The sequence below is a fragment of the Saimiri boliviensis genome, chromosome 2 (genome assembly GCF_048565385.1).
Source record: "Saimiri boliviensis isolate mSaiBol1 chromosome 2, mSaiBol1.pri, whole genome shotgun sequence".
In the NCBI taxonomy this organism is placed as follows: domain Eukaryota; kingdom Metazoa; phylum Chordata; class Mammalia; order Primates; family Cebidae; genus Saimiri; species Saimiri boliviensis.
The window spans coordinates 69,690,529-69,834,707 of NC_133450.1; the positions used below are offsets into that span (position 1 = coordinate 69,690,529).

The following is a 144,179-nucleotide window of genomic DNA, read 5'->3' on the forward strand; positions in this document are numbered from 1 at the left end:
GTGCCACCACACCCAGCTAATTTTTGTGTTTTTAGTAGAGATGGGGTTTTACCATGTTGACAAGGATAGTCTCGATCTCTTAACCTCATGATCCGTCCACCACGGCCTCCCAAAATGCTGGGATTACAGGCGTGAGTCACCGTGCCCAGCCCCAGCCGATAATTTCTTAAAGGCAAGGGAGGGGGTTGAATATAAAAGAAAACAAAAAGATATTTTATTGATGCTGCTGTTTATTTTAATTGCAGTCAAGGAATGCACGTGGGGGAGGAAAAGCAGGTTTACCAAAGGATATTCACTAGAATTAAGTCTCTTCATTAAATCTTAATTAAGTCACTTTCTGGTAAAATATGAAAGTGTCTGGTTAGGAGAAGCTGTCTCAGCTTGTGCTGAAGTGTTATATGTGACATCGTTCTCAAACCTGAAAAGTCTTAGACCTCCTTCTGTCCCAGCTCCTGCCACTGTGCTGTAATATTGTGATTCCACATCTACGTGAACCCAGGCGGGCCTCCCGTCGGTGTCCCCCAGGCTGAGAGGGCAGCCCCAGGAGTAAATGTCATGGCCAGTCTCTTGTTCCCATGCACACACACACATCTGCTTTCTCACACATTTGGAAGTAGACTCTACACACCATTCAGCATTTTGTTTATTTTTCAATTGACAATATATAAAGAAAATAAAGATGAAAATAGTTTCCCATTCCAACTCTTCTCAAGACCTGGCCAGACCTCCACCTAAGAAGAATCATCTGAGTTGCTCGAACACACTATAAAGAGGATGAGGAGGGGTACAGACTGTCTGCAGAGGCCCCTAGGATAGGCATGTGGCAGAGGAACCCTGGGTGTCCAGGAAGAATTCCAAGACCTGGCTGGCAGATGACGGCACTGTTACCCAAAAAAGTTGTAAAATGCACGGAGGAAGGGGGCTGATTCTGAATGGGAGCATCGGAAAGCCGGGGACGTGACATGCCGCCCTCTCAGGCTGGGGGACACTGACGGGAGGCCTGCCCGGGTTCCTGATTGCATATCATAAAATTGTGATATGGAATCACAATTTTACAACACAGTGGCAGGAGCTGGGACAGAAGGAGATCTAAGACTTTTCAGGTTTGAGAACGACATCTTTTATGTCGAAGAGGGGACATCTGATCAAAGGCTCTCACGTACGAAAGAGGCATTTACGTACCTCAAGCTGAGGCAGCCTCTCCTAATCAAACACATTTATATTTCACCAGCAAATGTTCAAATAGCTTTTGGTTCTCAAACCTTTTTGAATCTCAGAAATACATAGAAGGGGTTGTGGACTTCAATAAAGGACCCACTTCAGAAAGAAAGATATTAAATGGAGTAGGAAGGAATGGGATTCAAGAAGAAACAAAATTAGTACATTGTCTGTACGAAACCAAAAAAAGCATGCTTTGGGGGAGTGTTTTTCTAAACCCAAGAAGGAACTACAATACTTAGCAAATATCAGATGAAAGTGGGGAAGCAGAAGACCACAGTTAAAACCTTCTAACATCATCGTGTTGTCTTACAGGACGATAGGAACATTTTTTTATGTGGAAGTTCAGCACTCAAGTTGGATAAAGTAAGGCTGAACACTAAATTGTAAAAGAACAGAATCTGTAACTTCCAAACAATAAACCAGGGGAAAGAAACTAATCAATGCTTGATTTAACATAATAAAGCAGGAAAGCGAGACACAGTGGAAAATCTTAGTAAACAGGATATACAGAGCCAGCTGCCCAGCCATACGAACAAATGTAAATGGATCAAATTCATCCACTAAAAAACTGAGATTTTTTTCAAGCCTGGGCAACAAAGCGAGATCCCATCTCTACAAAAAAAAATTTTTTTTAATTAGCCAGGCATGGTGGCACATGACTTTGGTCCCAGCTACTAAGGGATCTGAGGAGGAAGGATCACTTGAGCCTGGGAGGTCAAGGCTGCAGGGAGCCACGATTGCACCACTGCACCCCACCCTGGTAGACAGAGCAAGACTCTGTCTCAAAAGGAAAAAAAAAAAAAAAGACTGATTGCATTTTTAAAAACTTAATTATGTGATGTTTAAGAGATATATCTAAATTATGATGCCATTAGAATACAGAAAATAAAGATAAAGAGAAAGATATCCAAGGCAAATAAATACTAACCTAGGGAGATCTGGGGTCACAATATTAATATCGGACAATCTTGAAGGTGTTATTTAACTGTGTCTCCATTAATAGAAAAAGCCCAATGAGCCATATGAAGAAATCTCAACTCATAAAATAGATGAACATCAATATAGTAGTCCCAGACTGCACATTGCAAGGGAAATTGTCTGCTAATGTATCTGTACTGGCCACTAGGCTCTAAGCTCCTGGGAGGAAACAAGCCATGTCTTATTAGTAGTCACTTAGCCCAGGTCTGACTTAGGGGATTCTTAATAAATGTTTATTGAATAAACCAGTGGTTCTCAAGCCTGGCTGCACATCAGAATCTTCTGGGAGTTTTAAAAAATATTGAGGCTTGGGCCCCACCCCAGACCAATTAAAGGAGAATCTCTAGGGGTGGGACTTCAGTATAGCATACATATCTTTTAAAAGCTCCCCAGGTGATTCTGATATTTGGCCAGGGCTGAGAGCCGATGGAATAAATAAATGACTGAATGACCAAATGAATGAATGTCTCTTTGATTTAGAAAAGAATTCATTGCAGGATTTCTTTTAAAAGCACATTCCCATGGTGCATTTCAATGTAATTTGATTTTAAGAAATTTGATTTACACCCAATATTGCTGGGACAATCTATTTTGTAAAGCAAGGAACATCTGTATTATCTATCCATTTCTTTTTTTTTTTTAAATGGATTTGGGAATATTCTGTTTCTCCATTTAGAACTGGGCTGGAGACTTGAGCAAAGATTGGATCATTTCCTGTTCTGTGAAACAAATGCCTTCTCCCACTCTGGCATTCAGAGACCATTTCCCGGCAATATTAAGCATGTGATTACTTAATGAGACACTTAAGGCAGTTTTGAGAAGTATGAAAACATCGTGGTCTGGGCTTCCTACTCCTGATGTTACATAAGCGACATCGAGAATTCAACTCAGTCCTGCCTCAACGTATTAGGTCTCTCCTGTGAGCCTGGCACTGTGTTAGGTGCTAGGGGCGGACAGGAAGATAAAAGTCCACTCAGGTCGGAGCAGTCAGAAGGCAGAATGTAGGATAAAAGGATGTCCAAGGCCAGGCGCAGTGGCTCTCGTCTGTCACCCTAACACTTTGGGAGGCCAAGGCAAGTGGATCACTTGAAACCAGGAGTTCGAGACCAGCCTGGGCGACATGGCAAAACCAAAATACAAACGTTAGCCAGACATGGTGGCATGCCCGTAGTTACCCTAAAAGAGGTAACTTTTTTTGTTGTTGTTGTTAGTTCTTGTCTTTTATTAACTCAGTTACTTGTCTTCTGGTTTGTTGAAGCAGTAAGTCAGACAACATTTGCCACAATAATGTCTGTCAAAGAGGCTTGCCATAAACACTCCAGCACCACATTCATCAGAAGGGCACTCTCGACGACGGCGACTAATTTTGCCATTCTCATCCACCTTATAATATTTCAGAACAGCCAGCTTAACCTTCTTTCTCTTGTGCTTATTCTTCTTGGGAGTGCTGTAAGACCTTCCTTTTCTTAGCACCACCACGAAGTCTCAACACAAGATGAAGAGTAGACTCCTTCTGAATGTTGTAGTCAAAGTACAGAGGAAAGAGCCCTGGAGCTCCGTCTTAGGAGATGTGAAAGATTTCTGCCACGGAGAATTTGCGGGGAGCTCGTGGCAGCAGAGGGAGCAGCACGAGGAGTCTGGGAAACTGCAGCAGAGGAAGGGTGACGTGTTGGAATATTTCCTGGTGCCTTTCTCCCACGGCTTGAGCCTCCCTTGCGGCTGCCTTGCTCCCAGGGCCCCGGCCGGCCAGCCGCACAGGACATAGTCTATTCCTTCCCTCCCATCTGCTTTCACCAGTGTTGTATCTGCTCCCTAGGACTGCCATGACAAAGCGCCACAAACTGGGTGTCTTGAAACAACAGGAATTCATTCTCTCACCGTTCTGGAGGCTGGAAATCCCACATCAAGGTGCTGGCAGGGCCCAGCTCCCTCTGGGTCTATAGGAGGGTTCTTCCCTGCCTCTCCGAGTTCCCACGGCTGCTGGCCATCTCTGGCCTCCCTGGCCTGAGGCTGCTTCATTCCCTCCTCTGTATTCACATGGCGCCTTCTCCCTGGGTGATTTGACATCCCCTTCCCTCTGTCTGTGTGTCTCTGTGTGCACATTTCCCCTTTTTATGAGCACACCAGTCATATTGGATTAGGGCTTACCCTAACAGCCTCATTTTAACTGGTATTTTTCTGCAAAGACCCTGTCTTCAAATAAAATCCCATTGTGAGGTACTGAGGGTTAGGACTTCAGCATGTCTTTGGGGTACACAGCTTAACCCGTAACAATCATGAAGTCTGAAAGATGACCCAGTTTTATTCTCATTTCTTTCCTTTCTCTTAATTCTTTTCTCTCTGCCTCCAGGCAATTAAGATTTCTCCTTTCCCCCCAAAATCAAAATTCTCAGTCTTCTGCATCATTCTCCCTCCCTGCTCCTCCCCACCCACCTATGCTGCCCACAGGATCCCTTCAGCCACCCTGGACAGTTTGGGCGATTCCTTATCTGCCGCCTGGGTTTCCACGAGGTACTGCCTGTCCTGCTGTCTGTCCCTCCTGGTTCCTACAGCTTGGCGGGCACAGCACACCTTCCCTCCTTTCCCCCCAGCGGGGATCGGAACCCGCGCTCCCCGCGCTCCCCGTGGCACTCAGCCTCTCCGCAGGACCAGCTGCTGCACAGGCCGTCCCTCCCTGCAGCACTTTCATGATTTCGCCCTCACCTCTGGGACAATTCCACAGGCTCCCAAATCCTCAACTTCCCGCTCTGTCAATAGCAGCATCTTAGAGGTAGCCCCAGAGCTTCCCCACAACCCCTCTGTCCTCTTCTTTCCTCTCGGAGATAATCCGAGCAAAGTCCAGTCTTAACCTGTCGGCCTCTGTCCTTCACCAGGATCTCAGCTCCCCTTCATCTGTCTCCTGCTACATTCTTGAGCGTCTGCAGCCAAGACCATATTTCTTCTCTGCTTCCCTCTTCCTTTTCCCATTATCTCGGCTTGCTCCTTGCCCCCTCCCTTCATATCTTTGTCTGTTATTTACATAAAGTTCCTTTCTGAGTTCTTCATCCTATGGAGAGATTCCCCGTCGTGGCTCCCAGGGCTAATGCTCCTTCTGGAACATGGCTTGTGCTGCTCCGTCTTTGCTCGGTCACCTCCAGCCATCTCATGGGCTGCGCCTCCCTGCTGTGGGATGGACCTGGGCTATTGCCCGCAGAGGCCTGGGTGGAAATTCCACTCAGCCAAGGTGGCAAGGGTCTTCTCTAGTGACAAAGTGCTTGGCGTTGGCATCAGACAGACCAGGGTTTGGATCCTCACTGTCAATTGTGTGACCTTGGGCAAATTCCTTAACTATCTAAGAGCTGACTTCCTAATCTGTGCAAACAGGGAAAGGCAGCACCTACCTCCTGAGGGTGTGAGAGATAGTTGGGTCCCAGCCGGAGACGCTTGGCAGTTTTGCGATAGGACAGTTCTAGGATCATTCAGTAAGAGTTTATATACAAAGGGTCTATTTACAAAGTGCTGGCTGCAGCAGTAACTACCCCAGGCCCTAAGAAACGAGGATGGGGCAGGCAGCAGGGAGGTTACTAGAATCCCAAACAACTGGCTGATGACTCTATAGAGTCAGCTTTGAGAGATGGGTAACCCAGGCCCCGGCAGGCGCCAGTGGGTGCTGAGCCTAGTGTCTCCCCTTCACCCACCTGCCTCCTGTGGCTGCCACCCACTAGCTGAACCCCTCAGGAGGCCAGAGGCAAGGGATTCCTAGCCATGGATCCATGGAGGTCGGCAGCAGGGCACTGGGGTGCAGGGAGGGTTTAAAAGATTTGGGGAGGCAAATGGATAAATCAGCAGTTTTGTAAATCAAATAAGGTAAGGCATGTAAAACCCAGCACCTGGTACCTATTAAGCTAATAAATGCATTTATCGACTTCTTCTCTCCTGCTCCTCCTATTCCTCGTTATTACTGCTTTGATCAAACCAAGCATGGTCTTTCCCAAATTTTCTGTCACCAATTCTAGCTTTTCAGGAAAAGGAACTACCAGAAACCTCTTCCCCTTGCATTGTTGACAAGTGCCTGCCACTCGAAGTCCTCTTCAGAGACCTATCCAGTGATTCTACTCTGGCCTCAGCCAGTTGGCAGAGAACCACCCAGCAGGTCCACCCGGCCTTTGCTGATTGGACCAGGGGTGTGTGTCTGTGAGGCTATTGGATGGTGATCGGTCAACCTCACCAGCTCTCTCTCAGAGGGCCTGCCTGTGGTCTGCTCAGAGGAGCACTGGAGCAGCACAGTAGACACGGGGGGGCCTGGGGTGCCCTCCAGCTCCAGAGCTACTGCTTTCTCCCAAAATCTGGTCCAGCTCTCCCTGAGGCCTGGTGTGACCACATGGAACCTTTCCTCATCCTCCTACAATAACCCATGTCAGTGAGCTTGTCTGGGCCGGCTGTGATTAAAAGGGCTGAACTAACACAGCATTCGAACAAGAATTCCTAAATTCTTGTCAAATACGTGTCCGCGTTGGCCTCATGGCAGGGAAGCAGGAGGCCGGGCCTCAGCCCAGGTGTCGCTCCTGAGGAAGGGGCTGATGGCTCCCACCCCTGTCCCTGGCTCGTCAAGGCACAAAGGGGTAAAATGAGGCCCCTTCAATGTGTAAGGATCTCTCTTGGCAATGCATTTACTTGGTTTATTATTCTTTTTTTTTTTTTTTGAGACGGAGTTTCACTCGTTACCCAGGCTGGAGTGCAATGGCGCCATCTCGGCTCACCGCAACCTCCGCCTCCTGGGTTCAGGCAATTCTCCTGCCTCAGCCTCCTGAGTAGCTGGGATTACAGGCACGTGCCACCATGCCCAGCTAATTTTTTGTATCTTTAGTAGAGACGGGGTTTCACCATGTTGACCAGGATGGTCTCGATCTCTTGACCTTGTGATCCACCCGCCTCGGCCTCCCAAAGTGCTGGGATTACAGGCTTGAGCCACCGCACCCGGCATGGTTTATTATTCTTATAATCAGGGGGACCCACTAATACGTTAAAGGAATTTATGCAAAATGAATATTGAACAAATATTTAAGCTACAGTAAACTAGGAGCATAGCAACCAACGGAAGCACATGTACTCACCCTCACCGGGCGATTTTCCATACCTTTTTATAATTAAGTGCTATTGTTTTCATCTCCAGATCCCAAATATTTCACTTTCTGACATATCTGTTGGACATTTGATGTACGTTTTCTCCTTTCTCTTTCTGAATGGAAAGCCGGTCATGTGCAGTCCAGCCTGCTCTTTGTTTCGGAGGAGAATACTCAGTCCCCACAGGACTGGCAGGTCCACTGCCCGATATCTGAGTCAGAGGGCCCAGACTCCTGATCCAGTGCTCCTGACAATATCCCAAGCTCTCCTTCTTCTCTGCAGGCGAGATGTCCCCAGCTATGGGACGTTGGACTCCTGAGCCTACCCAGGCTGTCAGAATGGGTGGCAAGGCCACCGCCTCCTGGAAGCTCCTCCTGATGACCTCTCTAGGTTCGGGGTTGCACAGCGCTCTGTCCTCCACGCTTCTGTCTTTCAGCATTCACCCCTTTTACCTTCTACTGGACTCCAAGTTCTCTGAGGTCAAGACCCGGGGTAAATCACCTTTATATTTCCCTATAGTGCCCAGGTCAGAGCGAATGCGTGTTTATTGAATGGATGACTGAATAAATGATGAAAAGAGTGGAAACAGCAATGATTCTGCTGGAAAGTAAGTAGCCAGTTTAGAATGGGAAGCCAGCCATGATATGAAAGGCAATGCAGGATGGAGGCGAGGAGCATACCTGGGAGGTGGAGGTTGTGGTGAGCCGAGATCACATCACTGCACTCCAGCCTGGTGACAGAGCGAGATTCCGTCTCAAAAAACAAAACAAAACAAAAAAGATAAGTTTGCTTTTATTAACCCAGGAAAGTAAAACCATGTTAAATTCTGTTGGAATAGCAATAAAATAAAATAAAATATTTAAACTCAAAATAATGTTGTGAGTTTGAATACACTTACCTTTCAATCTGTCAAAAAAATGTTCAACTGTTTTAATTTTCTCGGGGGCAAATAACAATTTAAATTGTTATTTCCCCCGAGAAAATTAAAAAAGACATATATTTTTCTTTCTGCCTTGGGCTATAGTATGGGTCAGCATGGCTATGTAATTGATCCTTTAAGTATACAATTTTTATATTTTGCTTATTGCGAAGTTTTGGCATTAATTTTGATTTTAAAATATTATATTAAATATCATTTATGTTTATTAATGGATTTTGGGGGTGCCATATTGATTTTTATACCTGAAGGGAGGGCCTCACTCATTACACCTTACCCCTGGCCCTGCCTCCTTGGGCACGAGCCTAGCTCTAACGAGGAGGAAATGTCTGCTTGGGAAGATAGGCTTCACACACCTGTGCCTCTCCAGAAGTATGTGAGAAGGGAGAGTGGAAGATCCCACTGCGTGCCTTTTCTCTCATCCAAGGACACATTTTGCAGGACCCAGTGCAAAATGAAAAATGCCAAGCCCTTGATCAAAGGTTATTAAGAACTTCAAGGTGGCAGTTGCAGAGCCAGAGACCAAGCACTAGGCCCTTCTGAGTTTGGGGGCCTTATGCAACTGTCTGGGTCATCACCCGGGAAGCTGGCTCCGATCTCAGCCCCACCATCTCCACAGCTCAATGCTGCAGGCACTTCCCACACCCAATGAGACCTCCCGTCCTTCCTACAAAACATGCAGCCTGAAGCTCGCCTGCATGAAGCTGACCCTGGTCTGGCAGCTCTTTGCTGTATTTTCCTGAGCAGAGAGCGTTTGTCTGTGCCTCCCTCTCCAGACAAAAATCATCCCAGAGGTGGGACCATTTGCTCATATCTTAGTCCGTTCTCGTGCTGCTAGAAAGAACTACCTGAGACTGGGTAATTTATGGAGCAAAGAGATTTAATGGACTCACAGTTCTGTGGAGTATATAGGAAGCATGGCTGGGAGGCCTCAGGAAACATACAATCATGGCAGAAGGCAAAGGGGAAGCAGGCACGTCTTACTATGGTAGGGCAAGAGACAGTGTGTGTGAAGGGGGAGGTGCTACACATTTCACACAACCAGATCTCACGAGAACTCACTCACTATCAGAAAAGCAAGGCGGAAATCTGGCCCCATGATCCAATCACCTTTCACCAGGGTCCTCCTCCAACACTGGGGATCACGATTCAACATGAGATGTGGGTGGAGACAGACAGCCAAAGCACATCAGCTCCCGTGGTCATGTGTTCCTTCCTTCCTTCATGCACTAAGTATGCATGGACTACCTACATGCCAAGCAAGGCATCTGGGACCCAGAAAAGAACAGCACCAAAGCCCTGTTGTTGAGGATTCAGGTTTGAATGAAGTTGATAACACTGCAGGTGCCTTCATGGGGCTGAGAGCATAGAGCAGGTGGTGACCATATCTGTTTGGAATGTGAGTTACTGTTGACTCCTCCATCCTCTTCATTCAGGCTGTGTGACCTCCATGGCCTATGACCTTGCAGGGAAGGCAGCCTTCAGTTCTCTTCTTTCTGACCCTCCTGGTCATCCTGTCTCAGAGCCAGGTGTGCAGACCCTCCATCTGCCAGCCCTGAGACTGAGACCTCACACAAGTCAGTCATCTTTCAGCGCCTGTTTCCTCCCTTGCAAAATGGAAAGCCATCTTCCCTCACAGTTGCCAAGTGTCTACGAAGCAAATCAGCTGAGTCCTTGTAAAGTTCATGTCCATGTAAGGGAGTGATATTGTGAGTGAATCCATCACTCTGTAGATGCAGCCACCAAGAGCTAGCTAACTGGCTAATAGTCATTTTGCAAATGTTTGCTGAGCACCTACTGTGCACCTAGCCCAGTGACCTCTGTGGCATCTTAAGGCTTATCAAGCATTTTCATACATCTCATTTTTTATTCTTCTAGAAGAAGATGACTGCTATTAAGCCCATTCCTACAAACCAAGAAACAGAGCCTCAGTCACATTGAACCCAAAGTCACTTGGCTATCTGGGGGCACTCTGAGATTTGCACCTAACTCAGACTCTGTGACCAGTTATCTTTCAGTTACATCTCAAGGCTCCTTCAGGGGCTTGCCATCTGCCTCTCCCTACCCCCTAGTCTGGCCTTGGAAAGGGGATTCCAGGCAGGAAGGAATTCCATGGGCCTCTTCCTGCCTGCTCCAGTGTCCCTACCACTGTCCCTGGGACTCAGCAGTCATGTTTTATGCCCTTCATGCTGGTAGCACAGCAGTGGCATCTCACAGAAAGAGCTTTGGGAAAGGTAGGCCTGGCCTCCCCCCACCACCTGCACTTGGCTGGCCTTGACCTTGCCCTCCCCCTGCTCCTCTGCACAGTGGGAAACAGGTTTTATGGCACAAGACTGTGGTGAGGGCTACACGGGGAGCGGAGAGGGTCTATATGCAAAAGGACCTGGAAAGGAGGTTTCTGTTCTATTCCCAACAGCAGAAGCCTCGTCTTTACCTTGGTGCCATTCATCGGTGGACTGCATGGCCACTTAGCCAAGTAAGTTCCTCTGAAGCAGGTCCTCACTTCTGCCTGCAAGCTGGGTTAGAGGAATCACCATGGCAATCTGCCCCAGGGTCACCCCAGCAGTTTCCTAATTTGTGGGTACCTGTGCCTCCTTGCTGTGTTCCCAGGGGTGTGCTGGGCACAGTACAGCATCCAAGGGAAAGCCTAGTTATTGCCCTTGGAAGCCTGCAGCCTGCAAGGGGAGGCAGGAGCAAGCAGACCTAACCAGCAAGGACCTGGCCAGCAAGCAGGTCACACAGCCTGAATGGAGATGCTTTTGGGAAGCAATCTCTGCCCTTTCTGTCCATGCTGGAAAGTGCTGACAAACTTCACCCCACCCTCCGGAGAGATGCATGCTCTTTGGGGGCTTCCTGGAGGAGGAAGAGGTTGAGAGAGACAGGTGTTTAGTGACTTCCTCCATCCTGATTCTTTGGGGCTACGTCCACTTCCCTTTTGAATCAAACTCTATTTCTTTCATCTCTTTACCAAACTAATCTTAATCCTCCAAGATTCAGCTCAAAGTCACCTCCTCCACGAAGCCTTCCTGAATGCTCACAGGCTGAGTTTGAGGTGCTCTCCTCTGTGCTACTATAGCAACTTCTGTTATGTCTATGATCATGATTTTTAAAGTAATCATAGTTATTCCATTTGGTACTTATTTTACGCTATATTCATCACCTAGTTGCATCCTCCTAATTTCCAAAATGATGGAGGAACTTCTGCTAATATCTCTATTTTGCAGATGAAGAAACAGAGAGCTAGTACCTGGCAGAGCTTTAAACACAGCGGCAAATCCCAAGGCCTCTCTCTGGACCAGCACCTGCGGGCTGTGATACCCTGTACCCAGCTCTCTTCACATTCACATTCCCAGCCCTCAGCACAGGGCCTGGTCTGCAGTGCAAGCTCAGAAAATGATCCCTGGATTAAAGTGTCCTCTGACGTTCTGCCCATCAGAACAGGTGGGAGCACAGGTGGGAGCTTGGTGCCTGGTGATACTAGAATCATCCAATCTTCCCTGAGGTTAGCATTCCCATTTCACAGAAGCATTAATGGAGAGTCCGAGAGGCCAACACCAAGCAGCCAGCACGTGGCATGCCCTTTATGCCTCTACAGTTTTGCCTGCTGACAAACTTCCTCCCTACTCTCCTTAGCACAGCACATTCTTTGGGCAGTGTGCACTCTGGGAAGGCTTCTTGGAAGAGGAAGAGCTTGAGAGGTGATGAAGTTTCATTTCTCCTCCTGGAGATGCCAAGGCATCAAGAAGGAACACCTCCATTCAGTATTCCACTCCATTCCATTCCATTCTACTTTTCTCCCCCTCTGGGGTTTAGCTGTTACACACAAGCCTTCATTTACTGTCTCATCGGCTAAACGCGAGCAACAATATTACTCACCCCACAGGCTTGTTCCAGTGCAATAATGAAATAATGGAAATGAAATTGCTTTGTAAACTGTCAAATGCCATACAAATGTCCATTGCTGTTATGTCGGCCACACTGGCCAGCTTCGCTTCCTGAAGCAGTGCTGGCTACTGGGCATCTCCGTCTCGACTTGCTTCACATGAGCCAGCTTGGAGTCGGGTCTCTGGTCATCCTGCTCTTGTCTTGTAATCACAGGGTCCTGAGTTCTGTCCCCTCCGTGTGCTGTCCCTCTTAGTCCTTCCAATGGGACATCTGTGAAGACTGTTGAGAAGCAGTTCATTTTCTCAGGGCTGCTTTCTTAGGTGTGGTAAATTCTACATAACATTGACCATTTTAACCATTGTGAAGTGTAGCGTTCCATGACATGAAGTGCATTCACTGTTGTGCAACTGTTACCACCAGCCTTCTCCAGAACTTCTTAACCTTCCCAAACCAAAATTATGTACCCATTAAAACAATCACTCCTTATTTTTCCTTATTCCCAGCCCCTGGCAACCCCCATTCCACTTTCTGTCTCTGTGATGTTGACTACTCTACATATTTTAAATAAGTGGAATCATGCAATGTTATTCTTTTGTGTCTGGAGTATTTCACTTAGCAAAATGTCTTCAAGGTCCATCTATGTTGTAGCACATGTCAAAATTTCTTTCCCTCTTTTTTTTTTTTTGAGATGGGTTTCCACCATGTTGGCCAGGCTGGTCTCAAACTCCTGACCTCAAGTGATCTGCCCACCTCTGTGTCTCAAAGTGCTGGGATTACAGGCATGAGCCACCATGCCTAATCAAAATTCTCTTCCTTTTTGAAGCTGAATAGTATTACTTTGTATAGATACACCTTTTGGCTATTCCGAATAATGCTGCTATGAATATTGGTGACATACACCAATTTGAATCTCTGATTCTGATGCATTTGGGTATATATCCACAAGTGGAATTGCTGGATCAAATGGTAGTTCCATGTTTAATTAAACCAGCTGCAGCATTTTACATTCTCTGACCTTACATTTTACCAAATCCTCTGCCTATGTACTAAGCACCTAGTCTGTGATCAGCATGACCTCTGTTGAATGCCTAGATAAAAGATAACATTTAGAAGTAGCAAAGACTGGCCAGTGAAGTGCCTATAATCCCAGCACTTTGGGAGGCCGAGGCAGGCAGATCATGAGGTCAAGAGATTGAGACCCTCCTGTCCAACGTGGTGAAACCCTGTCTCTACTAAAAATACAAAAATTAGTTACGCATGGTGGCATGCGCCTGTAGTCTCAGCTGCTCGGGAGGCTGAGGCAGGAGAATTGCTGGAACCCAGGAGGCAGACAGTGAGCTGAGCTTGTGCCACGGCACTCCAGCCTGGTAACAGACCAAAACCCTGTCTCAAAAAAAAAAGAAAAAAGAAAAAAATAGGAAGGACTAAAGGGAGGAGTCATTCCGTGACTTACAGAAAACACAGGAGGAGCAGACAGACGTTCAAGGCAGTAATGCAGAGCCTGTAACAGCACCAATGTGCAGAACTTGTTGCATGAGGGAGCTTTTGAGTGTACTTGTAATCATGGATAATTTTATTACTTTTTACCAGATGCCTGTTAAATTCGTTCATATAAAAAGCAATGATTTTTCTTTTGCCAAAGGACTCGAGAAATGCCTATTCTGAAACCATGAATACCAGGGATACCAAGCAGACGGCAAAATTCCCAATGCAAATGTGTCTAGCTTTTCCAATAAAGACCACTATAGGAACAGAGGATTTTTTTACATGCTCATAAAATGATTATACTTAGTCTGAGAATTTCCTGGTTTGCGTATGACTATTACAGACTTATTTCATAAGTTGATTTATTTTTTTAACAGTATCTGCAGGGACCTGTGTTTCAATTCCAGTTGGCTTTTTAGGTTTTTTGTTTGTTTGTTTTCCTTTTCATCTGAAAAGTCTCTTTCCAGCATGCTGCATTTAGAAGTAGCTAGAATTGTAAGAGGTCCTTGGTACTTCGAAATCCTCTTCATGTTCTCAGCTGCTAACATTCTGGTTTGAGACTTTCCTTGCCTTGAATATTCATTGGCCATTCCTGTTGTTGCATTTACCAAAATAAAATCGACTTCAGCTTGTTTCTCTCCTGGAAAGGGCTGGTGAGCAGCTTTCTGACAGTTGTATATTAAATGCAGGTGGCTTCATGAATGCACTTTCTGTCTGGCTCAGAACATTAACCATAACCCACAGTTTCTTCCAAAGGAACTGGAATGAATTAAATTGTTTAATAAAACCTTACTTACCTGGATAAACTCATTTCTATTTTGCATTTAGATTCCCTAATGTATCTTTCCAGATTGTTATTTGTAAAATAAAAAGCTAGACGTGTTTACTTAGAAAGCCAAACATGGGACTCTAATCCTGGTTCCTATCCAAGTTCTTTGCAACGTATTTTTTTTCACATTTCCTACCACGTTATGAACCGCTGCATATTGCATTTAGCATGAACTGATAACTCCCACCCCAGTTCCAAATTCAGATCCACTTAGGCATCGCATGTTCTTTTTCTGCATCTGTTTCTCTCCATGGCACCTCTGGAATCTGTACTGTTTCAGACAGAAAGGAGCCCAAAGTTGCATATTCACAAATTCATTTTAAAGGAATGTCCTTGCAGGAAGGCCTTGTCTGACTTCTGGGTGGAGTTCTCCAGAATTATCAAGGGTCCACTGAAGTAGCTGCTTGTAGGGATGTCGTTATACTCCTCATAAAATCATTCTAGAGCCAACATGGTAGATAGCCTAAGCTGATCGCGTAGTTCATACAGAAAGCTGAACCTGAAGCATCAATCATCCTTCCTCTTACCCTTGGCAAAGCAGTTTCCAGCACATAGTCGGCCCTGAGTGAGTGCTGGCTAAATCGACTGCTGAATAAATAATGAGTCTGATTTCTTCTTATTTCCCCTTCTTCCCTTTTCCAGAAACTCACTGCCAAGTCTTATGATTAAATACAATTAACTATATCAGTGCAGATGTTTGATCTAATTGTACCCTTTCCTTCTTCTGAAAACTTTAAAATTCCTAAACGATTTTATTATTTACCCCTCTTAATATGAAGTACTAAGGATAAGGTCCTTCTAAGAGCCAGTATTCACTGAGCACATACTTTTTCTGATGTCACCTTACTTAATCTGCTCACTAACCCTGTGTGCCAGGAATCAGTTCTCTAGGTAATAGATGAGGAAACCTGAGCATTTTTGTCCTTGATGTTTTTGAGGAAGCTGGTAGCTAACATGTTTATAGTGCTTGCTGTGTGCAGGCACTGTGCTGATTATCTGACTTAAAGCACACAAAAATTCACAAGGATGGTAGTCTTGGCATCCCCATTTTGTGGATGAAGAAATTGCAACTTGGGAAATTAAATACTTAACTGAAGCACACATGGCTGAGCAGAGGCAGAGACGAGCTTTGAACCCAGGACTCCCACCTCCCAGGCCGGTACACCCAGCACGATTCCTAGGCGTAGTGAAAGATCACCAATGCAGCCTCATTTTCATTCAGATGCAAACTGTTCCTTCTCATAACTGCAGCAGCTGCCTATGGACACTGACTGGGCTTAGGAGAAAAGCAAGTGGATATTATTGCAGAACTAAGTGGCTGACAGACCAGGCATCACCGCAGCAAGGAATACGATCGTAGGCTGCGCGAGCCCAGCTTTGCCGTGTGTGGCAGTGGCTGTTCAATGGAAGAGAAAGGGTTCTGGCCGGGCTGGAGGGTCACCAAGCAGTTCCGACCTCAGACAAGTGCCTTCCGCTCTTTGAGAATCGTCTCCCGATGACAGGCATTGGGCTTGGACAACCTTCTCTTTCCCCTCTGGGCCTGGCCATTTGCAGGGGAGTCATTCTGAAGCCCCTCTGCCCCCTCCAATCTGCAGGCCTGCTGCACACCAGTCCTTCGTGTCAAATTGTTTGAAAAACTCGACAGGAACATCGGAGATGAAGTGCTTGAGGTTTATCAAGTTTTCAAGATTACACCTCCATAAACGCTTTACAAGGCCGCTCAGCACCAGCCCTCGGAGCCTCCCCGGGCATCGCTGCCACCTCTGGCAGGCACCTCCAGAGGCTCAGGAAGCCAGACAGCCCCCCACCCACCCACCGATCAGACCCACAACGGCATTGCTGGGAGGAGGGGAGAAAGCACAGCGCTGGTTACCTTATAATCAAATTTTCGCTGCGCTCTCTGACAGGTTTTTAAGTCACTTAAGGGATCTATTTATATGTGAAAGCATCAGCATCGTGCAGTAAATCCAACCACAAGCCAGTCCCATATTTTATTAAGTTTAAGTTCAGTGAAAGTGCAGAGCAAACGAGGGCCCTGTGTCTCTCCGTTACATCTGATTTGCGGTTCCCATAAAAAGGCCCACATGCCGCTGTTTCAGATGTGTTTTGGATTGAAAATAGGATTAATGTGCTAAAGTGTGATTAGAATGGTTAAACACGATTAATTGGAACAGACTTCTGCTGCCAAGGGAGCTCCTCCGTGGCTGGCCCGGCTCCAGGTTACCAAGTGAACAAAGCCGACCAACTGTCCAACTCCTTCCCCGTCTCGCCTCACGTGCCTTGCCCCTTGCATTTTCTCATCGCCAGCCTGTCTCAGGGCAGATTAAATGCAGCTGAGAATGTTGGGCTCACTCGGCGGCGGCGTCCTCCGGGAATAGGCAGGAACCTCGGCCCGGCCTGGCCTTGGCGGTGCTGGCCGAGGGCTGCCGCGTACCGGGGGCAGTCGGCCAGGTGGCTGGGCTGGGGTGGGAGTCATTTGGGGTTTTTTAAAAATGATCTATTAAACCTCTGAACTTTAATCAAGTGGCTACCACACCGACGGTGCTGATTGACTCAAGGAGCCAAGGGGCCGGGCCAGGCGCAGGCCACAGGGGTTGGCGAGAGGGCCAGGGCTGCCTGTTCAGGTCACCCATGGTCCCCAGGGGCTTGGTCCTCGGCCAGGGGGCTGGACAGAGGTGAACCTGCCTCCCAAATACAGACGGAGGCTTTCCAGTGGAGTCCAGCCAAGCCTCCCAGTGGCGACCTGCTTGTGGGATTCCCTGGGGACGCCCTCTCTGCTGGAGCTGGTTCCTCCACGCTGAAGTCACCAGGCAAATAAGGGGTCTCCCAGGCAGCAGCTGCTCCCGAGTCACCCGTCCTCTGAGGCCAGGCAGACGGAAGTGACTTTCTCAGAAGTTCCTCAGGATAAACATGTTTAAAAGTGGCCTTCCTCACACCAGGGAGCTTGAAAGAGATTCTTCTTAAACAGTGAAGAAGAAAACTTCGCGCAGGCCCTGAACTCTGGAGCATGCTGCCCCTTTAAAAGGGTGGCCTGGATATTAAAGGGAAACAGGTCCTGGGAGGGACCCATTTCCCCAGGCCCCGGGCTCTGTGTGCCACACAACTGCTGAAAGTGTGAGGGTTTTACGGTGGTAAATTCTATTTTTATCTCTCCCTTGGGTCCGCTAAATACAGAGGGGTGTGTGTGAGAGAGAGAATGGCTATGTCTGTATGGTGTGCATGTCTGTATGTGTGAGTCTGTGTGGTGTATATGGTATGTGTGTGTATCTGTGTGGTGTGTGAGTCCGTGTGTCCCTGCACACCTACGGATTGTGTGTGTAAGTCTGTGTGTGTGTGTGTCTAAGTATGTGGTGTATGGTGTGTGTATATCTATGTGGGGTGTGTGTGCTCATGAATGTCTATAGTATGTGTGTCTGTTGCATGCATGTGTCTGAGTGTGTCTGTGTGTGGTGTGTGTGTGTCTGTGTGATGTGTATAGTGTATGCGTCTGTGTGGTTTGTATGTGTGTGTCTGTCCATGTGCGAGTTTGTGTCTATGAATATCTATGGAGTGTGTGTGTCTATGTGATGTGTATGGTGTATGTGTGTGTCTGTGTGGTGTGTGGTCTGTGTGAGTCTGTGTATGAGTCCATGCATGTGTATTGTGTGCATGTGTGTTTGTTGTGTGCATGTGTCTGTGTGTGGTGTGTGTGTCCATGTGGTATGTATAGTATGTGGCATGTATGTGTGTGTGTGTCTTTGTGTGAGTCTGTGTCCATGCATATCTATTGAGTGTATGTGTGTTTGCATGATGTGTATGGTGTATGTGTGTGTGGTACATATAGTGTGCACATCACACAGACACGCACACCCCCCATGATACTCATGGACACAGACAGACTCACACACAGACAGACACACACATACATGCCACAAAGATATACACACATACACCATACACATCGCACAGACACACACGCTCTATAATACCACATGACCAGAGGCATAAACAGGAGCTGAGTGGGTGTGAAGCCCCTGCAGGAAGGTAGAGGCCCCTGAGCATCTACCTGAGTAGGTGTGAGGCCCCTAGCACCCCTAGGGTGCTAGGCCACGGTGGGGGAGACTGAGCCCAGAGAGGAAGGGTCAGCGGGAGATAACACAGGCACGGGGGTGGGTGGACCGGGCAGGGTGCTAACTGCCGCTCTTCTCAGGGTCTTATCTCCAGGGGTTCCAGGCAGCCCGAGCCTATCCCATCCCTGCTTGGTTCTATTCTCACTCCTTCCAGAACTCTCCCCTTTTGGGTGTGCCTCACACCCCACATGGCCTCTTCAAGGGCCCATCTGGCGGTTGCTTCAGGAACGTTTATCCAACCAGCCCCCTGCATCTCCAGGGCACCCACCCCAGGAGGCGGGGGTGACACAGGGCAGGCCCCGCCAGCGACTGCTGCAGCTGGGCGGTACTTACGAACCCACTGAGGATACGCCGTGGGCTCCCGACCTGGACTGCATTATGACTTTTGTGGGCCACTTCCTCCTGAAAAATAATAAAATTTCTACTTGAAGATGAATATAATCTGAGCTGGATTTATTAGTAGGCTTGCATCATTATATTCATATTTTTCTTTTTTTGGAGACGGAGTCCTCCTCTGTCACTGAGGCTGGAGTGCAATGGTGCAATCTTGGCTCACTTCAACCTCCGCCTCCCGCTTCAAGCGATTCTCCTGCCTCAGCCTCCTGAGTAGCTTGGATTACAGGCATGTGCCACCTTGCTCTGCTAATTTTTAGTAGAGGAGGGGGTTTTCTTTTCTTCCTTCCTTTTTTTTTTCTTTCTTTTTTTTTTTTTTAGACGGCCTTGCCCAGGCTGGAGTGCAATGGCTTGATCTCAACTCACTGCAACTTTCGCTTTCCAGGTTTAAGCAATTCTTCCTGCCTCAGCCTCCTGAGTAACTGGGATTACAGGCACCTGCCACCACACCTGGCTAATTTTTTGTATTTTTAGTAGAGACAGGGTTCTGCCATGTTGGCCAGGCTGGTCTCAAACTCCTGACCTCAAGTGATCCGCCTGCCTCCACCTACCAAAGTGCTGGGATTACAGGTGTCTGCCACCACTCCTGGCCATATATTTTTCTTTTTATTAAAAAATATTACAGCTGGGCCTGATGCAGTAGCTCATGCCTGTAACCCTAACACTTTGGAGGCCAAGGGGGGAAGAATGCTTGAGTCCCAGAATTCAAGACCAGCCTGGGCAACATGGCAGGACCCTGTCCTTACAAAAATCTTAAAAAATTAGCCAGACATGGTGATGCATGCCTGGAGTTCCAGCTACTCAGGGGGCTGAGATGAGAGGATTTATCAAGTCCAGGAGATGGAGGCTGCAGTGAGCTGTGATCACACCACTACATTGAAGCCTGAGTGACAGAGCAAGACATTGATAAAAAAAAAAAAAAAAAAAAAAAAAAAAAAAAAAAAAAATGCATTTCAAACCTTTCTGTGGGCCACAGGCACAGCACCTACTGAGATCGATGGAGAAAGCAGCCCTGTTCCCGTCGTGCGTAGAATAATCCCAACTCTGCCACGCGGTCTGCAAGCTTTCTGGTCTCAACACTGGCATCCTCTGTCTGTGAGCTCTCCAGCGGAGCCTTTCGCCCCTTGGGACTTCAGCACAGAGCTGTCTCGGGTCTCAGCCCACACGTCACCTCCTGTCAGAGGCCATCCTGTTATTCTCTCTCACAGCATCCTGGCCCCTCACAGCCCTGGTCGCCCCTGCAATGACATGTGAGTTAATCTGCTTGGTTGAATGCACATCCCCCCATCCTGACTGTAAGCAACAAGCAGGCAAGGGAAGGGTCTGTGTCATTCACCACTATGTCCCCAAGGCTCAGCAGGTGCATGCAGAGATGTGCTTCCCAGAGCCCCTTCAGGAAGCAAGGACTTGTTCCCAGAGGCTGGGAGAGCCTGCAGCACACAGTCCTCAGCTGTCTGCCCTTCTTGGGGAGAGCTTTTGCATCCAACTGCATTTGAAGAAAAAGCTCTGCCATTTTTAAAAAGGTGTAAAAATCCACTGACTTCAGTAATACAATAATGCTATGGAGGATAGTAATAGCAAATATCTACCCAGTGTTTTCTCTAGGCCGGGCACACTCGCCGTGAATCTACTGATCCCGTTCTCACGTCAATCTCGTGGGGTCACCACCCTCATCTTATGCAGGAGACTGAGACACAAAGAGGTGAAGTGACCTGTCCAAGGTCACCCAGCTGGGAGCTGATAGAACTGGGGTCTCGACTGCTGTTTTATAGCGTTTGATCCCAGGACCTGATGAAGATACAAGATTTAGGATCCCAGTCTCCAGAACACGCCAGTCACATCTCTCTTGAATCTGTTTACAGGAAAGCACCCAGCTTGTTTTTGAAAATCAGAAGCTGGGCAAGCTCCTTCTCTGCCCTTCACTGTTTCTTCTTTCCCCGGGAGAGAATAAGCACCCACTCACTGCATTTGAATTGGGGGTGGGAGAAGGGAAGAGGCGGGCAGCAGGGAAGACAATAGTTGAGTTTTTAAAAAAAATTATCCTAACAACTCTTCGAGAGTCCATACCCTTGTTTCACGCATGGGGGTACTGTACAGGTGACTTACCCAAAGGCATCCAGAACACAGGGGCTTGCAGCCTCCATGCCAGACCAGGGCTCTGTCCACTGGCAGATGGCTTCTCTCACTTTCAGAAGCCTCCAGGATGAAGACAAGACCTTGGTCCATGGCCTCTGGCTGTGCAGATGCAATCAAGTTAAAGGGGGACACTTTTCCTGACTACACAGCCTAGGCCCTGAGCTCTCAGGAAGCCCAGCAGGACCGTACTGCCAAACTCCATCAAATCAAGTTTCCCACTGTGGTTTATTGTGTTGAACTAAGGTCTTAAGACCACATCCAGGAAAAAGGGCAAAGTTTCTCAAGTTCCCCAAAGAGAGATGCTTCAGCAGAGTTTGGCCTGTATTGTCCACAAGGATCCAGGCACAGCAACGATAATACTTGGGATTCTGCCAGGCGGGCCTCACCCAGCTCCTCTGGACTCTACCCAGGCTCACATGCGTTGACAGTACTGGTTCGGCTCGGAGCTCCACAGCTGAGGGGCTGTGTTAGGGGGCAGGCCTTGGGGGTCCCCAGGGAGGAGCTCCCACCTTCAGCCTCCTTTCCTATATACAAACGTGGAGCAGAAAAGAGGTTGCCTTATCTAGAATGCTTAGCTAGTCACTGGGTTAGAAAAATGAGAAGAGACTCCACTCCTGCAAGGCTGCCACTTCCATTTCATATGAATGTCTCTTTTCTTGCATTCTCTGCCCACCCTGGCAGGGTTATGGCTTCTGTGGCATTCTTATACGAAGAAACAGAGATGTTTTATTCACGGAATCCCTCTCTGGGAAGAACTGTACGTGCTGGGGACCATCCAGTGGGGAAGGCTGGATGAATGGGACATGAACCAGCCTTCTGGTCAACCTCATTGTTTCCCACCGGAGCGCATCTAATTTCAGACAAAGATAAATAAGCCTGAGGTTTTGAGTGAGCTGTGTCACCTCTTCTTGGACAGATGTGTAATTTCCATAAGGCCTTGGCCATATTTGAATGAGGGGGGCCCTACCTCCACCTTCTACACACACGCCTGTCTTGATGGCCCTCCTGGGGACAAAGTAGCCCAGGTAGGAACCACTGGTCCCTATAATCCCAAAGGAACCATCAGCTGGGGACATCCTGCAACGCCAGGAGGCTGCATTCCATGCAGTATTTCCCCCGGACTAGAGAGCCCTCAAGGGCAGTGGCCTGCGGCACACCCTGCGCTGGGCTGAGCGGCCTCACTCAAGACCGATGTGCTCATCTGGCTGCCTCAGGCTGCAGCCTGAGCTATTCCCATAGGAATAAGGTACCTCTCTCCCTAAAACCCAGATTCTTCACCTGAGAAACGGTGATGATTGGCCCAGTTTGTTTGCCCTCATTTATTCAAGAATTTGGCTGGGCACAGTGGCTCACACCTGTAATCTCAGCATTTTGGGAGGCCAGGTGAACAGATTAGTTGAGGTCAGGAGTTCAAGACCAGCCTGGCCAACATGGCGAAACCCTGTCTCCACTAAAAATACAAAAATTAGCCGGACGTGGTGGCACATGCCTGTAATCCCAGCTACTCGGGAGGCTGAGGCAGGAGAATCAATTGAACCCAGGGGGCAAAGGTTGCAGTGAGCCCAAATCACACCACTGTACTCCAGTCTGGTTGACAGAGTAAAACTTCATCTCAAAAAAAAAGAATGTATGGCCCTTCCACAGTGTGCAGGCACCATGGGCTTGTGACCTGGGGTGGAGAGCACAGTGAGGACAGAGACAGGCACCAAAGCTCCTCAAAATGGGAAGGCATCACGTCACCATTTCATCCTTAACCTTTATCATATCAGAACAGGGTCGGGTCCAAGGGCCCTGGACCCTCGGAATCACTTCCAAAGTTTCATACAACCCCCAAGCTTTCATTCATTCCACAAACATTTCCTGAGTTCCTTCTACGTGCCAAGCACCATTCCAGGCAACAGAGATACAGTCATGAGTAAATCAGATAAAACCAAACAAAATAAACAAGTAGATGAAATAAATACACATTATGGGTGAAATTGTATGTTATAAAGTGATCATAGTATATTACATTGTGAGTGATAGTGGGTGTTATAGTATGTAATGAAGGGATAAAAACTACCTGGAAAAATAAAAACAAGGGAGGGAGCCACGGGGCGCTGGGAGAGGCGGGGCGCAGGGATTGACACGGTGATCAGGGGAGGCCCCCCTGCAAAGGCGGTGTTTGAGCAGACTCCAAGCAGATGAAAGAGTGAGCTACTCCGATATCTGGAGGACGTGCATTCTAGGCAGAAGGAACAGCATGTACAGATGCCCTGTGATGCCCCATGGCAGAAAAGCACCTGGCAGGTTTGAGAAACAGCAAAGAGCTCAGCGAAGCTTAACTAGAAGCAGGAAATGAGGCCAAGTCGAGAGACAATGGGACCAGCTCCCACCCAGCTTTGCAGCCCTCGTGGTGATGTTGGCGTTGCTCTGTCTTTCAGCATCCAGTCCTCCCACAAGCCACAGAGAGCCAGCCCTGGGCCAGCTGCTCTTACCCCGTCACCTTCCCATGGAAGGTCAGAGCCTGGAGAAACCACGGAAGCTCCTGAGAAACCTTCCAGCCTGACCTCTCTTCTCCACCGCCCTAAATCAGGTCTCCAGGGAGACCAGCTCTTGAGACAGAGACATGGATGCAGGAGGGTGGCTGAGGGTGCTCCTGGGAGTCATGAAGAACTACCGTGGGGGCGTGAGGGGGGAGGCCTGGTGGGGGAATGTTGAGTAGCGATGCAGCCGTAACAATCCTGCACGGAGTTCTGCGGCTGGGGTGGCCCTTGAGGAAGACTTTAGATGTGGGCTGTCCCCCAGAAGGGGGCCCAACTTGAAGCAAAGCCACTCCCTTACTGAGGGCAAGTCCTGGAGAAGGACTCACAAAGAATCATTGGCTCCAACCCTCCCAGCAGCTGGTAAATGGGTGCCTTATAACCGTAAGGCGCTCTAGTCTGCATTCCTAATGTCCACTTTACCTACCATGTGTGCCTCCTCCTACACCAGGTGGGCCCCTGCCTCTCCTTGCACACCTCCAGCATACACAGGAGGCTCCGTAACGGTGCCAAGGGACCCTGTCCAATGCAGACAGCTGGGACCATAGGAAAGTCATCATGGTTGAAGGAGAGCCTGCTCAGCCCTAGTTTCGTGACTTGGGTGAAGTACTTTAACCTGGAGGAACCCCCAGGCTCCAGTACTGTGGAGTGGAGATAGTCATTGTTCTTGGCTGAATAATGACCCTTGCTATAGGTTTGGATAGTTATCCTCTCCAAAACTCGTGTTGGAATTTAATCCCCAAAACGGTAATATTAAAGGTGGGACCTTTAAGAAGTGATTAGGTGATGAGGGTTGTGCCCTCATTAATGGATTTATCCATTCATGGATGAATAGGTTAATGGATTCATGGGATATTATGGGAGTGGAACTGGTGGCTTTACAGGAAAAGAGACCTGAGCTGGCACATGAGCACACTCAGCCCCCTCTCCATGTGATGCCCTCAGCTGCCTCGGTACTCCATTAAGAGCCCTCACCAGCAAGAAGGCCCTCACCAGATGCAGCCTCTTGACCTTGGATTCCCAGCCTCCATAACTGTAAGAAATAAATTTATTTTCTTTATAAATTACCCAGTTTTCAGCACTCTATTATAAGCAACAGAAAACAGACTAAGACAGCCCCCGAAAGATGTTCATGTCCTAATCCCCAGGACCTGTGAACATGTTGCGTTACATGGTGGCCAAAGAGACTTTACAGAGGTCTCTGGAAGGATATTGAGAAAGGAGCGTATCCTGGATTACCCAGCTGAGCTCAATGTAATCAAAAAGATCCCTATGGAGGGAGGCAGGAAAGGCAGAATTCCGAGACTGAAAGATGCTACGTTACCGGCTTTGAAGCAGGAGGATAGGGCCATGTGACAAAGAATGCAGGGGGCCTCTAGAAATTAGAGAAGGCAAGGCAACAGATTCTCCCCTGAAGCCGCCAGAAGGAGCACCTTGATTTTAGGATTTCTTAATACTGTAAGATCATGAATTTGTCTTGCTTTAAAGTCACTAAGTTTGTGATAATTGGTTACAGTAACAATAGGACACTAATAGTTGAAAGGAATGCAGGATTTTCACAAGGATTAGCGTTCGTCATAAATTTATATTATACTAGCAGCATAATATAACCTGCGACACACACAAAATAGTTCATTAATGTCTGCATCTTTTCCTCTTCCTCACGCAAAATTAACCCCACCTGCCTACGGCTTCCACTGTCTGTCCTGACAAGGCCCTTTGGTCTGGGGTCACCAAAACAGCTGTAAATACCAGTCCACAAAATCAGGAGTATAAGAATATCATGCTTCCATATTCCACAAATCAGCTTAGTTCTCATTCAATACTCCTTCCATTAAATTTCTGTCTCATTCATTTCTTTTTTGTTTTTTAATATTTTTTTCTGAAGTACATACACGCACAAATACAGAAGTTTGTGCAGTAAATGGCAAACCTCTCTTCCACTCCGACACCTCAGCCCTCTCCCTGAAGCAGCCTGCATCCACCTGGAGAGCCCAGAGGCCTTCTCAAAGTCCTGGCATTAGATAATAGTGGTGGTTTGCATGGACCCAGGTCTCTCAATCCCTAGCAAGCCCACATATTCTTGCAATGCAAACCATATCCTGACTTGATTCAGGGTGGCTGATATTATTTAGTCATGACATTTGTTCATGCAATATTAAGACTCTGATGAATATCAGGTCAAGGATGAAAGGATAGGCACCCAAAGAGGTGATAACCAGACCCCTGGAAGGCCCCAGTCAAGTGGGGGAACAGACACAAGGAAAACAATGGCCAAAACATGCTCCTAGTGCTCTTGCTAGAAGTTGTGTGGGAGAAGGAAAGTGGGGAGCAGGCCAGGGAGAATTCGTAGAGAAGCTGCTTTAGCCAAGTCTAGAGAGGTGCGTCGCTGCTCGCCAGGCAGAGCTGGTAGAGAAAGAACTCAGGCTGAAGTAGCAGCCATGCCTAGCCCTAGAAGCTGCTGCAGCCTGGTCCTACCTTGAGATGTTGAGTAAGCAGAGGCTGAGCTTCCCTGAGGCTGCAGCTCGGAGGGAGGTGGACCTGGGTGAGATCTCTGAGCAGCACAGGGAAAGAGAGGCTCGTCGTAGGATCTCGCTTCCTCCTGCCCTCCTTGCTGGGTGAGCCTGTCCCCACAGCCAGCCACACTGGCTCGGTGTTCCGCCAAAGCATCCCTCAGCCAAGAGGGTGAAGTTCAACAGGAGAACATCCTCAAGTTACTAAGAAGCTGGAGCCAACTAAAGGAAAAAAGGAAAGGAGGGAAAAGGTGGATACAATAGAAAAGGGTGAAAATAACTTATCTGGATCGTCAGAGTTTAAAACGCAAATCTCTTTCTCTCATCTGTCAAATCTGGTTATGAAGACCTATGTGGCAAAACTGCTGTGCGAAGTCCTGAAACAGAGCATCCGGCACATGCCTGTTCTGCAGCAGACGCCTCGTCAAAGGGTGGCCGTCCTTAACCAAGGCAGGCTGCAGACGCTGACAGCCTCATCGAAGAGCTGAAAGGATACTGAAAAGGTAAAACTGCGAAATATACTTCAGTGATTCAAAAGAAACCAAATCACCAGAGTAATCGCTTAGGCCTAGGAAAAAAAGGAATAAAATCCAAATTAGAGTTGGGTTTTTCTTGGGGTGTGTGTGTGTGTGTGTGTGTGTGTGTGTGTGTGTTCTGTGCTGTCCCACAGAACCTTCAGAAATAGCTGGCTCACTTCTGGGAGGCTCAGGCTGAATGGATTCAGAACTTGAGACAAGAAATTTCTGTTGTCTAAGCCATCCAATTGGCCGTACTTGGTGACAGTAGCTCTAGCAAACAAATACAACCATATAATTTCTTGTAGGCACATTTAAAAAAGGTAAAAGAGGTTGGGCATGGTGGCTTACGTCTGTAATCCTAGCACTTTGGGAGGCTGAGGTGGGTGGATACCTGAGGTCAGGAGTTTGAGACCAGCCTCGCCAACATGGTGAAACCCCATCCCTACTACTAAAAAAACAAAAATTAGCCAGGCATGGTTGCCAGCACCTATAATCCCAGCTACTTGAAAGGCTGAGGCAGGGGAATCGTTTGAACCCAGGGGGGCAGAGGTTGCAATGAGCCAGGATCACGACACTGCACTCTAGCCTGGGTGAAAGCGTGAAACTCCATTAAAAAAAAAAAAATGAAAAAACCCACATGAAACAAGTGCCCCCCCAGCTTAAGCCTGTAGAGTAGGTGGATTCAAGTTTCAGCCCCTCCACTGTAAGCGGGCTTGGGTCATGTGTTTAACCTCTCTGAGTCTTTGTCTTCTTATCCTTAAGATCAGGAGAAAAGGGGCACCTGCCCCTGGGAGCCCAGGGAATGAGTAAGACAGAACCCACACAGAGCACCCTGCATGTGGGCGGGGCTCCGTCAAGGTCCTCCGGCATCTTTTTGACTCCTGAAGGGTCTGTCTGGGCATGCAGTGTGAGCTGCAGCTGACTGGGCACACCAACCTCCACATCTCCTGACAACCCCGAAGCGGGGCTCCCGGCTCACCTGGGTCCCCCTGAGCCCTGGGAGTTTACATGAGGCTCAGGAGACCAGAGAAGGGCCAGAGCATTTTTTTCTTGAACCTTCTATAAGCAAGGATGAGGAGGGGTGATGGCAGGTCTAAGCACAACGTTAGGACCAGCTGCAAATGCTGCCGGCAGCTTCCTAAGGCAGGAATGGGCAATCAAGGGTTTCCCCAGGCCCGTCAGGGAGGGTTAGGAGAGCCCTGCTGGCCTTGTGGGGAGCCAGTCACTATTCATCACGGGTATTTCCTCAGTTTGCCCTTTTAGCACTAACCCCACCTGCACAGTTATCTCATAAACATCCACTTGTGGCAGGTGGCTCAGGCCTATAATCCTAGCACTTTAAGAGGCCGATGCAGGTGGATCACTTGAGGTCAGGAGTTCGAGACTAGCCTGGCCAACATGGTGAAACCCTGAGGCAGGAGAATCACTTGAACCCAGGAGGCGGAGGATGCAGTGAGCCGAGGTCATGTCACTGCACTCCAGCCTGGGTGACAGAGTGAGACTCCATCTCAAAAATAAAAACAAACAAAAAATATCCACTTGCTGGCTAGCTCCAGCCTGATGGAGGCCTGCGACGGGCAGGGTGGGGCGGGTCGAGGACACTCCACTCTGGTTCCAAGACACTTTGTTTTGTGTCCCATGTCATTACTTCCTGGCAAAAAAATAATGTTCCCAGTCCCATCAGCCAAGAGCAATCTGGAGACCAAGGCTCCTTGGCTCAGCAAAGAGCTGATACCGGGACCCTCAGGAGGCTGTTAGGTCACACAACTGTGACCTTAGGCACCAGCCACTGGCGCTGATCCCTGCCTAGACAGCGACCAGCCGGGGAGAGGCAGTGACGGCATTTTCAGTTCACTCTTCATTGCCAGGCTGCAGAGAGTTTGAGCAGTTACATGATGCGGACAGTTGTGCAAGAAGGCCCCGGGAGAGAGAACGTGGGTGTTGATCAAAAGCCAATGCGACTTTAGATGGGAGGCCTTCCTTGGAGCTGGGAGTGCCCAGCCCTGACTGAATGATTGGCTTCTCTCACTTCAGTTTCACAGAGCCGCCTAAGGAAGGGGCGATAATTACGTCCCTCTAGTGCAGGCGTCCCCAGACTTTTTACACAGGGGGCCAGTTCACTGTCCCTCAGACCGTTGGAGGGCCGCCACATACTGTGCTCCTCTCACTGACCACCAACGAAAGAGGTGTCCCTTCCTGAAGTGTGGCGGGGGGGGGCTGGGTAAATGGCCTCAGGGGGCCGCGGGCCGTAGTTTGGGGACGCCTGCTCTAGTGAGAGCCTTCTCACTCTGGCCTTTATCTCCTAATGGAGACATTAGGCCAGGCGCAGTGGCTCATGCCTGTAATCCCGGCACTTTAGGAGGCCGAGGTGGGCGGATCACCTGGTGTCAGGAGTTCGAGACCAGCCTGGCTAACATGGTGAAACCCTGCTTCTACTAAAAGTACAAAAAATTAGCCAGGCGTGGTGGTGTGTGCCGGTAGTTACAGCTACTCAGGAGGCTAAGCCAAGAGAATTACTTGAACCCGGGAGGCGGAGGTTGCAGTGAGTCAAGATCGTACCATTGCACTCCAGCCTGGGCAGCAAGAGTGAAACTCCGTCTCAAAAAAATTAAATTAAATAAAATTAAAAAGGGACATTAAACCAGGTAGTTTCTACAGACCTCTGCAGCTAAAAAGTAAGTCTGGTGCATCTGAGTCCTCGAAAAGAAGTGGGGCAAATCTAGACAAAACAAGAAAAATTTCCAGAACAAACCCAAACTGAATCTCAATCTTGTACATGTGCCCTTTCATCAGCCACACCTGGATGTTTAACTGCTTCCAGCTCTCCTCTGAAAACCAGGGTGAAAGCGAAGCGGAGACACAAGGCTAAGAAACCGCAGGCTCTACTCAGCTTAGTAATAAAGAAAAGCATTTTGAGCATCGAGGTCGAGATTTCGATCTGGTGATCTGAAAGTGGCTCTCTCCCCAACTTTAGTTTTTATTTCCTGGTCATGGAGTGGGCCCAAACACACACAGCACCTCCCAAGCCCCACCCCATCTTTTTCTTCTTTTTCTTTCTTTCTTTTTTTTTTTTTTTTTTTTTTTTTTTTGAAACAGAGTCTTGCTCTGCTGCCCAGGCTGGAGAGAGTGGCACGATATTGACTCACTGCAACCTCTGCCTCTGGGTTTGAGAGATTCTCCTGCCTCAGTCTCCTGAGTACCTGCTAATTTTCGCATTTTTAGTAGAGACAGGTTTCGCCAGGTTGCCCAGGCTGTTCTTGAACTCCTGACCTCAGGTGATCAGCCTGCCTTGGCCTCCTAAAGTGCTGGGATTACAGGTGTGAGCCACTGTGCCTGGCTCTGAGCCTCTTTGTTGCTGCAGTTGACAGCATCCCATCCCATTCCAGCACATTCCAGCACATTCCGGCACGTCCCATTACATTCTAGTACATCCCATCACATTCCATCTGGGGTGTGCTCAGAGATGCTCTTCCCATTCTGTGGGTCCTGGTGAAGAGGATGAAAACAGCCTGTCTTACAGGGACACACAGTTCAGAATTGAAACTGCCAGTTTTCCACTTTGCCTTTTCAGTAATAAAATCATTCAAAGTGTGTTAAGCATCGATTATATGAAGGGAGAAAGGGGACTCGGGAGGTGTGCGGGTGTAAAAGGTGGCAAGCCTGACTCCTAGGAGCCCCGGTGTGTGCTGAGGCCTGGCCGTGGTGACCCTCCAGGGCAGGACGAGGTGGCATGGAGGCCAAGCCCAGGTGCCACCTCCCTTCTTGGGCAGAGGAGCTGGGCTCAGATCCCGGATCTGCCACCTGCCCCTGTGTGCCTTAGTCATGCCTTTCAGGCTCCTAGTGTCTCTGCTTCCTCATCACTAAAATGGGGATGATAAAATCTCCTTGTATGGTTGTCGTAATGTGTCGGTGCTCAAACATGAAAGCCCTTGGCTGGATAAATGCTCTCCAAATGTAGATTCCTTTCCCCTCCGTCTGCCCCCTCTCTAAACCCCTGCATAACCCATTCCCAGCACGCATTTGGCAGAAGGAAGTGCAGGAGGCTCAGATCCCATAGAGTCCATGTCACAGAGGCTGAGCTGAGCCCCTTCCTCAGCCAGGTGCCTGAGCTGGGTGCCGGGGACACACAGAAGCCTGGGATGGGGTCTGGTGCTCAGAGAACAACAGTCTGATTGACAACAGAGCAAGACTCTGTCTCAAAAAAAAAAAAGATGAGGTGGGGCTGGGGAGGTGCTGTGTGTGTTTGGGCCCACTCCATGACCAGGAAATAAAAACTAAACTTGGGGAGAGAGCCATTTTACAGAATGCCTCTCTGGGTAGTCAAGAGAGGAGGTGATTGGCCCAGCGTCACTTGGTGATTTAGAGGAGAACTGGGGAACTGGGATTAGAACTTCTGACTCCAGATCCCTGGCCAGGACTCTGTTCTCTAGAGATTCTAACTGCATGCTCTTTTTTTTTTTTTTAACACTGCATTGTTCTTAGTTGGTTTCTTTTGTGAAATGAGCTCTAGCTGAAGACATGGCTTAAGATAGAACAGTGGTTCTCATTCTTTGGAGATCATCTTTCCCCCATTCTGCAACAATCAATATGTTTCAGATGGGGTTGTCCCAGGGGAGCACACCAGAACAATCAGAGTGACTGACTATAAAGGGTTCAGGCCTGGCTCGGTAAGAGTCTTCCCTGGGACTTTGGTGGGACTGAAAGGGGAGACTATCATTTCTTCCAGCTCCGGAGCAATCCAGATAACAGAGGCCTGGGGCTGCCGTGGAGAAAGCCTACTGAAGAATGAAGACAGAGTTGAAAGGTGGGGGAAAGTTCAAAGCTGACATCATTTGAACCTCTGGGTCCATTCGTGCCAGAAGAGACCACCTCCTTGGACTTCCCAGAAAGAAACACAGGTCAATACATTTCTTTTTGTGAATCAAGCCAATTTGAGTTAGGTTTTGAAAATTTGCAAATAGAAGAGCCTCAACTCATACGCACACAGCACGTAGGTAAAAGGCTGTGTGTGTATGAGTTCCAAGAGCTGACATGTGGAAAGGGCAATTCTGGGGCTCTTTGGGGAATGTCAGAGACCTCCCATTATAACCTCACTACCAGGTGAGAGTGAAAACAAGTTTCGGGTCAACTTTTTTTGCTCATGTGTCCATACTTAACAGCAGGCATTCACAAAAGCTGTCCTAGAACTGTTCAGCGGCTCCAGGGAAGTCCAGGCTTTATTCCTTTATTCTTTAGGGACTCCTACAGCAGGCCTGCCCATATTCTAGCTGCAAGATTCAGCAAAGCTTGACAAACTCCGGTAACCAATTTCCCATGTGCACCCAAATAGAGACGAATTTGGAATCACACATCTTGGGCAGCACTACAAAGGCTGAAGACCCTAACACTAAGGTTTCCAGATTCTTCAAGATGAGTTATGCCCAGGCAGGACAGCCTGGGCAACAGCCCCAGTGGTGAGCACCCCTCACTTCAGCCACAGAAAACCATTTCTAACATAACGTCACGCTCTGGTTTTCACTGGAAATAAAGATGGCCAAAGCACTTCTAGAAGCTTCTTAAAAAGGTGAAAATTGTGATAAACTTCTAGTTTTGGAATAATTTTATAAAAGTGGCAAAGATAGCACAGAAAGTTCCCATAAATACACCCTCCCTCAGTTTCCCCAATGGGAACAGCTTGCATTACTATGGCGCATTTGCCACAACTCATGAACTCACATTGGTATGCTACCACTAATCAAACTCCAGACCTGAATCGTATTTCCCCTAGGGTTTTCCACTCATGTCCCTTTTCTCTTCCAGGGTCCCATCCAGGAAACCACATTATATTTAGTCATCACGTCTCCTTTAGGGTGCTCTGGTCTGTGACGGTTTCTTAGTCTTCCCTTATTGTCAGTGATCTTGACTGTTTAGACAAGCACTGTCAGGAGCTTTGTAGAATATCCCACAATTTGGGTTTATCTGATGTTTTTGTTATAGCCAACTGGGTGATTCACTTTGAGCAAGATTCCCACAGAGGCTAAGTGTCCTCACCATATCAGAGACCTGTGCCTTCAACGTGACCCATCGCTGATATTGACACTGGTCTCTGGTTAGGGTCTTGTTTGCCAGTATTCACTGTAGTTCATTTTCTTTCCCTGTTCGTATTCTGTATTTGAAAACAAGGCAGTAAGCCCAGCCTACATTCAAGGGTTGGGGGCAGCTACACTTTATCTCCAGGAGAGGGGCTCTTTATCCCCGCCGCTCCCTTGAGTGTGGACTGGACACGTTGCCTTCTTCTCATCAGTGAATTCTTCTGATTTCTAAAGGAAGATTTATCTCCTGTCCCCAATTTGTTTATTTTATCTCCTGGGGACAGGAGATAAATCTTCCTTTAGAAATCAGAAGAATTCACTGATGAGAAGAAGGCAACGTGTCCAGTCCACACTCAAGGGAGCGGCGGGGATAAAGAGCCCCTCTCCTGGAGATAAAGTGTAGCTGCCCCCAACCCTTGAATGTAGGCTGGACTTACTGAGAACACATGGACACAGGGAGGGGAGCACTACATACTGGGGTCCGTTGGGGGAAAATGGGGGAGGGACGGGGGGTGGGGAGGTGGGAAGAGATAGCATGGGGAGAAATGACAGATACAGGCGAGGGGACGGAAGGCAGAAAACCACACTGCCATGTGTGTACCTATGCAACAATCTTGCATGTTCTTCACATGTACCCCAAAACCTAAAATGCAATAAAAAAAATCCCTATGGACTCATGGGTATTTAGTCTATGTTTTGGGCTATAATTGAATTGCACGTTCTAAATTTCGTGCCTCAAATTGTTCCAGCTTGGGCCGTTGAGAGTCCTTCCAGGCTGGCTCCAGAAGACGCGAATCTGATGAGCTGCTTCAAATGTTAAGTACCCTCCTCTGCAGCAGGTATTTTCCTGAATAAGGCATGTTTCTGGCATTAATGCAAGTTAAAATGTTTCAGTGAACAAGTTTCAGTGGTTCAACTCTATAATAATTCTAAATCAACTTGTTAAATTTTTCTGGACAATGCCAGCATTTGGATTTTTTTAAAACAAGTAAATTTCTTATTGACGGCAACTCAGTGGTGTTGGGAGCGTTTTGATGATGCGGTAGATTCCAGCCATTCACTGCACTTCTCTAACTGAGGTGACCTATAAACAAGTACATGTTTTTAATGTTGTCTGTCTTCTGTACTGTTCCTATAGGTTTGCTATTAAAAATACATTAAACTATAAAAAAAGTAGCCCCTAGAATGTAGATTAAGACTGATTCACCTAATGGCAAGCAAACTACATATGCTTCGCATCTTTTGTATTCATTTAACTTTTCTGTTAATGTCCATATAATGTTCCATTGATTAGATCGACCACAAGGTCATAACTCCTGGGGTTTGCTGTTTTCGAGAACACTGATGTGATGATTTTTGTGCATTTTTACATTTATATTTTTCTCATGAAAATGTTTACATTTTAATTCATGTCACTTTCTAAAGGGGTTTTGGACTGTCACCAACAATGTAGGGTATAGGGTTATTTAAACTATTGTTATGAAACAGATGAAACAAAATTGCAAATAAAAGGAACTATAGAATGCACACTCACAGACACATACAAATATGCAAACATTTATCCAAATCCCACATCTGTGTCAAGCTAGCTTAACATTTTTCAAATTCGGTTACACATGATATAGCAGGGAGGCTGACCAGAGGATCTATTATATCTGCTAGGGCTCTCCTATTTCTGATCTATTATGATCCTATCCATGGAGTATAAATATCAGCATTTAATATACTGAAAATTTAACATATAAACATTTTGGGGCTTCTTGAGAGAAAAATCTGGCCATTTCTCTGGGAAGGTAACGTAATCATGACGTCATCTGCACCTCATCATGTGAGATCCCCACCTGCCAGTCATCACCCTTAGCGCTTTATATCAGGACTCTTGGTAAATCCTCCTGATATTCCCATTTTGCAGAGGGGAGCCTGAAGCTTGCCCAGTGACATGACCTCTGTCACAACCTCCTGGCAGCACAGCTGTAGCTGACTGATCTGTCTGCCTTTCTCATTGCTGCAAACTTCTTAGGAGTTGGGTCTGTGTCTCCTCTCCCTGCTGCTCCCCAGTGCCCAGCACAGGCCCTGGCACTCAGAAGGTGCTCAACACACCCAGGCTGAATAGTTGAGGCAATAAAGCAGAAAGAAGAGATCAGGAGATAAGCCCCGAAAAATCTAGTAACAGAAAATCCAAAATTAAAAAAACAAAACTTGTATAAAGAATGCAATAAAGAGAAATGGAATAAATTACAACACAGAATAAAAAGTTTTGCCCCGGGGTCTGAATTCTTGCTCATATCCTGACTGTCTGGCCTCTCTGACCCTCAGTCTCTTTCTTGGTAAGGTTACTATGATTGCTCCTATCTTAGGGGAGCTGTGAGAATTAGAAGGAATGGACAGAAGTGTCCAGCACATTATAGATGCCCAATAAATTGCAGGCATAATAATTGTATTTGTTAGCCAAGTGGCCTGGAACAGTCCTCTTCACCCCTGGATTTCTATAAAATGGAAATGATAAAGAGGGGCTAATTATAGTAGGGTTAAATGAGGAACTGTGGACCAATTCCTCAGCATGGTTCTGGACCTTGGCAAAGGTTCCATCAATGTTTGTGGAATTCGCCCGAAAAGACAAGTAATATGCTGTGACTGTTAATCTCGTCATTAAAAAGAAAACCTCACAAGATATGCCAAAACTACCAACAACAAGTCAAATCAAACCGGGTCTTTGGTGCCAAAAACAACAGCTGAAAGCTTCAATTCAGCAGCGTGCGGCCAGACTCCGGTGGGTGGACACAGCCGCAGCCCTAAGCTGTGACAGTGCCCAGCCCTGGGAATGGGACCTGGTGCCTCCTTCTCTTGAGTCCCTGGACAACTACCGATCCCCCTTCCCACCTTTCCTTCCAGAAACTACTCTCCACTGGTCTGTTAGATAAGTGGGACCTTCTCACTGGTGTGTACAGTGCAGAGCTGAGAACACAGCTGCAGAGGTCTCAGACAAACTTGGGTGTTATTCCAAGCTCTGCTACTCCCTGTGTGGTCTTGGGCAAGTTACTTAACTTCTCTGTGCCTCTGTTTTCTCATTTGTAAAATGATAAAAAATACTCCCTCCCAGAGGTTTGACGTGATGATTAAATGGGCTAACATGTCATGTCAGTCAGTGCCTTGCACAGACAAGCAAACAAGGCATGGGAAAAATTTGTACTATTAAGTTGGTGCAAAAGTAACTGTGGTTCCTACTTTTAAAGTAATGGCAGAGGCCAGGCGCAGTGGCACATGCCTGTAATCCCACCACTTTGGGAGGCCAAGGCTGGCGGATCAGGAGGTGAAGAGATCAAGGCCATCCTGGCCAACACGGTAAAACCCCATCTCCACTAAAAATACAAAAATTAGCTGGGCTTGGTGATGCACACCTGTAGTCCCAGCTATTCTGGAGACTGGGGCCAGAGAATCGCTTGAACCCAAAAGTGGAGTTGCCGTGAGCCGAGATGGCACCATTGCACTCCAGCTTGGCCACAGAGCAAGACTCCCTCTCAAAAAAATAAAACAAAAAAGTAATGGCAGAAATCACGATTACTTTTGCACCAACCTAATGTTTACATGGGGAAGCTTGCAGACAGGGCTGGTGATGAGCAAAGCCATGCATTAGTTAGGTGCTCACTAAATGCTTTTTGAATGAGCACAGGCAATGAATGAATAAATGTGCATATGAATGAATGATTCATGCTAAGTACCCTGGCTCACACCCTCCCATTCCTCCTTAGGGCCTCTCCATCCCTTCTCCTGCCCTCAGTTTCCCTTTGGGCTGCCTGTCCACCACTCAGCAGTCTTGATCACTGCCCTCCTCAACTCTTTCTGAGCTGCTCCTTCCATCAGCTGTGGCCTGGGTGGCTGCTGGTGGTTGGTGGAATTATTGTGTGGCTGGAAACCCTGCAGCGAGTCCACCCTCCCTTCGTCACCCCAACCCTGGCTGGCTGTGCAAGCCACAAGCCGAGGGCTATAGTAGGATCCCTCCCCCATCCCATCCCCATACCCCTAACTGGGTGCATATTTCAGGGTTGAAATGAAAGGCAAGAGGTGGGCTTGGCCAGCACCGGATAACCCTAGAGGAACCGCGAGGAATTATAAACAGTGTCACGTCAACTCCAGATTGAGCCTCAGATCCCGACTTGAGCGCAAGGAAATGGGGCTGTGACAAGGAGACGCTTCCTGCCAGACGGATGTCCAGAGGTGTCCCGCGAAGGGCATGATGACAGGCAGAGGCTGAGCTGGGGTGGGGAGGCACTGCTTATGCTCTGCAGGTTTTGCTACGTGCCATTGAGGGGCAGCCTTTGAGGAGGGAGGGGAGATGAAGGTAGGATCCTCATTACCTTTGCCAGCAGCCACAGAGCAGGGACATCCTCCAGGAATTCCCAGCGTCCACAGGGACCTAGCATCCTCCCGGGGAGACTCCTGGCAGGTTTAAAGATTGCTGAAGCCGGAGAACAGCCCCGTTGCCTCCCCCATCCCCATGTCTTATCAGGCTCCTGGAAATGCTGAGCTCTGGTGGCGTCAGAAAGTTTGGGGAAAGATTCCAGGGCACATATTTGAACCTTTCACTGCCTCCCTGCAGTGATGGCTTTAAGATGCATGAGACTTACCTCTCTAGGGAGACGTGCCTGCAGGAAGAGGAAAATGGGAGAGGTCTTGCTGATTTCTCTGCTGGCGAGAGCACTCACGCCCAGCTCTGCTGACTGTAGACAGCTCTGCAGGCCCCCAGTGGGTCTGCCCAGACCAATCAGCTCGCGTTGGCCTCGTCCCAGCAGACACTGCCGACCAGCTGCAGGGTGTGACCCGAGGCAGACAGTCCGATTGTCGTCACTCATCAGCAGGCAACAAGTCTCTTAACCTCTGAACCTCAGCTTCCTCGTCTATAAAATGAGAATCATTTTATGGAATAAATTTTCCTTCACACGAGACCCATTCCCCCCACCACCAAAAATATATACCCCAGAACATTCCATTACCAGTACTACAGGGCTGAGCTAAGTCTCCAAGCCATCAAATGGTGAATTGACAACAGCAGGTCACACCATTTCTCCATCTCTTCCATATTCCGTTTTCTGCATGAACAAAATTGTATGTTTTCCAATCATTTTCAATGCAAATGTTTTTTCGAACACATTTCAAATTTGTTCAGAAAAGGTAAATTAGAATGTATTTGATCCATCACTTTGTATCTACAAGGAGGATGACAGGCTGTAAGGATTTGAGGAGATGCCACTGGGGCCAGCATGTTATAAATGTATTTGTCTTCCAGGTCAGTTGTGCACACCCTCGGTGCCAGGCCCGAGAGCCCAGGGACACTGCTGACATCATCCCGGATCTCAGTGTCGTGGTCCTAGAGGAAGATGGGGGCGCTGAGAGATGGCAGATACATCCTGTGCTAAAAACGTTTTGGTAGCAATCGAGATCCAAGGCTGGGCGAGTTCACATGTACATCTGCCGGGGGACCCTGACTCAGGAAAGAATTCCAGGGTAAATGACATTCCAGCTGAGCCTTGAGGATAAGTGGACTTAAGCGTAGGGGGACATTTTAAGCAGAACAAACAGCAAGTACAAAAACAGAGAGGCATTAGGGTCAGACATTTCACACCCTAAGATAGTCCCCGTGACAGCTACTGCTTCTGACAATAATCACACAAATGCTAATACTGCCAGCAAGCATTGATTGTTACCTACGGCACATCTGGTATTGTATCAAGCATCAGGCAGACATGCCCCATGCGATCCTCACCATAACCCAGTGAGATAGAGCCTCCGGGTGTCCCCATTTTCCAGATGAGGAGATGGAGGGAGGATTCGCAGCTGGACCAAGGTGTGGAGCTGGTAAGCCCCAAGGAACCTGACTCAGAGTCTGTGATGCTGTTTGCTGCTGTTGTACTGCAACGCAACACAGGGAAGAGAGAGGGATTCTGGGAATTTGTTCTCACTGAACCAACCTAATAACCCTTGGAGGTAGAACTATCTGCCTCTCATTTTGCAGGTAACGGGTCAACATCTCAGAGAGGAAGAGTGTGGCCCAAGGCGGAACAGGAGGCAGAACCAGGGCTGCCTCTGCGTGTGGGTTCGTGTAAACCATCTGCAACCAACACGATCAACAGCCTCCTCGGCTGGCTTATTCTTTGTGTCAGAAAAGAAATTAAAGCAAGTAGAAGTCTCGGCTGCCCCTTCTCGACTCTGTAGAAGAGTGAGGCTGGGTTCCTGTCGCTCCCATCTTGGGCTTGCTTCTCAACCTGTGACTTCACAGGACCCCAATATCCACTCCTAATCCTAGGCACCTTGTATGTTCCCTCTTGTTTCTGCACCCACAATTCCTTTGACCCATCTTCAAGGCCCTGCTCGTAAGCCACCTCCTCCAGGAAGCCCCTTGTCCCTGACCCCACCCCAGCCAGGTAAACACAAACTTGTCTTCCATCTTCGACCCCTTATGCCTCCTGCTTGGTCCTTGGCTGAGGCGAGGGGATTCTTCAGCGAGGCAGCCTGGAGTCAGATTCTGCCTCCGCTCACCAGCCGTTTCTGTGGCTACTCAACTGACCCCTTAAGCTCCAGTTTCCCCATCTAATAAAGGTGGAGAGATACTAATAAAACCAACCTCATAGGACCCTGTAAAGGCAAACGAGGTAAGCATCTAGCACAGCGCTTGGCCCAAGCTGGTGCTCAACAGACATTGGCTTCCTGCTGCTCATAGCACCGGGGAGTGGGTGAGCACCATGTGCTAGGGCTGAATCTTAGGTTTCCGTGGGAATCTCAAGCTCCCAAAGCCAGAAACGCTTCTTGGCTTCCCTGAATCCCTTGAGTCACAAGCGATCATGAAGGAAACACAGAGTCAGGAGTCAGACGGGGTTCAAATCGCAGCTCTTCTACACCCATGCTGTGTAAATTTGGGCATGTTACTTAACTTCACCGAACCTCAGCTTTTTCAGCTGGAAAACTAGGATGTCATGAAGAAGCATAAAAGAGTCGTTCATGCCTCATTCATCAGTTGAGACACTGAGCTCCTGGTTGGTACCACACACTGCACTCAGGGCTGGGAATACAATGGTGAACGATGTGCAGGCCTGGTCTCCAGAGGCTCGTGGCCAGCGCGTCACACCAGACGACTCCTGAGCCAACAGAAGCACTCACGATGCCTCCAAGGGCGCTTTCCACACAATACGCGGAACAGCCAGGAGCTGCAGCCAGACGCACAGCCTTCCTCCTGCAGCCAGCAGGGAGCGGCAGCTGTGGATGCTCCCTTCCTCTCAACAGAGCTGGTATGTCTCCAGAGGCGAGATACTGCCCTTTGTGCTCGGGGTCTCGTAAAAGGAAGGGCAAAAGGATATGTTTTCCAATCATGAAGGTTTGGACAGAACCCAAAACACACTTTGCCAAGCAAACCATTCCCTCTCCATCTTGGCACCCGAGGGTGCTCCAGAGAGATTTTGTCTGGATGTTTCAATCTCGTCAACACCTAATTTATCAAAATACTGCATGGAGGCAGCAGGGGCCTGGGCAGCTTCTGCCCTCCGTGAGCCATCGGAATCCCCAAGTGTCCCTGGGGCTTGTGCATAGCATGTGAGGTGCCTCTTTCCCCCACTTGGTGCTGTGTTGTGTCACCAGGTTCCACGGAGCACTGCTTGTACCCGCTGTCCCCAAAGACTCTCAAACTTGGTTCCTGCATCTTCTGGCCCTGACTCCATTTCCCTTGTGGCTCAAAACGAGCTTCAGAATAAGAAAGAGGAAATCCTCACCCTGTTCCGCCCAAGACCATGTCTCCACACGCACATGCGCGCACACACACACACACACACACACACACCATGCATGGTGTTGACTTTCTCTTCCCAATAGAATGTGACTCCATTAAGGCAGAGAATTCTATCTGTCTTATTCACTGTGGTATCCCCAGTGCCTGGAACAGAAGCTGTCACACAGTAGGTCCTTCATAAATATTGTTGCAGGAACAAATGAATGAATGAAAAAATAAATGGTAAGCTTTCTGGAGCATCTCTGAGGGTAGGGAAGAAAGTTACCCACCTCTGTTGAGCATCTACTTACTATGTGTCAGGCACAATGCTTGATACTTTACTCAAGGTCTTCCTTCTTTCTTACAACCATGTTGCAATGTGGGGTCACTGTACTCATTTTATGGAGGAAGCTCAGGGTAAATAATGCCCAATGAATGATGTACAGCTGGTAATGGTGAGAGCGAGGGTTTGCACATAGGTATGTTGACTTGAACCCCGTGCTGCTTCTCCTGGGCTGTGTGCCTCTATTTTTGAGATCAGTGAATAACACAGAAGCGCCAAATCCATGACAAGCCACACCACTGGCTCCCCATCACCCTGGACCCCCTGAGAGAGGCCCCACTGGAATAAGCAAGAGACAGTCCACACACCGTGGTTAAGATGTCAAGGCTGCGTCTCAGTGGCTTGATGGGCTAAAGATGCATTTCTCACTCATGTTTCTCAGCCTGGTGTGGGTTGGGTGGTCTTCCCGGTTGGCTTTTCTCAGAGAGGGGACTGAAGCACCTCGCTGCTCCCACACTGTTGCTACATCTTACAGAGCACACAGTTTCCAAGGTTGCAGTGGAAAGGGCTGAGAGGACTAGAGAGCGGTGCCAGATGTTTCTAAGGACAGCCGAGAAGCAGCAAGCAACCTTCACTCTCACTCCAGTGGCCAAGCCGGCCACTGACCCAAACTAATTGCAAGGGGAACAGAGTGTTCCTGAGAGCTCAGGGGAAGCCCAGTCAGCCAACCCCAGGGCCCCGCAGCTCCACACACCTGTCCTATGGGGTCTTGTCTCTCCGTGTGCCTTCAAGTCTCCCTCACCTGGCCTTGCTCAGTCCTCAGAGCCCTAGGGACAAGCCAAGCCCAGGGACCCTGGGTACACATACAGACTTCTGCCCAGGATCCCAAAGCTGAAGCCAGGGCACCATAAACACTTCCTAGAAGCTGAATGAGCCTTTTCTGGGGTCTCTCAAGAGCCTTCTTCCAGCCCACAGGAGCTGCAGGGAGCCCCTCGTCCCATGCAGCCCTGAGCCCTGGCTTCGTTCCTGCTGCTGCTGACTTTGTGGCTCCAACCAGGGACCCTATCATAGTGTCCCAGACCTCTGAGATTAGCTCGTCCCACATAAAAGCCTTCCAGTGGCCCTCTGGGCCTCTGGCTAAGGGTAGCTGCTAGAGGCCCCCATGAATCAACACAATCTCTGTTATGGCTCTAGAAGCAGGGTATTTAGTCTAAGCTTCCAGAGATTTATCTATCCATTCATCCATCCATCCATTCATTCATTCATCCATCCATCCATCCATCCATTTATCCATCCATCCATCTATGCATTTATCCATTCATCTATTCACCACTCACCAAAACCCTTGATCTCAGCCTGGCTCTTGGACCATCAAGACCAGATTTATTATGAGAGATTGGCTCATGCAATTATGGAACCCGAGAAGTCCCGTGAACTTCCATCTGCAAGCTGGAGACCCAGGAAAGCTGGTGGTTGGGTTCCAGTCCAAGCCCAAAGGCCTGAAAACCAGGAGAGCCAATGGTGTAAGCCCCAGTCTGAGTCCAAACACCTGAGAACCAGGAGCTCAGTGAGAAAGGAAATTCCTCCTTCCTCTACCTTTTTGTTCTACTCAGCCCCTCATTGGATTGGATGAGGACTATGAAATTAACCATCGCAGTGGGTTCTTCAGAACACTAGCACCTTGGGATGCTCTGCCTCAGAGTGGCCCCCCAACCAAGTAACTTTGGGAACAATGACTGTAGGCAGCCACCTCCCTATGACCCACTTTACCTTGCATTACAAGGCACCTTAGCCTGAAAAGGCTCTGAAGCAAAAAGCCTGTTTGCTTTAATTTTACTTAGCTTGACACCTTCCAAACTTGGACCACACACTTACTACTTATTACCTAGTAACATGTCTATGGAAAACAGCTTGGGAAATCTCTCCTAGACAATTCTAGACCCGGTTTTAGAGATGAATCACACCTCACCCCTGTTCTGGATTGCTCACCTCTCTGGTGGGGGTGGATGACAGACAAATATAAGCATGATCAGTGCTTGGCCAACCAATGTCTTTCAGTAAAAAATTACCCCCCTATCTGCTTAATTTTTAGATAAAGCTTATCTTTATCTTATATGTTATACATGCATTTGTCTATGTGTTTTTCCTCTGGTCCCCTCTGTCTTAATCTGTCTTGTGCTGCTGTAACAGAACAACTGAGACTGAGTGATGGATGAACAGAAATTTATTCTGTCACAGCTCTGGAGGCTGGGAAGTCCAAGATCAAGACACAGGCAGGTTTGGTCTCTGGTCTCAAGATGGGTGCCTGGTTGCTGAGTCCTCTAGAGAGAAGGAATATTGTGTCTTCACATGGCAGAAGAGCAGAGGAGAGTGAGCGCACTCCTGCAAGCCCTTTTTTTTACTGTCATCAATCCATCCATGAGGGCAGAGCCCCCTGGACCTAAATACTTCCCATTAGGCCCTGTCTCCCACATCGCTGCACTGGGGGTTCTGTTTCAGCATGAGTTTTGGAGAAGACAAAAACATTCAAACCACAGCACCCCTTCCCTCTCACTAGAACAAAACCTCCACAGGGAAGAAGTGGAATCTATATTGTTTACTGCTTTATGTCCACACCCCTACCTATGTCTAGCAGAGCGGAATAGTGTTTGGTGCATACCTGGTGCTTACTAATTGTTGGTAGGATGACTTTGTTCAGAGTACAGAATTAGCCCACTGTCACACAGCTAGTACGTGGTGAGGTCGAGATATTTATTTATTTATTTAGAGGCAGAGTCTCACTCTATCGACCAGGCGGGTGTGCAGTGGCACAGTCTTGGCTCACTGCATCTTCCGCCTCCTGGGTTCAGGCAATTCTCCTGCTTCAGCCTCCCAAGTAGCTAGGACTACAGGCGCACGCCACCATGCCCAGTTAATTTTTGCATTTTTAGTAGAGACAGGGTTTCATCATGTTACCCAGTCTGGTCTCGAACTCCTGACTTGAGGTGATCCACCCACCTCAGCCTCCCAGAGTGCTGAGATTGCAGACATGAGCCATCACACCCAGCCAGGGGTCATCTGTTTACATCAGACAGATGTAAAGCTGCACTGTCTGACTTTGGAGTTAATACATTGACCACTCTGCTAACAGCCTCTCACCAGCACCAGGCTCCACTGAGTAAGTGCATAAAATGACCCAAAGCCTTTTTTAAAAAACAAAACAAAACAAAAAAATGGTCCCAGCTGCCCAAACCTGCTCCACCCCAGTCTCTACTTGAGACCTATGTCAGGTTCTTTCTGTACCTGACTCAGACTCTGCCCTTAGGCCAGCACCTGGCTGAGAATCAGGTCACTCAAGATCTACCTGGTGCTGCCATTGAACCCCAGCAACAGAACCCGGGGGTGACTCTTGGAGCAGACTGTGCTAGATAGATTCTCCATGAGGAAGAGAATTCTCCCAAAACCTCCAGAAATCCAGCTTGACAGCTTCCTGCTCTGTCCTTGAAATCTGATGCCAAATGAAGTTGTCAAATAGAATGACTTAAAATTAGCAACTCCCCTCCTCCCTCCAGTCTAATAAAATAAGAGGGTGGAGTGGCAAGGGGCTTAGTTCAGAGTTGGAAGCGCTGGCTCTGCCCAACTTTTGTGCTGTCTCTGGGCCACGGCTTCCTCGACTTGCCTTGCAAGCATCTTCAACTGGAACCCTCCACAGAAATAACCGTTAGTAGGTGGGTATAATACTCACTAGCACAGAGGCATGGGAAAGATATCAGGGACCCCAGAGCCAGGGGTCCCCGGACAGAATGGGTCAGGGAGGGCTTCTCAGAGGCTCAAGTACCTTTTATTGGAGAGTCTAAGGATGAGTCAGAAGTTTATAGTTGCAGATGAGGCTGGAAAGGACTTTCTCGTGCAGGCAACAGGAACCCCATGAAGGTTTTAAAGGAGGTCCTCTTAGGCTAGTTTTTATCCAGTATTAGGATTAAATTCATCTGTGACTTCCAGAAAACTCAAAAGAACAGTGGCTTAAACACACAGAATTTGTTTTTTTCCAGAAGTTTGTTCTGTCCAGAGACAGGCAGTTGGGACTGGTATAGCAGGTCTGGAGGCCTAAGAAACTCAGCCATCTTCCTTCTACTCCCCCTACTTCTATATATGGCTTCATCGTCTCATGGCCCAAGATGGCAGTTGGAGCCCCAGCTTTCAAATTTGCCTCCCTGGTGGCAGGACAAAGGAATGGGAAATAGACTGTATTAGTCCATTTTCATACAGCTGCACAGAACTCTCTGAGACTGGGTCATTTATAAAGGAAAGAGGTTTAATTGACTCACAGTTCATGTGGCTGGGGAGGCCTCAGGAAACTTATAATCATGGCGGAAGGCAAAGGAGAAGCAGCCATCTTCTTCCCAGGGTAGTGGGATGGAGTGAGTGCCAAGCAAAGGGGAAAGAGCCCCGTATAAAACCATCAGATCTCATGAGAACTTACTCACTGTCACGAGAATAGCATGGGGTAAACTGTCCCCATAATTCAATCATCTCTACCTGGTCTCTCCCTTGACTTTCGGCGATTATGGAGATTAGAATTCAAGATGAGATTTGGGTGGGGAGACAGCCTAACCATATAGTAAACAAAAAGGGCACACCTCCTGCCAAGCTGGTTCATTTGAAAGCATTTTCTCAGAAGCCCCACACACAACTTCCGCTTACAACTTATTGGCCAGAACTTAGTCTCATTGCTACTCTACCTGGAAAAAAACATAGGTACTGTAATCTTTGTTCTGAGTAGTAATTTGCCTTGTAATATAGCAGAGCACTGTAACTGAAGAGGATACTAAGAATGGATATCTGGCAAGCATTGGACTACAGATGTTTTGGACTTCAAGAAACAGAATACCAGACACCCAACCATTAATTCTTCCTTGACAAGAAGTCCCAGGGTTGGGTTGCTGATTCAGCAGTAACATCAGACTTTTGTCTAATATTTGTTCTGCCATTCTCAGAGTTTGGATATTAATTATTATTAAATGATTATGTTCAAAATGAACTTATGCCACATAAAAATTAAATAAAATCTATTAAGTATATCAATTCACGTCACAATATGACTGCCATAGCTCCAGACATCACATCCCATGAAGTAGGATGGTAGAGTAGCCATTATCTTCTCCTTTTCAACAAAATGGCCACCTTCCCCAGGCCTCAGCAGCTCTGCTGGCTGTGAAGCTTCAGAACTGACCCTCCAGCGTGTGGGCAGCCCCAGCGCTGACTGGTAATTGCATCAAACGCTTTCCTTTTCTGCCATCAAGAGTGCTCATTTCACCAGTTCCCGAGGGCACGAGAGGTTCCAAGCAGAGAGTGAGTCAGGAATTCGATGTTTTCACCTCAGCCTTAGCTTCTCAATTTATCTTGTAGTTTCATTAAATCCTGCGCCACATACCACAGACTTATTTCTAATCTAATGGCCTGTTGCAGGGATCCAGGACATTACAAACACAGAATGTTCTTTGCCTGGTTTTCTTTCTTAAAATCAAATAACTCTATTCACCACTCCATCCCTGTGTCTCGCACGGTTCGCTTAGATTAATAACATTTGAGATTCTGCCTATTAGGTATCGAAAGCAGCGAGCGAGAGCCTTCTAGTCAATTCCAATTCCAGATACTGCACGATGGAAACTATTTCTCCCCAACCCTGTTGCCAGCAACGAGCTTTTCTCTAACGGCTTAATTAGGATTCAAGATTGTGTCCAGGAACCCAGAGCCTCAGAAGGAGCCAAGCCGGCCTGTTTACAGACTTCTGTGTTCAGTTCATTTCTGGTTTTGTATTTTGCAAGAGGAGGGAAAGGGAAATGGCTGTGTAAGAGAGACACAGACAGAGAGAGACACATAAAGGGAAAGGGAGAGGGAGAGAGGTGGGTTTTTAATGACAGGAGGAAACCCCAAATATGGTGAATACGGATAAGTTGGTGGCCAGTCAGGAAGGTGGAGACAATGAGAACGCAGAGGGAGGAAGGTACCAAAACCCAGAAGCGGTCCAGACAGACCGCAGAGATCATAGAGCTTCCCTTTCATCCTCGGCATGGCAGTAATAAGATGTCATGAGCTTATCCTTCCCTCATTTCTAATGGGGCCTGAACTTGGGGTAGAAGCCTTGTACTTAAAAGTAGCAAGACTCAGGTGAAATTTTTTCTTTGTTCCTTCCCAGCTGTGCGATCTCGGATGAGTCACTTCACCTCTCGGAATGCTAGCCTATTCATCTGGGAAATAATCGTGTTGTTTTATGAAATCATTGTGAGATTTATCAAACAAGTATGAGAAAAGCATTTGACATTGCCATGTGGGGGACACTTAAGACATATGAGTAGGGATGAGTCGAACCTTCATTCTCTGGACTTTTGTGTCACCCTAGATACAAGGGCCCAACCTCAGAGCTAGAAAGTGGACAAGCCTTGAAGGAGCTGTGGGTACAATATACACTCTCACAACTGTTCCTTTATTTATAAAATGGCTTAATAATAGTGTGGTTGAAAAGACAGAATGTACGAAATGCTCTTAGCTCAGTGCCTGGCATGTGGTAGGTGCTCAAGACTGGGGACGGGGAGAAGATTGTCTGCTCAAAGCCCATTATTGTACTTATGGGGAGTCTGAGTCCCAGTGGGGAAGATGATACCACTGATCCACCACAAATTAATGGAAGAACTGAATTCTGACTCCTGCTCTTCGGTTAATTTGAATTTAAGGTGCATCAAAGGGAATCAATAGAAGCTAGAATAAACATGAACCCTCGACAACATACTGGTAAGGAAGATTTTGGAAATAATAACAAAATAAACAACTTCAACATAGTAAAAGCAGACACCAGAAGAGACATCCTCCTGGGAATCTCAATTTATATCAGTTTGTTTCTTTATCAAAATTGAAATGATCATTTAGGTCAGTTTTCTTCTAATTGCTCTTTGAAAGTGTCATTTTACATTCAAACCAGTCCTTGGAATCTAGTGCCAAGTATCCCATGTCTAGGGATACTTCTAGCCACAGCTGCAAACACTTACACATGAGGATGTTCATTACAGAATTCGTAATCACAAGACATGGGAAGCATCCTATATGTTGGAGAGTTGTTGAAGCAAAGTATGGTAATCTAGAGGGCAAAATGCAAGGCAGTTACTAAAACTGACATTTGTAAAGTACTTCTTTAATGAATCAGGGGAAACACTTATGATGTGAAGAACAAAATGGCTAGGCATGGTGGCTCATGCCTGTAATCCAGCACTCTGGGAGGCCAAGATGGGAGGATTACTTGAGCCCAGGAGTTTGAGACCAGCCTGGGCAATATAGCGAGACCTTGTATCTACAAAATCAAAAACCAAAAAATTAGCCAGGTATCGTGCTGCATACCTGTGATCCCAGTTACTTGGGAGGCTGAAGTGGGAGAATTGCTTGAGCCTGGGAGGTTGAGACTGCAGTGAGCCAAGATAGGAAGATCACTTGAGCAAACATGGCAGCCCCGAAGGACCAGCAGAAGGATGCCGAGGCGGAAGGGCTGTGACCAGACTGTGCAACACAGGGAGACCCCCATCTCTACAACCGTTTTTAGTTAGCCAGCCATGGTGGTGCACAAGTGTAGTCCCAGCTACTTGGGAGGTTGAGGCAGAAGGATCACTTGAACTCAGGAAGTCGAGGCTGCATTGAGCTATGATGGCACCACTGTACTCCAGCTTGGGTGACAGAGAAAGAACCTGCCTCAAAAAAAAAAAAAAAAGAAAAAGAAAAAAGACACAAAAGGACAAAAAACTGCATTATAATGATTTCAACTGTGTAAAGTAAGTGTGTCTGTGTGTGTCTATGTGTGTACTTAGAAAAAAGACTGGAGGGAAGATAGACCAAACTGGTAATGCTACCTATAACATCAGGATGATAAAATTAGAGATGGTCTCTAATTTTTTCTATTTACTTATTTATACTTTTCTTCATTTTACAAATTTTTACAGTGAATATGCATTACTTTTACATACAGAAAATACCATTTAAATATTAAATAATACATAAAGGGTAAATAAAGTGAATTCCCAGCTGGGCACAGTGGCTCAAGCCTGTAATCCCAGCACTTTGGGAGGCTGAGGTGGGTGGATCATGAGGTCAATAGATCGAGACCATCCTGGTCAACATGGTGAAACCCCGTCTCTACTAAAAATACAAAAATTAGCTGGGCATGGTGGTGCATGCCTGTAGTCCCAGCTACTCAGGAGGCCAAGGCAGGAGAATTGCTTGAACTCAGGAGGCGGAGGTTGCAGTGAGCCGATATCACGCCATTGCACTCCAGCCTGGGTAACAAGAGTGGAACTCTGTCTCAAAAAAATTGAAAAAAAATTAAAAAATAAAAAAAAAGTGAATTCCCCTAGCCCTTAACAGTATCTTTCCTCACTCCACCAAGCCATTTGCATAAAGAGGGGTATAATCTCCAGTTTACCATCCCATGCAAGATAAGTAAGTGCCTTATACTTACTCAGTATTAATCTGAGGAAGATTAAGTAAGTATTAATTATTAACTTGAGCAAGACTTAGAGATAGTAACAATTCAAAAAGGAAAGAGAAAGTACACTTTCACAGAGTGTAAGGGATTCAAGCTTCAGAAGATCACCTCACCAAGCACAAAACAACTAGAATTTCAAAGGAAAAGAACTCCACAGACTTATCAGCATTTCTGTTACCTATTGTTATATAACCACCTCACAACATAAAGGCTCAAAACAACATTGATTTATTATTTCTCATAATTCTGCATGTCCAGAATTCAGGCAGGGCTCAGCCAGACAGTTCTTCTGCTCCATATGGTATCAGCTGGGCTCACTCAGTCAGCTAGCATCAGCAGGCAGTGGGTTGGGCTGGCAGGTCCAGATGTCACTGATGTGTCTGTCACTGAGTAGTACTCCACGTGGTCACCCTCTCTCTCTTGCACCTGCTCACATGCCTTCTCTTTGGCTGGCTCCTCCTTCCCCACCCTCTGGCCGGTTCTTCCACAGCACAAAAGCAGAAGCTGCCAGGCTTAAGGGCTATGCCCAGAACTGGCACACTATCACTTTTACTACATTCTACCCATCAAAGAAGTCCAGAGCCAGGCCCCATTCCAGGAGAAAGGAAAGAGATTCCACCTCTTGATGTGGGAACAGCATCACACAGAGGGATGGGAGGATTTGCAGATGGCCGCATTTGGAGACAATCACAGTGACCAATGTCACCTTGATGTGTTCATGATGGGAAAACAAAAACTTTCTCACGTGTTCATCAATCATGCTGGTGCTACCTGTAGCCCAGAAGAGAGGAGGGCTGAGCTACCCTCTGGGTCCACACTCCAACAGACATCAATGCAAAACCCAGCTCCACCACTTACCACAGGCAACCTCAGGTGACCCAATAAACTTATTTGAGCCTCAGTATTCTCCCCTATAAAATGGACATAATAATGTCTGCCATCTATGTTATTTGTGAGGATTCAATTAAAGCAAAATGCCCAGCACAGTGTTAGGCCAATGTAGCTACCCAATAAATGTTAGCATTGCTCCTCTTTCTCTCTTAAGGTTTCTTTTCTTAATAGTAAGCTTTGCCGGTAGATACAAAGGGGCCTGCATTTTTAAGCCTTCTAGGATTATGAGGGTTCTGGGCAGATATTCTCAAAACAAAAGAAAAGCCAATGCCTGTCAGAGCCCAGCAAGCTTTCCCATCCTTCTTCCTGTGATAATAAGCACCCTGATCACTGCAGAGTGGGCCTGTAACCTGCTAGTTCTGAGACCCACAGCAATAACTTTCTTAGCCAGGGTGGCCATAAATTCCCTTTCTGCTTGAGCCAGTGTGAGTCAGGCTTCCAAAACCTGCCAGCCAAGAGTCCTGGTGATACAGAGCTCAAGAGGAAGACAGATCCAGAGGGACAAGTACTAGGCAGAAAAGTAGAGGAGAGAGGGAAGAAACAGCAGCCAGAAGCAGATCATTCCTGAGCCACTCATCCGCCCTGGACAGGGTCAGAGCAAAAACCCAGCCTCAACTCTTCTCAGTCAGCACTTCCACCAGAAGGACACATGCTCATTTCCTGGAGGAGACAAGAGCAAGACTGTTGCTGTACTGCCCAGGGAAACAGAAAATAAGCAACAAGGCAAACACAACCAGAGTCATTAGGGCTAATTCTGTGGTCTCGCAACCAGCATTCTGAAAGTGCACGGACATTCATGGTTTTGTCTTTTATTAGACTTCTGACTGGTAATTACACCTGTGTAATTGTGACAAAGTTACCTAGCCTAAAGATGGACTCAGACTGGTGCCTGCAATACTAAAATCTTACTTTGATCTGATTTTTGCTGTGTTCTTATCCAGTTTAAGATATAGTTGCAGGGCCGGGCACGGTGGCTCAAGCCTGTAATCCCAGCACTTTGGGAGGCCGAGGCGGGAGGATCACGAGGTCAAGAGATCGAGACCATCATGGTCAACATGGTGAAACCCCGTCTCTACTAAAAATACAAAAAAATTAGCTGGGCATGGTGGCATGTGCCTGTAATCCCAGCTACTCAGGAGGCTGAGGCTGAACCCAGGAAGCGGAGGTTGCGGTGAGCCAAGATCGCGCCATTGCACTCCAGCCTGGGTAACAAGAGCGAAACTCCGTCTCAAAAAAAAAAAAAAAAAAAAAGATATAGTTGCATTTCTTTTTTCTCTTAGGGAGTAAGGTGTATGGGGCATTGTAGGCATTTAGGCACCTCACCTTTTAGATAAAGTTGTATCTGAAAGGGAGTAGACTTGAGAGGCTGAGGCAAGAGAATCACTTGAGACCAAGAGTTTAAGACCATCCTGGACAACAAAGCAAGACCCTCTCCCTACAAAAAATAAAAACATTAGCTGAGTGTGGTGGTACATGCCTGCACTCCCAGATTCTTGGGAGGCTGAGGCAGGAGGATCGCTTGAGCCCAGGAGCTCCAGGCTGGCAGTGAGCTATGACTGCACCACTGTACTCCAGACTGGGAGACAGAGCAGCACCCTGCCTCTATAAAATAATAATGAAAAAATGAAATTTTAAAAATAAAAATAAGCCGGGCGCGGTGGCTCAAGCCTGTAATCCCAGCACTTTGGGAGGCTGAGGCGGGTGGATCACGAGGTCGAGAGATCGAGACCATCCTGGTCAACATAGTGAAACCCCGTCTCTACTAAAAATACAAAAAAAAAAAAAAAACTAGCTGGGCGTGGTGGCGCGTGCCTGTAATCCCAGCTACTTAGGAGGCTGAGGCAGGAGAATTGCCTGAGCCCAGGAGGCGGAGGTTGCGGTGAGCCGAGATCGCGCCATTGCACTCCAGCCTGGGTAACAAGAGCGAAACTCCGTCTCAAAAAAAAAAAAAAAATAAAATAAAAATAAAAATAAAAATAAAAATAAATTGGAAGGAGTCGGTCAGGCAGAGTAATTTTACTATGATCCTGTCAGTAATAACTAGAAAACCAAGTGATTAGAGAACATTCAAAAGATATTTGAAATTGTCCAAATGTTTCCCCATTAATGTATTTATATACATGCAATGATGGATGAATACCTTAATAGAGCAACACACTAAAAGAGCAAATGTATGTGCAGTTATCTTTTGTTCTTAAAAATATATGTTTCCAGCCTGGTGCGGTGGCTCAAGCCTGTAATCCCAGCACTTTGGGAGGCCGAGGCAGGTGGATCATGAGATCAAGAGATCGAGACCATCCTGGTCAACATGGTGAAACCCCGTCTTTACTAAAAATACAAAACATTAGCTGGGCATGGTGGCGTGTGCCTGTAATCCCAGCTACTCAGGAGGTTGAGGCAGGAGAATTGCCTGAACCCAGGAGGCGGAGGCTGTGGTGAGCCGAGATCTCACCATTGCACTCCAGCCTGGGTAACAAGAGTGAAACTCCGTCTCCAAAAAAAAAAAAAAAAAAAAAAAAATACATATATATATGTTTCACAGGAAGACTGTTAAATTGTAGGTGGTCACTTTTTATCTGAAGTTCCAGTGATAATGAATATCATTATGAAAGTACTGGACTCTTTTACATTAAGATTATAAGGCATCAGCTGGACGTGGTGGCTCACGCCTGCAATCCCAGCACTTTGGGAGGCCAAGGGGGGCTGATCACCTGAGGTCAGGAGTTCAAAACCAGCCTGACCTATATGGTGAAATCTCATCTCTACTAAAAATGCAAAAAAAAATTTGCCAGGTGTGCTGGTGCATGCCTGTAATCCCAGCTACTCAGCAGGCTGAGACAGGAGAATCTCTTGAACCTGACAGAAAGAGGTTGCGGTGAGCCTATATCACGACATTGCACTCCAGCCTGGGCAACAAGAGTGAAACTTTGTCTCAAAAACAAACAAACAAACAAAAAGTGACTAACTTCCCAATGTCAGAGAAAGAAGAATCTATCCTCCCTGACTTTTGGTGGCAACAGTAGGGATCACGGGCAGTCTCGTGTTGGCATTCTGGGCATGGCTCTAGTCAACAGGTGGCTGTCATGGCATGTCTGAGAAGTAATTATATAACTTGATTTTACCCTCAGTAGGAAAATGCAGGCATTGTATTACATTGTATTACATTCCTGACTTGAGCTACTGAATCTTTGATGCAACAGCCAATACAGTTCACGAAGTAGCATTAAAAACTTAAACCATTAAATTAAAGCCAGTAAAGAAACAACATAAATGACCACCAACAGAGGAATGACCAAATATACTGAGATACACTCATACAGTTGACTGCAAAGCAATGATTTAAAACATTGAGAATAACTAAAATATTGCAAATCATCGAAAATCATGATTATTATGGGAAGATCTCCAAGGCTTATTATTGAATGAAAAGCTGAATACAGAATGGTAATAAGAAACAAAGAAACACAAAAAGCAAAAACCATACAAGCACACACACATAGATGATGTTATACTATGTACATATTATATATGTATGTGTATGTGTATGTGTGTGTGTGTGTGTGTGTGTATGTATCTATAGTGGTATATAAATGCATGGATACAAACCAAGCTGATAAGATTTCTTTTTTTTTTTTTTTTTTTGAGACGGAGTTTCACTCTTGTTACCCAGGCTGGAGTGCAATGGCGCGATCTCGGCTCACCGCAACCTCCACCTCCTGGGTTCAGGCAATTCTCCTGCCTCAGCCTCCTGAGTAGCTGGGATTACAGGCACATGCCACCATGCCCAGCTCATTTTTTGTATTTTTTTTTTTTTTTTTTTTTAGTAGAGACGGGGTTTCACCATGTTGACCAGGATGGTCTCCATCTCTCGACCTCGTGATCCACCCGCCTTGGCTTCCCAAAGTGCTGGGATTACAGGCTTGAGCCACCGCGCCCCGCCCTAAGCTGGTAAGATTTCTTTGGGGAAGTCAAACAAGAAGCAGAAATGGGTTGAAGTCAAAATAAACTTTAGTGTTGTGTATAATGCATTCACATTTATGGATATATGATGTCATACATAAAGTATTAATGTGTTATTTGTATAATAACATTTTAAAAATAACCACTATAAGCATAAATGGTGACTCATAGTAATTTAATTTTGCAGTCATTTACTTCAACATCCATAATTTAGAGTGGAAGAAGCCAAGACTCGGAGAAGAGAAGTGACTCGCCCAAGCCAGCCCTGGGTGGGGAGTTTGAATTAAATTCCCCCGAGTTCCAGCCCAGCCTGTTCCTGCCATATAACTCTGTGTCACTCAATAGGGCTGCCAGTCTATGTTCTCAGAGGATGTACACAGAGATGGAGAGCCTGGGCCTGCAGTGACCTTGTCCTATCACCCCGGTCATCGTCAACCTGCCTGGCCAGCCTCAGGATGCAAGAACACTGAACCAGGAGGCGGAAACTCACTTGGGGTGGTTCTCTGCCTTCACCTCCTATGTGGCCTTGGGCGAAGGGGTGACTGGCTTAGTGGACTCCCTGCTTCCCTCCAACTCTTGGTGCTGCCCTCTGTGAACTTTGCCTGTGGCCCAGTCCGTACACAGCATACCCTTCGTGTGACCCCAGATCTTTTCCTCCTGTTCGTAATTAAGAGAAACCACCAAATGAGCATACACGTAAATATATGCAGTAATGAAGTCTTTTTTTTCTTGATGTGAACTATTTTGGCCTAATTCTTTTTTTTTTTTTTTCCTCCCAAAAGAACGGCTAATATTTCATGGGGAGAGATAAGATCTTGCTTTAATACAGTTAGCTTCAATTGACCTTGAACTGAATCTACAAATTTCTTAGAGGTGACCTCTTCATCGACGCTTGATACACATTCACAAATAAATGAACTTAGAAGATTCCTATTTAGATAACTAGTCCAACGGAGGATCTGAAACAAAGGCAGATGTCCAGGGCTCAAGAGGAGAGCTGTGGAATCATGGAATCTTAGAATAACAGCGTTTCAGAATGACAGAATCATAGAATCTTAGAGTGGCAGAGTCCAGAGCTGGAGGGGACCCCTAAAATGAGAAGAATTAAAGATAACTATACTGTGAACTCCTTAGGGAAGGGGTCATGTGTTGGATATCCCTTGATCCTGGCTGGCACATAGTAGGAGGCATGGTAAATAGTTCATAAGTGAACAATTAAGTTTAAGGAAGTAAGAATGCAAAAGAAAGCCAGGCAGGGAATCACTCATTCATCATTCATTCACTCATTTAGCCAAGCTCTACTGCACACCTCTGTGTATCAGGCTCTGAGTAATGCGTGGACACAGATGCATAAACCCAGATCTTGCCATTGAGGGGTCTATCTAGTGACAGTTACTGGGGGTGTAGGAGGGTTATGGGAGGATTTTCTCCTATCTAGCCCCCTTTTTCCTACCTAAGCTGAGCTTTTACCACCAGGGGAAATCTTGCTTGTCCCTTAGTGGGACAACTGGCTAAGCTTTTATCAGCAAAAAAAAGAGAAAGCAAATGGCATTTAGAGAGGCATAGAGCCCCCAATTCAATCATTTTGTGCTTTCTTTCCTACATCGTTATAGGTCTTAATTACAATAAGCATACCTGTTTGCCACTCAGTATGTCCTGCATTGTTTTTGGTGGCAATCTGAACATAGGTCAAAGTTTAAAGGAATATAAATCTATGGATTCTAACAATCATCTCCCACTAAACTTCAACTGCGAATAATTACCATTGGCCCTAACTCTGGCTTTCCCCTGTGTGCACAGCCCAGCAGTGTTTCTGGGAGAATTTAACAAATGTCCTATAGGAGAGGAAGACTTTTGCTGCTGAATAGGTTTGGAAAAGGCTAAAGTAAAGCTCAGCAAGTTTCTTTACTACGGGACTTCTCAGAGCATTTATTATGTCAAAGCTTACAGTGGAATTTCCATAGGGGGCCTAAGTACAGCTCGTCTCAAACTAATTTGACTGCAGAATTCTTTTGGGTAAACCCTGAACTGGTGACACAGAGTAAGCACAGTGCAGATAGGACCACCAATCCACTTAGAGCCCCAGGGAAGCTGATGCTCCTGTGATCTTTTCATCCCCGCATCCTCTGCATCCCCACCGGGGTCTTCCTCCAGCGGAGCTGCCCTGGGCTGCTTAGGCTTCTGTGGACAGTCGCCTCTGTATTCATTCACCTCTTCTCACATCCCTCCCTTTCCCTGGGGGGCTGAGCTTTTGCTGGACTCATTCTCCGCTCCCAAGCCTAAGCCAGAGTAGAGCTGACAGAAGAGAATACAACAACATATTTTGGGGGGAATGTCGGTTTTGCAGCATGGCTGATGCTTGGCATAGCTTTGGGAATTCTCAGGAAATGAAGATAGGTGACCATTAAACACATCTGTCTTGTATTTGTAGAATAAAAGTGTTTTTAAATGAAAAATACCAGGCTCATTTGTAGAGCAAAGAGTAGGAAACTGATTTTGGGGTTGCAGCAGTATACTACTCCTTTCAAATTCGGTTGGAATAGACTAGTGTGTTATCAGATTAAATACAGTGTTCCTCATTTACAGAATAAATTAAAATTAATTTTTTCTTAATGCTTACAAAAAAAAAGAAACAAAAATGTAGCAATAAGAAGCAGATTGGGAAAGACATGGAATGTCACTTTAAAGAATTTGGGCTTTATCTGAAAAGCAAAGCCAACCATTGCTACCTACCACGGTGAGGTCAGTCTCTATTAATTGTCTTTTCTCTTCAGAATAGGTAATATTTTCCTATTTGCGTGTCAAGTAATTTTGGATCGTGTTGTAGACATTGTGACTGTCATGTTATTCTTGTCTGTTATAACTGAATTTTGTTATTCTTCCAGAGACTGGTGGCTTTTTGTTTTTATTAGCAGGCAATGTTAACATAGGTGGTGGATGCAAACTGAAAACTCTGACACAGATTGTAGCTCAAATTTCAGTTCAGCTATTTCATCCTTAGCTAGATTACTCACAGTCTGTCCTGCAAACACATGGTCCAGTGGTTCACCCAAGATTTGAGTTTATACACAGATTGTGGTTCCTTCTTTCTCTAGGTCTCTTCAGAAAGACTGTAGGTTTTCTACTGGTATTTTATCTGCCTCTCGTGGGTCATTTGTGGTCTGCCTTGAGGCTAAACACCAGACAGGCAGAAAATTCACCCTATACCATTTTCTTCTTCCAAGTGTCTATTTGCCTGAAGAATCTGCCTGCTTTACTCACTCTTCAGTACCTGCTTTTACATAGTTGAGTTTTATGTTGTACTCTGTTTTACCAAAAAAGTGCCCTCATAACTTACCATGCAGGGAACTGATGTTTCCCTTTCCATCTGAAAGTCATAAATAGATATTTCTAGATTCACTCAGCCATTGAAGAGCCTATCCAAAATTATTTTTTTCTGGCCAATTCAGAGACTTCTACATTCGTTTTCCATTTGCCCATTTATTCATTCTGTGCTAGAAGAGCAGATATGTGGTTTGTAGAATCCCAGCCCCAGCATCATATAGAAATGCATTTGGAACTGAGAGACTATCTTTGGGTAAATTGCTTCTTCTCTCTGTTTCCTCTTTTGTAAAAAGTTGGATGTTCATTTGAGCATTACATACAATAGCAGAAGAAAAAAATGAAAATGACTTTAAGCAACTTAACAACTGGTAAAAATAACTATAGTCAAACTATATGATAGAATACAGCAAATTTGTTAAGAATAATTTGCGGCTGGGTTTGGTGGCTCATGCCTGTAATCCCAGCACTTTGGGAGGCCAAGGCAGGTGGATGACAGAGGTCAAGAGATGAGACCATCCTGGCAAACATAGTGAAACCCCGTCTCTACTAAAATATAAAAATTAGCTGGGTGTGGTGGCATGCATCTGTAGTCCCAGCTACTTAGGAGGCCGAGGCAAGAGAATTGCTTGAACCCGGGAGGTGGAGGTTGCAGTGAGCCAAGATCACGTCACTGCACTACAGCTTGGTGACAGAACGAGACTCTGTCTCAAAAAAAAAGAAAAAAATAATAATTTGGTTGAAGATGATGTGAAAAACGTTTTAAATTATGTTATGTTGTTAATATAATTATAATAATAAAACAAGTTATAAACAGGTAAATATAACATAGGATCCCAATTTTGTTTAAAAATATACATATCCTTTGAAAAAAAGACAAAAAGATATATGACCAATGTTAACAACTGATATGTTTTCTAGCTAGGATTATAGATGATTTCTAGTTTTCTCTTTATTTTCCAATTTTTAAAAATTAATATGTTTTAGGTTTGTTTCAAGTAAAAATGCTTTAAAATTTTTTTTTAATTAAAGGGATAAGCTTATTACCAAAGTCTCTTGCAGCCAGAACATTCTGTGGCTCATTGATTTATTTGGGTGTATGTACTGAGAACCTACTGTATACCAGCCACTCTGCTAGGCACTGGGGAGAAGTTAAAGATGCTTAAGATATTATACCATGCAGCTGACAGTCTAGAGGGGAATCAAACACATCTCATTCATTTTTAAAATCCCAGTACTTGGCTCGGTGCCCCAAACACAGCAGTTGCCCATTTGATGTTTGTCAAACAAAATTGATTGTAATCGCCTACCTGAAAATCAAAGCCGAATAGCTACCTGAGACAAAGAGATATAATGGATATGTATGGGGGTGCAGAGGAGGTAACCAGAGGGAGTAAGGGCAGCAAGCGGAGGGGCATGTAGACCAGAACGTGACACGTAAGTGGAAGGTCCAACTTGCCTGTGTGTGTTGGATGTAGACAGGATTGGAGAGACCCAATCCCTTGCTAGAATGTTCTTCCCATGGTTCCCAACAGCACCTAAGGTGGTCAGAGGGTCCCTGCATTCCTAGGGAAGGTCAAGGAATCAGGTCCCTCCTTCGGCAGGTAATCCCTCAAGCCAGCATCCCTCACTTGCCGGAAGGACATGTGTCTCCTGACATATTTCCATCTGAGGGAGAGGTGAATGGACAGAAGCAGGTTGGCCGCTGTGCAGAGGATTCCCACATCTAAACCATGGACCCTCCTTTGCCCCAGCTCCTCTGTGTGGTGCCTGGTGAGGCTTCAGGTGGCTGCCACTGAAGGGAGGAGAAGACGAACACCCCTTAATTAACAACCTGAGCCAAATTGGAAACAGCTGTGAATAATTAGACAATTTAAGTGCTGTGAAGGAGGAATAATTTCTGTAGCCTTCGTAATAAATCTTATGCTGTCTCCGTCCCTAGGTTGGACTTGAACTTTTTTTTTTTCCAGGGGTGAGTTAGCACATTACTCCTAAAAGAAACAGTATCCCTTTTGTTTTAGCTGGGTCTGTTTAGTAACAAAAGAGCCTATTGCAATTATGGGGGCAGCATGGTGACAAAGTGAGTGCCCTCATCTGAAGGGGCTTGCACACTTTGCGGAGAGGAGGGCGGCAGCTCCCTGACCTCCTGTCCTGTCCAGTGTGCCTTGATTTCCACTCTAGATGATGTTTGCCTTCAATTGGCTTCAGATTTTGGAGACTGTGGTGGAAAAGATACAGTGCCCAAATGCGTTCATGTCAAAAAAGGACCTTGAGTCCCTGCAGGGTTGAGCTTCTACAGAATGCTAACTCATACGAGAGAGAGAGAGAGAGAGAGAGAGAGAGAGAGAGAGAGAGAGAGAGAGAGAGAGAGGAGAGGGAGAGAGAGAGAGGAGAGAGGCGAGAGGCAGGCGGGGGAGAGAGAAAACACCACTTAGAATTAAAGAGTAGGAAGGGAATAGAGAGGCCCCTAGATCAACCCCCCTCATTTTAGAGAGGAGAATCAAGACCACAGGGAGGAAGTGATGTGGCTGAAGCCATCACTGAATTTGTAGCAGAATTATACCTAAAATTTGACTGCCCACCTTGGATACTGCATAGAAGTTTTTCCAGATTAAATAATCAAAATCGCTTGGAGTTCCCTTAAAAGGTAAAAGAGCAGCTATCTGAGCATACCGTTAAGACTTAAGAGTGTGAGCTCTGGGTCCATCTTGGTTTCTAATCCTGGCTCTGCCCCTTCCTGCGATCCTGGGTAAGTCATTTCACCTCTCTACCTTTCAGTTTACTCATCTGTGAAACAGGTACAAAATGGCTTCTAAGGTTTGTGATGAGGATTGATGAAGCAATGCATATTAAAATATCATTAAATATAGCTGCACCCGCAGCTGAGCATGGCTACGGAAAATCACAGAATGATGCTGACTGGGCTTTTCTTTTCTTTCTTTCTTTTTTTTTTTTTTTTTTTGCTTTTTTTGTGATGGAGTCTCACTTTGTCATCTAAACTGGACTTCAGTGGTGCAATCTCTGCTCACCGTAGCCTCTGCCTCCCGGGTTCAAGCATTCTTCTGCCCCAGCCTCCCAAGCAGCTGGGACTACAGGGGCTCACCACCACACCCAGCTGATTTTTCTATTTTTAGTAGAGATGGGGTTTCACCATGTTGGCCAGGCTGGCCTTGAACTTCTGATTTCGTGATCTGCCCTCCTCGGCCTCCCAAAGTGCTGGGATTACAGACGTGAGCCACCATGTCCGGCCACTGGCTGGGCTTTTCTTGTGTATTAGTCCATTTTCACACTGCTGATAAAGACATACCCGAGACTGAGCAATTTAAAAAAAGAAAGAGGTTTATTGGACTCACAGTTCCACATGGCTGGGGAGGCCTCACATCACAGTAGAAGGCAAGAAGGATCACGTCACACCCTGTGTGGATGGCAGCAGGCAAAGAGCTTGTGCAGAGAAACCATTAGCTCTGGTGAGACTTGTTCACTATCACAAGAACAGCCCAGGAAAGACCCGCCCCCACAATTCAATCACCTCCCACCGGGTTCCTACCACATGTGAAAATTGTGGGAGTTACTACTCGAGATGCAATTTGTGTGGGGACACAGCTAAACCAAATCACCTTGAATTTATGACCCTAACCCTCAGCTGAGCTCTTGGAGTTCTCAGCAACTTTTTTCCATTTTCCTAATCAATCCTCTGGCAGAAGATCATCTCATGTCTTCCTTTTTCTCAAATTGCCAACACCCTCTCCTTCTTGCTTGCTCCCTCGGCTTTACATCTATTTTATTTCACTAAAATGAATTTCAAGCCATCAGAAGATAATTTTCAAATGGCCTCCATGAAGTTCACCATACCTATACTCCGCCTCTCCTCCTGTTGAAACATATGAATCCCAACACTCTTAGCTAAGCCATTTCTTCATCTTATACTGGATCAAAGTTCAAAGAAGTTAAATTATTTCCCCCCCAAGATTAAAAGCAGGTAAATAGTAGAACTAAAATTTGAATCTCAATCCTATTAGAAAATGAGCAATGAGAGATCTTTTTCTTAGTACTCAGCAAAGAGCTTAGAATATGGCAGATGCTCAGTAAATGTTGGTGCTGAATGAATGAAGGAATGAATGAAAAATATATGGATCTCAATGGGTTTCCCATGACACCACTGACTTAGTGACTGTCGCTTCCCATCTCTCTGTCCTCCTCTCAAGAGCAGAGGTCTCAGATCTGTGTAAAGAGGTAGTAGAATGGAGGCTCTTGCTAAAGCCACTAGCAGAAAAGCCACCTCCCAGGTGAGGGAGCTTGCCACATGTCCACAGCCTTGGGTAGAAGAAAAAAAAACATCTAGAAATTGCTAAACTGAGCCAAATTTTCTGTTCCTCATAAGACATTTGAACCCTAAACTGACACATTAACATTAGGTCTAGCCTGGGACAAGTGAAACTTGCAAAGACCATTCTGTAGAGATAATTTTATAATACAAAGTATATGAGATTCCCACAGGAAACAATTCCTATGAGAGATGAATTTGCAACGTCAAATTACAAACCACTAATGAATGAACAAATGAATTACCTTGAGGGTAAACAAGAGAATTGGTATCCCAAGAACCAGAGAGAATACTCTGAAAGAAACTATGTTAAAATATCATACTGTATCGTAAGTACGGTAAGTATATACTATGTCATTCATCCTATTTAAGAAAATGAATTCACATTGAACCATTTCTCTCATTGGTATCATACCTGTAAACCCAGCACTTTGGGAGGTGGCTAGGGCCGACAGAACACTTGAGGCCAGGAGTTCGAGACTAGCCTGGCCAACATGGTAAAATCCTGTCTCTACTAAAAATACAAAAAAATTAGCCAGGCATGGTGGCATACGCATGTAATTCTAACTACTCAGGAGACTGAGGCATGAGAATCATTTGAGCCCAGGAGGCACAGGTTGCAGTGAACCCAGATCGTGCCATTGCACTCCATCCTGTGCAAAAGGGCAAGACTCTGTCTAAATAAATAAATAGAAAAAGAAATGGTTCAATCTGGATTCATTTTCTTAAAGAGGATCCAACGGGATTCAAAGCCCAACAAGCCACAGCTCATCAGACCCAGAAAAACACTTACTCAACCATTTACTCAGCTTCAGTCATTAGCATGCCACCTTTACAATTTTTGCAACAGCCATTAATCATTTATATTATTTACCTATTTTTTGTTACCTTCTTTTAAAATTTTTTACTAATTTTATTTAAAGGGAAATCATAATGAGGCAGTAATCTCCACAAAAATCATGGGTTTGGTGTACTATTTATGTGGTTTCATTAAAAATAAATATATAATCGTGATAATTTTAAAAATAGTTGTCCATGGACTAAAAAATATCTCATATACCACCAGTGGCAAATCAACCAAACTTAAGGAAATGCTAGCCTACGGCAACCCCCTTGTGTCAAAAATAGGAAAGTGAAACTTTGCCACAGGTCATAGAGCAAGTTCAGGACTGGGCCAAGACTCGAACCCAAACACCCACCTCTCAGTCAGGGGATTGAGTCCTGTGTTCTGCCTCATGCTGTCATTCATGTTTTCTCTTGCATAAGTTTAAAGTCTGTTTGCAAAAGTTAGAAATTCTTTATACCTTTTCCAAAATAAATATATAAATGGTCTTAAAAAGAGGGGCAGTTATTTCCACCAGACATTTATTACTTCTCTGTAAATTAAACCCATATTCATGCATGCTAATGAGCTGGGAAGTGGGCAATAATCCTTCCCAATGAAAGGAGAAGCCAGTCTTCGGGAAGGCATTAGAGTCATAATATTGCTAAAATCACAGTTAATTGAGGCGCTCAAAGGGTTTCATTCATGTGAACTCATTCATAACACTTTGAAAGAAATCAAATTAAAGAGACCAAAATTTCCTTTACCACTAAAATATTCCTAACGTATGAGTGAGCTGGAGCCTGACTGCTTTGAACAACTGCATAGCAAAGGAGATGTTCAGGGAACTTTCCTATTAAGCTCTGATTGTAACCAACTCTCACTTGTCTCTGGGAGCAAAATTTCCAGCCCCATCCACGCACTTCACTTCCATTTCCCCATTGTTACCACTGCTTGCTGCATGAACTTTCCAAATAAAACATCTCAAGTGAACTATTCAACCCCATAGTTATTCAAGGCCCCTCTCAATTAGGTCTCAATGGCCTTTCTGAGCCAATATCCCACCACCTCCTCCACCACACACACTGGACTTCCACTTACGTTTGTATGGTTACGCTTGTATGGGTTGCAAGGGTTCCAGCCACCATAAATACATCTCCAAATTGCAAGGACATAGCACAGGAGAATTTTACTTCTCACTTCCTTAATAGTTCAGTGCGAGTGTTTCAGTTTGCTAAGAAGCTTTCCTCCATGTGATGATTCAGGGATCCAGGTCCTTTCCTGCTTTGAGGTTCTGTCATCCCTGGCAACTTAGAATTCTCTGTATCCAGCCAGCAGACAGGGAAAGAATTCTAGAACATGGTAGACTCCTTTCTTTTTTTTTTTTTTTTTTTTTTTTTTGAGACGGAGTTTCGCTCTTGTTAACCCAGGCTGGAGTGCAATGGCATGATCTCGGCTCACCGCAACCTCCGCCTCCTGGGTTCAGGCAATTCTCCTGCCTCAGCCTCCTGAGTAGCTGGGATTACAGGCACACGCCACCATGCCCAGCTAATTTTTTGTATTTTTAGTAGAGACGGGGTTTCACCATGTTGACCAGGCTGGTCTCGATCTCTTGACCTCGTGATCCACCCGCCTCGGCCTCCCAAAGTGCTGGGATTACAGGCTTGAGCCACCGCGCCCAGCCAACTCCTTTCTTAATCATGTCAGCCCAAGGGTGACAGGCTTCTCTTGTGCTCACATTTCACTGTCATTTTGACCCTCCAGATGGAAGGAAGATAGTCCTCCTTGCTCTTTCTCCTGCTGTACCTTCTTCCCCACTTGAACCATTCATCCTTCAAGGCCCTATTCATCGTCCAAATATCATCTGCCCTGCAAAGTTGTCACTGTGCCATTGGCAGAATTAGCCAGCCTCTCTTTCTTGTTTCCACAGCAGTCTGAACATCTCTCTGCAGGACACACATTAAGTATTCAAATATTTGCGTGTCCTGACACTTGAGCCCCAGGAGGCTAGGCCTGTGTCTTCATCTTGTATCACTAATAGCACCTGGCCTCATTTCTGGTAGAGGACAGTAGGTGTGGTTATTGACTCAAACAAATATATGCTCATGAAATGCACTAATAAGCGTTTAGTGAGGTGTTAGTGTGCTCCCAGAACATATGTCAGTCTCCACAGTTCAAGTCTCAGATGCAGAGATTTCCACACAGGTCTCCTCGCTCTGGCCCCTAGTGTTGAAGCCTCACTTGCCCTGTCTCCAAACCCACCATGGACAGTGGTCAGCTAGGTGGGAGTCCTGTGGACACATTCTCCAAAAATGGTGCCTGCTTCACAAAGGCTCTGCAGTTAGGGGCATCAGCAGCCTGCCCCCCATTGAAGGGAGGTCTGAGTGCCACCTCAGGGCTGCCCCCCTTATCATGGAAACGGGGATTGGAAAATGGGTTTTTGCCAGCAAAACCAGGGAAGGCAGGAAAGAGCATGAGTCAAAGCTTGTGAGGGTGAATGTGCAAGGTGAGTTCACTCAGGGGGATCTGCTCAGGATGGATTCAGAGGATACGAGGCGGGGGGTTCTTGAGGCTGCACCACAGTGCTTGGACTTTAAGGATGATGAGGAGCTGTCCAAGGAGCTGAGCATCATGGTGACAATCAGATGGAGCCTTTGGGAAGATGATGTCACTCATGATGCGGAAGCAGTGAATATTGATACATTTTATTTTGTAAACAGAAAATTTGGGTAAAAACAAAAAAATTTGCATTCCAAACATAACATTCAAAGACAAACTACAACGTGGAGAAAAACTATTTGCAACTCACATCACAGAGAAAGGGTTGCATTCCTTCATTTCCAAAGGGCTCCTGCAAATCCATAGATAAAAGACCAAATTCTGAATAGAAAATTGAACAAAGGAGGTGAACAAATAGTTCACAGAAAAAGAAATACAAGATGGGCTTTAAACACATATCAAAAGATGTGCAAACTCACTCTTGATAAAAGAATGCAAATAAAAATACAATGAGATACTATTTTATCTACTAAATTTACAAAGATTAAAAAACGTATTTTTACAGATGCTGTTTGTGTGGGCACTGATCTCCTGCTTTGTGAAGAGCAGTTCATCAATATGCATTCAAAGTCAAATGCACGATCTCTTGACCCACCCACTTGCTTCTAGGAATTTGTCCTGCAGCTACACAGGAACCCGGGTTTTCATTTGTAGCAGGAACAGACTGGAAGGAATGGGGACCCAGTTAACAATTGCTTGGAGGTAAAGAACACTGTTACGGGTTGAGACGCATCCCCAAAAAAGAAGTGTTGGAGTCTGAATCCCCAGAACCTCAGAATGGGACCTCCTGTGGAAATAGAATCATTGCAGATGTAATTGGTTAAGATGAGGTGGAAGCGGGTGGCCCTGAATCCAATATGACTGATGTTCTGGAGAGAATGCCTTGTGATGATGACAGAGAAACACAGGAGGAAGGTGGTCCTGTGATGATGGGAGTGGGGCAGCCACAAGCCAGAGAATACCAGGTATCCCTAAACACCACCGGAAGCTAGGAGAGCTGTTGGAGCAGGTTCTATCCAGAGTCAGAGGAAGCACGCTCCTGATCTTGAACTTCTCCCTGCAGGACGGAGAATTCTTACTGTAAATTTCTGTTGTGTAGGCCATTCGCTTTGTGAGTGTATTAGTCCATTCTTGCATTACTATAAAGAACTACCTGAGACTGGATAATTTATAAAGAAGAGGTTTAACAGACTCACTGTTGTGCAGGCTGTACAGGAAGAATGACTGGGGAGGCCTCAGGAAACTTACAATCATGGCAGAAGGCGAAGGGGAAGCAGGCAGGACTTACATGGCCGGAGAAGAAGGAAGAGCGAAGGGGAAGGTGCCACACACTTTTAAACAACCAGGTCTCGTGAGAACTCACTCACTATCACAAGAACAGCAACTGGGAAATCCGCCCGCATGAGCCAATCACCTCCCACCTGACCCATCCTCCAACACTGGGGATCACAATTCGACAGGAGATCTGGGAAGGAACACAGACCCAGACCATATCGGGGGCTTTGCTACATCAGCCGTAGGAAACTCAAACACACCCTCTTGAGCTGCACCACTACCTGGGCTAACACCCCCTCCCCCGACTCTGCCACCGACCAGCTGTGGAGCCTTAGTTGCTTAATTTCTCTAAGCCTTCATTTTCTCATCTTTAAAATGGAAATAACAATACAACCCATCTCCTAGGGTTGCATTTTGGTTAAATGAATTAATACCTAAAAAGCTCTTAAAGAGAACCTTGCACAGAGAATGCAACTATATCAATGTCATCAAATACAAACAGGTACATTTTAGAATAAGGTACAGCGCATGTGTACAGTAAAATGCTATACAGGCCTTAAAGGAATGCTTCAGATCTAAGGGCACTGATACGGGATGATGTCTAAGCTATGCGAAGGAAGAGAAAGCAACAGGCCGGGCAGCCTGCGTAAGTTGCTCCCATTTATGCAGGGAAAGACAAATATAGTGACCCTGTATGATATGCAGACTCTGGGGTTAGCTGGTAACAGTGGGTGTCTCCAAGAGCAGCAAGGGCCTTGGGGACAGAGGTGGGAGGGTGTCTAACTTTTCAGACATTTATACTTTTGGAAGTTTTAATCTTGTGCATGTATCACCTCTTTATAACTTAAGTGATCAAAAATTTGAAAGACCATGCTGGCACTCACAGAAAAGAAGGACAGAGTGGAGGGGCTGGCTAGGATTCGGTGCCTTTAGTCAATGGGGAGATGATTCATTCCTGACTCTGGGTGGTGGGTGCAGCCGGAGAGGCAGGAATGTGGAGAGAGACTCAAGAGGTGCTGAGCGGATGGGCTCCCAGGAGAAGTGAGGGACAGGAAGTCAGGTACCAGTCCGCAGATGGATGAGCTGACCTGCCACAGCCCGCGTCTGGCTGTTTGGACTTCTGTCACACACACCATGTACTAGGTGGCTAACAAACCACAGAGATGTATTCTCACAGTTCCTGAGGCAGGAAAGTCCTAGATCAAAGTAGTGGCAGGTTCGGTGTGTGATGAGGGTTCACTTCCTCTTAGGCCGCCATCTCCTCACTGCACCCTCACCCAGGGGAGGGGTGAGAACAAGCTTCTGGGGTCCCTTTTTTAGGGGCACTAATCCCATCCGTAAGGGCTCTGCTCTTCTGAACTAGTCATGCCCCAAAGGCCCCCCCCTCCTAACACCATTACCTTGGGGGTGAAGCTTTCAACATAGAAGTTTTAGAGTGACACAAACATTCAAGTCATAGCAGAGTTCAGGATGTGACAGGTGAGCTGTGGGGCAAGGAGAAGGTATCACTTCTCCTTCAAAACATGCCTTTTGGTTCCTTCTACATCCCTATTTGGTCTATAAGGCTGGTTTTCCACTGTCTCAGACACATGGACTGCTGTGGTGTTCCAGAAAGGAAATTCCGCTCTGGCAGAACCAGACTTGTGTCGTCCCACCCCTTTCTGGCTGCGTCAGCTCCTAGCAGTCACTCGGCCTCTCTAAACTTCTTTATGAATGAAGTCATGTCTAGAGAGACAGTGCATGAGCCCCAGCAGGCAATCACAATAGTATTGTTTCCAGTAATCACTGTCGCCATAAATATGACAAGTTGCTCTTTGCCTAGGGACTTCATATGGATATGTAAGCAGACTTATTTTTAAATCTGCATTTTTTACAGTGAAAATAAAAGTTGGCTTTGGTTTCTGTAAAAGGAATCTTTTCAATTCCAAAGAAAGAGGCTCTGGAATTCAGAGGTTTGTTTAAAACGGTCAGATCCCAGGAGTCTGCATCTGCTCCTGGCCTCACAGGCAGGAAGGTCGCTGTGAAAAAGATGCCAGGCAGGCAGGCACAGTTCTGCAGACAGAAATGGATGGGTGCTAATTCGCCACTAGCAACAGACAACAGCAGCTGCCACCGTTTCTGGGGGCTGACCACATACACTCACTGGGTAGCCTCTCCCTCTGTGAGAGAGCTTTACCCACATCATTACCATGAATTCCAACTGCAATTAGCAAATTAGGTCCTAGAATTTCCAGTTCACAGATGGAAACAGTGAGCCTCAGGGAAGTTACATAGCAAGTCCAAATTCACACGGCTGGGCTAAAGGGCAGAGGCCAGGGTTTAAATTCAGTTCTGTTCGAGTCTGTACTCCTGATCGCTATGCGACATCAGGCTGCTTCCTGTGCAACGGATGGCTGGGAGTGGGCCACCTTTCAGAGGTAGGGGTCAAGGTCTCGAGCCTTGTTGCAATGTTACTGCAGCGGAGAGGGACAGGAGAGGCTGGGAAACAGCACTTTCTCGTCCTGGCTTTTCCCCACGTGTTGGACCCAATCACCACTTCGTCTGAAGTACAGAGGCTCTAATAAGACTCTTCTGCAACCTTCTTTCTTCCTAGAAATTACATTAGATGATTTCCCCAATGTGTGCGCCATGGAACACCAGTCCCTCCTGCTGTTTTCTAGGAACAACGAGAGAATGGGTTCTATGAATGAGCTTCCACCAAGAATTCCTAAAACAGACTTCCACGGAGTCCCTCAAGCAACAGCCCCAACCTTTTCTAAGGCACAGAGGAAGTGTCACTGGGAGAGACTGTGAGAGCTGGCACTGGGTGGGGATGGGGTGGCCAAGAAACCACCTGCTTCGGGGACCATGGGCTGCGCGTGGCTAAGGGGTTACTGTTTTGATCTGCATGTGATCAAATACTAAGGGTCAGGAGGCAAGGACAGAAAGCGAGGTGCAACTCCTCCCTAATGAAGCCTGGCTGACTGTCAGTGGCTTGGCAGCGAGCCCTGGCTGACACGACCCCAAGCCATGAGTAGCATCATCTGGGCCTGTGGCAATAACACGGGTCACCCCTGACTCTCCCGTTCTGACCCAGAGGCTGGGCCCGAGACCTGGCTTGGTCTCCTAACATACCAGTTTTGCGTCTTCTTGTAACTTGACTTCATGGACTATATATGTCTCTGCTCATTGAATTCTCCTTTGAACTTGTAACGTCTTACTGATGGCTTCAATAACTATCACGTTAAATAAAATCTCTGACATCTGGTTATTTCATATTTTTATTTTTATTGTATTTACATTCGTCTTATTTACATGTCATATTTTTAAAAATCTCCATTATCATCTCCTCTTATATATTTAAAATTTAAACAGAATTTAAAACACAAAAATTTAAACAGAATTCCAGACCCTTTGTCTATTAGTTTCTTCCCGTTGGTTTCCTAAGGGGAGTGTTCTTTCTTACTTATTAAAATGTTAGTTCTTTGATTTTTATTATTTCTCATTTAACAATTGAAATTATTTTCTGTTACAGATGTATATCTTTGGTAGGAAAAAAAATGAGCCCCACAAGGATATATTTATTTTCTAGCCTGCAGAACCTGCAAATATTACCTTCTATGGCAAAAGAGTGAATATTACTTTATGTGCCAAAAAATGACACAGTGATCCTAGGTTATCTGGACAGGCCTTACATGCCATCACTTACAGCCTTATAAGAGAGATGCAGACAGAAATTTAACATAGAGAAAAGGTGAGAAGCCGAGGCCAGCCGTGGTGGCTCATGCCAGTAATCCTAGCACCTTGGGAGGCCAGGGCGGGAGAATCGCTTGAGCCTAGGAATTTGACACCAGCCTGGGCAATATAGTGAGATCTTGTGTCTAAAAAAAAAAAAAAAAAAAAAAATTAGCCCGGTGTAGTGGTGCATCCTGCTACTTGTCCCAGCTACTTGGGAGGCTAAGGCAGAAGGATCACTTGAGCCCAGGAAGTTGAGGCTGCAATGAGGCGAGGTGGGAGGATCACTTGAGCCCAGGAGTTAGAGATCAGCCTGGGCAACATAGGGAGACCCCATCTCTACAAAATAATAATAATAATAAAATTAGCCAGGCGTGATGGTGCATGACTGTGGTCCCAGCTACTTGAGAGGCTGAGGCCAAAGGATCTCTTGAGCCCAGGAAGTCAAGGCTGAAGCGATCTGTGATGGCACCATTGCACTCCAGCCTGGGTGACAGAGCAAGACCCTGCCTCAAAAAAAAAAAAAAAAGAAAAGAAAAAGAGAACGTGAAGATGGAGGTAGATACTGAAGTGAGGCAGCCTCGAGCCCCGGAGGTTTGGGAGAGCTCCCAGAGCCGCGGGAGGAAGTGTGGCACTGCTGACACCTTGGCTTCAAACTTGTCGGTTTCAGAACGGTGAGAAAACGCATTGCTGTTGTTTATGCAGCCTGGTGTAGCAGCCACAGGAAACTAATACATCAACTAATGCAGACTTGGTCAAGTCACAAGTGTTTCTCTGCATTGGGTGGTCATTTTCAGTATTTTTGAGGGGGTCTCCAATTGCAGCTTTTAGTTACTCTTTTATATTTAGAAGAAAAGTTCTGCCCTTTTTTTTTTTTTGAGGCGGAATCTTGCTCTGTTGCCAGGCTGGAGTGCAGTGGCACGATCTCTGCTCACTGCAACCTCCGCCTCCTGGGTTCAAGAGATTCTCCAGCCTCAGCCTCCCGAGTAGCTGGAACCACAGGTGCATGCCACCACACCCAGCTAATTTTTGTATTTTTAGTAGACAGGGTTTCCCCATGGCCAGGATGGTCTCGATCTCTTGACCTCATGATCCAACCGCCTTGGCCTCGCAAAGTGCTGGAATTGCAGCCATGAGCTACCGAGCCCGGCTCTGCCCATTCTTTTTAAGTGGGTCTTGTTAGTGGCTTTGGCCACTAACATTTGTTAATGTTTAGCTTGTTAGTATATGACATTCTAAATCAGGATTGTGCTTTTGGGGGTTTTATCCATATTTTTATTCTGGCAAATTTTCTATGTTTTCCCATGTTTCTAATGTTCCATGGGATTAGAAAAGTTGTAAAGCAACTTATAAGAGGAAGTAAATCTATCCATCCATAATTTCCACCATCCAAGCTCCTTGCTTTACCTACTTGGTCTTAAATGATTAAGAGACGTGTGTGAAACTGTTCTACTCTTATTATGTTTGTGAAAATTTGGGGTTTTTTCTAGATTTTAATACTATTTAGTACATCCCATAAAACTTTGAGATGTTGTTTTCTTTATATCGTGTTATTTACTTCTTTATTATCCTGTGGAATTTTTTTGTGATTTCTTGGTCTTTTTTTCTCTGTTTAATTCTTTGGGGAAAAAAAAGAAAACAAAATACATTTCCTTCCATCTTTTTGAGCCATTTTGTTTTACATGAGTTTCATTGAGAAAGTATATAGCTTAATTTTGACTTTTAGTTTTTGTATGCGATTGTACCCAGTTTAGTTTTTGTATCTCATTTGGGAGCAAGCATGAGGTTTAACCCCTTTACACTTATTGTTATAATGGATATTTTTGTTCTTGTTTCTATTACTTGTTTTACTACAGGTTTTAAAATAATCTTTCTGCTTTCTTTTGCTTCATTTTCCTTTTCTTCCCTCTGCACCTGCTCATGTAAACGAAGATTTTTTTCTATGACTATGAAGGTGCACATGCCTTTTTAAAATCTTCTGGACCCACTGATACCTACCTGCTGCTTCCAGAAGCATGTCTTCACTGACGCTCCCAGCTCTACACTTGGGGTAGCCACCCCTTTGTTTATTCCTATAACAAATATGTAATGAATCCACGCAATGTGCCAAGCATGATGCCAGTCCCCAGGAATCAAGTGAACCATGCCCTGAAGCTCCTGCCCTGTGGGACAGATGGTCTGGTAGTGGGAGAGAGAGCCTAAGCTAGTAATTCCACTGATAATGATGCTAATACAATTGCAACAAGCATACAACTGCCTTCAAATTCTACTAATGTGTAACAGTTGAAGGAAGACACTCAGGACTTGCTTCCAAATACATGTCTTTAAATAAAGGGTCTCAGAAAAATGCAGATTTCAGCTGCTTACATCTTACAAGCTGTGCTGCTTTCTGGAAAAGGTTCACTGCATATAGGCCCTCAGAATCACTTTGGAATCTGCCCTCTGTTTGCTGGAATCCGTTTCTAACCCATGCCTGACACTCTCTCCTTAGAGTTATATTACAGCTCCCTTAGAGAGGGTGTCCAAGTGGCTAGTGCAGGCGGCAGAGAAGGGGTCTCAAGACTCAGCTCAATTGAAACAGTTGTGGCCTTTCAATAGCTGTTTCCTGGCCCATCCTGCAACCCCAGAAGGCTTAACAAGGACATGAATGTGGGGCTGGCCCTCCTTCTGCCCTGTCTCTGTCACATCCCTTCCATCACCCAGCTAGGTGGCCCACCACCCATCTGTCTTGCAGGCAAACATATGAACAGAACATCAGCTTTGGGGTAAGAATAGGGAGGCAGGGAAGAGAAAAATTCATGCATATATTCTTCAGCTTTACCTTCCCCCAAATGTAGCTCTTAACAGGAGGCACCATTAATAACTAGAGCTAACTGCTGGCTAAGATTTTTCTCTTTTTCTTTTTCTTTCCCCCTTTTTTTTTTTTTTTTTTTAATCTGGTGTTTATAATTCCAATTGGTGTAAAATTTCCTGATGGTTAACACATCACACTACTGACACTTTTGAATAAATGACTCATTCCCAAATAATTGACTAGCTTTGTAATTTGGGAAGTAAAATCACATTTACGAGTCCCCGGAGTGGAGGGTCTATATTGTTGTGCATAAAAAGTAGATAAATCATAAAAGCGAAATCTGCAAACACTCCCATTAGCCTTTGTCCTCGCATTAAGGCAGCGCCTCTTAAAAGGGCACAGCTGCCTAGAATCACCCAGGGGCTTTATACTCGGGCCCTGTTTTATCTTGATGGTAAAATTACATGTTGGTCACTGTAATCCTCTGTCCAGCGGGCCAACAGCGTCTCGTGTCCCTTTTCCAGTCCGGCTTTACCAGTTCAAACCATCCAGACCACACTGACTTTGGGTGCTTTGTGGCCAAACATGGAACCCCATCAAGAAGAAACACTCCTCAATCCCGACAGATTCAATCACGGACAGCATCCACAAATAACAAATAGGTGTGTTGTCGATATTGCGTTCAACAAGCCCACAACACGATCCTAATAAGACCTGACAAGGGTTTTTTTTTTTTTTCTTTTTCTTTTTTTTTTTTTTAGTAGTTCGGTGTCAACTATCATGACTTTGATTTAACTATAGATGCACATGTATTTTTAAGTATATCCATTTTTAAGGGTAAAAAGTACACATACATCCAAAAAGGCAGACTCAAGCCTGAGCTGTTTCGTGCTAAACTCTAATTGTATTTTTACGTGCTGTGGATTTGAAATCTAGAAGTCCTGGGATTTCAAGCCTCAGGTCCTTTTCCCACTTTTCCAGAGTACTATAAATTAGTTTAGTATGCTTGAAAGAACCCCTAATTGTGACTGCTCTTGTTGACATATCAACTGGAGGCCGCACAGAGCTGGCTGGGGACCGCTGCCCTTGCTTTTGCAGTTACAGCGCATTTCAAGGGCCTGACAGGTCCGGTGCTAAGATGTTCTGAATTAGATTTGAATTACAACCGCTAAATGCCCTTGTCAAAGATTGTTAGTTCTGACACTAGCCATGTACCTTGAGCTGACTGTTCCGATGCAAGGCCGCCGGCTTAAACAAAGGCATGCCCCCAAGTTTCATTCCGAATTGTCAAAACGTAATTGAGTTAAAAAGAGCAACTACAGCATAAGAATTGCAATCTTCGCTGCTTCTTTCTGCTTTGAAATAAATCCAGGGGACAATTTAGCGGCATCACAGGCACAAAACGAGAGGAGCGTTTTCCACCAAGACGTGGTGTTCTTAAAAAATAAAAATCTAAACCCGTCTCTCTGTTCTGGGATTCAACTAGCCGAAGACTGTGTTGAATGTCTTTCCATTTTGGGCTTAGTCCATCCCACGTGAAACAAGTAAAAAGAGCCAGCTAGAGATCGACCCAGCACAGCACCAGGTCCATAGCTATCACTCGGCTATGGGCATGGAAAGGAATGAATGAATTTTAAGAAAGATCAACAGATCATGGCTAGAAAAACGGAATGCTGAAGTCAGGCAACCAAACTTAAATTTTCTTCTTGTTGCCAGATGTGTGATCTAACCAATTGCCTGCCTTTTCTGAGCCTCTGCATCCTCATCTGTAAACATGAAGGCACCCATGTTACCCATGCCTGATTCCCAAAGTTTTGAGTGAGATCATGGCTGTAAAGCTGCAGTCAGCTGATTGATTGGTTTTCTTTCCTTCTTCGAGAGATTGTCCACAGCAGGGATTCACGGAGCTGCAGTGGGAATTTTCAAGCAAAATCCACAGAGCAGCAAGGCTTGGAAAGGCTGCTACCCGAGTGCCCAGCTCAGAAGCCGTGAAAGACAGGCAGGACAGACAGGTGGGCAGCTGCTGGTGTCACCGGAGGAGTGGTGGGGACCATTGTGGCTGAAGAGTGCCTGCTCCATCTCCAGAATCCCCAAATTCCGGATTCGAACACATCATTCAAAACAAATTTAGCGGCCGGGCGCGGCGGCTCAAGCCTGTAATCCCAGCACTTTGGGAGGCCGAGGCGGGTGGATCATGAGGTCGAGAGATCGAGACCATCCTGGTCAACAAGGTGAAACCCCGTCTCTACTAAAAATACAAAAAGTTAGCTGGGCATGGTGGTGCGTGCCTGTAATCCCAGCTACTCAGGAGGCTGAGGCAGGAGAATTGCCTGAACCCAGGAGGCGGAGGTTGCGGTGAGCCGAGATCGCGCCATTGCACTCCAGCCTGGGTAACAAGAGCGAAACTCCGTCTCAAAAAAAAAATAAAAAAATAAAAATTTAGCTGCTGGAGGACTCAGCCAGGGGCCTGCAGTCTGCTAGAGGGTTTATACCTCAGTATATTTAAGAGAAGGCAGCTGGCGAATTGGAAATCAAGTTGCCAGATAAAATGTAAGCTACGCTTCCCCCAGTTATATTGAATTTTGAATAAAAAAAATAATTTTTTAGAACACATATGTCCCAAATACTGCAAGGGCATATTTAAAAATTATTTATTGTTTATCTAAATTTAACTTTAGCTAGGTGTCCATTTTTTTCCCCTGCTAAATGTGGCAATCCTCACTAGAAAAAAAAACTAGAACTGGCTGGGTGCAATGGCTCACACCTGTAATCCCAACACTTTGGGAGGCCAAGGCAGGCAGATAACCTGAGGTCAGGAGTTCGAGACCAGCCTGGCCAACATGGTGAAACCCCATCTCTACTGAAAATACAAAAATTAGGTAGGCATGGTGGCACACACCTGTAATCCCAGCTACTCAGGAGGCTGACTCAGGAGGATCACTTGAACCCAGAAGGTGGAGGTTGCAGTCACCCAAGATCATGCCACTGCACTCCAGCCTGGGTGACAGAGAGAGACAAAAAAAAGAGGGGGGGGGCAAAGAGAGAAGGAAGGAAGGAAGGAGGGAGGGAGGGGAGGAAGGAAGGAAGGAGAGAAGGAGAGAGAGAAAGGGAAAGAAATAGAGGGAAGGAAATAGAGAAAGAAAAGATGGAAGGAAGGAAAAAGAAAAGAAAGACGAAAGAAAGGAAAGAAAGAGAAAGGGAAAGAAATAAAAAAGGAGGAAGGGAGGGAGGAAGGAAGAGGAGGGAAAGGAGGGAGGGAGGGAGGGAGGGAGGGAGGGAGGGAGAGAGAGAAAAACAGCCTAGAACTGGATGTCAAAAGAGGCAGGAGGTAAAGCCCAGCTCCAGCTTAGTCATGCATTGAACTTCCCGGAGCCCCAGATTCCTCAGCAGTGAAATGATAGCATCAGCCTTGAGTCCCAGGGGAGGGAAGGAGGATGAATCCCCATGGCCTTGAGTGCTGTAAAGTGCTCTGCTCATGTTCACTGCTGCTATTTCAGAACTGGCAAGTGCCATCAAGATGCCAAGCGCAAGAGGCTGTTTCGTTCCCAGAGAGAAAAGTCCCCCCTCCCTCCCTTGCTAAGAAAAGTATGCGGTGTCTCAGCTACACATGTATTTCTTAGCAGGGATGGAAATAACAAGTTCTCAAATTGCACCATCGGATTCTTAGACTTGGAACAGGGAGCACAAATCTGGGCAGCTTAACATGAAAAAAAAAAATACCCCGGAGAAGACGTTCCAGTGGCTTGTTTGGGGATCCCCCATCCAGGGGCAAAGGAGTGTGATGAGAGATGAGATTCTCTGTCCACATCTGGAAAGGCCATCTCCTGCTTTCCTCAGGAAAAGCCCCACGCGCCCAAGAAATATTTGCCCTGGCGAAAGCTGAACAGGGGAGAGAAAGGGTGGGTAGCAGACAGGGACACAGAAGCCACTAAAACCGGGGATTCTCACTCAGCCTCAGACTTAGACCTGGAGGATCGAGAACAACCCTTTCCTCTTCCAGGCTGCACAGAAATCACTTCCATGCTCTCGAGTAAATAAATGAGAGGAAAAATAATCATTTTTGTGGGTCATGCATAAAGCCCAAAGCAAATGTCCTCAAAAAAAAAAAAAAAAAAAAAGATGAAATATGTGTCTGCAATTTTACCTACTGGCACACCCCATCCGATAAACAGGGTTTTATGAAAGTAAATTGTTTCTTGGTAAGAAGACTCAGGACTGATGAAAAAGAGACACTTGTCTTCAGGCCCGATAGCTCAGCTTTGAAGCCACAGGTTGGGGGGAATTAGCTCAACCCAACATCCCTTTGCTCGGTTCCGGGCGTCAATTTCCGATTCCATTCAGCAGCCCACGGGCTTGCAGCCTCCCCTCCTCCCCTCCCTGGGCCTTGATTCGGATTCGAGTCACAGCGCTGGAGTTCAAGCTGCTGCCTCTTAAGAAGGCCTATTTTGACACAGTAATTACAGGGCTTGAACGATGCTTTACATTAGAGTATAAAACACTCATTAAATTAAAATTCTTCCATGAAATCATGAAAATAAACAGTCTGTCCAAACTGGCATCAACAAATTCACAGGGCGCCTCTGCGTTTTCTCAGCCTGGGCCAGCTAAGGGCTGCATTTAACCACGAAGTGTGAACGGTTCACATTCCTTTGAAGGCCGCATTCTGCTTCTTTTTAAGATTATTGCTTTAATTGTTTTTACAACTTGTAAGATTTTAAAGCTATTAAGCTTCCAAGTTGGGGGTAGGAACGCTTGCCCAGGGTGGGAGCGGGGGTGGGGGACAGGTTACCATTCCCAGCCCCCAGACCCTTCTGGGACAATCACAACCCAAGGGACAAGATGAGATGGGCAATTTCTCCATGGCCCCTCGAGGGATGGAAAATAAACCTAACATTTCAAAGAATCTAGACAGGAGAAGAGGCAGTATGGTTTCATAAAAAGGGCAAGGCACTTAAGGCCAAACCGGGCATGAACTTGGCAACTGGCCTCTCTGAGCTCACTGTAAAATAAAGTGAGGATACCCAGGATACCCATGCCCACTTCTGGGTAGGCACTTACTGGGACTACAGGCATAAGCCACCATGCCTGGCCACAACTGTTACTATGAAAACACAGTGTTTCTTACCTCCAATCCTTCCCCCTACTTCTCAATCGATGGCCGTATGTAAAATAAAGATAAATGAGTACAGTGGAGCTCATGATTTGTAGGAGTTACGTTCTATAAAGCAGCCACAACACCAAATTAGCAAATACAGAACCACTTGCTCCTACGAGAAACACAGGCTTAGTTTCCTGCAAGCCTCAGGTCATTTTTGTCAACCAATCAATACATAACCATGTCTTATGTGTTTTGCTTCAAGACGTCTTATTTAATATATGTTGTTGATGTATTAACATTAAACTCAGGGCGAACAGCATAGCCAACTCGTGCCTGTACGAACCTTGTCTATCAGGTACACGTTCTCTGTAAGACACATCACAGCCCAGGAACTTGGGCTCAGGAACATTAGACAGCCCTTCAATGTTGCACATGGGAGCCATTTTTAAACAGCAAAATCACCAACAAAAACTGCTAAAAGGCAAACAAAATATATAACACTAGATAGATCACACCTGAGGACACTTGTGTGCCTTATGAGCATTGAAATATGAAGGCAGAGGGAGCATCACTGTGTTCACCCTCAGCTGGGAAGAGGCAGAGACTCAAATTATTCCCTACTCACCCCATGTTGGTAAATGACTCCAAAAACACCATTGAGGTTACGGATAAATCGGATCAAGGAGGCACATTTACCAAAATGGGATCTGTGAGTCATGAGGATTGATTGTACCCCATGGGCATAAACAGAGGGGTGCCACTTTGCTTTCCAAGCAGAAAGGTCAGAGAAGAAGGTTGAGATGACATGTGAATGCGTGTCAGAGAAGAGTCCATCTAGGTGCTGCTCCCTGATACTTACAGAGACAGGGGGGACAGAAGTAGTGACAAGAATTTGATCAAGTTGAAGACTAGACAAATGTTAAGACGCAGGTGTGTAACATTTTATCTAGTACCACACGTCGATGGGTCAAAGGCTTTGTTCAAAGGCAGGGAGAAGATGTTCTAGAAAGAGAATGAAATTGAATCAAAGATAATTTGAGGTTTCTGGGGTACTCAGAGCTACTAGGGAGGAGAGGAGGGCCGCAAGTCTCCTCAAAAGTTTTATATTCTTCTTTGGGCTGTGTGCCTCACTGAGCTCCAGGGCTGCAACCACCCTGTGCCCAAGCTTCCACACTGCGTTTTTGGGGTAACCAGATCAAGGGATGGACCATGGAGAACAGGCCAGAATAGGGGCAATGAGATGTAGGGAGCTTGGATAATTCAACGGAAACAGAAGCTTAAAGTTCTCAAAGACAAACAAATGTGTATAACCTCCACCAAGATTCTCCAGGGAAATGGGGTGGAGAGTGATGACGGGGTCCCACCAGATGGGAGGGAGGGGTTTGAGCCACTCTCACTTGCCTACACAAAGGAAAAGTGACCCCAATGTCAGTATTAGGGGACACTCAGGAGGCTAGTTCTTGGGACAAATTGAGTTGCTATGATGATTCAGGATAACTTATACAAAGCACTCAGAATATAATGGTGCTCAATAAATCAGAATGTTATAGGTGCAACTGTTATTACATTCTTTGAGACAGGGTCTTGCTCTGTTGCCCAGGAGTGCAGTGGTACAAGCTCTGTTTACTGCAACCTCTGCCTCTCAGGCTCAAGTAAACCTCTCACCTCAGCCTCCAGAATAGCTGGTACTACAGGCACGTGCCACCATGCTCAGCTAATTTTTGTATTTTTTTTTGGAGAGGCAGGGTCTCGCCATGTTGCCCAAGCTGGTCTCGTAATTGTTAGCTCAAGCAGTTCATTGGCTTTGGCCTCCCAAAGTGCTGGGACTGCAGGCGTGAGCCACTGTGCCTGGCCACAACTGTTACTACTAAAGCACATTATTTCTTACCTGCATTTCTTCCCCTGCTTCTCAGTCTATGGTAACTTCTCAGAACAGAGGCTGTGTCTTAGTCTTCTCTGGATCCCTAGCACTTAGAACAAAGCCGAGCCCATGGTAAGTGCTCAGGAAACATTTGCCAAAAGAATAAAAGAAAATGAGCATGGCTCTCATGAATATCATCACTGCCTTCTTAAGGGAAGCATTGCTTTGATGGCAAGAAATTTGCCAGGCCAATAGTCTGGAACATCTGCCCAGTGTCTTCAAACCTAGCACCAGAAAACAACCAAGATTCCCCTCTGGACCTAGGCTTTCCTACCCGGGCTGTGAAGAGCCCCAGGACGTGACAGAAAGGGCTTCAGGTGGGCTCTGGAAACCAGAAGGAGAGATTAAGAGGAGGAAAGCCAGGCAGGCATGGTTCAGGAAGACCCACTTAGCATCCTCCACTAGCCATGAGGCAAAGCATTAAGTTTATTAGATTATTCATTGGAATTGCAACATTGGTATTATTTAACAAAAAGATTCTTGCTTCAAAAAGACACACGTGGACACCACTGACATTCAATCACTTGATATTGGGGAGAAGAAAACTGAGATTCAGAAAATGAAAGTGACTAGACCAAAGTCACAGAGCAAGCAAGGGACAGCCTGGGGCCAGAAGCCAGGTTTCACCACACCACTGGATGGTCTTCATGGAGTGCACCTCTTTAAGTACTAATTTCTTGTTTTAGTCAGGATAGGATAGGCTAAATTGTTGTAACAAACAATCCCCAGAATCTCAGTAGCTTAGCACAAAACTTGCTCACTCACGCAGGCTCCAAAGCAGGTCTGGGTGATTCTCGAGGGCAGCCGTGCTCCATGCAGTGACTCAGGATCCAGGATGCTTCCTTGGTGTAACTGCACCATCTCAGCATCAGTCCTCCCCCATAATCACCCCCATCTGTGAAGGGACAGGAGAATCAATCACACAAAAGCTTGTTTTCACTGCCTCAGCCTGGAAGTGACAGACATCACTTCCACCCACATTTATTGGCAGCAGTAGTCATGTGACCCTGCCTAACTGCATGCCAGCTGGGAAGCATGGTCTTTGTATGCCCAGGGAAGAGAAAATAACTGGTTATTGGCGTAGGCACTGGTCATTCTGACCAGGCCTGAGTTTTTGTTCAGTCCCTAAGAAAACAGGAAACCTTGGGCTTGGAGTAAAAAAACCGGAGTTCAAGTTTGACCAATTTGTGACCATGTGATCACAGGCAAGTCATTACAGCACCCTGGCTTCATGTTTCTCTCAAAAATGGATGTAACGGTAGTACAGCTAGTGCTCGACTTACGACCACGATTGGTTCCGACAGAGCGGTCGTAACACGATTTGATCGTAAGTTGAGTAGGCCATATGTACAGTACTGTGAAATGATGTTATAAAAATCTTTAAGTCAGATATTTAAGCCTTCTTGGCAGGCTGAAGCGTAGACAAAGACAATTTCCTCTTGGTAGACATCTTGGGAGGGGTTTGATGAAAAATATCTAAGACACAAAACACAGATTGCTGTACCGAGTCTGGGATAACAGTTGAAATGGTGCACGCAGAGATGGTAGTGCCGCCGGAAGCTGGTCCGCACTGTCATACGCCCAGTTGGGCAACGTTTGCACTGCCAGACACGGAGCAGTCATGGCTAGCGATTGTGGTCGTAAAGTCGAATGGTCATAAGTTGCATAGGTCGTAAGTCGATCAGTACCTGTACCAACCTTCCCTCAGGAGTATTTTGAATTTCAAAGCTAAGGCACATGGAGTTGATCTGAAAATTACAATGAACTCTACAAATATTATTTACTCTAATTGCTATGCCAAGGTTAGGCCTTTGTCAGAGTCAAGCCAGAGGACTGTTGAGCTCAAAAAACCATATTGTCAACTCTCAGACAAGTTCTCCCTTGACACAAAGAACCAGTGCAGGGCAGAAAAGAAACTCACATTCCTACGAATGCTTGAGAAAGATCCAGAACTGCAGCCCACCAGAATGGAAAGAACTGTGATGACTCTCTCTCCTGCTTCTTATTGTATAGAAGGGGAGACTGAGGCCATTATTAAAATGCTTCCCTAGAAATAGAAATATTAGCATATGTTAAGGAGCACTAAATTATCTCCACTTTTAAAATAATCATTTTGGGTTTTTCCCATCTTGTTCATCCTCAATCTCCTTATAATCCCTAGTTGTCAGAGAAATGCAATTGTGATTTTAAAAGCATTAATAGTATTCAGGGCTGTTGAGCATAAAATAATACAGACAGTGTATATCTTGCTGGTCTGGACATGAACCAGAACAATATTTCTCATTAGATTTACATTAATATCAATATATGAGGAAATTTGACCTAGTAATGCCATATTGGGGAACCTATTTAAAATATGTACACAGAAAAAGTCACGCACATAGTTGCTAACCATAATAGCTTATGTAACAGTGAAAAATTAAAACCCTTTAAATAGCCAACAGTAGGGAACCAATAAAAATGAAGTGTTAAGATACTACGCAGCCATTAAAAATAACAGAGTTTTTAGGGACATGAGAATATGTTTCTGATATAACGTTATGAAGAAACAGTATCTAATTACTTTCTTCCGTTTTAATGTGAAGATACTATGAGCCAGGCTACAAACCCAGCTCAAAAGTGTTCATTCATTGCCTTACGCATTCATTCAACAAAGATGTATTGGTGACCAATATGTGTCAGTTACTCTGTTAAGATCTGGGACACAAAATCATCCACTTACTTATCCATTGATTGACTGTGTGCTTGTTGGATGTGTATGAGCGGTAGTATGACAGGCACCAGCAGCAGAATTGTACATAAGTGTGTAAATAATACCAATGTGAAAAAAGACCATACTAACACCTTCTTAGGTATTAACTCTGGGTATGGGATTCTGAATGATTTTGAATTTTTTTCTTTGTATTTTCCAAATTTTATGCAGTAAACATTTATTGCTCTTGAAATCAGAAACAAAATGGTGAGTAGAAGAAAAATGTTAACATCAGAAGTGGGGCATAGTTGTAAACCTGAGTTTCAGGAGAACTTACTGGAGGGAACAGAATGATTATCCTGGAATTAGAAATAGTCCAGGAGCCCAGAGGTGGAGTTTGGGGCTGATGTATCATCCCATGATATCATCAATGACCAGAGTCTTTCTCTGTCTCCTTTTCCAGCTTAGGGAGTGGCTTCCATTCTTGTGATCTCAAAAATCACTTCTTTTTAAACTAGAAAGCAATAGTTTTCCTAGAAGCCTGAAGATACAGGCTGCTATTTGCTTCTTATTGAATCAAAGAGCAATGTCAACTACCAGGACATCTGGGAAGCTAAATTTACACTGGGACCATTGCTACTCTGAGCAGAATCTGAGGGTCTGTTTGTAAGGAAGAAGAGGAGAATGATATGGAATAGGCAAACATGTTTGTTTGCTAGGAGTTGATACTCATTACTCATTACCAGAAATGTGGCTCTGGGAATCTGTTCTAAAAAAAAAATAAATAAGTAAACTCAAAGATTTTATGCATAAGATATTTGTTGATGAATTATCCATAATAGTAAAAAATTGAGAACAACTAGGTGCCCAAAAGTTGGAGAGGTAATCAAGTTACAGGGTATATTCACTCAGTGAAATACTATGTAGCCATTAAGATCATGCTTAAGAAGGCAAGAGGCAAAATGTCTTCTTAAGCACAATCTTAATGGAAAAATGCTTATGCCATGATGTTAAGTGAAAAAGCAGAATGTACAATCATCTCTGCTTATTCCTAAAACTATGTGAAATACGTATGCCTATGGAAAAATACTGAAAGGGACTTAAAAAAACAATAGCTCTCTGATGAGGTGATGGTATTATAACCAATGTTTTCCTGTATTTCAAAATCTTCTGCAATGCTGATAGATTATTTTTCAATTAAAAAGCTATACATAAAATTAGATTATATATATGTAAAAAAAAAACCTAGCAAAGAAAAAGAGAATCAAATATTTGTCAGGTGTGGAAGGGGTAATTATTTTCTCAGCTTTGAAGCCAAAGAGAAAATTTCAGATGAAAAATACAAGCAAGTCTGATGAAAAAAAATATAAACATGTAACCAAATGCAGCCCGTAAGCAATCTAATGTATTTAGCAAAAGAAATTGTTTTAACAGTAGACAAACTGCTGGTAAAACTGCTAGCAATGTTATGTTGTAACCCAGATCCAGAGCAGAAGGAATGGGTATGACCTTTTTGGAAAGCAATTTGGCAACATCTCTCAAGAGCTGTAAATATAATCCTAGGCTTTGGGCTAGTATCATCACCCTTGAAATAGCATGCTAAAGACATAACTCAATAGAAGATAAAGCTGTGTGCCAGAGATGTCCCTTGAAGTGTTGTCTGTGACACAGTACTTGCAGAGCTACTCATTACATGCCAAAGGCTTGGGACGGTGTGCACAGAACTCCATGAAATGCTCTTCAGCCTTTGGGTAGGATCACTATGAAGACAAACTGAAAATGTGTTTTGATATAATAATGCATGTTGAAAAATAGAATCTACAGGTCTCAGAACCCAGTTATTCAACAAATCTTTATTGCTCACTTTCTGTGTACTAAATGCTGGGGTTACACTCATATTGAAGGGTGCAGGGCTCTCAGCAGGCAAACAGGACTGACCTGAACCTAGTCAGAAGGGCAACAGTGTGACTGTGCATGTGTGTGCACACGTGTGTGATGTATGTAGTGTGGAGGGTGTGTGCAAGGGTTACACGGGAATGTCCAAGGTAGGATTATGAATTATTTTTTCCATGTTCAAAGTTTTCTTAATATTTAAAAATAAAAATTTAACTTCCAGAATAAAATAATTCTGTACCTATCCTCTAAGCGCAGGAAACCGAGAAAGGGTATGTATCTGAATCATTAAAAAAATGTAATCTTCTTTCCAAAAGTTGGGCATATAAGGCAATTGTAAGCAGTCTCAGCCACCACTGTGGGACATACTGAGGAACTAAGTACTGCTGAGGAAGTGAGTACTAAATACTGAGGAACTAAGTACTACTGAGGAACTAAAAGTTTAATCACATTTAAAAACTGAAGCAGTGTAAAATATTATCTGTCAAACACTTTATTACATCTATTAATGTTAACATTAATATTAAAATTATACCTGTTTCTTTTTTTGTCTTTAATTGCAGCTACTAAAAATTCTAAAACTACCTATATACTTTCCATGTTATTTCTATTGAATAGTGATGTTCTAGATGCCAATCTTATGCCAATTATGATGTTTTAAACTATGTTATAGTTTGGAGCTTGTCTTTTCACTTTTCATGAAATCTTTTGATAATCAGAACTTCTCTGTTTTTATGGCCTTTGGGTAGAGACAGATTTCTTAAAGATGACACCAAGAAACAAGCGGCAAGCCTTAAAAGGAAAGACTGACAAAACTCTGACTTCATCAAAATTGTCTCTTAACTTTTGTGTTAACACATTAGAATGCTTGCCTTGCATATTCAAGTGCTTGATCCCTCTGTGGAGTTGTTACTCATTTTCTTTTTTCAATTTAAATTACCAATTGTTCTAGCTCCATTTATTGACCAGTAAAACTTTCTTTCCTTTGTCTTGCCTGCCAATGTGTCACATACCAGATCGGCACAAGGCATTAGTTTGTTTCTGGATATTTTTTTCTGTTCCTTTTGTCTATTTGTCTGTCCTTGTACATATGCCACACTGTCTGAGTTACAATCATTTTACATTCTTGATACCTGCCAGGGCAAGTCATCCTGATTGCTGTTTCTTCTTCAGGAGGCTCTTTACTATTCTTGGTCTTTGGATTTGTTAGATAAATTTTAAAATCAAATGCCAAATTTCTTCCAAGAAAAAAAAAATAGTAAAAAAGAAAACCTTTTAGAGTTTGATAAAAATAGCTTTGGATCAATAAATCGATTTGGAAAAAACTGATGTTTATGAAATAGTACATTATCCCATCCGTATCGATGTCATCTCCCTCAATTCAGTTATTTTTAATGCCTTTCACTACATTTTTATAGTTTCCTACTTAATCTTGAACTATTTTGTTTGTTCTATTCCAAAGTACTTTAATTTTTGTTATTGCTGTAAATACTATATTTGTATTGCTTTTCTAACTGTTCACTGTTGATATATAAAAATGTGACCAATATTTGCATAAATTGCTTTTATATCTAAGCATATAGTTTGCTAGGGTTGCTATAACAGAATGCCACAGACTGGGTGGCTCAGAGAACAGAAATGTATCACAGTTGTAGAGACTGGAAGTTCAAGATCAAGGTGTCTCCAGGCTTGGTTTTGGTGAAATCTCTCTCTTTTGTTGCAGACAGCTTCCTCTCTGCTGTGTCCTCACAAGGCCTTTCCTCTGTGTGCACACGGAAGGAGAGAGATCTCTGGTGTCTTTTTTCTCTTCTCATAAGGGCACTGGTGCTATTGAATTAGGGCCCCACCCTTATGAACTCATTTAACCTTAATACTCTCATTGAAGGTCCTATCTTCAAATACAGTCACATTAGGGGTCAGGGTTTCAACATACAAATTTGTGGGGTATACATTTAGTTCACAATATCTTGCAAACTTGCTAACCTCTGTCATTAATTCTGATAAACTTGTGCAGAGATTCTCAGGTTTCCCAGAGGGACGAGAACACTATCTGTGAATAATGACACTCCCGTTTCTTCCCTTACAATATTTACAGCCTTTCTTTTCTTTCCTTACTTTCTACATTGACTAGAACCTCCATCAAATGTTAAATAGAAGCAATGATAGCAGAAAGGTCTGTCTTATTTTAATTTGAAGGTAAAGATTTTAACATTTTACCATTGAGTAGGATATTTGGTACAGATTTTTGGCAGATACTGTTAATCAACTTAAGAAAATTCCCTTCGTAGTTGCTAAGGGTTTCTGCCATTAATTGAATTTAATCAAATGTTTTTTCTGCAAATATTGAGATCATCATATGATTTGTCTTCTTTAAGCTGTTAATATGGTGAATTTTCCTAATACATTTTCTAATGTTGATTCTGCTTTGCATATCTGGAATACTAGATTTAGATTAAATTATATATTTTTTTCTTTTTTCTACCTTTCTGGATTTGGTTCACTAATATTTTGTTTAGGATTTTTGCATTTCTGTTCTTGAATAATATTGACCTGTTATTTCCCAAAATTTAGCAGCTTAAAACAATAAACATGTGTTATTTCATATTCTCCCTAGGTCAGAAATCTGAGCATGGCTGTGGCTGCTGTTTCATCTGAAGACTCAACTGGAGGGAGATCTGCTTGCAAGCTCACTCACATAGGTCTCTGTGTCTCACTGGCTGTTGGCTCTCTCAGTTCTCCTCATCTGGGCCTCCCCATAGAGTGGCCCACAATACAGCAGCAAGCTTCCTCTACAGCAAGCAGCCCAAAACAGTAAGACAGCCCACATCCAAGATGAAAGACACAGTCTTTTTTATAATTTAATCTTGGAAGTGGCATGCCACTATTTCTGCCATATCCTATTTTTTAGAAGTAAGTCACTAGATCCAGCCCACACTCAAGGGGAAGGGACTACCCAAGGGCATGAGTACCAATAGGTGGGATCACTGAGGCTGCTGTGGAAGCTGCCTGCCACAGGGAAGGAAGAAGAATCAACGGCCACTCCTTCCCTTCACCGAGGTCCCCAGCAGTTGATCTCCACCCTGCTCCTTCCCCTGATCCCAACCGTGAAGCAGCAATCCTGGGGTTTTAGTCCCCTGACAACACTCACTAGCCATGTGACTTTGTGAAAATCCTTTAAACTCAGTCTCTCTCCTGCGTGGAAATTGCTTTGGTATTTGAAAGAAGCACTTGAATGTGACAGATCAGCCTCAGGTAGGGACTAAAAAGGAAAGGCAGAACAAATGGACTGTGGAGTGATTTTGCACGAAGAAATGGATAAGGGAGCAGTTTCTAATGGGTTAGCACCCTCCCACTAGCGCTGTTCTCGCGACAGAGTTCTCAGATCTGGCTGGATCTTCTCAATGCCTCTGAGAAGAAGGAGAAGAGGAAGGCCCTCAACATTTGCAGAAAAAACATTTGATTTAAATTCAATTCATGGCAGAAACCCTCAGACACTGTGAAGGGAATTTTCTTAAATTGACAAAGAGTATCTGTCAAAAACCTGTACAAACATCCTACTCAGTGATGAAATACTAGTCTTTCTTTTTAAAATCAAAATAAGACAAAATTTCTGATTTCATTGTTTCTATTTAACATTTACTGGAGGTCCCAGCCAAGGCAGAAAGTAAGGAAAAAAAGAAAGGGTGTAAATATTGGAAAGGAGGAAACAGGAGTGTCGTTATTCACAGATAATATTCTTGTTCATCTGGAAAGCCTAAGAGAATCTATGCACACATTTATCAGAATTAACAAGTTCAGCAAGTTTGCTAGGTGTGATGGACTAAATTGTATCTGCCCAAGATTTATATGTTGAAAAAACTAATATTTAATTTTAAGCTCATTAATATTTAAGCAAATGTTACTGAATAAAATCTGACACACACTCAAAGGAAGTGGGACTGTGAGTAAATGTGTGTGTGTGTTAGTTCATTCTCACATTGCTGTAAAGAAATACCTGAGACCAGGTTTTGTTTTGTTTTGTTTTGTTTTGTTTTGTTTTGTTTTGAGGCATAGTTTTGCTCTTGTTGCCCAGGCTGGAGTGCAATGCCGCAATCTCAGCTCACTGCAACCTCTGCCTTTCATCTTCAAGTGATTCTCCTCCCTCAACCTCTCGAGTAGGTGGGATTACAGGCATGCACCCCACACCCACTAATTTTGTATTTTTAGTAGAGACAGGGTTTCTTCATGTTGGTCAGGCTGGTCTCAAACTCCCAACCTCAGGTGATCCACCCGCCTTGGCATCCCAAAATGCTGACTTTATAGGTGTGAGCCACCATGCCCAGCCGAGACTAGGTGATTTCTGAAAAAATGAGGTTTAATTGTCTCATGGTTCTGCAGGCTGTCTAGGAAACACAGTAACTTCTGCTTCTGGGGAGTCCTCAGGAAACTTACAATCATGGTGGAAGGCAAATGGGAAGCAGACACATCTTACGACGGAGAAGGAGGAAGTCAGGGGAAGGTGCTCCACACTTTTAAACAACCAGATCTCCTGAGAACTCTAACACCAGAACAGCACTAGGGGGATGGTGCTAAACCATTAGCAACCACTCTCATGATCTAATCACCCCCTCCCAGGCCCCACCTCCAGCATTGTGAATTACATTTGAACATGTGATTTGGGTGAGGACACAGATCCAAACCCTATCAGAGTGGTTGTGAGTAAACCAAGGGAGTGAACTGAGGTCCCCAAGGGCCCCAGGTGCAAAGAACAGAAAGAAAAATCATAAAACTGGGTCAGATGAGTTGAGGCAGCACATGGGAGTTTAGCCTGATGGCAATGTGGGAATCTAGCCCTACAGTACCACCAGAAACTGTAAGGTGGGCACTGCATTCACACAGAATATGGAAGGGGAGTTTGGATCTGTCTTTGAGGATCTTTATGCCCATGGAATCCCAACTGATACTGTGATTTCTTTTTTGGACATCAGAATGCTTCCATGTTCAAAGAAAGTTGTCTTCAATGGCCTTTACAATTTATTCCATCTTCAACTTTTCTGAGGTGAGAAAGGAAAAAGAGGGGTCTCTCAGCATGTCTTAAGAAGTCTCCTCTTTCCTGAGAAGGAGAGCTCAGGACCACAGAAGTTTTGGGAAATCATTTCTTTCCAAGGAGGGGCAAAGAAGACTTCCAGTTGTCAGGGGAAACCGAGTTCCTGTTCTTGGTGTTCTCTCTCCTCCTTCTGGTTTTGGTGGTATGGACAGTCTTAGGAGCCTCCCTCTCCCTTCCTCTGAGACAAGCTGGATGGGACTGGCAGCCACTGAGTGGGGCAGGGACGTGTAGGGCCCACAGGCAAGGCTCTGGAAATCCCTGCCTGCTCTCCACAAGGAAAGCTGCTGTCCTGTGGTAGGAAGCCTCAGCCAGGGACCCAGAGAGCATGTGATGCAATCCCAGTGGTTGCAAACATTCTTGGAACATCTCTGTTCCATTGGAGTCCACAATTATGGCTGCTGGGGCTTTGTCTGAAGCGGTTCCAGGAGGTGGCCTGCCTTGGTAATTGCCCGGTTTTATCTCAAGCTGCAGATGTGGAGCCTGAGCCCCCAGCCTTACGAAGTTCAACCAATGTGATACTATTTCCATGTACATGAAACAAATCTGAAACATATACATATTTTTTGTCTTGAGCTTGTGAACATGTACAAACACCAGTGACTCCAAGAATCATCTAAATGTATATTTGATTCACCCAGGTTGTGCAGACGATTGTGGGTTGAGAGGGAGCTGTTTCTGTATGCTTGTCAAGTCATGTCTTGCCACCATGGAGGGGTTTCCTTACTCCCACCAACCACATTGGTTGATGGCAGACACCACTGCGAGATAGCCACCTCTCCCGAGCAATGCTGCAACCATTCATTCTCACATGGGGTCCAGAGAGCCAACCTGTCACAGCCACAGCATCCCCCTCCAGCCCAGGGCCTTACTATTTTTTCTTCCTGCTATACAACCTTGATGGATCCACAGACGTAGAACACAGGACCTGCGCCCCATTCATTAGGAGCAAGGAGCACCCTTTCCTCTATGCCTCCTTCTCAGACTTCTCCTTGCTTCTCATTGGGAGAATCAGGTCATGCACTCATCCACAAATCAGTCACTGGCAAGGAACATAAGATAAACATCACCACCTCAGTCCCATCAGGATTTACTCCTGACTTACCTCCATACAGCACAGATACCAGGATGGGGAGACTGGATTTGGCATTGGCAGCCAACAGACTTTGCAGTGCCAATCAGTGCAGCCTGATCCAAGGGTAATGCTCTCATTCATTCATTCATTCATTCATTCACTGGATAGACACATCCTAGGTCCAAGCTCTGTCCTATATGAGAAGCCACAACAGAAAATAAGGCATGATTCTTCCCTTTCAGGGGCAAGAGACACAGACACGTAAACCTTCTGTTTCAAGAGAGCAGGTGGGTGCTGTCACTGGGATGAGCCTGGATGGTAGGGGAGCCCACCAGCAGGGCTTCCTGGAGAAGTCCCCTTCTAAGTGGAGCCCTAGGAGTAAAGAGGACTAAGAAAGCATAAGGGACCATTAGGGAGGACAACGTAGGGAGGAAGAGCTGAGTATGAGCAGGCAGTGTAAGGGACCAGGGCGGCCAGGCAGGCAGGGGCACCTCATGGAGGTCCTTGAAACCTGGGGCAGAGAAAGGGGAAAAGGGCTTTATCCTGAGAACAAAGGGACCCCAGAAGGGTTTTAAGCCAAGGAAGGATGTATCGGAGAAGAAGGACTTCATGTCTCCAGGAAGGAGGAGGTGTCAGAGGCATTGATTGGCATTTTCTTGGGCGCTGAAAGATACGCAGGAATTCTAAAGGCATCCCCAACTAAAGGGGTGGTGCTGGGAGCCACAGCAGGTGGTACAGGGAAACGGGTTGAAGAGGGACCACTTGAGTAAGAATGACAATGGTTTTCAAGGTCATGAATGTTTTAGTGGAACCAAGGACTTCTCGCCACCCTTTTGTGAATGCGGCTGAGCGTAAAGAAACAAAGTTCCAGCCAGACATAGTGGCTCACGCCTGTAATCCCAGCACTTTGGGAGGCCGAGGTGGGTAGATCATGAGGTCAAGAGATGGAGACCATCCTGGCCAACATGGTGAAACTCTGTCTGTACTAAAAATGCAAAAATTATCTGGGTGTGGTGGCACATGGCTGTAGTCCCAGCTACTCAGGAGGCTGAGGCAGGAGAATCGCTTGAACCCAGGAGGCGGAGGTTACAGTGAGCCGAGATTGTACCACTACACTCCAGCCTGGAAACAGAGAAGATTCTGTCAAAAGAGAAAGACGGAAGGAAATAAGGAAAGAAAGAAGGGAGGGAAGGAGGAAGGAAGGAAGAAAGGAAGGAAGGAAGGAAGGAAGGTTGGTTCCCTCTGTAATAGTTAATTTGCCTTTGCATAGCACAGGCAAAATAGAGATTGCAGAGCACTTTTACAGGATTGCTTGGATCATCTTGCCAGGGGCCTGGGCAGAAAGGATTATTCCCAGCCAGTTGACAGCAGGCTGAAATTCAAGCAGTCCTGTGGTTACAGCCACCCAGCTGGTAAGTCCTAGAGTGACGTTTTGCACATAGGTCTCCTGGAGGCTCATGGCCTTTCACTAAACCATCTGGCCTTCCTGTGTCCACAGACAGAGGGGTTCCAAGAAAGGGGTCAATTGTGAAGCTATAGGGTCTTCCAGGCTACCCCATCTGGAGAAGAGGGCCCTGGGGAAGAGACACAAATCAGCCAGGCAAGCTGAGGAAGCAACCTGGGAACACAGCAGACTCCCAGAGTGGTTCCCCTGGGCAGATGGCACTCGCAGCCCCAACGCCACTGGGTGGAAGAGTGAGCATAGAACCCTTGTCCAGCCCTGGTTGATGGACAGTGTCACAATCAGTGAGAAGGCCTTGTCCATTCAACATTGTCTTCCGCCTTCCCGTGGCTACCAAACCTCAGCCAGGAAAAAGGTTTTACTGGAGAAACTGAGGTAGGCTGCTGGGTTTCACATGTCATAGCACCTTCACCATTGGAAGGTGTTGTCAGGCTCCCACATGCCAGTTGCAGGCTCCAGCCATCACTATGGAGAAGGGGGAGGAGCATGAGAGCTTTCTCCATGTGTGCCCCAATCTGAACTTTCTAGCTGAAATTATCTGCACCTCCCAGCCACAAGACAAATTCAATTTGATGACACTTAGCAAATATCTATCCAGCACCAGAAGGTGCCATGCTTGGTGCCAAGCACTACTGGCAATGCCGAGCTTGGAGAGCTAGCATCCTGCCCTCTAGAAGCTCCCAGCAAAAGAGACTGAGACAAACACACAACATTGCACTGAGATGATTCAGCCATATGTCTACCTCTGCCATGGGTCAAGTCTGCAAGCTCCTAGGGGCAGGGACTGTGCTTTTGCCCTCTATATCTCCAGGCTTTGGCACATGACAAGAGCTCCTTTTCAACTCAGATGCTCTTTATTGCTTTCTCTTGACTAATGGCTCTGACTAGGACTTCAGTTGTATGTTGGATAAAAGTGGTAAAAGTGGGCTTTCTTGTCTTGTTCCAGATCTTAGAGGAAAATCTTTCAACTTTTACCCATTTAGTATGATGTTAGCTGTGGGCTTCATATGAAACCATAAAAGATCCCAAATATCCAAGCAATCTTGAGCAAAAAGAACAGTTCAGGAGGCATCACACTATCTGACTTCAAAATATACTATAAAGCTATGGCAACAAAACAACAGGGTATTGGGATAAAGGCAGACACACAGACCAACTAAACAGAATAGATAGTACAGAAATAAATCCACACACTTAGAGCCAACCAATTTTCAATACACAGAGGGGGAAGAGTAGTCTCTTCAATGAATGGTGCCTGGTACACTGGATATCCACACACAGAAGAATGCAATTTAGACTCTATCTCTCACCATACACAAAAACCAACCCAAAATGGATTAAAGACTTAAATGTAAACTAGAAGAAAACATGAGGAAAGTGCTTCATAACATTGGTCTGGGCAAAGATTTTTTGGATAAGATCTCAAAAAAAAAAGGCAACAAAAGCAAGAATGGACAAATAGGATTACATCAAATTAACACACTTCTGCACAACAAATAAAACAAAAGAGTGACGAGACAGCCCACAGAATGGGAGAAAATGTTTGCAAACTATGCATCGCAAAAGGGAGTAATATCCAGAATATATAAGGAATGCAAACAACTCAATGGCAAAAACAAACAAATAATTCTATTAAAAATAGGCAAAAGAACTGAATAGGCATTTCTCAAAAGAAGACATACAAATAGTCAACAAGTATATTTTTTAAATGTTCAAAATTACAAATCACTGGAGACATGCAAGTCAAAACCGCGATGAAATATCACTTCACACTGCCTGTCAGAATGGCTATTATCAAAAAGACAAGGAATAAATGCTAGTGAGGATGAGAAGAAGTGGAAATAAACTAGTACAGCCACTACGGAAAAGATTGTGGCAGTTCCTAAACACACACACACACACACACACACACACACACACACAGAACTACATATGACCCAATTAGAGTTTGTTGGTTTATAATGCTGTTCAAGCCTTTTATTTTCTTATTGATTTTCTGCCTCGTGAAACTTCCACCTTATCAGGAACTGGGGTAAGGGTGATTGGGGCCTTAATAATCTTGGCCTGCAGCCCCTGGGTAGTGCTTCCACCCTACAATTTAGGGCTGGGTGTAGGACTTCCACCCTAGAACCTGAGGAAGACAGCCCCAAACCTCTCAGCTGCTCTTGCCCGGAACAGAGTCCACAGCACGGAGCTGGAGGGGATGAGAAATGGTGGTGGCAGGCCCCTCCTGAGTGGGTGGAAGGTAGGGATCTTGTGTTCTTGGCTGCACCTGCCAGAGTGGAGCTTCTGAGCTGCTCAGCTGGAAAAGGAGAGGAAGGAGTGGATTGTGAATCAGTCACCACAGATTTCGCAGATTATCTTAAACGTTTTCTTTCATTTGCTGTATGCCCTTAGGGCAATTTTTAGAGATTTTAATAGTTGCTTTAATTTTTTTTTTTTAACCAGTTTTGGTTGTTTCATTGGAGAGAAGTCCTCCCAGCCCCTCAGGTTGCAATGTGAGCCACGATGCGTGGCCGGATCAGTCTTATTTGAGAGCACAGAGGTTTCTGGAAGGCGGGAACCATGCCATACTGCTCTTTTTCTCTCTCTGTGCTTCTCTCAGCACCTATGTGACACGAGGCACACAGGAGCTCCTCCATGAGGCCAGATGACCTCAACCACAAATCAGTGAATATCGCTGGGTCTCCCTGCAATTTAGACCCTTCACAGCTGGGCATAAAAGGGAAAAAGAAAACCTATCTGTGCCCCAAGTTTCCAATCTGTTTCCTTTAAACCCACTGAAGTTTATATTATATGGGAGCCTCTTAAAGACAGCAGGCTTCATCCCATTGAAATTGAGTCTGTAAATCCAAAACATTTTTTTAAGTAATGAATTGGTATTTGAGATTCCTATATTTCAATATTCCTTTGATATTCCAAAACGAAATTTAAACTGCTGGGGTTTTATGCATTCTTCTTCTTTCCTTTGATTTGGCTCAATTCATTGCTTTGAATATGTTTGCTTTAATCACTGGACCATAGAGCAGGAGGGATGAGCATCTTGATGGGGGAGGGCTGGGGGTGCAGCCATCTGGGCCCAGAAAATGACTGCCTTCTGCAAATCGCTGGATCTTCCTGCTGGAACCAGGCTGCAGGGGATTGCCAGGCCCACAGGGAGGGGCGGAATCCCCCGGCTATCCTCCAAGGGGGACACTTGAGCCCCTACCTTACAGTTCAAAGGCAGAAAAGGCAGCTGCACCAGGGCCTCTAGCAGGTGCCAAGACCAGGGACGAGTTCCCGGGACATCTGATAGGCATCTGATCTGCAACTCAGATGGACCAAATGCCTGACCCAGGTTCTGAGGTGAGAAGATGAAGATGATATGGGTGGAATCTATCCTCATTAAGTTAGGCAGCTTCAGTCCTAAAGAGAAGGCATGCCCTTGATGATCGTGGTGATGGTGGTGGTGACAATGTTGATAGTGTAGTTAGGGTAAGCATCATAGCCATGGTGGCCCACAGTCATGAGGCACTTCCCATATGCCAGGCACAGTGATAAGCTCTGTAGGTGAACTGTTTTGTGAACTCTTTTGTTTTGCTCTCAAAACTGTCTCTATTTCCATTTTTCTAAAGCAGACCCAAAGACCAGAACTAGTGCAGTCAAGATTGTCCCAGAAAGAATGAGTAACAGATTGGGGAGCAGAGAAGAGCTGGGCCAGCAAATGGGGTGCTAATGAGCTGGTCACCTCTGTAGGCAATTGCATCTCTGCTTTGAGGGGGACCCTCTGGGAAACGATGTAGGGCAACTCAGAATTGTTCCATCCAAGGAAGGAGGGAGGAGGCTGGTGCTTTTCTCCTCTGCTTCCCTTCCTCATTGGGTCCCATCTCCATTGACTGGGGGGTTACCACTGGGGACGGTAATTCCCCTGAAGTCCTGAATTGCACTTGCAGGCTGGGAACAAACCCCCATGACTTGTGAGCCAGGGAACACCCTTCATCAGAGCAGCAGATGGCCCAGGACCCTGAGAAAGAAAACTGCCCTCAGCTGGAATGGCCCTCTGTGGCTGCAGGTAAACTCAAGACCGGCTAAGGAGATATGGGGCCAGACATCAATAGAACCTCCCATAGCAATTTTTGTGTAAGTATTTTTATGAACTCCATTTGCAGTAGAAGAAAGTGAGGCTTAGAAAAATGGCCAGATGTTGTCCAAGTATGACCAGCTAGGAAATGCACAAGAACCTCAGCAAATATTTCCTCGCCATCTGCGGTGTGTCTGACACAGAAGGACAGATGTGAATAAGACACAGTCCTTGTCCCCAGGGACATTACGCATGCAGGATGTCAACCGCAAATCCCCAGTCCTGAGTGACAAATGTCACCTATAAGCAAACACAGAAGTTAATGTGGGGGAAAGGGCCTTCTAGCCCAGCCCAGAGGACCAGGAAAAGCTTCCTGGAAGAGGTGACATCTGTTTGGGGAAGGTGGGAACAATCTGTATAAGTAAAATGAAGCTGGCACCACATGAGACACCACGTCACTTGCCCATGAACCCTGAGGACCTTCCCGCACTCTCCCTGTCCTGAGCCATGGTAAACCTATTAGCCGTCGGACCACAGAGAAGCCCGGCCCTTCACACTCCCCACTGGCCCCTCCCCGAAGTGGAGTCCAGCTGCCATCTTCTAAGCATAGGTTACTCTCAGAGGGACACCTACAGCCTGATGGGCGTCATTAAGGGACGCTGGCACAAGCTCTGCCTTGGGTCAGGGAGGGGTGAGGAGGGTTAGGCTCCCAGCCTCACTTGTGGAAAGGGGAGGCCCCTTGGCTCCCCTTACAATGCCACTGATGGTGGTGAAGAAGGCTCACGCCAGAGCCCGCAGGAAGGAAGGTTGAGATTTGGAAAGGAGAGCCTTGAATTCTAATCCTGGCTTCACCATTTCTCTAGTGACTAAACTTTCTTCTCATCGAGCCTGACCACTCCTGAGCTCCCACTTCACCCCAGATTGCTTCAAGGCCTGGCACCCCTGCCCCAGCTCCCTATGGGTGCAAGGGATAGAAGCCCAACACCAGCTAATCTGGGCAGAAGGAGGGCTATTGGGGCCCACAGGGAAGTCCAAGAATGGCCACCCTCTAGGCACAGCTGACCCAGGAGCACCAGTGTCATAGAAGCATATCCCACCTCACACAGGGTCCAGCAGCTCTGGACTCACCATCCCTCAGTACAGTCAAGGGAACAGTCTCCTTCTGGAAAGTTCCAGCCACAGACAAAACAGCATTTCCATTGGCCAAGCTGGCTCACCTGTCCATCTCTGCCCTGTGGCCATGGCCAGAGGAAGCTGGTCTTTGGCCAGGTCCAAATCACTTCCCAGAGCCCGGGGTGGGGTCAGCCCTGGATGAACCCTGTGGACTGAGACCAGGGAAAGGGCAGGTCCCCAGAAGAAACTCAGGCTGTTGATACCAGGAGGAGGATGAGTGTGAGCTGGGTTGGAAGAAGGAAGCTGCTGCTCCATGTGTAAAATGGGGGCGTTTTCCGGAAAGGATACTGTATTAGTCAGAGTCCTCTAGAGAAACAGAACCGATAGGATATAGATACATAGACAGATACATAAGAGGACGTTTGTTATGGGAATTGGCTTATGCAATTACGGAGGCAGAGAAGTCTCACCATCTAATCTGCAAGATGGAGACCCAGGAAAGCGATGATGTCACGGAGTCCAAGGCCAAAGGCCTGAGAACTGAGGGTGGGAGCACTCATGTAAGTCCCAGGTATTGCCTGAGGGCAGGAGAAGACAGCTATCCCAGCTCAAGGAGAGCGAGAGAGGAAAAAAATAGGCTCTTCCTCCATCTTCTTGGTCTATTCGGGCCCTCAATGGATCAGGGATGCCCATCACATTAGCGAGGGCAGATCTTCCCTATTCTGTCTAAGGATTCGAAAGCTAACCTCTTCCAGAAACACATAGGCACACCCAAAACAATGTTTCACCAGTCCTCTGGGCACCCCTTAGCCCAGTCGCATGCAGTGAATACTCGTTGCTGTGTTTTAGTGAATGCTGCGGGGTCTAGGTGTTGGCAGAGATTGGCTGGCGGCTGACAAAGCACAACTCCACATGGAGTTCACCGAGTTCAACACTAGCACAGAGCCAGGAGGGGTCTGCCCAGATTAAACACCACAGACGCCCATCCCCACTCTTCCCTGGGGAAGAAAAGAATGTTGAGGGTGAGTGGAGGGGGGTGTGTATGCATGTGTGGGCCGGAGTGTTTGTGGAAATGCATATGGGCACTTGGTAATACATGGCACTGAGTGTGAGCTTGTGTGCCTGTGGGTGTGTGGGTGTGTTTGAACAGCTGGGTGTGGAGTTAGTGTGGGTACGTGAGTATCTGGAAAGAAGGGCACAATTGGAAGGGGAGCCTGGCGTGATTGTGGGTGCACACACCGTGAATGGGGTCTGGCTAGCCAGGAGGACACACACAAGCCAGGTCCCAGTGAGTGGAGCCACCATGGGGATCAACAGGCTCCATAAATGCCTCTTGTCAAACAGGCAAGCCCAGCCATGTCACCCGAGGTTACACTAGGCTGAGGGATTCAAAGACAGAGCTGTGACCTGATTCAGGGAGGCACCTGCCTACCGCTGCTTTGTTCCCTGGGACTCATTAGCATCCCAGGATGGAAAATGCGTCCTCACTCATTCCAAAGAAGCAGCTGTGGGCAGAGCATCTCTCAGATCATGGCCCCAGGATCCATGTGTCAATTTCCACTGCCACTTTCCTAAGCCCAACCCCTCCCTTTTCCACTGGGGGTTTCAGCCTTTGCCTGAAAGAACAGCTCCAGCTCAAGTCCCGTAAGTCCCACCTTCCCAGTGCCCCAAGCTGCAGACTCATCTTTTGCTTCTCTTTAAGCAGCACGTACCCTAATCCTGGGCTCTTCAAGTGTTTCGAGGATGGAAAAAAAGTCAAGCAACCATTCTAGGAAAGGATGTGGCCCAGCTGAGGCAGGGGTCTAGGAGCCTGCGGCCTCCAGATGGTTTAGGAACAAGGAGTGCTCATGGAGTAGGGCAAGGGGGCATTGCCCATGAGGGATGTGGGGCCCGGCCAGGATATGTGGCAGGGCATCGAGAGGGTAGAGGGATGCTGGAGGGGGGCTGTCCAGAGACCACCCCACCCAACGCCCACGTTGAACTACTTCTCACAGCCCCAGGCCTGCACCCGCCAGGTGGGAGTGACGGGGCCGGGGAATGGGCAGACACTGTGTTGTCAGCGGGGCAGAGCACCCTGCCTGGCTCAAAAACTAAAAGGACTTGGGGCAGCATGAAAAGACACATGAAATGCAATATGAAAATGACAGGAGGAAACCAGCCCAAGGAACACAGGTCAGGAGGAACAAAAGCACGTCAACAATCACGAGGCAAGGCCCCCCCAAACCCTGGTCCTGGGGGATCGGGCTCAGAATATCCAAGCAGCCAGAGTGTCTCAGAAGTCATTCCCCCAGGAATCACAGCATGGGAAACAGATGGGAATGGGTTGCTCCAGTGCAGGCTCCCCACCCCCATGACTGCTTGGCAAGAGTCTCAGTGTGTGGTGCTCACAGGACATACTGCCAGGCACCCACCAGCGTCCTTATACCATCCCAAGAACCACGTCCAGGGTCACTTCCCTGTCCTGTGAGGCCTCCAGCACTGGACACCGGCCATGTGTTGCCTCATTTAATTCTCTTCATCCCATGAGATGGGCCCCGTGGGCATTCCTGCATCCCAGAGGACACAAACAGACAGCCTGGACTCAGATCCACACCTGGCACTGCCATCCTACCATATCATCTCTCACCTCTCCGAAGGGCTGCCCGTGGGCAAAGGGAGGGGCTGTCCAGTGGGTTCCCAGCCCTAGATCAGAGACCACGAGGGCCAGCATTGCAGGCAGCTGTGCCCACACATTGGACCCACCCACAGATGCGTGGGCATCCTTGGCAGGTGGTGAGTAGCTTGTCACCCAGGGTGTCCAACACTCCTGACCTGGAGCAGCACAGAGGAGGGGAGGACAGGAGGCCAGGTGGCTCCCATCCACCCTGAAATCCGTGCTTTCCCAGCCCAGAGAACTCCTCCTTCCCACCTGCCCACTCCTGTGCTCTGTGCTCGTGTTGAATTGAGTGTGGAGTCGTGTTTTGTCAGCCACCAGCCAATCTCTGACAACACCTAGACCTGGCACCATTCATTACAACACAGCAATGACTATTCACTACAAGGGGAAAGGATGGGAGGAAATAATTTTCCTTTGCCTTCTTGCCTTACAGTGGACATCTTGCTTTCATATCCTTTCTATACTATACAAGTTATTGACGTGAATTGTTTCTCATTTAGTGGTTTGCTTTGTCAGAGGGTAAAATCTGATGTGTAGCAAATGTCTCCGAGTTCACCAGTAATAACCCCCCAAGAGACCATGCTGAGGAAGTTATATGCTACCAAATAATAAAATATCCCCATCTGCATTCAGAAGCTCTGGACAGCAAAGAGAGACCGCCAGAACTCAGAAAACCTTCAGACAGGATCTGTCTGGCTTGTCCAGCCTTGCTCACAGTGACTCAATACATCACGAAAGGGGTTGGCAGGGCAGGGAAGCCAGGCACAGCCAGATTTCCTCGATGTAAAAGTCCATCAGCTGAAAGATTTAACAACAGCTTTTGGAAGGGGGAGGGCGAGCAAAAAACTCCGCAGTGCCAAACATACATGAAGATGGAAGATGTATCTGGACCAACAAAATGTTAAAAAGCGGAGGGAAGAGAAAGAACATCCATTTGTGCAAAGAAATTATGGCAGATTCCTGCTCCTTGAGACCTGCAAAGTCATCATTTCCAGCCCTCTCCCTGGGGGCATGCTTTTTAAATAAATCTCCAAAGATCAACATATAGTATGAATCACACACTTAAAAAAAAAAAAAAAAAAAAAGAATGCTCCAGTTCCAACAAATCTAAGGGCCCTGGACAGCTAGCACAGCATCCACCACAGTGCTCCGTGCTACACGCAATCCAATCTGTCCTCTGAGCCACCTGCACTGCCACGCACCTCACAGAGCATCCCCACAGCCATCCAGCACTGACCACATGGCCCTGGATGAGAGGACTCTCATAGAAAGGGAGGAAATTAACAAGCCTCCATGGAGCACAGGCCCTGTGTCAGCGTTTTGCCAGATGCTGTCATTGCAAGTCAGAATGAGATCCAATCCTTGCCCTCAGTGAGAGGAGATGAAAAGATGATTATCACTTGCTGAGTGCCTCTGCACCAGCCACTGAGCTGGGTGCCATACATGTGATGACCCCTTTGATCCTGGCATTGGCTGCACTGAATAATGATTATCCCCATTCTACAGATGGGGAAATAAAGGCTGGGTGAAGCTAAGTCACTGTTCCAAACACAAGCAGTCAGTGAATGGCGTAGCTGGAATACAAACTCTGCCCTATTCCCAGGGCCTGCCACACTACTTCTGCCACCCCATGTGTCTCTCCCCAGAACCCACAACCCAAAGAGACATCAGCAGACGCTGAACAAGTACTCTACTCCGACACACCTCAACCCTCAGCACCCCTTCCATGTACCTTCTGGACATCAACCCTTCCAATGTGTCCAATCTGTCCACTTCCCTTAATTTCCACTGATGAGCTCTCAGACATGCCCCCATGGTCATGGTCATAGGAGACCACCATGACCTCCCAAATAGCTCTGAGCTTCCGTTATCACCCACAAAGGTCCAGTCTCCACATGGCAGTCAGCTCAGTCTTCGTAAAACCCAAACCTGAAAATGCCCTTCCTCCGTTAAAAAATGCTCTAATGGATTCTCCTTGCCCTGGAGATAAAATGCTCCTCCTGGGACCCAGATGATCTGCTCACCTCTCTGGCTGTCCTGACCTTGGACCACTGAATAAGTCTTGACATTTCTTCCTTCTCTTCATTCTTTCAATCTGTGCACCTTTGTCCAGCCTCAGAGCCCTCGCACATGCCGTTCCTGGAACACCATTCCCCTCCGCGAGTCAAAGCCTCTTCATCTTGTTCCTTTCCTAGGACAAGGCTGCAACAATCATCCCATCCAAAGTTTCATTCTCTCCCAGAACCCTGCTCCTTCTCCTTAAAGTTATAATTATATATTTTTTCCTGTTTATTAAATATTTGTCTCCTCTACTAAGACATAAGCTCACAGATATCTAGAGTTGGATCTGCTTTGCTCACCGTTGTGCTGTTCATGATGCAGATTTGATGCCAAATAAATATCTTGAGTGGATGCATGAATTAATGAATAGAAACAGCACTGCTGCTCACCATGGGGTTTCCTTTGCTAACCAGCTGGGAGTCATTCCTTATCCCTGTATCTCAGGCAGCCACTCTCCAATCAATGGAGTTGACAATTTTGATGGAATTTGGGTCAAATTGTGGTATATCCATACCATGGACTACTACTCAATAATAACAAGGAAGGAACTATTGATGCATGCAACAATTTGATGAATTTCAAGGGAATTAAGCTAAGTGAAAAAAGCCAGTCTCAGAAGGTTACATACTGCCTGATTCCATTGACATAACATTGAGAACGACCAGCTCACAGAGATGGAGATGAGCTAAGTAGTTAAGGGGTTAGGCCTATGAGGATGGGTGTGACTATAAAAGGAACACAGCAGGGAGTACTCTTCTTGGGACAGAACCTTGTGTATCTTGATTGTGATGGTGGCTACATGACTCTATAGGTGGGATAAAATGCCACAGAGCCATGCGCAAACACATACAGAAAAATGAAACCACATGAATGTGCATAAAAACTGGCGAAATCCAAGTACGGTCTGTAGTCTGGTTAATTACATTGTGAAGAAAGATATCTGGTTTTGATGAAGCACTAGAGTTATATAAGATGTCACCGCTGGAGGAAGCTGGGTGAAGGGTGCACCTGACACTGTGTACTATTTTTGCAACTTCTTGTGAGTCTATAATTATTTCAAAAGAAACAGAAAAAGAAAACGAAGATGGAATCCATGTGCCACCCCAGGCCCAGACTCGCCATCCCCACCTGCCCTACCTTCATCCATGGGTTTTGTTGGAAACAGATGCTCGGTGCCACAAAGAAAAATTAGCATTGAGACATAGGATCTCTTAATAAAGCAATTTTTACTTCCTGCACTGCGGGAAGGGTACCCTCACTTGCCATCTTGCTATGAAAGTACAATGAACAAAGGAAAAGCAGACATATTTATCCCTTATGCATTTGGGGTTATCCTTACTGCTGTGTCTGATCTCCTTTGGTTGGAGCCAGACCTCGTAATCTAAACTAAAACCTGATTGGCTAATAACTTAAAACTTTTTTAAACAGGTAAGGGGCATAGGCTTTGAGCTGGGATATGCCTGTGAGCATGTCCAGCATAGATATCTTGGTTAAAGTACAAGGACATAGAATATACTATGTGCCCGTAAGCATGGCATGTTTAACAGCTACATAGGATAGGGCTTAAAAAGAGTTGTTAGCACACTTGATGATTTATTCTTTAGCAAGACAGGAAACTTTGAAGAGGAACTTTGGCTACTTCTCAGCCGGGCCGCCTGCAAACGACACAGATCTATGGACCAGTCCCACTGCCCCCATGAACAGAAGAGACGGGTACCCATGGCCACACCCCTCCAGTGTGGTTGGGTAATGCACATGTGCAAATTAGGCACCCATGCCTGGCGTCTCATTTTGCACCAGATTCTGAGGGAGATTCCAGTATGCTTTCATGTATCTGCCTCTAATCAGTTGCTACACCCAGGCTGGGGCCCTCTCTCTACGTCTCAAAAGAGGCATTGGCAGAAATGGCCAGATGAGAAGCCTACACTGGAAACCTTCCTTGCGCACTCATCCTCATAAACCCAGAGATGAGGAATCTTTAATTGAACCAAAGAGGCCAAACCTTTCATCTGCGAACCGTGCCGTCGGCCACAGGCAGAAAAGACACTGGTTTCAGTTAAGGGTAGAAATGGTACCAGCGATCACTGTGTTAGACCTAAGATAACCACACGAGGAAGCCCGCTGGGGTTTGTGGCTCAGGGATGAGATGGCAAGACTGGTTTGAGCTTAGTCCAGACTCTGGTAGGAAAAAGCAAGAAAAAGAAAACAATTCCCAACTTGCAGCCACACAGCAAGCAGCAACTACATTTACCCTAAGACAAGACTGTGCAGGCACAGCACTGTCTTAACCCTTGGCTGGCCTCTGAGCCTTGACTGTCCACACAGGCAAAAGGCTGGCAGAGACCGGTGAGTGTCTGAGGTGAACCGGGTAACTGGATTGGCCTGGTATAGAGGAATGTACCCTGGGTGAGAGTCCACGGGATCCTACTCTTGGCTCTGCCCCGATTCACCATGTGATGCTAAATGAGTCCCTTTCCTTCTCTGGGCCTCAGTTTCCCCATCTTCAAAGTGCACCACTGACTTCTGAGGTATTTGTCAGATGTAAATGTTTACCAAACCGGGATTCTTCAACCACAGCTCTGTCGGCATTTTGCGCCTGGTAATTCTCTGGTGGGGGCTCCCCTGAGACAATCAGCAGTATTCCTGACCTCCACTCACTGGTGGATGAGCAATGTCTCTCCCCACCCCACAGTGTGATAACAAGAAAACTAGCTCCAGACACAGCCGAATGTCCCCTGGGGGGTAAAATTGCCCCGTCCCGGACTCATGGACACTCCAATCAAGGAGGAGGGAGGAGGTGCCGCGGACCCCTGCCTGCTGGAGGAAGCCACCCACCTTCCCCTCAAACTCTGGCTCCCAGCTCTGCTGTGATGCCTCCTATGACAGGGGCTCCCAAGCAGGGTGCTCCTCCGGGACAGCACTCTTCATTCCAAAGCTCTCAAGGTTCCTTTAAGTTGAACTACAGCATTCTTCACTGTTTGGAATCATCTAGAACCAGCCTGGGCCCTCCCTTGTGTCCCAGGTCCCTGGCTCTCTGAAGACAACCCTTATCTTCTCCGCTGCACCCCCGGGGGAGGGCAGGTGCATTTCACCAGGAGGAGGGCAGGAGTGGGGAAGCCGGGCACCCGCAGGCTCTGGTAAGGGGAGGTCCCCCCACGCCCAACTGTCCTGCGCCAGGTTCTGCTGCCTCCCGCCGAGTTCGTACCAGTAGGCTCAGTGCCCTCACCTGCAGGTGCCAGCCCCGCCCTCCACACACGCTGTGAGGCCCCAGAAATGACAAAAAGCCAAAAATGCTGTACAAACAAAAACATTGCACAAACAGCGTGAACTCTTCAGGGTGGTTCTTCTCCCCAGGCTTTGGATTGCACCTAAAATCCCCTGATATGGAACAAGAAAGTAGGCAACCCAAGAAGTCCTTTATCTGCAGGAAGCAGCCCAGATCAGAGAGGTCCTTTGTGACCCCAAGGCCCCATCCGTCCCCATGCCTGGCATTCACTGTCACCTGGCATGGAACATCCACCTCCATTTCCATCTCGGTGATTCTCCGTCTTCCCCATCAGATCAGTGCTGGCCCCATGAGGTGGGCTCCTTGCCTCATGGACACAGGGGAGGGCCCAGACTGGTTCTAGATGTTTCCAAACAGTGAAGAATGCTGCAGTTCAACCCAAAGGGACCTTGAGAGCTTTGGAATAAAGAGTGCTGTCCTGGAGGGGGCACCCTGCTTGGGAGTGCCTGCGTAGGAGGCGTCAGAGCAGAGCTGGGAGCCAGAGTCTGTCTCCCCAGCACCCCGACAACATGTCCCCCAAGAGACATGCAGTACCCTTTGGTGACAAGAGTACACAAAACAGAATTCCTTGTGGCAAACAAATCTTCCCTTCACCGAGGGAAGTGGTCCAGGGGAAGCAGCAAAGTTAGAACAAAGGCCCCGTGGTGTGCGGCTTGGAGAACCCAGTGGGCTGTGTCCTGAGGATCGGGACACACGGGGACAGGAGGAGGAGTCAGACGAACGCTAACGGCGGCAATGACCCTGGGGCTCCCCAGCCTCTGTCCTGAGACATGCTGGTGCATTTATCAGCTGCTACGACCCTGTAAATTAATATTGGTCAGTACATAAATAAGGATTTGAAAAATGTTTACTTTGTTCTAATGTGTGTGGTATAGAAACCAGGTGATATTAACTGCAGTGGAAATGGCTTAGAAAACCCTTCTAGCAATTACCCAATGGAGGGCTGTTTTCAACAACTGGGTGATCCTTCCACATGGCTGTTAGTAACTCATGCCCCTCCCTGAGCCATGACTTGACATGGGAATCCCCAACTCTTCCAGCGGCCTGCCCCGTGAGAGCCACGAGAGCCCAGGCCCCTCCGTGTGCTGCGGCCAGCAGGCAGATGGTGGCACCGCTCCTGCCCATGCAAGACCGTCGGACCCCCGTGTGCCCCTGACCCCATCCCCACCGCCGCCCCCACTCCAGCCCGCCCCCTGCCTGTGCTGCCTCCCGGCCTCTGCCTGGGCTCTTCTTCCTGCCTGGAGTCCTCTTCCTCCAGTGTTAAGGTGAATGGGGTCCCCAGCTTTTCTGGGTTTTCTGCACAGGTTAATGTCTGTTCAACCTTCCCTGGCCATCCTTCCTGAAACCTTAGCACCCCCACTGCAGACACCCCATCCCTCTCCTCAGCCCTGTTTTCACCCCAGGGCTTATTCCAGCTGCATCCCACAAACTGTGAATGAGTGACTGAGGAACGCAGGAACACAGGCTGGGAGACTCCTCTGGGGACCCTAAAGGGACTCCATGGAGCACCCCAGCCCCCAGGAGAGGGTGGCTCTCCAAGAACTCTTAGGCCCACCATAAGGAAAACATCACAGGATTTTAAAAGGCAAGGGGAAGGGAGCTTTCTGGAGTGCCAGAACTTTCTAGCATTTGAGCCATTTTTCACAAGAACCTATGAGACAGGCGTTTCACTCCCACACCACAGAGGTGAAAAACCAAGGCCTGGAGAGCTTAGGCTCAAGGGCCCGGGCTGCGAAAACACAGAGCCAGGGGAAACTCAGGTGCGCCCCGCTCCACAGGCCTGCCCTCTCTCGGGCCCAGCCTCCACATCCAGGAAGCAGCAAAAGGGCAGACCAGAAGCCAGACCTTCCCAGGCTGTGAGCCTTCTTCTCATCCGCAAAGGTCCAGATCCGGGAGCACTGGAGAGCAGGGACCAGACACTCTGGGGCTGGAGACCTGTGTCCCCTGCCGACAGGAGCCAAAGGCCCATGCCCTGCCTGGGACCCACCCCCGCAAGCTGTCTGCTCCCATCAGGACAGGTCCTCTGACGTACAAAACCCAGGCCCTGCCTTGGGCTGGTTTCAGGTTTCTACAACACAGTAAATCGGCGTGTTTTTATTTCCCCATCTGTAAACATCTCTCCATCTAATACGGTAACTGCTGTTTATACAGAGCTATAAAAACAGAGGTCAGAGCACAATAAGATTATAGTCTTACTTCAATACATCCAATCCATAATAAAATACAATCTTACAAACGATCCAGAGGACCCGTTTAGGGGTTCTTTAAGAATTAATGTCTGTCATATGTAAGGATTCTATTCTATAATATTTTCCACAGCTGTCAGGACCCATTTAAAAGGCAATATCCTTTTGCTGGCATTTGATTTAGGCTCTGTTTATACCATGTGGAGGATTGTTAATTCCGCGATGTCTGACTCAGGGGTGTTTGATTACATGGAGGCCACCACCAACAGGGTGACACATGATGTGGTGTGAGGCCGGGGAGCAGGGCTGCAGCCAGGCCCCTGTCCTGATGAAGTGCGTCTGCAGGGATGGGACCCAGCGGCGGGGAAATGAGACGCTCTGTTTTCCAGGCAGCGTGGGCTGGTGGCAGGAAGCGCTCTGGCGACAGATGAATAGGACTTGCTCCAGCCATGTGCTCGGTGACGGGCGTGAGAGTTCCTTTGCTGCTCAAAGACTTATTTCCCTAATAAGTGGAAAGCAAACCCTGGACCTCAGGAGGTGCTCCGGGCTGAACTGCGCCCCCCTAACCCCCACCTTTCCAAAATGTCTATGTTAGAGTCCTAACCTCAGCACCTCAGAATGTGCATTTGGGGATGGGACCTTTAAAGAGGTGATGAAAGTAAAATGAGCTCATATGGTCCGGCCATAATCCAATCCGACTAGTGTCCTTCTAAGAGGAAATTAAAACACAGACAGGCACAGAGGGCAGACCACGTGAAGATGAGGGAAGGCAGCTGTCTGCAAGCCGAGGAGAGAGGCCTCAGGGGAAACCAGCCCTGCCGACACCTTGGTCTTGGACTTCCAGCTCCTGAATTGTGAGAAAGGACATTTCTGTTGTTTAAGCGCCCGAGTCTAGGATGCTTGGTGCTGACAGCCCTGGCTAATGAACACTAAAGGGTCTTGGGTGGTTCCAGGATACGTGGGCACCGCTCTGCCTGGTGTTTGACTATGCTGCTGTCATTAGAAGCCGCGCTCTCTGCGGAAAGGTACCTTTTCTGCCTGGACTATGGAAGGAGACCGCAAGTAGAAGAGGCTTTTGCTCCCCTTGAAGGGAAACCCTTGACCCTGCTGTCTTGACTCCCGTGACGATCTCATTCCATACCACAACCACTGAGGACCCCAAAATGTTTTATGCCAGCCCAGCTCCCTCCCCAGGGCCTCAGAGCAGACATCCCACTGCTGGCTTCACAGGCCTTCCTGTGTGCCTACAAGTTCCTCCCACCCAAGGTGGCCAAAACCCCATTCCCAGGCCCCCTGCAAACCTCCTCCCTTTAGTGGCTGTCACCATCTCAGAAATTGCATGTTGCATTGCTCCGGCCAAATACCTGAAAGTTCTCCCACACTCCTCTCTTTCCACCACACTCACTTCGTCAGCACGGCCATCCCATCAGCTCCCCTTCACCATGTGTCCAGAATGCAGCGACTTTCCGCCCCCTCCAAGGCACCATCCTCCTACAGCCACCACCATCTGCCACCTCCTAACCCCTCACTGGACCATAATACTTTCCTGTTGCCACCGTAACAGGTTAGCACAAACTCGGTGGCTTAGAACAGCACACATGTATTCTCCTACCCTCTGGAGGTCAGCCGTCCAGCATGGGTCTCCTGGGCCTGTATGGAGGGTGGCAGCAGGGCTGGTTCCTTCAGAAGGCTCCAGGGGAAATCCAGTCCTTTGCTTCCTCCAGCTGCTAGAGGCTGCCCACGCTTGTGGCTCCTGGTCCCTTCTTCCACCTACAAAGCCTACTGCATGCCCCCTCCTCCTGGGTTGTCACATCCTTTCCACGGACTCTGCTTCCACTCCTGTCCCTCTGCAATGTCTTCACCACTCAACAGCCTGCGTGATCCTTTTAAAATGCAAATCACATCACTCCAGATGGAGAGAAGCTCCTAGTGCCCTAAAGACCCCTGGTGCTCCTGAGAGCTGTGACCTCTCCTGACATTCACCCCTCAAAAACCCTTCTAGTTCTTTCTGCAACATGCCAAACGTGCTCCACCCTGAGAGCCTTTTTCTTACTGTCCCTCTGCACACTTTTCCCAGAAACTCGTTGCCTGTAGGAGTCTGTTGAAAGGCCCTTAGTCAGAGTTCCTCCCTGACCACGCCACCTAAATTATAACCCAGTCCTCCATCTGCCAGCTCCCTCCGCCTCTCCATCCTCTTCCGTGGCTGCATTTTTCTGCATGGGATTTATCGTTGTCTGAGGTACTTATTTGCTGATATTCTGTCTTCCCCACAAGCGTGTAAGCTCTGTGGGAACAGGACATGGTCTGTCTCCTTCCCACTGCGTCCCCAGCTCTGGCTGGCACAGGGGGACATATGGTCATAGTTGTGGTTGAATAGATAGATGTGTATTTTGAGTGATCAGTGGTTAAGGTTGAGACCTGAAAAAAGTCATTCCTGTGGTTCTTAAAACAGAAAATGTTTGAGTTAGAAGGCATTTCAGGATTGCCTTGTCCCATATAATCCACACAGGAACTCCCTTGGGGTTCTGCCCAGCAGGAGTCCACCTGCCCTCAGGTTCAAGAGCTGAGCTTCCCCACTGCTCTAGGATGCCCTGGAAAGCATCTTTATCTTTTGAGTTCTAGGATTCCAGTAAAGACTCTGATATAGATTGGCTTGCACAGATAGATGGATGAGGATGTAGAAGGATATATTGGTGAAAATAAAATAAAAATGGATGGATGGATGGATGGATGTAAGGAAGAAACGTGGGTGGGTAGATGGATGGAGAAATGGATGAAAGAAAAATTAGTGTATGGATGGAAGGATAAATGGAAGGTAGAAAGAAAAGATGGATAGATGGATGAGTGGATAAAAATGAATAGATAGGTGAAAAAATGGAAGGAAAGAAGAAAAATGAATGGATGGAAGGCTGGTTGGGAGGGAGGATGGAATAAAGGAAGGAAGAAAAGATGCACAGATGGATGGGTGAAAAACAGAAGGAAGGAAGGAAGGAAGGAAGGAAGGAAGGGAAGGAGGGAGGGAGAGAGGGAGGGAGGGAAAGAAGGAAGGAAGGAGGGAAGGAAGGAAGAAATAAAAGGTAGATGGGGGCAGATGGATGGATGGATGAAAATCAGTGACATGGAACTCACCCCATTCCAAAGCAGTCTCTGGTCTCTGGAGAGAACTGGCAGACAAAAAGCCCTTTTTGAGCTGCACTGATGTCTATTTCCCTGTATTACAGAATTACTGTTTTCCCAACAACGTCCTTCTTTTCATTTTTTGTAGGTTTGTAGGCAGGGAAAAAGAGTAACAAAGTTTTTTTCTCCATCCTCTGTTCCATGCTCCCCACTAATAGCTCTGGTAGAGCACTTACCCACTGGGCTGTAAGGCTGCTGGGTGCATTGCCCGCCTAATACCACAGGCCCTCAATTTCTAGCACAAAGCTCAGGACACCAGGAAACATCTGGTGAAGGAAGGCTGAGGTCATAAAGGACAGCAATATCCCAGCCCATAGCAGGGTCCCCACACCTGGTCTACTACAGTCACTCAGTAGTGACTCCATTCCAAAAGGGGCCTCCCATGGGGTGGCCATGAGGAGACGGAGCTTGTAAGCCCCTGAAAATGAAGCCAAGATCATATACTTCATGTCTGCCCACTGCAAGAGTTCATCAAGAAAGACAGTACTGGTGCGTATTAAAAACCACAATGTATTAAGTACCAGGCTCACATTTTCACCTGTTTAACTCCTAGAACAAACCAGCATCACCACCCCAATTCTGTGGATAGGGAAATGGAAGCTAGTTGAAAACAGTTTGCCCACAGCCAGATAACTAGTTCATGGTGGAACAAGACTTGAACCCAGGTCTCCTGCCTGGCTCTGTCTCCACACCTCCACAGCTGGAGGAATGAGAAGTGAGTCCCCAGCAGTTACGTGAAGAAGGGGCCAAAGGCAGGACACCCTGGGCCATTTCACCTTTACTCCCCTAGAGGTCACTGAATAGCCCAGGCAGGGAAGCCCTAAAGACTACCTGGCACAGGGAGGGTCCTGCACAGAGGCGAACCAAGGCACATGGCAGAAAAATGGCTGGCCATGGGCACAAATAAAAACGTGGCGGAAGTGGCCTGCTCACGGGCATCCTGTCCTCCCGACACCACCCTGTTCGGCTGTTCTGCTCCTACCTTCCCTGGAGCCCATTTCACCCCTCCCAGCTCCCTGGCTGAGCCCCTCCTGAGCTACACCGCAAGGCCAGAGGAGTTCATGTGAGTCAGCCTCAAGCTGCACGATCCTGGGTGCTTCCTACTGACATTCACTCCTGAGAAAGTGGATTAGTCAGGGGTATCCAGAGAGCAGAGAACAGAACCAATAGGAGAGGGGTGTGGGTGGATGGGTGGGTGGGTGAGAACGTGTGTGTGTGTGTGTGTGTGTGTGTGTGTGTGTGTGTGTGTGTGTGTGTGTCTTAAGGGATTTCTTCTAAGGAATTGGCTCACATGATTATGGAGACTGGCAAATCCAAAATCTACAGTATGGACCGGCATCCTGGAGACCTAAGAAGAGTTGGTGTTGCAGTTCAAGGCCATGGGCTGCAAAATCTCCTCTTTGTCAGAGGATGTCGATTTTTCATCCTATTTGGACCAGTGACCAGTTGGATGAGGCCCATGCACGTGATGGAGTACAGGCTGCTTTATTTAAAGTCCACCCATTTAAGTGTTAATCCCATTCAAAAACACCCCCACAGAAACCTTCAGAATAATATTTGACCATATCCATATCTGGGCATTTAGGCTGACACATCTGATGAACCATCACAAAAGGTAAAAACGCTCATCCGACAAGCAGCTCCTGGGATTCTCACAAAACACAGGGCTCCACCACTCGCCAGCTGGGGAGACCCTTGGACAAGTCACCTCAGGTGTCTCCACTGTGTGCTCCACTGACAGTGGGAATAAGGGTCCCCCACCTTGAGGCTGGCCAAGGATCAAACAAGACGATGCCCCTATTGCTCAGCAGAGTGGCTGGCGCACGGGGGCGACCAGGAGACAGACTCAGCCGCATCGTGCCCCTTTGGCTGCCACGCAGAGGGCCACCCTGCCACCCCCCCAGGCCCCGCCTTTCAGCTGCTGATCTTCTCTGCCTCTGTCACCTGCGGCTGATTCTCAAGCTCCATCCCCTGCCCTCATCCTTCTCAGAACTAAGCTGGCTGCAGCCTACCGTTTCTACTCACTCTCTGATACTCCCACCACTGGCTTCTGATTCAGCCCAGCCCTGAGGAAGTGTTTGTGTTTAAGACACCCCTTCCTGGCATCTGCCCACATGGTCCACATGGCCACCAGTTCAGCCCCCCTTGGGCTGCCTTCCCCTACCCCTCACCATGAAGACACGCAGACACACACATGCACAGCCATACATACACACATACACACAAGCACACAGACCAGGATCAGCAGCTCTCCAGACTTGCAAAGAACATGTTGGGTGTGTAAACCCCCTTCTAGTTTCCACAGTGACATAAGGGCTGGACCTCTTTGAGGACCGCCCTTCTGGACCAAATGCAGTCATGCATCACTTAACAATGGGGCTACCTCCTGAGAAATTCATTATTAGGCGATTTCATCTTTGTGTGAACATCATAGAGGGTACTTACACTCTATGTAGCTGACTATCCACCCAGGCTATATGAGCTAGCCTATTCATTGTGCAACATGCTCCCACACTAAATACTGTAGTAAGTATTTATGTATCTAAACATCTCAAAACATAGAAAAGGTACAGTAAAAATATAGTCTAAAAAATAGAAAATGGTCCACCTGTCTGGGGCACTTACCATGAATGGAGCCTGTGGGACAGGACGCTGCTCTGGCTGAGTCCGAGAGTGAGTGGTTAGTGAATGGGAAGGCTTAGGACCGCTCACTGCTTTAGAGTTTATCAACACTGGACACTTACGCTACACTAAATACATCAAAAATGTTTTCCTTTCTTCAATAACCTATTTATCTTAGTGTACTGTAACACTTTTACGTTATAAACTTTTACTTTAAAGCTTTTTTACTCTTTTGTAACAGAACTTAGCTTAAAACACAAACACATTGTACAGCTGTAAAAAATATTTTCTTTCTTTATATCCTTATTCCTAAGATTTTTTCTGTTTTTAAAATTTCTAACTTTTTTTTAACTTTTAAATTTTTTTGTTAGAAACTAAGACACAAGCACACACATTATTAGCCTAGGCCACACAGGGTCAGGATCATCAGTGTTACCACCTTCCACCTCCACATCTTGTTCCACTGGAAGGTCTTCAGGGACAGGAACATGCACAGAGCTGTCCTCTCCCGTGATAACACCTTCTTCTGGATACCTCCTGAAGGACCTGCCTGAGGCTGATTTACAGTTGACTTTTTTAATAAGTAGAAGGAGTACACTCTAAAGTTGAGCATGGTGGCTCACGCCTGTAATCCCAGCACTTTGGGAGGCCATGGCAGGCAGATCACAAGGTCAGGAGTTTGAGACCAGCCTGGCCAACATGGTGAAACCCCGTCTCTACTAAAAATATCAAAATTAGCTGGGCATGGTGGCATGAACCTGTAATCCCAGCTACTTGGGAGGCTGAGGCAGGAGAGTCACTTGAACCCAGGAGACAGAGGTGGCAGTGAGCTGAGATGGTGCCATCGCACTCCAGCCTGGGCATCAGAGCAAGACTCTGTCTCAAAAAAAAAAAAATATATATATATATATATATACATATACATATACATAAACATATGATATATGTATATGTATATACAAAAAATTAACCAAGCATGTGGTGGGCGCCTTCAATCCCAGCTGAGGCAAGAGAATCACTTGAACCCAGGAGGCAGAGGTTGCAGTGAGCTGAGGTCACACCACTGCACTCCAGCCTGGGTGACAAGAGCAAAACTTTATCTCAAAAAATTAATAATAATAATAAAGAAGGAGTGTACTCTAAAATAAGAATAAAAACTATAGTGTAGTAAACATATAAACCAGTAGCATAGTTGTTTATTATCATTATCGAGTACTGTACACACGTGCTAGACGTTTATACCACTGGCAGCCCAAGAGGTCTGTTGACACCAGCATCGCCTGTGTCATGTTACGATGTCTCTAGGCCATAGGAAGTTTTCAGCTCCATGATAATCTCAGGAGCCCACTCTCATATATTCAGTATCTTGTCACCAAAACCTCATTATTGGATACACAACCGTAGTTCTAAATATTATATAATTTTGTTCAAAAATTGTTTACAGACACCTCCTCTGAGCCAGGCGCTGTGGCACTCTAGGCATACACTGACAGAAAGGAAAAGATGTGGCATTTTCTTCTCGGCCTCCTGATGACACTTGCAGGGGTCATGCCGGCTGAGGGGCCACACGGACGCCTGACACAGACCTGGTTCCTCCCAGGCCAGTGCCCGGACAGGTTGGGCACACGCCTTCATTCCCTAGTCACTGAGACCCTGAGTGTGTAGGGGGCTTGGCGGTCATTGTCCTGGCCGTGAGCTGCCCCTTGGACAAGCCCTCGGACTGTCCTGCTCTGACCCACCCGTGCTAGAGCCACAACTTCAGGCATGGCTGGTCAGTGACCCCAGGAACACTTCTCCACAAAGGAGTGGCTCCCTCAAGCTGAAGACAGCAGGACACTAACTCCATGTCATCCGTCACCAAGCACGTGTGAGGGCATCTCTGTGCCAGGCCCAGGGCCACTCAGAGGTGTCACCATGGCCTGACTTTCAGAAAAAAGGATGAAAAACAAACCCACCCAGTGGATCTATCCTCCCAAGGGCTAGCGACTAAGTCAGTGCATTGGGTCAAATGTACCCACCCTCTGCCTGCACACACTGTGGGGTGTCTCCTCCAAGCCTGAGGCTAACAGATGCCTCCCAGCAAGCCCAGTGCCACCCTTCCCACCTCCCAACCAATCACACTTCCCACTGGAGCACCAGGCCGGGGGCCGGCTGGCATTTGGAGCTGCACTTCAGCAAAAAGCTGTGTATAATCCTCAGAGTCTATGGGGCTGTGGCTTCAGGAAGTTCCCGAGACCAGGGTCTGTGAGAGGGACAGTGGCCTCTCCACTGCTGCTTCCCCCTCAGGCCCAGGTATCGCCCCTGGTGCCTGCAAAGAGAGAGAGAGAGAGGAATTCCCTGCCGTATTTAAATTGGCTTTTAATCCCATTTTTCGCTGATTGTGAATGCGAGTGTAAAATAATGGCCAGAGAGTGCGATGACACTGTAAGCCCCCAAATTCCCATTCAGAAGAACATGTTCTCTGATGTGGGTCACAGTTCTATACGGGTCTGTGATCTATTCTGTGATACTTTTGTGTATGAATGCACACATCAAGGGCTTCAGCCGTGCAGCTCTGTCATGAGGGCTGCATTATATAAAAGATCTAACCTCACAGAGCCAGGTAACAAGGACAGCCATGGATGCCCTGCCACTGAGTGTGAGGATGATCGTGTTACTACTCTCCTTGGGGTCTCTATAAGGAGCAGATGATGGGAGGCCCCCTTTCTCCCAGCTCTATCTCCTGTATACATGAAATGGTACAGAAAAGCTCCATGCAGAGCCCCACGGCTCATCTCAGACTTCGGTTAGGGCCTCAGAGACACACCATGATAGGTACGAGCCAGGCTCTGACGTCAGACAGACCTGGTTTCTAATCCTGGCTGTGCTACTTACAGGCTGTGTAACTTTGAGGAAATCACTTAACCTCTCTGGGCCTCATTTCTTTCATCTGCAAAAGAGAACAGATGACATTCACAGGTGACCACACAGGGTGGGGTGAAGGTGAAAACTGATCACACAGGTAAAGAACATACTGGTGGCCGGGCATGGTGGCTCACGCCTGTAATCCCAGCACTTTGGAAGGCGGAGGCAAGCAGATCACATGAGATCAGGAGTTCGACTCCAGCCTGGCCAACATGGTGAAAACCCATCTCTACTAAAAATACAAAAATTAGCCAGGCCTGGTGGCAGGCACCTGTAATCCCAGCTACTCAGGAGGCTGCAACAGGGGAATTGCTTGAACCCAGGAGGTGGAGGCTGCAGCAAGCTGAGATCACACCACTGCACTCCAGCCTGGGCAACAAAGTGAGACTCCATCTCAAAAAAAAAAAGAAAAAGAAAAAGAAAGAAAAGAGAAGAACATACTGGCAACTGCTTGGCACATAGTGCGAGCGTCCTACATTCCTTGCTGTTATTGGTATTGTTGAAACGTGTTCCCAGGGTGCATGTGTGCAGCCCCGGTCTCCAGCAGTCGGCCAGCTGCAGGCCCAAGCGGCACACAGCAGCATTTTGCTTGTGAAAACATTTTGGTGCAATTTTCTGACCCGCAAAAATATTTTTACAGTGGAAACGCATGTCTGGCTTGGCACTGCTGAGTCTCACTGGCTTGTTTAGCTTCTCAGGAAAATAAACAAAGGTGAATTTGTGGACACGAGGGGATGGACTCAAATCAAACAAATGTAGCACTCGCCAGCCCCCAGTGTACCCCCAGCATCAGGGCAGCAGAACCTCAGACCAGGTCACCTGACCCAGCAGACTAAATAATCTCCCCTCCCCACATCTCCTGGGAGGCCACTGAGCACAGAGCCCCACAGCCTGGAGAGCCGTCAGTGCCCCGGGGCACGAATCCACCTTTCACTTCTCAGAGCAGGTAACAAAGCCCAGGGTGGAAAGGCGACCTACCAAAATCACACAGCGAGACTTTGTTGGCTCATTTGCTAGTTTGTTTAGATGTCTGATATAATTCACTGAGCACATGCTTAATCTAAGGAAGCCAGTGCCATCCCTTTTTACAAGAGGAGAATGTGGTTTGGGGAGGTTACCCAACATGCCCTAGGTCATGGTGCCCGCAGCCTGGAGCCTCTGCTTTCTTCCTTCCCTCTGCGGCTGCAAGCCCTGTGCCCTGTTTTCCAATCAGCTGCCTTTGTCCAGAAAGATGGCAGGAAATTAAAGAATAAGCAGACAAAAAACAGGGTTCCCGGCATCGTCATTTAGTAAGTGTGCAGCCAGGGACAGGCCAGGAAGGGCTCTGCATTCCACAGGCATCCTCTCTAATGTGACAGGTCCATGCAGTGGAATACTATGCAGCAAGGAACAGGATCCAGCTATGAGTACACACATCAGCCTGGCTGACTCTCACAGACAGCACATGGAGGGAAAGATGCCAGGCAGACAAGCACTCTCTGGGCAAGTCCATTCGAGAGCAGACAAAACTCTGGGGATGACAGAGGCCACATCAGGGGTTGCCTCTGGGTGGGGTAGGGGCTGAAGGGATGCACCAGGGACCCCACAGGGGCTGGAAATGGCTCACATCGTGGTGTGGGGTAGTAATTTGGGGTCTACATAGGCAAAAATTCACCCAGCTGTACCCCCAGAGATCCACACTCTTTAATATGTACAAACCAGGCCTCCATCCAAATAATCACAATGAAATAAAACAATGATGACAAAGCGCCTGCTTCTCAGCAGTGAGTTAAGCCGCAGTTAGAAGGTCACGCAACACTTCCGTTGTCTTGATCAGCATTTTGAAGTCACACGTTTTGCCCCTTTACTTCCTGACTGACTGAATGACTAGGTAGATTCGTTGGTAACTCAGCCATTTATTCATTTATTTATTCACTCAGCACACCCGTGGGTCCCCACAGAGGGAACTCAGAGCCGGCACAGACACAATCTGTGGGCATTGCAGCAAAACCTTCCTGGCCCCACTGGGGATCATGAGCGGGGGGCGGGGACCAGAGAGGAGGCCAGTCCAGCCGAGAAGAGATTAGAAGGCAGTCTTGGGTCTTCAGCTGGTTCCTGGCAAGTCTCTCCAATTAGATCATCCACCTCCGGAGTCCTGCCGAGTCCTGTGAGGCTGTCATTGGCATGTTTGTGACCATCTCTCCTGCCCATGTCTCCTGCCCACCTGCTCCAGGGCCCCAGGGTTTGTAGACACTGAGACCCCTGATGCCTTCAAGGCCACCCTAAAGGAGCTCCTGGGCCCTGCTACAGTGAAGCTCAGCTGGAGGGCTCTGTGGGGCATCCAGGCAGGCAGACTCAAGTGGCATGAGGCATATGACGGTCTCAACCAGGAGAGCCCTGGGGCCCTGGGTGGGTGGGAGGCGCTCCATCAACAGATTCTAGCAGAGATCCTGGAGGTGGGGGCGGATATTTATTTCCTAGAACTGCTATGCAAAAAAAAAAACACAAAAAAAAACAAAAAACCCTCAAAATAAGCAGCTTAAAACAATCGAAATCTACTCTCTCACAATCCCAGAGGCTAGAAGTTCAGAATCAAGGCATCAGCAGGGTATGCTGTCTCTGGAGGCTGGAGAGAATCCTTCCTTCCTTCTTCCAGGTCCTGGGAATCCATGGCAGTTATTGGCCAATGGCAGCCTTGCTCCAATCTCTATCTCTGTCTCCCCATGGCCTCTCCTCTCTGTGTGCCTCTGTGTCTCTCCATGGCCTCTTATCAACAGACTCTGGGTTTAGTTCCCATCTTAACCCACTATGACCTCACCTTAGTGTGACTACATCTGCAATCACCTGATTTCCAAATGTGGCCACACTCACAGGTATCTGGGGCCAGAACTTCAGCATATTTTTCAGGGGACACCATCAACCCACAACAATGGAGGAGCCCAAAGCGAGAAGGGGCCAGGAGCCTCCCACACTGCTCAGCCAGGCAGCCCACTCCCAAGCACGTGGCCTGCCCACCCTTGACATATGCAGACCAGCTAGAGGACCGCCCTCAACGCCATCTCTTAGGGCTGTCCAGGAGTGAACCCCTTGCCTGTAAACTCTGCCCCATTGGCTCTAAACTGTTTGTAAGGTTTTAAATAAACACTCACAGCCCTTCTGCGGTCTGGTGACTCACCACTCACTCAGGGCTTTGGCAATTGTCAGCAAACTCCACAGCCCCCAGACCCTGAAAACAAATGAAAGGGCAGAGCCATCTACAGAGGCCCAGGAGGAGGGTTCCTATGGTGACAGCCCAAACCAGTGTCCCTCCCAGCACCCTGCCAGGGCCAAACCCACTGTGGGGATGTGGGGAAGCAACTGAGGAAGGCGGGGAGGGGCACGTTCCTCTTCTGGCTGAGATGCTGCCTGGAGGGTGGGAACTCAGCATCCTTCCCTTGCCAGCCTGTTTCCCGTGTTGTACAGGGAGGTCCAGTTCAGGCCTGTAATGGGATGGTTCAGTGAAAAGATCTGCACCCCCTCAGGTGGGCTGCGCCTGGAAACGAGCCCTTCTGCTTGTCATAATGGAGGTCATCGGACCTCAGTTTCCCCATCAAAAAGGTGGATGACTGATTTACCTCATGTCGCATCTGGCCAATATCCCTTTACAGCCCCGATCATAAGGTGGCCACCTGTGTAAAAACTTAGGCCCCAGATGGGGTTAGTTCAGCTGCTAAAGGGTGGGTTTTAAATGCTTTAAATATGGTAGCCAGTATTTTTAAACGGGGGAATTGCATATGGAAATCTGGATTTCAAGCTTTCCAGGAAAAATCGCATCTGGCAGCAGGGGGCCAGCATAGCCTTCTGGGCTGGGTTCAGCACCTGCTTCTTGGTGGGCACGTGCCAGGCCCCCTTCCCCAGGTTACTTGGGCCTGAAAACCAGTTCTGCTCAACTATGCCCTTCTGCTGCTTCTTCCTCATCACCAGGCACTGATGTGAATCTTTACCAGGCGGGAAAGCGAGAGCTCAGTTTAAAAAGCCGGGAGTTTCCTTTTTCTTTTCCCTTTTTTTTCGAGACAGAGTTTCACTCCAGTTGCCCAGGCTGGAGTGCAGTGGTGCGATCCTGGCTCACTGCAACCTCCGCCTCCAGGGTTAAAGCAATTCTTCTGCCTCAGCCTCCCAAGTAGCTGGGATTACAGACACCCGCCACCATGCCCAGCTAATTTTTTGTATTTTTAGTAAAGACAGGGTTTCACCATGTTGGCCAGGCTGGTCTGGAACTCCTGACCTCAGATGATCCACCTGCCTTGGCCTCCCAAAGTGCTGGGATTACCAGTGCGAGCCACCACACCAGGCTTAAAAGCAGAGAGTTTCTAAAAGAGTGGTGAGATGGGAGGAATGGCTTAGATATTTTCTGTACATATAAGACTTCTTATCAGCCACCTGGCCAGCCCAGCAATGGCATGGAGACCTCCTAGGTTACAAGCCACCCACTGCTTTCCCCAGCATCATGCTTCTGGAAGCTTCCACCAAAGTGCGCCGATCAAAGTGGCCATTTGCTAGAGGTTCAAGCACAGCTCCAGGCTCCTCTAGGAGTGGGAACCCCAGCCTGCACTCTCACTGCAAGGCCTCAGACAAGTTGCTTAACCTCCCTAAGCCTCGGCTTCCTCATCTATAAACATTCCCCTATATGTATAAGGGAATGAGAGGGTAAAGACAACTCATGAAAAATGATTCCCGCGCTGATCGACAGCTATGTGAGTTGTTGTTAGAGTTATTTTTCTATTGCTGCTGTTGGTAGATGGCTCATGTCTCAGTGGTATCTGCCCAAATGCAGACTCTGAGACGAGGATTCAATGCAGATAGTTCATGTGCGGGGGAGGCAGGATTCCAGGAAATACCAGCAGAGGAGTGGGAAAATAAGACAAAGTAGGCAAAGCAGCCAGGAAAGTCACGACCACTGTGTTGTCATTACCTCTGTGGACAAATGACATCCAACTGTGCTCGGGAGCGCCTATAAAGCCTATAAAGCACTCACAAGTCACAGTTCTCCATGCACCCCAGCCTATGAGCAAGGGAGCTGCGGTATTGATACACCCACTCTCGACGCTCAGTGGCTGAAGGCTGCTGCCAGAGGTTGTTCATCTCCTGGCCTTCCTGGCCGGCACGGAGGTGAGCAGAATGGGCTTCTGCAGCCAGAGAAAGCCCTCAAACACAGAAAGGATGCTGCCGAGTTCGGAGGCTGGGTGGTGAGCCCCGAAGTGCTCAGGGTGAGGAGATCTGGACAGGGAGCTGAGAACACCTGCTAGACTCACGTTTGTCATTTACATGGATGCAAAATTTGCATTTGCTTCCATCATATGCCCATGCTTGGTGTAATGTAAAAGCATTTCGGTCTCCCCCTCTCCACCATGGCTGGAGAAAAGCTGATGTTATAGAAAATGTCTATGCTTACCCTGCATCTCCTATACTCCCTGGCACACTTGCTGGACACAAACACACCTGAGATAGCCATGACCCAGTGCAGAAAAGCTGGATGTACCTTATCTCATTTGAACCGCCTGTCCATCTTGTGCAGTAGGCTTTATCCCCATTTCACAGGTAAGAAAACTGAGGCCTAGGATGTTCCATAACTTGCTCACACTATTGAGGATGTGAAAACCACCAGACAACAGCCCTTCAGCAGCAAAGACCCCATGGAACCCAGGGTGTTGAGTGGCTCCCCTAGAATCCTGTTCAGGGAAATAGCCCAGTGAAATCAGAGGTCTCCTGGGAGGGAGGAGTGGTGAGAGCTGACTTACGTCTTAGAAAGACCCCTATGGGGTCCTCCCTGCACAGGGTAGGGATTCAAACAGATTGAGCAGGGACAGGAGAGCAGCAGGACGCAGCTTCACAATGCAGGGAGAGAGGCAGCTGTCCTGGGCTGCGCGGGAGGAGGGTCAGACCAAGGCCTGTGATAGAGGAGGAATTGGCCAGGCCTGGGGATCCTTGGGCAGTGAGTAAGGAAATGATTAGGAAGGTGACAGGCATGACTCCCAGTTTCCAGTCTGGGCAGCAGGGAAGATGGTGGGGCCCTTTACTCCAGGAAGCAGGAGTAGGAGGATGCTTGGCTCTGGAGGGGCTGCAAGGTGATCAGTTCTCATTGAATTGATGTTGGAGGCCTCCACGGGGAGAGGTCAGGACAGATAGGGGTCTGGAAACAAGAAAACTTTCTCAGTCCTAGAAACATGGATCCACTGGAGTAATTAAGGCCATAGGAGTAGAAGACGTCACCCAGAGAGAAGGGGAGGGAGGAGAGGAGAGGAAAACCCAGGACAGACGCTGGGGAGCCTCCTCATCCAGGGCCAGGCTGATAATGTCTCCATGTGGGAGACTATGCTGGGGTCCAGGGGCCCAGGGAGAACCCAAAGGAAGGAGAAGGCGGCCACCAGGAGCAGAGCAGCAGGATCCTGGAGCTCCCTGGGGCAGCACACAGCAGCTGCTCTAAAGAGACTTACTTGGCCAGGTGTGGCGGCTCACGCCTATAATCCCACCACTCTGGGAGGCTGAGGCAAGTGGATTGCTTGAGCTCTAGAAGTTCAAGACCATCCTGAACAACAAGGCAAAACCCCGTCTCTACCAAAAATACATATACACGCACGCACACACACACACACACACACACGCACACACACACACACAAACACAACAGCCAGTCGTGTTGGTGCGTTGTGTGGCTGTGGCCCCAGCTACTCGGCAGGCTGAGGTAGGAGAATCACTAGATCTTGGGAAGGAAAGGTTGCAGTAAGCTGTGATCACAACACTGCATTCAGCTTGGGTGACAAAGCCAGACCCTGTCTCAAAAATAAATGAAAAAATAAAAATAATTTTTAAAAACTTTCTTGGTGGAAGGAATACATGCATGAATTGCATTTTCTTAGTGCTTTGCAGCTTCCAAGTTCTCCTATAACCACAGGCCCTTTTGACCATTATAAGAGGCAAGTAACACTGATTCCACGCAACAAACTGAAAACCAGAGTCAACAGCAACCGCAGGGCTGGGCGGAGAGCCGAGCTTGTAGGTGCTTCGCAGAGTAATTTCTCTGGTCTTAATCCTGCATAACAGTTGGGCCCTTCCTGGGCTCCCTGCTGCTCTGTCTGGCCCTGGGGGCCAAATAGGGCAACTAATTGGTGCTCTGGGGTTAAGCGCTTTCCCAGAGCCCAGCTCTGCATCCCCTCCCACCACCTCTCACACTCCTAAACACCAGGTTAGTTGCTTGGACCAAGTGGGATATTTGCGTGTGAGAACTGATTGGTTTTTGACAAATCCAGCTTGGCCTCTTTTAGCACCTACTCATCCCCCAGGGGCTGGAAACCTGATATTTTAATGATTTGCTCCAGACCCTTTAGGAGGTGGGGAGGTGATTTTGTGGAGCTGAATTCCCCATGGAGGTAGGCCTGGTAGATGTAATTAGCAGGTGAGGATTCGATGGGCTGGGAAATCAGGTGCTGTCAGCACAGGCATGGCCCTTGCTGTTAACCCATTTCAAATACCTCTTCCTCTCATTTCCCAGCAATGGAGGGGTAGGCCTCCCAGCCCAGGGATAAGAGGGAGACTTTAGGAGAAGGCTGTTTTGTCTTGGGACTGGACAAACTTTTCCCCTCTGCTCCTGTTTGGTCCCAACTTGTCTGTTTTCCTTCAACCCTTTTTCTTTATTTTCTAAAAGATTTTTTCTACATCCTTTTGATTCTTAGAATCAGAATCTCAGGAGAAAGAGGCTAAAGCTCCACCTTTCATCTTATAAATGCAGAAACTAAGGTCCGTGAAGATAAAGAACTTATCCAACATTACAGTTAGTTAATCTGATCATTATCATCACCACCATTCTCATTATCGCCACCATCATTATCAGCACCATTATCATCACCGTCATCATCATATCATCATTACTATTACCACCATCATACTCATCATTTTACCACCACCACCACCACCCTATCACCATCACCACCATCATCACCACCATCACCATCACCACCATCACTACCATCATCTCCACCATCACCATCACAATCATCATTACCACTGCCACTAACGTCATCACCACCACCCTATCATCACCATCACCACCATCATACTCATCATTTTACCACCACCACCCTATCATCACCATCACCACCATCAGCATCACAATCACCATTACCACCACCACCACCATCATCACTACCACCATCACAATCACCATTATCACTATCACTAACATCATCACCACCACCCTATCTATCATCACCACCACAACCACCATCACCACCACCGTCATCATCACCATCATCATAATCACCATCATCACCATCACCATCATCACCATCATCACCATCACCATCATCATCATCACCAACATCACCATCATCATCACCACCATCATGATCACCATCATCACCATCACCATCACCACCATCATCATCATCACCATCATCATCACCACCATCATAATCACCATCATCACCATCACCACTACCGTCATCATCACCATCACCACCATCACCATCATCATAATCACCATCATTGCCATCAATCATCATCATCATCACCACCACCATCATCATCACCATCATCACCATCACCACCATCATAATCACCATCATCATAATCACCATCATCACCTTCACAATCACCATCATGACGGCCAACCACCATTATGATCACCAACACCATAATCATCACCATCATCACCACCATCATCACCCCATCATCATTATTATCTCATTACTATCATTATTTATTTATATCCAACATTATTCCCCCCCAAATTTAGAGTGTCGCAGCCACCACAAGATCTTGGGTCTCCAGACTCCTTCCTTAGGGTCCTCCCCGCCTCAGCTCCCACACCCATCGCAGCTCCCCACTCTCACACACCTCTTCTTCCTTCTCCCCTCTGCACACAGGAGGTGGCTCTACCACCGAGCTCTTCCCTGCTCTTCTCCACCTGCTCCCATTTAGTTCTCCTGCATACGCCCGGCTTTTGAAAATCCCCTCTGTCCTCACCTCTTCCTTTTGCTTAGGGCAGGCGTCCCCAAACTACAGCCTGCGGGCCACATGTGGCCCCCTGAGGCCATTTCTCCGGCCCCCCGCCGCACTTCAGGAAGGGGCACCTCTTTCATTGGTGGTCAGCGAGAGGAGCACAGTATGTGGTGGCCCTCCAACGGTCTGAGGGACAGTGAACTGGCCCCCTGTGTAAAAAGTCTGGGGACACCTGGCTTAGGGAATGGCTGACACAGAAGGATCCCAGAGGAGAAGAACGTAAAGCAGGGAAGAGGAGGGGAAAACAGCAGACAGAAAGAGAGTGGCATGTGGAATGAAGTGTAAAACCCCCTGGCAAGCAGCTCCCTGTCTCCACAATAGGCAGTGGGGCACATGAGCTGAGCCGCTCACCCTCTCTGCTCACTTCCCTTGGTCTCTCATTTAGAGAATGGTCTGGAGGAGGGTGGAAGGTTGATGCTGGAGGATCTGAAAGCCTCGTACAGCTCTGACATTCCAATTCCAGCAGCATGAGGAGAAGGGTGGAGGCCCCAAGTCAGGCATCCCCTAAGGACAGCAGAGGAAACACTTATCACAGTTCCCAGTCCCCAAAACATGCTCATCCCCAGGGCTGGGCTGCATATCCACACTCCTCTGAGAGACTGGGGCTTTAGCTGCCAGCTCTCCTGCCAGGTCATTTCTTTCCTTGGGTGCCTCTCGCTGGAGCTTTGTTGGGTGGGGCCGGCCCGGCTCACACATGGAAGGCACCTGTGCCCGACAGTAGGGACAGACACACTGACAGTGACGCCCTCCAGGCACATACCTCCCGGGTGAGCTTCTGCCCCACTAAGTCCCCAGCCTCTCCTCCCCATGCTCAGTTTCCCCACCGCATCCTCTTCCCCACTCTCCATCCTCCCAGCCTCACTCTTTGCAGCCTGACACTTGGAAACACAGAATCAACTTCTGCTGGGTTTAGCCAGAAAATATCCATCCATCACAGCTGTGTCTTTGAAAGGAGCTTGAAGTTCAGAATCCCTCCTCCATGAGCTTCCCAGCAGGAAAGAAAGCTGGCTCCCCTCTCCTCCCCTTCTCTCCCATTCCCTCCCCAGGGTGATGAGCAAAGGGACACAGATGACTTCAAGACACCCAATGGCCCCTGTGAGTCTAGGGCGGTGACTCAGCCGAGGCCTGGGTTATGCCTGGCAGAGCGAATCTGACAACCTGGCCAGACTGCCTTCCCCTAATGAAGCCCTTCCTGAGAACAGGCCAGAGCCAGGATGACATCCAGAGACCTGCCCAGTCATGGAATAACTGACCTCGCCATGCCTCGGCCAAGGAATCACCTCCCAGTCCAGCCTGGCGGTTCTGGGAAGCTCTGGTTCATGGCTCCCAAGGGCTAAGACATTTGGGGAAAATGAATCCAGGGAAGCCCTAAAATAAATGAGGACATAGCCAAGAGCAGCACCCCTTCCCCTCACTTAGGGGTTGGGGACAGCTGGCAAGTGAATAAATCACCTGTGAGACCCAGAACGTGAGAGAATGACAGATACGTCTGTTTCACCTGCCCTGTGTGCCAGGCTCACTGCTGAGAGCTCAGACCAGTGCTGCTGTGGCTGTAGCAATCTTACAGGTGAGAAGGACACTGAGGCCTGGACATGTGGTTCCCAAGGTCATACAGGGGCTCAGTGGCACTGTGGGGACTCCAGCCAGCCCCGCCTGACTGCAGCGTTCTGCATGTCTCCATTACACAGAGCTCAGACCACTCACTCCAACCAGCACACTCATCATAGCAACACAAGAATGAAGAGTCCCTAGGTAAGTGGCTTGCCCATGTCCTACAGCAAATGGAGGTGTCTAGTGCTGTGCAGCCCAAGTGGAGTGTGGGTGGGGCCTGGGGAAGAGATGGTTGAAGGGAGAAGGATGGAGCAGGGTGACAGCTGTGGGGACCAGCTAAAGAGCTGGGCAAATAGGCTGTCAGAGGAGTACAGGGCATGGAGGAAGAGGGGGCGATGTCATCAAATGACGGGGGACTTGGCATGATCTGAGCCGTTTTTTTGCAAAAGTTCTGGCAGCTGAATGGGACAGGGTTGGGAGGAGAGAAGAGCTGAGGACGGGGTGACCTCTGGGGAGCTGTGACAGGGGTTCACGTCATCAGAGGTGGGGCAGAACCTGGACCATGGCGGTGAGGGACATGGTGAGAGCCATGACTAAGAGAGGAGGGAAGGTGGCCTGAGGTTTCCAAAGATGGAGAAAAGCAGGACCGCCAGCCAAGCAGGAAAAGTGGCAGAAACAATGGGAGCCCCTTGCAGGCTCTGGGCTCAGGGAAGAGCTGGATAGGCCTTGGGAAGACCAGGCTGGAGATGTGGCTTCAGAATCCACGCGACACGTTCTGCGCTCATTTGTTTATTCATTCCATAAATCACGTGTGGAACATTTCCTGTTTCAGGCTCTGGACTAGATGCAGAGGGAGATGGAGCTGCCTTGAGAATGGTCCTTACATAGCAGTTCAGATTGTCCCAGTCCCATGAGGGACAGAGAGTCCTCGCATTTTCCTTCCTCTCAGAAGTGACCCAGGAGCCCCCTCTCCATCCAACCCACTCTCCCATCCCCAGCCGCTCGCTTCAGACCCGGGGAGCTTCCCTGGCTTCTCTGACATCAGCCCATCTCTTCTGCTTTGACCAAATCCTTGGGAAAGCCCTTCCCTCCACCTAGCTGCGGTTTCTCCCATTGCGTCACTCTCTGTGTGCCTGGGCACACCACATCCTTGGCTGAATCGGGTCCCCTCTGTGGTAGGAGCCACCAACCCCCACTCAGGACCAAGGGCATCAAAGGCCCCCCAAAGTCAATGACCATCTTCCCTAGCATGCCAGGCACCTTCCGTAACAACCAGATAGCCATGACACTGTACCAACTTTTAAATTTTAACTCACATATAATAGTTGCACATATTCTGAGGGTACCTGTGATATTTTGATATCTGTATACAATGCCAAGTTGTAATAAAAACAAAACAAAACAAATCAAAGTAACCTAGCTTTCCAAAATCGGAGATGAAGAGCGTTGTTTGGAACCAGCACCTCCATTTTGCTTTCTCACTCATTCCAAAGCTGACTGTGGTCGCATTGGGCAATAGAGAACCCAGAGATGCAGAATCTACCCCCAAGTGGCTTAGCATGGGGCACCAGGGATGTAAAGAATAAGGCTGATAACATGTGACAATGCACTGAGGAATGACCAGGTCTACCAACACGAGGAATCCAGGAAGGCTTCCCAGAGGAGGCACACTGTCTGGCAAGCTGGACAGGGTTAGCCAGGTAGAAGAGAAGGCATTTCTCCAGACCAGAGGCAGAGAGTTTGAAGCTGTGACAATGAGTGGATTAGCTCATTTGGGGAACATCTGCCAACCTGTTCATAACATACAGACTAAGCTGGGCTATTGAGTTGATCAGACCCTGGGGTTCCCAATTGCATCATTAGTTCAAATCGGCAGTCCTTCTTGGCAACATTCCCAGCCCTTAAACCATCTGGCACTGGCACCCAGTCGACTTCCTGAGTCTGAACTCTGCCTGGAGCACACCCTGCCCCCACCAAGGCCCTGAAGTCCTGCCCAGCCTGAGGGAACCATCTGCCTTCCAAGGAGCCCTCCTGATTCTACTCCCACTGCCTCACCCAGGAACAATCACTCCCTCCTTTCAAACTTTGGGACAGCTTTAGTACCTTCCATGGGGTGCAAACTGTGTTCTGGTTGGTCATTCTGGATATTCAAGTGCTTCCTTACTCCTTTGGGGCAGGCAGCACAGCTCAGTGGATGAGACTGTGGGCTGTGGTCATAATGTCTGGGGTAGCGGGAGGGAAAGACTAGAAAGCTTCCTGGAGGAGGTGACCAAACTGTTTCTTGACGAGGAAATAGGAGTTTGCAAGACAAAGGAGGGAGAGAGAAGGGAAATTCAGGTAGAGAAAGTAGCATGAGCAAAGACTGCCCACATGAAAATACTTGGCATATTTGGGAAATGGTAAGAAGTTGGGTGAGGTAAAAAGCATGGGGTTGAGGTTAAAGAGGACATAGAGTCCCAGGCCTTAGATCGAGATGGACTGCCCATGTAGTGCCTAAGGAGGTGGCTACAATCCCGCCTGACCCGAGACACACTGTGGCTGCCCAGCCTCCTGGACACATGCCTCAGCTGGCTCAGCCACCCCCCAAACGACAATGGCCCCTCTGCAGGGTTTTCTGACCTCCCCTCACAGTGGGGCACTTTCTCACTGGACCCAGCTCAGCCCTCCTTCTTCTGGGGGCTCCAAGTCTGCGATTCTATCAACCCTCATTTTTTTTTCCTTTTCATTCGCTCACTGATCATTATCCTCCAACCCTTCTGACGCTTCAGACAGGCAGTCCGTTTCATTTTGTAAAACTAAACAGCATGCTTGGTTTTCTCAGGATGCACTCTGAGCATGATATGTTCTGCGGAATGTTTTTCAGAGCAGTGAAAAATTTAATTTCTTCCCCCAGCATCAAGATGTGTCAAACATAATTTATGCCTGGACATAATTCATCCCTAAAGATAAATATTGAAACCCAAGAGAGGAGAGACGGCTGCAGAATTTCCAGGGGTAGGGGGTTGGAGAGGGGGGTCTCCCTCCTGATGCCACCGCTGAAGGGGAAAAAAAAAATTGTAAACTAAACGAAAGTAAAGTAGCTCACTCCAGGTCTGCTCCCAGCACTGCCGTGGAATTTTTTTTTTTTTTTTTTTTTTTTTTTTTTTTTTTTTACAGGCCTCTTTTGTGTCTGTTGAACTGTTGCTCTGTCTTGCATAAAATCTCTCGCAATAGAAGTCCTCAATTAAAGTCACCTGCTGGTCTTTGTCAGCAGAGCTTGACGCTGTCAAATAATGTGGAGCCCCTTAAGCCAATACAAGTCATTAAGGAGGAGGCGAATTAGAGATCCGACATGGGGGACAGGAGCCATCCATAATCAATTGATATCTTCCTCTGCTGGAGGCGGGGTCCCAGGGAGCCCCTGCTCCCCATCCTCATCCACAGGGGCCTCCACCCCTGGATCCAATTAGACTGCGGCTCAGCGGGTCTGAGGTTGCGCTGAAAAGCCATCAGTAGGCGAGCCCATTAATAACTCGCCAGTGCCCTGCGTATTGTAATTGTCAGGCTGCAATTTACAGTAATCCTCCAATGCAAAAGCCTAAATCGCTGCAGCTGATTGGAAATTCATACACCCATTTGAAAGAGAAAAACACAAGATGCATGGGTTAAAAGGCCAGAGCATGCAAGTGTGTGTGTTGAGTGACAGACATTTTAGTACTAGCCTGGGACCATATTTTAAAAGGTCACTGAAAACTCTTGGCTTGGGCCCTCTGACAAACAATGAACGTTCCATATATTTATTTGCCATCTCTTTGTTTTTACAGCAAGCAGAATAAATGAGTTAAATGACGTTGCGCGGGCCTGCATATTGTCAGCACAGGTTATAAGTCATTATTAAACTCCATCAAATCAAACCAAACCCGGTCAAGGCAATGAGACTAAAAGTTATTTGCATTCCTTCTGTCATAAAAAATCATATCCCCTTACTCAAGACTTTCGTTTCTTTATTAAATGCAGCCACAAGAGTATTTCAGGTCTGGCTATATAAGCTCAGGAAAACCTTCCCGGTATAACTCAGTATAACAGCTTAGACCCGATTCCACTAAAAAGTCCCAGTTGAACGTATCTGGGCACTCAATCAAGACATACATATTACTTTTAAATAAGATTAGCCTTTTTATTTTGCTGCTTAAGTTAAAACTTTTCATGTCATTCTCTACTTTTATGTAAACTCCAATATAATTCTGTTTTAGCAAAATACTTCAAACAAATTAAAAACCTCAAGTCGAACGTGTCCTTAACAAAAACTTTCTTAATGGCATCTCAACGTGTTTGCTGACACTAAAACACTTTTAAATAAGATGGATTTTTCCTCCATTTCCCTGTATTTGTAATTACGGCTGTGCAGCACGCACCTTGGGTTACAATGGCAAAAGCAGTTATCTGTCCTCCAAATACACCAATCACTTCCCAGCGACCTACACCATCTGTTTAAAAAATTGTCTTTCCCTACCTGTCTCCAATTGGGTTCTACATTAATTGCAAAATGGAAAGTGATCAGTGGGGGATATTTTGGAGGAGGCAGGTACAGGGAAGCACAGGGTGGGTAGGAAGCAGGGGAACGTGAAGGACACTCGCATGGCAAGGCCTGGGATGGTTGGCCCCCTATGTGAACTCCTTTCTGATATTTACAGTCTACATATCCGATATAAGCTCACAGTAAATTTGCTTCTGTCCTACTAGTTTCTTATCCTAAAATATATTCTTACATATACAAAAATCTACCTCTTGATTTGGCTGTGACTCTCAGTATTATCAAAGTATGATCATCTTTCTGATGTTGAGAAATGTTTGGGATGAAACCAAGGAGTTGATGACTGAGCAATGCTTCTCTTTCTAATCCAAAAATGATATCTGTACCATTGTTGGGAACATGGGAATTTGGAAAGGCAACTGCCATGAAGAGTGAACCAGAAGCAGGTTCAGTGCCCACTCGTTCTACTCTTTGATCAAAGGAAAGAAAATTGATCATTTGTCCATGGTGCCTTCCTTTTTCTACCCACCCGGTGCATGCAGTGGTATCTTTGGGCTGAAGTGGAAGTACAGTCTTAACTACAAGCCTACATCTTATTCTTTTATCCAGGTACTTCCTGCCCACACCAGGGGCTTCTCAGGTTACTTCCAGATTTCTAATATGTCACCTCATTGCAGCTGATGACATCCCTCCAAGACAGGTAAGAATTATCATGCCCATTGGACAGTCATAAAAAAAAAAAAGGCATGGCAGGCGGAATCTAAACTGACCCAAGATTCCTGCTCCCTAATAGGCACAGATTGCATGTCTACCCTTTGTGCGCAGGCAGGACTTGGGAATATGATGAGCTGTCCCTGCGATTGTAAGGTTACCTTATGAGGTAAAGGTGGTAGAGTTCTGCAGATGTAATTAAGGTCCCTAATCAGCTGAGTCTGAGTTAATCAAAATGGAAATTCGCCTAAGTGGGCCTGACCTAAGCAGGTGAGTCTTTTAAAACAGAATTCAGGCCTTCCCTGAAAAGGGCGATTTAAAGTGAGAGAGCAGCTTTCCTGCTGGGCTTGAAGCAGTAGGATTCCAGGAGTTCTGCATCTACAAGGAAATGGTTTCTACCAAGAACCATATGAGCTTGGAAGGATCTGGAGCTCAGGGGAGACCTCAGCTCCAACAATACATTGGTTGCAGCCTTGTGAGATCCTGAGTGGAAGACTCCAGCTCAGCTGTGCCCAGACTCATGACACACAGACAGTATGACATAACGAATGTGTTTTGAGCCTTTAAATTTGCAGTAATTTGCTATGTAACAAGAGAAAACAAATACACCTGTGACCACCAACCAAGTAGACTTGCTCTAACATCCACACTGTGACTATTCCAACCCCCTTTGTGAACTCCTTCTTGATATTTACAGTCTACACATCCAATATAAGCTTACTTTAAATTTGCTTCTACCCTACTATTTTCTTATCCTAAAATACATTCTCATATATACAAAAATCACTTGATTCGGCTATGACTCTCAGTATTAACAAAGAGCTTTCTTATAGCACACACAAAAAGAAACTACAATAGTTTTTCTTTTCCAAGGGCCTTGAACAGCAGCATACCTGGCACCAGTATGAAACTTTTTTGTTAAGCCCATAAACGTTATTATGTTATGAGAAAAGCCATACCTTTAAAAACACCTGACTAAATATTTCATAAATGCAACACACAGCAAATTCCTGCAGTGGATTCACTGGATTTACAGCCATCAAACTGTATTAAACTTACAATATCAAGATTTATCACCTATAAAATGGAGTCTCATTTTAGTAGTATCTCACATTCAATCCCAAAGGATCTCAAATACCTTCGACCCTTCACCAGGGCACTTCACCATAATTCATAACGAGGTAATCAAATACCTCACTGTAAGGCAGCCACCACCACATTAGAGGATTAACTCACCTATCAAGGAAGCGTAGGCAGGACTGGGACAGAAGGCAGCTGCTGCTTTACCAAGTGCAGAAATGGTACCAAGATCCAGATCACAGGGGGCAAAAACCACACAGAACCACGGGTGTGGAACTGGGCCATCCTGACAGGCTTCTGGTCCCAGTGGTTTCAGACATGAGCTTTTGGTGGTAGCACGCATTCTGCCCATACAATGTTCTGAGAAATCTCAACCAATAGAACAGATAGAATGGGAAGAAACAGCTCTGGCTGAATTAGGGAGAAGAGAGGAAGACCCAGTCACCACAGTGACTCCCTTCTGAACCTCTTGGCATTCTGTAGCCCATTGTTGGGGACCCTATTTCTCCTAGTGGTTCCCCACTTTGGCTACACATGGAGATCACCTGGAAAGTATTTTTTAAAAGGCAGATGCCCGGGTTTCACTCCAGAGTCTCTGATTTTGTTGGCATTCACTGGTCTGGTTGAGCCCATGAGAGGTTTAAGGAGCCTGAGATTCCAAGAGGGCAAAAGATTTGCTAAAGGGAGCACAGGTTGAAAACTCCAACCCACATAGAGCCTATCCACAGAATGTTTGCAGGATGTCATTATGCACGTTGAGATTATAACCTTGGGTTCAAATGTGTGAGTAAATTTTGAAGATTATAGTGATCACATACTTAAATAATTCCTCGAAAGTACTCAGGTCTTTGTGATATAGATGAATTACATGATCAGCATTTTAGGAGTGTCATTTAAAGAATAATTTAGCCTACTGAAGAGACCACAAATTTCCATGCCAGCATGAACCAACAACCACTATGGTGAGACACCGTGAGAACTACTCCTCCCTCAAAACCCAGCTCAAGTATCACCCCAACTGTGAATGCTCCCTTCACCTTCTGACCTTGTGTGTGCCCTGGTCAGTCCTTACTAGGAGGGACATTGGATTAAAATTATATGGTTATACACAATGATCCCCATCATACTTTGAGCCCTGAATGTGAGCTCCATGATTCATTTTCAGGGATATCATTAACATCCTTACATGTCTTTACTCATTTGAAGAACGGGAATAACAGTAGTACCTACTCTTACACGAAATAGAAAAAAGTATTTAGAACATTGAGCACTCAATTAATGCTATGTATCATTATTATTTACACTTGGCTGTGCCTGCAAATCATATCACCCTGTCTTATTGTCTTTAAGGCAAATATTCTCCAAAACTAGCAGGTTTTCTTAAGATCTGTCATCTTACTCCACTCCCCCCATCCCCGGGATGTAAGCTTCTAAGCACGTGACAGACATGTCTATTGCACTAAACCCCACTGACTCTGCAGTGTGTGGTCTCGAGGATGCTGAGTTGCTATTTGTGAATGAATGAAGAAATATGTTCAGCAAAACAGCAGCAAGATCATAACTCCAGCTTATAGCAACTTAGTCTTGACCAGACATTATTCAAATCTCCCTTCCTTTTTTTTTGAGACAGTGTCTGGCTCCATCACCCAGGTTGGAGTGCAGTGGCACGATCTCGGCTCACAGCAAGCTCTGCCTCCTGGGCTCAAGTGATCTTTCCACCGCGGCCTCCTGAATAGCTGGGACTACAGGCACTCACCACCATGCTCAGCTAATTTTTGTAGAGATGGGGTTTTGCCATGTTGGCCAGACTGGTGTCAAACTCCTGAGCTCAAGCAATCCTCCCACCTCAGCCTCACAAAGTGCTGGGATGACAGCTATGAGCCACAACACCTGGCCCAAATCTTCCTTAATTCTGCGCTCACAAATTGAATTTTTGTGGCTTTGAGTATGATCCTCTGTTAGTGGATCTTAGGGGCCAACCCCATTTTATAGATGAGGAAGGAGATGGAGGCCACGAGAGGCGAATAACTCGGCTGGAGAGTGGCATCTCCAGGGCTACCCCAGGTGCAGGGTCCCAGGCACAAGCGGATGCTCCTTTCAGTGTCCTGGTACAGGAGGGTTAAGTCAGAGTGTCCTGGGGCTGTGTCTGGGACGCAGGGGTTCCAGATGCCTAGAAATGCTCAGACCGCGAGTTGCCAGTGCCTCCGCTTTGTCAACAAAATTGGCTTTAGCGAGCTTCAATTCTGGAAAACCTAGATTTTCTATTTATAAACATAACCTCAAGTTGGAATTCTGGCTTGTTGGGAGGACTGATTCAGCCCTTTATTCCAAAAAGGTAAATAGAAGTTTTGTTGTTTTTTTTTTTTTTTAAAAAAAAAAACCAACCACCAAACGAAACCCAAAGTGGGCCTTACGGATCTTAAAACAACTTACAGCTCAAACACACTTTCCCATAAAAGCCACTTATGTCCCACTGTCTGCCCACACTTGAGCCTGGGCTCTCAATGAGAGAAATCAAAGTGCAATGCCCCCTGTTGCATAAGAGCTGGTGGGCTGTGATCTCACTTGTCTTCACAGAACAGCGCATGACCTGGGGCTGTTCCCCTCTTAACAGGTCAGCCAGCCGGGATCTGACAGGACAGGGAGGTACACAGTTCAAAGCTGTGATCACAGCGTGCTTTCTGCCTCCTTCTTACGAACCACCTGGCTGGCTCACCGAAGTCCACTTCATGCCCAGTACTTAGTCACTGCCTCATAAATAAACCGAACCGACGAATCTGACCTCATTCCCAAGAGGAATGTGATGGCAGCAGCACAGCCACCTTTCCAGCACAGACGCTGTAAGAAGAGTGCGTGGACAGTTAGTGAATGGGGCAAGGGGAAAATGAGAGTATTACTAATAAAAACACTGGATTTTATTCCCATAGGATAACCGTATAAGTCTGTTTTCACACCACTGTAAAGAAATACCCAAGACTGCATATAAAGGAAAGAGGTTTCATTGACTCACAGTTCCACATGGCTGGGGAGGCCTCAGGAAACTCAGAATCATGGCAGAAGTTGAAGGAGAAGCAGGGACATTCTTCCTATGACGGCAGGAGAGAGACGAGTGAGCAAGAGCCGGGAAAACTGCCTTATAAAACCATCAGATCTCGTGAGAACTCACTATCGTGAGAACAGCATGGGGGAAAACACCGCCATGATCCAGTCATTTCCTACCTGGCCCCTCCCTCGACATGTAGGGATTTATGGGGATTGCAATTCTAGGTGAGATCTGAGTGGAGACACAGAGCCAAACCATATCGATAATTACAGGTAGACTTGGCTGTGGTCCATCTTCCCCAGTAGGATGTAAATGTCTATAACGAGGGCAGGAACGTCATGTTACTCATTGTTCCAGAAGAATGCCTGCACGTAGGAGGAGGTTAAATATTTAAGTGAATAGATGAACTGAGTTACCTAGTAGTCAAAACATAAAAAGGTCAGCTACGAGATTCACAGTGTCCATTCAAACCAAATGTTTAGGACAAGCACAGGCTTTTCTGCGCATTTCTGCACTGGGCCCTCTGATTTTACATGTCCCAGTTTACTGCGTCAGACTAACCACAAGACCCTGCTCCTCCCACCACCCCTCCACACTGCCCTGCACCAGGGACCGCCACACACCAACATTTAGAAGGGTCCCAGGTCCCACGCCCTTTGATGCAAACATTATTAAAAGAAACAACAACAACAACAAAAAAAACCCAGAAAACTTTCCCACCCTCTGTACTCTGCTGGTCGCCCCTGCCCCAGCCATGCCAGCGGACCACAGATAACGCACAAGCGAGCACTCTGAGATCCACACTGACGAGGTTCTTCTGCATTTGGGTGTGGTGGTGACTGTCACAACCCTTGTATTCCAGTGGCTCCCAGACACGTGAAGAGATGGTGTCAACAGGGTGAGATGCATTGGGAGAAGGGCCAGGGACTGCAGCAGGGACCAGAGGGCAGGCTCAGGCTGAGGGTAGGGTTGGGTGTGGGAAGATGGGCAGGACTGGATGAGGGAAGGGGTGGAAGGGGGAGGGAAGGGAGTGTCTCAGGCAGAGTCCACAGCACATAGAGAGGTGCAGACGTGGGGTCATTAGGAAGCCGATGCCCATCACCCTGAGAGGGTAGGGTGCAACCCCTCTGGGGAGGATAACTTAGTGAGTTACGTTCTTCTCTGCCACTGTCAGGGGTCAACACCTGGACACGAAAAACTAGTACAGAACACACACTTTGGACTTGAAGCCTCAGCCTCACTCACGGAGTGGAAGAATCCACTACCTCCCCAAAGTCACTTTATCCACTGACCGCACCACTGGATAAACCTCCCCGCCTTTCCTGTCCTGCCCCCATGGCGCACTACAGCCTAACGGGAGTGGTTTTGCCGAGGTAAAGGAGCGCTCCTTTTTCTTCAAAAAAGTGACTGCAAAACAGGATGGAGAAAAGCAAAGAGGTTAAAGTCAACACTGCTTTGGCAAGTGGGGTTTGGCAGACTATTATTTAAAGTGGCATGCCCATGGTTTAGCTTACCAGGACTAGTGCACACGGCTCCGAAATGACCACCGGGCGAGTCTTAACTGTTGAGGCTGATGGGGCATAGGGAACAGAATACGCGTAGGTCCCATATTCAGTTCCCCTCCAATGAGGAAAAGTGTGCTGAATCTTTTCCTCCTTTGGAAAACAGAAATAAAAGACCCATATCAACCAGAGAATTCTTAGACGAGGGTTCAGATGCTTTTGTTTTGGGTGGACATGGATTCAAGGCACAGCCCTGACTCTTACTGGGATTTCAGGCAAATTCCTTCAGTTCTCCAAATCTCATTTTCCCTTCTGTAAAGTGAGGATTGTCGTGACAATTAGCACTCGTTATGGACAACTGTCAGGGCACTGCACCCAGCGTTTTTTTAAATTATACTTTAAGTTCTGGGGTCCATGTGCAGATCCTGCAGGATTGTTACATAGGTATACACATGCCATGGTGGTTTGCTGCCTCCATCCCCCCGTCACCTACATTAGGTATTTCTCCTAATGTTACCCCATCCCAACCTCCCAACTCCCTGCTATTGCTCCCCTAGTCCCCCACCCCCCAACAGACCCCAGTGTGTGATGCTCCTCTGTGTCCATGTGTTCTCATTGTTCAACACCCACTTATAAGTGAAAACATGCAGTGTTTGATTTTCTGTTCTTGTGTCAGTTTGCTGAGAATGATGGTTTCCAGATTCACCCATGTCCCTGCAAAGGACATTAACTCATTTTTTTAAAAAATATATTTTAGTGCACTTTAGATTCTGGGGTGCATGTGCAAAACATGCAGAATTGTTGCATAGGTACATACATGTCAATGTGGTTTGCTGCCTCCATCCCCCCATCGCCTATATCTGGCATTTCTCCCCCATTATCCCTCCGAAACCTCCCTAACCCCCACTGTCCCTCCCCTATTCCCCCCCAACAGACCTGAGTGTGTTGCGCTCCCCTCCCTGTGTCCATGTGTTCTAATTGTTCAACACCCACCTATGAGTGAGAACATGAGGTGTTTTTCTGTTCTTGTGTCAGTTTGCTGAGAAATGGTTTCCAGATTTATCCATGTCCCTGCAAAGGACACAAACTCATCATTTTTTATGGCTGCATAGTATTCCATGGTCTATATGTGCCACATTTTCCTTGTCCAGTCTATCATCGATGGGCATTTGGGTTGGTTCCAGGTCTTTGCTATTGCAAACAGTGCTGCAATGAACATATGTGTGCATGTGTCTTTATAACAGAATGATTGATAATCCTTTGGATATAGTAATGGGATTGCTGGGTCAAATGGAATTTCTATTTCTAGGTCCTTGAGGAATTGCCGCACTGTCCTCCACAATGGCTGAACTAATTTACCCTCCCATCAAGTGTAAAAGTGTTCCTATTTCTCCACATCCTCTCCAGCATCCGTTGTCTCCAGATTTTTTAATGATCGCCATTCCAACTGGCGTGAGATGGTATCTCAATGTAGTTTTGATTTGCATTTCTCTAATGACCAGTGATGATGAGCATTTTTTCATATGTTTGTTGGCCTCATAAATGTCTTTTGAAAAGTGTCTGTTCATGTCCTTTGCCCACTTTTGAATGGGTTTGTTCATTTTTTTCTTGTAGATCTGTTTTAGTTCTTTGTAGATTCTGGATATTAGCCCTTTGTCAGATGGGTAGATTGCAAAAATTTTTTCCCATTCTGTTGGTTGCCAGTTTATTCTAATGATTGTTTCTTTTGCTGTGCAGAAGCTCTGGAGTTTAATTAGATCCCATTTGTCTATTTTGGCTTTTATTGCCAATGCTTTTGGTGTTTTAGTTATGAAGTCCTTGCCTATGCCTATGTCCTGAATGGTTTTGCCTAGGTTTTCTTCTAGGGTTTTTATGGTGTTAGGTCTTATGATTAAGTCTTTAATCCATCTGGAGTTAATTTTAGTGTAAGTTGTCAGGAAGGGGTCCGGTATCTGTTTTTTGCACATGGCTAGCCAGTTTTCCCAACATCATTTATTAAACAGGGAATCCTTTCCCCATTGCTTGTTTTTGTCCGGTTTGTCAAAGATCAGATGGTTGTAGATGTGTGGTGTTGCCTCTGAGGCCTCTGATCTGTTCTATTGGTCTATATCTCTGTTTTGGTACCAGTACCATGGCGTTTTGATTACTGTAGCCTTGTAGTATAGTTTGAAGTCAGGTAGCGTAATGGCTCCAGCTTCGTTCTTTCTTATTAGAATTGTCTTGGCTATGCAGGCTCTCTTTTGGTTCCATATGAAGTTTAAGGTGGTTTTTTCCAGTTCTGTGAAGAGGGTCATAGGTAGCTTGATGGGAATAGCATTGAATCTATAAATTACTTTGGGAAGTATGGCCATTTTTACAATATTGATTCTTCCTAACTATGAGCATGGAATGTTTTTCCATGTGTTTGTGTCCTCTTTTATTTCCTTGAGCAGTGGTTTGTAGATCTCCTTGAAAAGGTTCTTTACATCCTTTGTTAGTTGTATTCCTAGGTATTATATTCTCTTTTTTAGCAATTGTGAATGGAAGTTCAATCTTGATTTGGCTCTCTTTAAGTCTGTTATTGGTGTATAGGAATGCTTGTGATTTCTGCAAATTGATTTGTATCCTGAGACTCTGCCGAAGTTGCTTATCAGTTTAAGGAGATTTTGGACTGAGACTACAGGGTCTTCTAAATATACAATCACGTCATCTGCAAATAGAGACTATTTGACTTCCTCCTTTCCTAATTGAATACCCTTTATTTCTTTTTCTTGCCTGATTTCTCTGGCTAGAACTTGCAATACTATATTGAACATGAGTGGTGAGAGAGGACATCCTTGTCTAGTGCCAGATTTCAAAGGCAGTGCTTCCAGTTTTTGCCCAGTCAGTATGATGTTGGCTGTGGGTTTGTTGTAAATAGCTTTTATTATTTTGAGATACATTCCGCTGATACCTAGTTTGTTGAGAGTTCTTAGCATGAAGGGCTGTTGAATTTTGTTGAAGGCCTTCTCTGCATCTGTTGAGCTAATCATGTGGTTTTTGTCTTTGGTTCTCTTTATGTGGTGGATTACATTATAGACTTGTGCATGTGGAACCAGCCTTGCATCCCCAGGATGAAGCCTACTTGATTGTGATGGATAAGCTTTTTGATGTACTGTTGCAATTGGTTTTCCAGTATTTTATTGAAGATTTTTGCCTCTTGCAAAAATCTTCTATGTTCATGGATATTGGCCTGAAGTTTTCCTTTTTTGTTGAGTCTCTGCCAGGTTTTGGTATCAGGATGATGTTGGTCTCATAAAATGATTTGGGAAGGATTCCCTCTTTTTCGATTGTTTGGAATAGTTTCAGAAGGAATGGTACCAGCTCCTCTTTGTGCGTCTGGTGAACCCACAGCATTTGGCTGTGAACCCATCTAGACCTGGGCTTTTTTTGATTAGTAGGCTAGTAATTGCTGTCTCAACTTCAGCCCTTGTTATTGGTCTATTCAGGGTTTCAACTCCTTCCTGGTTTAGGCTTGGGAGGGTGCAAGTGTCCAGGAATTTATCCATTTCTTCCAGGTTTACTGGTTTGTGTGCATAGAGCTGTTTGTAGTAATCTCTGCTAGTAGTTTGTATTTCTGTGGTATCAGTGGTGCTATCCCATTTATCATTTTTTATTGCATCTATTTGATTCTTCTCTCTTTTCTTTTTTTATTAATCTGGCTAGTGGTCTATTTTGTTGATCTGTTCAAAAAACAAGATCCTGGATTTATTGATTTTTTGAAGGGTTTTTTTGTGTCTCTATCTCCTTCAGTTCTGCTCTGATCTTAGTTATTTCTTGTCTTCTGCTAGCTTTTAAGGTTTTTTTTATCTTGCTCCTCTACCTCTTTCAATTTTGATGATAGGGGGTTGATTTTAGATTTTTTCTTTCTTCTCATGTGGGCATTTGTTGCTATAAATCTCCCTCTAGACACTGCTTTAAATGTGTCCCAGAGATTCTGGTACATTGTGTCATTGTTCTCATTGGTTTTGAAGAACATCTTTATTTCTGCCTTCATTTCATTATTTATCCAGTCAACGTTCAAGAGCCAGTTGTTCAGTTTCTGTGAAGTTGTGTGGTTCTGAGTTAGTTTCTTAATCCTGAGTTCTAATTTGATTGCACTGTGGTCTGAGAGACTGTTTGTTATGATTTCCATTCTTTTGCATTTGCTGAGGAGTGATTTACTTCCAATTATGTGGTCAGTTTTAGAGTAGGTGTGATGTGGTGCTGAGAAGATTGTATATTCTGTGGATTTGGGGTGGAGAGTTCTGTAAATGTCTATTAGGTTTGCTTGGTCCAGATCTGAGTTCAAGTCCTGGATATCCTTATTAATTTTCTGTCTCATTGATCTAATATTGACAGTGGAATGTTAAAGTCTCCCACTATTATTTTGTGGGAGTCTAAGTCTCTTTGTAGGTCATTAAGAACTTGCTTTATGTATCTGAGTGCTCCTATATTGGGTGCGCGTATATTTAGGATCATTAGCACTTCTTGCTGCACTGATCCTTTTACTATTATGTAATGCTCTTCCTTGTCTCTTTTGATCTTTGTTGGTTTAAAGTATATTTTATCAGAGACTAGGATTGCAACTCCTGCTTTTTTTTTTTTTTTCCTTCCATTTGCTTGGTAAAGCTTCCTCTATCCCTTTATTTTGAGCCTATGTGTGTCCTGGCATGTGAGATGGGTTTCCTGGATACAGCACACTGATAGTTTTTGACTTTTTATCCAATTTGCCAGTCTGTGTCTTTTGATTTGAGCATTTAGCCCATTTACATTTAATTTTTTTTTTTTTTTTTTTTTGAGACAGAGTTTCACTCTTGTTACCCAGGCTGGAGTGCAATGGCGCGATCTCGGCTCACCGCAACCTCCGCCTCCTGGGTTCAGGCAATTCTCCTGCCTCAGCCTCCTGAGTAGCTGGGATTACAGGCACGCGCCACCATGCCCAGCTAATTTTTTGTGTTTTAGTAGAGACGGGGTTTCACCATGTTGACCAGGATGGTCTTGATCTCTTGACCTCGTGATCCACCCACCTCGGCCTCCCAAAGTGCTGGGATTACATGCGTGAGCCACCGCGCCCGACCTTAAGTTAATATTCTTATGTGTGAATTTGATCCTGCCATTTTGATGCTAGCTGGTTGTTTTGCCCATTAGTTGACACAGATTCTTTATTGTGCCGATACTTTTTACCACTGGGTGTGTTTTTGGAGTGGCTGGTACTGGTTATTCCTTTCAATGTTTAGAGCTTCTTTTGGGAGCTCCTGTAAGACAGGCCTGGTGATGACCAAATCTCTCAGCAATTGCTTGTTTGTAAAGGATTTTCTTTCTCCTTCGTTTATGAAGCTTAGTTTGGCTGGATACGAAATTCTAGGTTGAAAGTTCTTCTCTTTAAGGATGTTGAATATTGGCCCCCACTCTCTTCTGGCTTGTAGGGTTTCTGCTGAGAGAGGAGCTGTGAGTCTGATGGGCTTCTCTTTGTGGGTAACCTGACCTTTCTCTCTGACTGCCCTTAGCATTTTTTCCTATATTTTAACCCTGGTGAACCTGATGATTATGTGCTTCGGGGTTGCTCTTCTTGAAGAATATCTTTGTGGTGTTCTCTGTATTTCCTGGACTTGAATATTGGCCTGCCTTGCTAGGTCAGGGAAGTTCCCCCTGGATAATATCCTGAAGAGTGTTTTCCAGCTTAGATTCATTCTCTCTGTCACATTCAGGTACAACTATCAAACATAGATTAGGTCTTTTCACATAATCCCATATTTCTTGGAGGCTTTGTTCATTTCTTTTCATTCTTTTTTCTCTAATCTTGCTATCTCATTTTATTTCATTGAGTTGATCTTCAATCTCTGATATCCTTTCTTCTGCTTGGTCGATTTGGCTATTGAAACTTGTGTATGCTTTGCAAAGTTCTGGTGTTGTGTTTTTCAGCCCCATTGTCATTTACATTCTTCTCTAAGCTGTTTATTCTCGTTAGCATTTTATCAAACATTTTTTTCAAGGTTCTTAGTTTCTTTGCATTGCGTTAGAACATGTTCTTTTAGCTCAGAGAATTTTGTTATTACTCACCTTCTGAAGCCTGTTTATGTTAAGTCATCACACTCATTCTCCATCCAGCCTTGTTTCTTTGCTGGTGAGGAGTTGTGATCCCTTGGAGGAGGTGAAGCATTCTGGTTTTGGGTGTTTTCATCCTTTCTGCCACAAAGATGGTTTCTTCCCATCTTTGTGGATTTATCCACTGTCGTCTTTGTAGTTGGTGACTTTCCGATGGGGCCCTTGAGTGGATGTCCTTTTTGTTGAGGATGAAGTTATTTCTTTCTGTTTTTTAGTTTTCCTTCCAACAGTCAGGCCCCTCTGCTGTAGGACTGCTGGAGGTCCACTCCAGACCCTGCTTGCCTGGGGATCACCTGCAGCAGCTGCAGAACAGTAAGGGTTGCTGCCAGTTTCTTATTCTATTATCTTTGTCCCAGAAGGATAACTGCCTGATGTCAGCCTGAGCTCTACTTTATGAGGTGACTCTTTGGATATATGGGGATCAGGGAGCTGCTTGAGGAGACAGTCTGTCCCTTATAGGAGCTCAA

At 46.6% G+C, this 144,179-nt stretch overlaps 1 long non-coding RNA gene across 1 annotated transcript; it reads right to left on the bottom strand.

Annotated features, from left to right (window-relative positions):
• Positions 1–36,748: 36,748 nt before the first annotated feature.
• Positions 36,749–89,500, bottom strand: LOC141583588 (uncharacterized). The gene is made up of 4 exons (XR_012516249.1): positions 81,844–89,500; positions 80,688–80,817; positions 37,692–37,787; positions 36,749–37,595 (listed from the first exon to the last, which is right to left on the bottom strand). It is a non-coding gene; the product is annotated as an uncharacterized LOC141583588 (long non-coding RNA).
• Positions 89,501–144,179: the final 54,679 nt, after the last annotated feature.